This window comes from Lolium rigidum, chromosome 5 (genome assembly GCF_022539505.1).
Source record: "Lolium rigidum isolate FL_2022 chromosome 5, APGP_CSIRO_Lrig_0.1, whole genome shotgun sequence".
NCBI lineage: Eukaryota > Viridiplantae > Streptophyta > Magnoliopsida > Poales > Poaceae > Lolium > Lolium rigidum.
Window position 1 is genome coordinate 83073505 of NC_061512.1, and position 144179 is coordinate 83217683.

Consider the following 144179-nt stretch of genomic DNA (forward strand, 5'->3'; position numbering starts at 1 on the left):
TAGCCCGGCCCCAGGTCCGGTTGACCGGCTCCCTCGACTGATGCTGAGCTGGTCACTTCCCCAACGGTTATATTTCGGCTTGGGCTATAAATAGCCCTTCTTCCACCTTGGGCTGAAAAGTTCTTCCACTCTCTCTCCTCCATTGTTGACTTTGAAGAACTTGCCCTATCTCTTGATCCCCCCCATGATTCTTGCTCATTTTTGAGGGATCTAAGAGGGGAGATCTAGATCTACAATCCCCACCAATCCATTTTCAACTCTAAGTGAGGGGAACCCTTTGGATCTAGATCTTGGAGTCATTTGTTGATTTCCTTTTTGTTCTTCCTCTCTAATCTTATCCTAGGATTTGTTGCTTTGGTGGGATTTGAGTGTGAAGGATTTGAACACCTCTAGTGTTCTTGCTTTGCATCATTGCATAGTGTTGAGCTCTTCACCATGATTAGTTTGAGTGAGAGACCATGCGCTTGTTACTCTTGGAGGGAGACCTCCTAGTTGGCTTGGCGGTTGGTGCTCCGGTGATCTCTTCAAGGAAGATAAAGAAGCCCGGGTTTCTCCTTCGTGGAGCTTGTGAAGTGGTTTTGGAGCTTGCCATCTCCGGAGTGGAGGAAAAGCTAACCATAAGGGAAGGGTCATTATCCTTCGTGGGTTTGGCTCGGAGAATAGCGTGAGCCTTCGTGACGTTGGGGAATCCTTCGTGGGACCTCCACCCGTCCAAACGTGACGTACCTTCTTGCAAAGGAAGGGAACACGGGAATACATCCTCGTCTCCGCGTGCCTCGGTTATTTCTATACCCGAGCTTACTTTCCTTGTGATAACCATCGTGCTTGAAGTACATATATCTTGCTATCACTTGTGCTACATATATCTTGTGCCTATCTTGCTTAGCTCTAGTTGTTGTTGTTGCACTTAGTCAATCCTAGCATATTTAGGTTTGTGCTTGTAAAATAAACGTTAGTTTAATTCCGCATTCTTACAAGCCAAATCCGTAAGAGTTTTTAAAACACCTATTCACCCCCTCTAGGCGACATCTCGTCCTTTCAACAAGTTCCTCCCAAATGAAAATCATCTATGCCATTTCCCTTCAAACACCGCGAGCTTGGGTGATATTTTGCTTCTTCTCGATCGAAGCCCTTTGTTTGAGGTTGAATATGTTGTCCAAGTTGGTCAGCATGATCCGGTTCTCCTTGGCCATGAACTTGGCTTCGGCCTACAAGATCCTAGACTTGGCATCAACATCCATGAGCTTAGGCTTCGCTTTGGCCTCGAGGAGTCTAGACTTGGCATTGGCCTCTCAAGAGCTCTCATATGGAGATTGGTACGTCTCAAACGTATCTATAATTTCTTATGTTCCATGCTACTTTTATGATGATACTCATATGTTTTATATACACTTTATGTCATTATTACGCATTTTCCGGCACTAACCTATTGACGAGATGCCGAAGAGCCAGTTGTTGTTTTCTGCTGTTTTTGGTTTCAGAAATCCTACAAAGGAAATATTCTCGGAATTGGACGAAATCAACGCCCAGGGTCTTATTTTTCCACGGAGCTTCCAGAAGACCGAAGGGGTTACGAAGTGGGGCGACGAGGCGCCGACACCACAGGGCCGCGCGGCCTGGGTGGGGCCCGCGCCGCCCTATGGTGTGGGGCCCTCGTGCCTCCACCGACGCTGCCCTTCCGCCTACTTATTCCCTCCGTCGCGAAAACCCTATTACCGAGAGCCACGATACGGAAATACTTCCAGAGACGCAGCCGCCGCCAATCCCATCTCGGGGGATTCAGGAGATCGCCTCCGGCACCCTGCCGGAGAGGGGAATCATCTCCCGGAGGACTCTTCATCACCATGATCGCCTCCGGACTGATGTGTGAGTAGTTCACCCTTGGACTATGGGTCCATAGCAGTAGCTAGATGGTTGTCTTCTCCTCTTGTGCTATCATATTAGATCTTGTGAGCTGCCTATCATGATCAAGATCATCTATTTGTAATGCTACATGTTGTGTTTGTTGGGATCCGATGAATATGGAATACTATGTCAAGTTGATTATCAATCTATCATATATGTGTTGTCTATGTTCTTGCATGCTCTCCGTTGCTAGTAGAGGCTCTGGCCAAGTTGATACTTGTAACTCCAAGAGGGAGTATTTATGCTCGATAGTGGGTTCATGCCTCCATTGAATCTGGGAGACTGGGACAGTGACCGAAAGTTCTAAGGTTGTGGATGTGTTGTTGCCACTAGGGATAAAACATCAATGCTTTGTCTAAGGATATATGTGTTGATTACATTACGCACCATACTTAATGCAATTGTCTGTTGTTTGCAACTTAATACCGGAAGGGGTGCAGATGCTAACCCGAAGGTGGACTTTTTAGGCATAGATGCATGCTAGATAGCGGTCTATGTACTTTGTCGTAATGCCCTGATTAAATCTCATAGTAGTCATCATGATATGTGTGTGCATTGTTATGCCCTCTCTATTTTTCAATTGCCCAACTGTAATTTGTTCACCCAACATGCTATTTCTTATTGGAGAGACACCACTAGTGAACTGTGGACCCCGGTCCATTCTTTTACATCTGAAATACAATCTACTGCAATACTTGTTCTTTACTTGTTCTTCGCAAACAAACATCATCTTCCACACTATACATTTAATCCTTTGTTTACAGCAAGCCGGTGAGATTGACAACCTCACTCGTTACGTTGGGGCAAAGTACTTTGATTGTGTTGTGCGGGTTCCACGTTGGCGCCGGAATCCCTGGTGTTGCGCCGCACTACACTCCGTCACCAACGACCTTCACGTGTTCCTTGACTCCCTACCGGTTCGATAACCTTGGTTTCTTACCGAGGGAAAACTTGCTGCTTGTACGCATCACACCTTTCTCTTGGGGTTCCCAACGGACGTGTGCTTCACGCGTATCAAGCTCTTTTTACGGCGCCGTTGTCGGGAGATCAAGACACGCTGCAAGGGGAGTCTCCCACATCCAATCTCTTTACTTTGTTTTTGTCTTGCTTTACTTTACTTTATTTACTGCTTTGTTTGTTCTTTATATCAAAAACACAAAAAATTAGTTACTAGCTTACTTTATTTACTATCTTGTTTGCGTTCCTTATATTAAAAACACAAAAAATTTAGTTACTTGCATTTACTTTATTTAGTTTGCTTTATTTACTATTGCTAAAATGGGTACTCCTGAGAATACTAAGTTGTGTGACTTCACTAGCACAAATAATAATGATTTCCTATGCACACCTATTGCTCCACCTGCTACTACAGCAGAGTTTTTTGAAATTAAACCTGCTTTACTAAATCTTGTTATGAGAGAGCAATTTTCTGGTGTTAGTTCTGATGATGCTGCTGCCCATCTTAATAATTTTGTTGAACTTTGTGAAATGCAAAAGTATAAGGATGTAGATGGTGACATTATAAAATTAAAATTGTTTCCTTTCTCTTTAAGAGGAAGAGCTAAAGATTGGTTGTTATCTTTGCCTAAAAATAGTATTGATTCATGGACTAAATGTAAGGATGCTTTCATTGGTAGATATTATCCTCCTGCTAAAATTATATCTTTGAGAAGTAGCATAATGAATTTTAAGCAATTGGATAATGAGCATGTTGCCCAAGCATGGGAAAGAATGAAATCTTTGGTAAAGAATTGCCCTACCCATGGACTAACTACTTGGATGATCATCCAAACCTTTTATGCAGGACTGAATTTTTCTTCGCGGAACCAATTGGATTCAGCTGCTGGAGGTACTTTTATGTCCATCACCTTTTTTGGCCTAATTCTTCTTCTGATGATCGATTCAACCTCTGATCAAAAAGATAGACCTTGGTTCTATTTCATCTCTTCAACAAATTTAGTAATAAGCATAACGGCCCTATTGTTCCGATGGAGAGAAGAACCTATAATTAGCTTTTCGGGAAATTTCCAAACGAACAATTTCAACGAAATCTTTCAATTTCTCATTTTATTATGTTCCACTTTATGTATTCCTCTATCCGTAGAGTACATTGAATGTAGGGCTCCACAAGGTAAGAAGGTAAATTTTGTTGAAGAAACCTCCTCCTTGAGTGATAAGATTGATGCTATTATGTCTATGCTTGTGAATGGTAGATCTAATGTTGATCCTAATAATGTTCCTTTAGCTTCATTGGTTGCTCAAGAAGAGCATGTTGTTGTGAACTTCATTAAAAATAATAATTTCAACAACAATGCTTATCGGAATAATTTTGGTAACAACTATAGGCCATATACTTCTAATAATAGTAATGGTTATGGTAATTCTTATGGTAATTCTTACAACAATAATAGGAGTGTACCCCTGGTCTTGAAGCCATGCTTAAAGAATTTATTAGTACACAAACTGCTTTTAACAAATCTGTTGAAGAAAAGCTTGATAAAATTGATGTTCTTGCTTCTAAGGTTGATAGCCTTGCCTCTGATGTTGATCTTTTAAAATTGAAAGTTATGCCTAGAGAAGATAAAGATATTAAGTCATTTGCTACAGAAAACGCCATCCAAGTTCGAATTAATGAAAATATTAGATTGATGGCTGAATTGCATGCTAGGTGGGAAAGAGAAGAAAAACTAGCTAAAGAGAACAATGTAGCTAAAGTTTGGACTATTACCACCACTAGTAATGTTGATGCTTCACATGTTGCTAAACCTCCTACTATCAATGGTAAAATAATTGGTTTTAGCAATGTTTCTACTCCTAATGCAAAGCGTGCAAAACTGCCTGAAACTGCTAAAACTGCTGAAACCGCTTGTGATAAAACTGCTGAAATTTTTCAAAATATTGGGGACAATGATCCCATTGCTGTAGATACTAATGGTTTAGATTTTGATGATTGTCACATCTCTGAAGTTATAAAGTTCTTACAAAAACTTGCTAGAAGTCCCAATGCTAGTGCTATAAATTTGGCCTTTACAAAACATATTACAAATGCTCTCATAAAAGCTAGAGAAGAGAAATTAAGACTTGAAACTTCTATTCCTAGGAAGTTAGAAGATGGTTGGGATCCCATCATTAAGATGAAGGTCAATGATTTTAATTGTAATGTGATCTTGGTGCAAGTATTTCTGTTATGCCTAAGAAAATTTATGATATGCTTGACTTGCCACCATTGAAAAAATGTTATTTGGATGTTAATCTTGCTGATAATGCTACAAAGAAACCTTTGGGGAGAATTGATAATGTTCGCATTATGGTTAACAATAACCTTGTCCCCGTTGATTTTGTTGTCTTGGATATTGAATGCAATGCATCTTGTCCCATTATATTGGGAAGACCTTTTCTTCGAACTGTTGGTGCTATTATTGATATGAAGGAAGGTAATATTAAGTATCAATTTCCTCTCAAGAAAGGTATGGAACACTCCCCTAGAAAGAGAATGAAGTTACCTTATGATTCTATTATTAGAACAAATTATGATGTTGATGCTTCATATCTTGATGTTACTTTATTCACACTTTCTGCGCCTAGCTGAAAGGCGTTAAAGAAAAGCGCTTATGGGAGACAACCCATTATTTTACTTCTGCACTTTATATTATATTTGAGTCTTGGAAGTTGTTAGTATTGTAGAAACCTCTTCTTATCTTTATTTTATCGCATTGTTGTGCCAAGTAAAGTCTTTGATAGTAGGGTTGATACTAGATTTGGATTACTGCGCAGAAACAGATTTCTTACTGTCACGAAATTGAGCAGCCCCGTCTGTAGGTAACTGAGAAAAATCTGCCAATTTACGTGCGTGATCCTCGGATATGTAAGCAACTTTCATTCAATTTGAGATTTTTCATCCGAGCAAGTTAAGTGCCCCAGAAAAATTCGTCTTTACGGACTGTTCTGTTTTGACAGATTCTGCCTTTTATTTCGCATTGCCTCGTTTTGCTATGATTGATGGATTTCTTTGTTCCATTAACTTTCAGTAGCTTTGTGCAATGTCCGAAGTGTTAAGAATGATTATGTCACCTCTGAATATGTGAATTTTTGATTATGCACTAACCCTCTAATGAGTTTGTTTTGAGTTTGGTGTGGAGGAAGTTTTCAAGGGTCAAGAGAGGAGGATGATACAATATGATCAAGAAGAGTGAAAAGTCTAAGCTTGGGGATGCCCCCGTGGTTCATCCCTGCATATTTTAAGAAGACTCAAGCATCTAAGCTTGTGGATGCCCAAGGCATCCCTTCTTCATCGACAACTTATCAGGTCACCTCTAGTGAAACTATATTTTTATTCCGTCACATCTTATGTACTTTACTTGGAGCGTCTGTATGTTTTTGTTTTTGTTTTTGTTCGAATAAAATCGGATCCTAGCATTCTTTGTTTGGGAGAGAGACACGCTCCGCTGTTGCATATGAACACATGTGTTCTTAGCTTTACTTTTAATGTTCATGACGAAGGATAAAACTGCTTCGTTCATTGTTATATGGTTGGAAACAGAAAATGCTTCATGTGGTAATTGGTATAATGTCTTGAATAATTTGATACTTGGCAATTGTTGTGCTCATATAGATCATGTTTAAGCTCTTGCATCATGTACTTTGCACCTATTAATGAAGAACTACATAGAGCTTGTTAAAATTTGGTTTGCATGATTGGTCTCTCTAGAGTCTAGATATTTTCTGGTGAGGTGTTTGAACAACAAGGAGGATAGTGTAGAGTCTTATAATGCTTGCAATATGTTCTTATGTAAGTTTTGTTGTACCACTTCATACTTGTGTTTGCTTCAAACAACCTTGCTAGCCAAAGCCTTGTACGGAGAGGGAATGCTTCTCGTGCATCCAAAACCTTGAGCCAAAACCTATGCCATTTGTGTCCACCATACCTACCTACTATGTGGTATTTCTCTGCCATTCCAAAGTAAATTACTTGAGTGCTACCTTTAAAATTCTATTCCTTGTCTTTGCAATATATAGCTCATGGGAAAATAGCCTTAAAAACTGTTGTGGTAAAGAATATGTAGCTTATGTATCTTATTTCTTATAAGTTGCTTGTTGAGCGGTAACCATGTTTCCGGGGACGCCACCAACTATTACACCTTTGTTGAATATCATGTGAGTTGCTATGCATGTTCGTCTTGTCTGAAGTAAGGGTGATTTATCATGATCAAATGGTTTGAGTATGCATATTGTTAGAGAAGAACATTGGGCCGCTAACTAAAGCCATGAATCATGGTGGAAGTTTCAGTTTGGATAATTAATCCTCAATCTCTTATGAGAATATTATCTGTTGTTGAATGCTTATGCATTAAAGAGGAATCCATTATCTGTTTTCTATGTTGTCCCGGTATGGATGTCTAAGTTGAGAATAATCAAAAGCGAGAAATCCAATGCGAACTTTCTCCTTAGACCTTTGTACAGGCGGCATAGAGGTACCCCTTTGTGACACTTGGTTGAAACATATGTTATGCAATGATAATCCATGTAAATCCAAGCTAATTAGGACAAGGTGCGAGCACTATTGGTAATCTATGCATGAGGCTTGCAACTTATAAGATGTCTTATGCATAACACATATGATTTATTACTACCGTTGACAAAATTGTTTCTATATTTTCAAAATGAAAAGCTCTAGCACAAAAATAGTAATCCATGCTTCCTCTCGCGAAGGGCCTTTCTTCTACTTTATTGTTGAGTCAGTTTACCTACTTCTTTCTATCTTAGAAGCAAACACTTGTATCAACTGTGTGCATTGATTCCTACATACTTACTTATTTGCATTCATCATATTACTTTGTGTTGACAATTATCCATGAGATATACATGTTGAAGTTGAAAGCAACTGCTGAAACTTATATCTTCCTTTGTGTTGCTTCAAAGCTTTCTACTAAGAATCTATTGCTTTATGAGTTAACTCTTATGCAAGTCTTATAGATGCTTGTCTTGAAAGTACTATTCATGAAAAGTATTTGCTATATGATTCAGTTGTTTAATCATTGTCTTTACCATTGCTTCGAATCACTGCATTCATCCCATATGCTTTACAATAGTATTGATCAAGATTATGATAGCATGTCACTTCAAAAATTATCTTTGTTATCGTTTACCTACTCGAGGGCGAGTAGGAACTAAGCTTGGGGATGTTTGATACGTCTCAAACGTATCTATAATTTCTTATGTTCCATGCTACTTTTATGATGATACTCACATGTTTTATATACACTTTATGTCATTATTACGCATTTTCCGGCACTAACCTATTGACGAGATGCCGAAGAGCCAGCTTCTGTTTTCTCGCTGTTTTTGGTTTCGAAATCCTACAAAGGAAATATTCTCGGAATTGGACGAAATCAACACCCAAGGTCTTATTTTTCCACGGAGCTTCCAGAAGACCGAAGGGGTTACGAAGTGGGGCGACGAGGCGCCGACACCACAGGGCCGCACGGCCTGGGTGTGGCCCGCGCCGCCCTATGGTGTGGGGCCCTCGTTCCTCCACCGACGCTGCCCTTCCGCCTACTTATTCCCTCCGTCGCGAAAACCCTATTACCGAGAGCCACGATACGGAAATACTTCCGCAGACGCAGCCGCCGCCAATCCCATCTCGGGGGATTCAGGAGATCGCCTCCGCACCCCGCTCGGAGAGGGGAATCATCTCCCGGAGGACTCTTCATCACCATGATCGCCTCCGGACCGATGTGTGAGTAGTTCACCCTTGGACTATGGGTCCATAGCAGTAGCTAGATGGTTGTCTTCTCCTCTTGTGCTATCATGTTAGATCTTGTGAGCTGCCTATCATGATCAAGATCATCTATTTGTAATGCTACATGTTGTGTTTGTTGGGATCCGATGAATATGGAATACTATGTCAAGTTGATTATCAATCTATCATATATGTGTTGTTTATGTTCTTGCATGCTCTCCGTTGCTAGTAGAGGCTCTGGCCAAGTTGATACTTGTAACTCCAAGAGGGAGTATTTATGCTCGATAGTGGGTTCATGCCTCCATTGAATCTGGGAGACTGGGACAGTGACCGAAAGTTCTAAGGTTCTGGATGTGCTGTTGCCACTAGGGATAAAACATCAATGCTTTGTCTAAGGATATTTGTGTTGATTACATTACGCACCATACTTAATGCAATTGTCTGTTGTTTGCAACTTAATACTGGAAAGGGTGCGGATGCTAACCCGAAGGTGGACTTTTTAGGCATAGATGCATGCCGGATAGCGGTCTATGTACTTTGTCGTAATGCCCCGATTAAATCTCATAGTAGTCATCATGATATGTATGTGCATTGTTATGCCCTCTCTATTTGTCAATTGCCCAACTGTAATTTGTTCACCCAACATGCTATTTCTTATTGGAGAGACACCACTAGTGAACTGTGGACCCGGTCCATTCTTTTACATCTAAAATACAATCTACTGCAATACTTGTTCTTTACTGTTCTTCGCAAACAAATATCATCTTCCACACTATACATTTAATCCTTTGTTTACAGCAAGCCGGTGAGATTGACAACCTCACTGTTACGTTGGGGCAAAGTACTTTGATTGTGTTGTGCAGGTTCCACGTTGACGCCGGAATCCCTGGTGTTGCGCCGCACTACACTCCGTCACCAACGACCTTCACGTGTTCCTTGACTCCTACTGGTTCGATAACCTTGGTTTCTTACTGAGGGAAAACTTGCTGCTGTACGCATCACACCTTTCTCTTGGGGTTTCCAACGGACGTGTGCTTCACGCGTATCAGAGATCAATAAAGCTCTTTGTGGTGGCCTCTTTCTGTTTGCGCCACCTCTGTTGTCAAGGTCGATGGCACCGTCTGTTGACGTGTTGCCATTGCCCTTCTTCTTCACCTCCTCGAGTTTTTTTTTCCAAAAGGCATAGCTAGTTTCTCACTTTTTGGTATCCTTGATCCATCCAACAATGGCTTAATATGAACGCCTTGTTATCATTGGCCGACTTGAAGTGCTCTAAGGCGTGAACAACCTACACATATGCACGACAATCCATGACACATGCCCACATATATGCAATGCACATTGACAAGAGAGGTAGAGTGTTACCAAGTCAATGGTCGTGAGCCCGCTTATTTTTCTTCTCTTCACCATATCGCACAAACCTTAGAACTTGTTTCACTCGGCATGGTTGAAGCCCCATCTCTTCGAAAGGGAGAGATCTTTTCGATCACTAAAGAAGGGGTTTGGCGGGAACTTCGTACGCTCATAGAAGTACTTTCCCACCCGTCGCCAATATGCAACTCCCTTTTGCTCGGCACCGCATAGTGGATCTTGTGAAATCAGCATCCAAGCACGACATAGCAACTTGTCCTCTTTGATGGTGTAGCTCGCGGTCCTTTGGCTCACCTTATTGTCCTTGAAAACGGTTGTGGCAAGTATTGCGGCTAGTGTCGCGGATGTGGCTTGGGTGATGCCCTCTCCCATGGAGAAGCCATCGTTCCCAAACAATGATGATTGTCGATGCACTAGACTTCTTGTTGAGTCTCATCTTGAGTGTCCACACCATCGTCCTCATGGACATCCTCATTAATCATGTCAACCATGAAGCCCTCACCAACTAATTAATCATGGTTATCCATGAATTTCTACACGCAAATTAGCCATGACAAGCCGCAGACACAACCAACTAGCAATGCGAAAGAAATTACGTGACTTTACCGTCTTGCTGGTCGATTGCGGATGGCCGGTGCACTAGCGACAAACGCTGCTAAAAAGCTTAGATTTGTAAATTTATTTTGCCAAAAGTTTATTTTTCGAATTCCTTTTGCTTTTTCTGCCGCATACCTATCGACTTGCTTGCCCAAGCACTCGGACAGACGTCGTTGTCGCCACGTGGTCCCCGATGCACAATAATTTAGCTAGGTCCACCCCATGGCGCACCACCAGCTCCAGCTGTGCCCTACCTCCTTTGGCACACGGACGCGACGTGGACCGTACAGCGACTCTCTCTGTCTCCCCTCATCGCATTCCCAAACTCCTTTTCGCTTTCTTTTCCGCCGCCGCTTCTCCACCCCGTCGCCGGAATACGAACCTCCCCCAAACGGCCAAACCCTCGCTCTATACGCGCGTGCTGCCGCCGGTCTTGTCTGTATGGACTCGGCGGCTGAGGAGAAGCAGGAGGCCGAGGCGGGGATGACGATTGGGGACGTGAGGAAGGACGGGGTGGCTAGGGAGGTGGTGCGGATGGAGAGGGAGGCGGTGATCCCCATCATCAAGCCCAAGCTCGTCATGAAGCTCGCCGAACTCATTGGTAAGTAACCCATCTTAACGCACGCTAGAAGCGACCGGATTAGTTTGGGTCACCGCCTCCCTCGCTTTCCATCTTGTGATATGGTAGCAGCAAGAAGCTATTGGGTCTGGAACTGGATGCTGCTATGCATAAGGACTCAAAAGTTGTTGCTAAGCCTAATAAAGCCATGAAGAAACAACTCGCAAGTTGGAGGTCAAAAATCCCAAAAAGTAGCGCTGAATGTTATGGGGATATATGCAAATCGTTACTTGCTAGTTGGACTTGTTGTGTGTTAAACATGTGGTTACACCTGTCGTTTTGTGGCCTCTTACGTTGACCCTTTTCTGAGTTAAACTTGATCTGTTGCTATACATAGCTATGCTGAATCTGTTCGGTCAACAACTGTTGCCTGTGTTAAATCTGGTTCAAGTTCAGCCTATTTTTTATTTTTTTGGCATATCAATGTCCGACATTGACACATACAGATTGTATTGGCAAAAAAAAATTGAATTAGAGGAAAAGTCTGGTTACGTACAACCTCTAATGTTGCGGAAATGTTAATTAGAGAAAAAACTGTTCAAGACCTGAAAATAACGGTGTCCTCTATTCAATTTTCCCCTTATAAATCCAGGAAGCTTATAAGTTCTTCATTTATGATCCCCAACTAGACATACACAACTACAAATGATAGGCTCTTAGAGGATATTAGTAGCACGCGTGTTGTACGGAGTATTGATCATTATCAATGCCTCTGTGTTCATTCATGCTTTAGATGAAGAAATACCGTAAGCTGGACTCTTCCCCATAATTCATTCCATTTCTTTTAATTTCTGCTTAGAGCATGATTTGGATCGTAATGAGTTCTTGAAGCTGTGCAAGAAGGTGGAGTACACCATCCGGGCTTGGTATCTCTTGCAGTTTGAGGATCTAATGGTAGGTGATCGTTCCATTTGATTCTATCAATCGAGATTTCCTTATGTTGCTAGGCCAAGGTTCTTATATCTTAATGTGCTCTGTTCGTTACAGCAACTGTACTCTCTGTTTGATCCTGTTTCTGGTGAGAAGAGGCTGGAGCAGCAGAATCTGCCATCTCATGAGATTGATACTCTTGAATTCAACTTCATGACATATCTTTTCCAGGTTGGCACACTAAAATGTTGTTCATACCATAGGTCCCCTTGTGGAACACAGTATTCTTCATATACTTAGTCTCGTACCATTGAGCTATAACTTCACTGTCCTATTTCATCCTCTTAGAGTAGATGGTATGTCTTCATGGATTTATATTCACATGTAAATTTGGTTGCTTAATGTAGTAGGTTTGATATATTTCTCCTGTCCTGATTCATGTAGACCTCCCTTGGTTTTGTATCTGTTGTTTCATTCAATCTTCACAAAAAGAAAAGTTGAGTGCAATATTATTTTTGAAAGTCCTATATAACATGTACATGCCAGAAAACTCAGAGATAACCTTGACACTCTGGGGAGAAAAACATTCATGAGATGTGAAGTTTGAATATCAGGCATTTGAGGCCTCCATACTTCCCGTACTGCTTTTCCATAAAAACTACAAAGGTATAATTTGGGGTGTTTTGTCACTATATCCTCAGTACTTTTGGCTGGTACTTCTTCCCTGGTTTGTTGGCTGAATTTTGCTTCAAAATGCATGATTGTTTTTGGAAAGATAGTTTTCATTTCCTTTCTGTGTTCATTGGGCAATTGGGTTCAGTTGAAGTTGGTTTGCTTTCTGAGTTTCCTCGGAAAGGTGGGGTTGGAAATTGCATTGATAGGAAACTGACGTAATTACCTTTTGGCATTTGAACTAAGAAACTAATGGATTGATGATAACAGATGCCTAATTGACATCATAGTAATGAAGTTTTTGCCATATTTACTACTCCCTCCATTCCTAAAAAAGCTTCGCAACTTTTTCTATATACGGATGAATCTATAGCTAAAACATATCTATATACCTCCGTATTTAGACAAAGTTGAGAAGATTTTTTTGGAAGGGAAGGAGTATTTAGTTTGCTGGATAATTAAGCTGCGACCATTTGGATTCACTGTATCAAGCAGATAATGGAAAAGAGCAACTTCAAGTTGTTATCTGATGAAGAGTATGATGTTGCGCAGTCTGGGCGATATCTTTTGAACCTTCCCATCACAGTTGATGAATCTAAGGTTCAGAATTATAGCCTTTCCATGTAAGCATAAGAAAGAACATGTTCAGTGCACTGAATTTCTTCCCTTCAAATATAGCTAGACAAGAAGTTGTTGACAACATACTTTAAAGAGCACCCACATGCCAATCTGCCTTCATTTGCTGATAAGGTAATCTTCGTGCCTTGCTAACTAACTTGCCAATTTCTCTTGATCGCATGGATTATATTTCTAATTCGAGGGAGTTATAATTAGTAGCGCATGATAAGTTGCGTTGGCTAGTGCATGAAGCTTGACAATGTAAACCGCAACTATTTTTATTCATAGAGCACTGGCTGGGTCTTGAGTTCACGACCTCTTGGCTCTGATACCACATTGAATTGTATGCACAAACCAGCACACCCAAAGTAGTTTAGGAAAGATGCACTATATGTTTCAACAATTATATTCCATATTGTTTACCTTGTAGTATATTGTCTTCCGTCGTGGCGTTGGGATCGACCGTACAACTGATTACTTTGTCATGGAGAAAATCGATGTAATCATATCCCGAGTTTGGAGGTCATTGCTAAGCTTTACGAGGTACTAAACTTGTTTGAACATCTTTTACCTCTTCAAACAAGTCTAATCCAGATTACAGAACTGTTGTGAACTTGTAATTCATGGTAGTGATGATTTTTTTATGTATAGAATTGATAGATTATTCTCGAAGAAACCGCAGTCAAAGCCAAGACGTGATATTAAGAAGACAGACGAAATTATTGAAGACTCAGAAGAACAAGAGCTATTTGTTGAGCGCATCCGGCTCGAAAAAATTGAGCTAAGGTGAAATATTTTTATCGGTAAAATTTGGTAGAGTACAGTTGGACTTAATTTTATGAAGTCCTATCTTTTTTGTAACAGCATAAAAAACCTGACGCATAAGATGACAATTCAAGAACCTACATTTGATAGGATGATTGTGGTTTACAGGTAGGTTTTTACCGAAGCTGTATACTCATGAAAATTTCTTGTATTAATCAGTAAGTGTTAATATAGCGATATTAATTTCTGGTTACTATTGTTATATAATTATTATATGTACAGGAGGGCTGGCACGAAAACTAAGCCTGACCGTGGAATATTTGTAAAGCATTTCAAAAACATTCCAATGGCTGACATGGAAATTGTTCTTGTAAGATAATTCATATGTATTCAGCGTCTTTTTAGTTTCTCCTTTTTCTCAGTGGTTTGTTGCTGTGGACCTGAAGCTGGAACTTATTTTGTAGCCAGAGAAGAAGAACCCCACTTTAACACCAATGGATTGGGTCAAGTTTCTTGTTTCTGCTGTTATTGGTTTGGTATGTTCCCACTATATTGGTTCTCCCTAGATGATTTTATAGCAATACTTTACTGTTTCAACTGCTTGTTACTTGCAGGTCACGCTTGTTGGTTCTCTTGAAATGCCGAAAGCTGATGTATGGGTTGTAATTGCAATCATGTCTGGTGTGATTGGATATTGTGCTAAGATCTACTTCACGTAAGTTCTGTATTGATTTCTTTCAGTCTCAGGCATCGATAAATATCATTCTCTGAAGAGGGTAACATCCTTAGAAGGCTCACACATTGCTCTGTGAACAATTGCTGCTAAAAGCTTGCTAATCTTTGTATGCGCAATTTTTTAATCTACTGTACTAAGTATGATCTTGTAAATATTTATCATTGGTAGTATGCCACGTGTTCATTTATTGTGATACAGGTTTCAGGCAAATATGACATTATATCAGAACATGATTACGAAGTCAATGTATGACAAGCAGCTTGATAGTGGGAAAGGAACACTTCTTCATTTATGTGATGATGTGATACAACAAGAAGTATGAAACAAATGAATGATTATCTTGCAGTACAAGTTTTACCTATATCTAAGATGTGATGTGTACTGATATTCCATTGTTTTTTCACACAGGTCAAAGAGGTCATAATTTGTTACTATATTTTAATGGAGCAAGGGAAGGCAACTATACAAGTAAGAATGTATACCTAGTGTTATGCGACATGACTTCCTTTTATCTCTTTTAGTATTTGTATCAGCTTTGTCGTTTTTGGTATCTCTTCTATCACGTCATTTTTTCATTACTTATCCAATTCTTGTTTTCCCTTCTGCATTTTAACTTCAGCTCGTGTAGCTGTTGTCTTCTGTTAGGAATAGACAGATTGTATTCCATGAGGGCCAAAGGCCACATATATATACACGTACAGATGTGCTAATATGCAGGAAACCCCCTAACAGGTGGGGAAAATACAATATACAATTATATATCTAAATTCTAACATCTTCTACTCCCTCCATTCAATGAATAAGGCGCACGAGCATTTGATATGTCGATTATATAGTACATAACTGATATTTCTAGATACGTATTGAGAAACACTTTCCAAGGATACCAAATTTATATCAAATATTCCTTTCATACATGGTTTAATTCATGGTCAAACACATCTGTGGAAAAAAGTACCATATTCATTGGAATGGAGGGAGTAGTGTACAAGGCCAATGCTTTCTTGCAATATATGACACCTTGACCTTATAGCATGTGTTATCCTGAGTTTGCGTTCTGTTTCCAATGCTTCTCCATGTCATCAGCGTGCAACATCATCAATGGTTAGGACAGAGATCCACCCCTGTGCATGGTATCTGTGTAGGTGTTATTTATAGGGTGTCAAGGTGGGATCCCACCGGGATTTCACTTATAGTGCATTTTGTTTTTCTAGTTTAAATTTTGGTGTTAAAATTTACACTAAAAAAAGCAAAATATACTACAAGTGGCACTTAGATGGGATCCCACTTAGTTATTTATTGATGGGTCATCCATGCTCATTTATGAAAACTGGAAACCAACATCCTTAGCAGATCAGATATTGAAATAAAACTATTGTCCTGATCAGATATTAGATGCCCAATCATGGTAACCACAGATCACTGTTTGTACAAGGTTATTGCAACATGAAATTTCTCGGTCATCATTGGCACAGATATGTGGGCTTATGTAACAAAATTCGTTCATATATTTCTTTTCTATCTTAGGACCCACCAATGTGAACTTAGGAACGTTACAATATTTTATTTATGTGTTGGTTTCCTCCAGGATCTTGATTTGCAATGTGAAGAGCTAATTAAAGAGGAGTTTGGCGCTGAGTGCAATTTTGATGTCCATGATGCTGTAAAGAAGTTAGAGAAGCTTGGTATCATTCATCGGGTAAATCTTTCTACCAATTCATTCTGATCCAACTATCTAGCAAGGACCTCTCTCTACCGAAGTCGACAGTTGAAATTTGGATCAGCTTGGATAGTTTTGGGGTGCTGGAACTTATTTCTATGTGTGGTTACGTGTGTGGCGGTTAAAACCTTTTCAAGTTATAAAAGTAGCTACCTAGGGTGCATGTCCCACAGTTGTCTTTGCTTCCTATTTTTTTCCTGTCATGTTAGTGCTTTTAGAACAAAATGGGAATAATTGGAGTTCCATATGGATATACATATACCTTACATGCTCATTACATAGCAGGGAATTTTCCACCATTTTTGTGAACAGTCGTTCTCTGAATAAATACCATTCAAACTACAGTCTATTCCTAGGTAGTATCCTCTTACATGCTAAAAAAGGAATTTGTGCTCCTCAGGACTCGATTGGAAGGATATTATGTGCTCCGTTGAAGCGTGCCAATGAGATCATAGGCACCACAACTGAAGAAATGGTGTTGCGAGCACAACAAAACTCTGTTTCTTAAGTTCTGCCTCAGAGCAAATGTATTTATCTGTATATTATTAGCACACGCAAGAACTGAGAAGCTCATGTTCATCCTGATGGAATGATATAAGCTCTGCTATTTTCTCTCAGTAGTGAGTCAAAATGAGTGTAACTAAGAGTGCCGTGTTTAGGTTTAAATCTGTACATGTTACTTGTACATATCAAAATATAAATGCGACAGACAACATGATGTCTTGTCCCTGAAATTGTCCAGTATTGCTTGTTCAGTTGTTGTATTAATGAAGATAAGTGTGAAGGTTTTAGTTAAAATTTGAACGAAAATGAACTAAAACCAGGAGGGAGTAGTTAAAATATATTGGATGTCTTCTCCCTGGAATTGTCATGAATCTGTGTACTTTTGGAAAATAGATTCCATTACCAAGGATCCAGGCCAAATCGTCGTTCAGCACGTGTGGTGCATAAACAGGATGCGCACAACTAGCCTTATCAGTTCAGAGAGTACCGCAGCAAAAGTTTCGACATGGTGACTTTAGGAAACAAGTTTCTAGGGCAGAATTCCCAGGCAAGCTTTGTGGCCCAGGTGTGTCCACGGAGGATACCGGAGAAACTCGAGGTGCATGTTGAAAGATGCACCTTGACGGGTGGCAACTGGCAAGCCTCTAGCCGTGGTTGGTGTACGTTCATTTGAGCAAGAGGATAACAACCAACAGAAAGAGGAAACGCAAACACACACACGAACACAGGGAGAGAACAGAGAAGGAGCAATAGCAATGGCCGTGATCTCCACAGTTTGCCCACCATCTCTCCTGTCAGTTCAAACCCTTCGCAGCCACAGATTCCAGAAGAATGGTGCTACCTGCTCACCAAGAACTACAAGTTTCAGAGTCAGGGCTGTGAAGATTCCTGCAGGAGTAAGTTGCATGGCTGCCTTCTTTCTTACTTTCTCAATTCTTGTTTTGTTTTCCTAGATGAAGGATGTAGGTGCTCCCGGGATCTCGGCCTCTGCATTCAGCGATGCCACATCCGTCCTCGTTTATTTGAGTGCTTGTTTCATGTGTAGGGCTCAGAAATATAGGTAATTAAGTTACTTAATCTTCGGTCCTTTTGTCAGGTTCAAGTGCCAAGGGCGCAGCCTAAGCTCAGTGAGCCGTTCCTAGGATTCACCAAGACCGCGGAGGTCTGGAACTCCAGGGCCTGCATGATGGGCCTCATCGGGACCTTCATCGTTGAGCTGGTAAGGAATTATGAATTATCACAAGCTCTCTCCCAAAAGTGGTGCTATAATTCGAGTGCTTCATTGCATGTGTAATGATTGATGCATTTTTTTGGGGGGCTTTGATTTCAGATTTTGAACAAAGGTGTTCTTGAGATAATTGGTTTCGAAGTGGGGAAAGGCCTCGACATTCCTTTGTAGTTCGTTCTCACTCCCTGCCTCTCTGCTGCTGATGTTCATATATGAGTCGCAGAAAACGGTTGTAGCCATCAGTGGCCATGCTATATATATTGTACTAAATACATAGTCAAACTATTAACATTCCATTACTTGTTACTCATTTTACACTCACTTGTATAGTGATTAGCAGAGGGATTTCTGTTGCTCCTCAATTATTCTGATGAACTGTGCGATAGTTCAAACAGTTAATACCTGAAGCTGTCCATAGTTCTGACGAAAAAGACAAAGCTTTCCATGGTCATGCTAAATTAATGTTCATATACGTGGTAATGTGGGATTGAATTGTTTGGCGAGTACGGACAAACGGAAGCTGATCTATAGAGAGCCCTTTATTTTTGAAAAATTGAAAATCATATTTATAATCTTCAAAAAAATATGAAAAAAACATGGGATGTGCTATATACATCATTGAATACATCTAGGATTGTTTCCCGATTTTTTTTAAACTCTAAAATATGGTTTTTCATATTTTTGAAAATAAAGGGATCCATGTAGCTCAGCCTCTATTTGGTGGCAATCTTCTTCAACTTAACATTTTGGGTGAATTAGTTAGTTAGGTCTTAGGTTCATAGAATTCAATATGTTATCACCAGAGGCAAGAAGTCTTAGGTGCATACATGCGATTGATATATTTTTCAAGATTGGATATGGTGCTTCAGATACTTGTATGTCTTTCTCTTAACTTCACCTTATGGAGCTCCGCTAAGTGTATACGTAGTAAAAGACAATTCCGCCCTTGGTTAATGCAATTCTTTTCATACCACCCTAGGTATATACAAATTTATGTTGGTGCCATTTTGCCTTCCTATAATGTATACACAAGTTTTCTCTATACAACCAAGATAGTCCAGGGTTATTTCAGAATAAACGAGAAATAAGTCCTTGAGAAAACTAGGAAACCTTATCCAGCAGGCAGCAGCATGTCATGGTGGAATAACGCCTATGGCAAGTTAACGCGAACTCATATGTAAAACTGAAACACCTTTATCTAGTATCATGTGAAGAATAAGCCCTTCATTAGGGGAATATAGGGAACCAAACATGTTTCAGCGAAGGGGGGAAATGGATATTGTTCAGGGCATATTGAATGAACAATCAGGAATAAGGGGAGCGCCTCAAGCCCTCAACAGTCGAGCGCTTTACTATTTGTCTCACTGTGTACTGACGAAATTGTCACGATGAAGTAAATCGCACGCCTCTGCACTGAGACATAAAGAATTCTCAGTCACATGAGACCTAGCAAATCCATTTAAAATCAAGGTTTAAAATAGCGCGCTATTTCTTCGCTAATACCACGCAATAGCATATTTGGAGGGTCTACGCTAAATTTTAGTAATTTTGCTCGCTATGGCGCTATTTGTGAAATAGCATGATATATCGTGCTAAAACTTCATAGCGTTAGCGCGCTATTTTTTCAATCTAAGTTGCTTTCACTTTTTCGTGGTGATGAACTACAATATGTTGGTTCCTTTTCTAGATTAGAACTTAATATCGCTAGCGCTGATGATTCTTAATAAAGAATTTGTATTATGTTGTTGCCTTGTGGAATACTGATGTTAGCTTTCTGAAAAATTAGAGATATATTTGTTGTATGTGGTTATGTATGTATGATTCAGTCATTTTTTGGACTAAATATCCAACCTTTTTAGCGAAATTCTTTATTTTTAGACTATATTTAATATTTTTTCAAAACGCTATTTGAAATATAGCACGAAATTAGCACGATATAGCGTCCATAGCGTTTGAAGGAGGCCGACGCTATTTCATTTAGCACGCTATTTTAAACCTTGTTTAAAATTAGCAAGCTTTACTGGTATTTAGCTCAAAGTTGAACAAAATACGGGCGGACACACTGATTTTCTTTTTCGAACCATGCAAGAGAACTGCATGTGAAAAAATAAATAGAAGAAAAACAGCCCAAAGGCAAGAGTACACGACCAACACGGATACAACAGAGAAGGCAGGTTCAGAAAATGCAACTAGCTAACAAAACTGCTAGAAATAAGACTGACCTTCTCAAAGTAGAAAACAACCTGAAAACAGGAATTTAACTAGCCTGTACCTACAACCTGCAACTAGCTTGTATCCACAGCCATGGAGATACTGAAACGACCTCGGCTAGCCAACGCCCACTGGATCGCCTCCGTTTTAATCTGCGAGATGATTTGTTGCATGCTTTTGTGCTCGTTTCTGAAACCCGTCTATTTCGTTCGTGCAGATACTCCAGGACGTGAGCATCGCTAAGGACGCGTTTGGTAGCCTGGGTGCCCCTTGGCTCATCGGCCCAGCAAATTTCGGGTCGTTTGGTTTCCTGGACGCACTTGCGTTCTTGCATAGCACGGGTTTTAAAGCACCATTGGGATAGGCTCCGAAGGAACGCCCGGTTTGACAGTTTCTCCAGGGCCAGACCTGACGAGACGAAAATCGACAACGCCGTTCGCGCGGGAGCTTCGCCTCGGCATGGTGGGAGAAGCTGAAATCCCAGCAGCGTTGCGCGGCAAAGGTAGGGGTAACCTCCCTCTTCGGTTACCCTCTCCATTAGCCCCCTCCCAAATTTTTCATTCCCCCAATTTCCGCACCAGCGGCGGCGGCGACCCAGATCTGGCAGCGCGCATCTACCTTCGGTCTCCGGCGACGAACCAGGGTCCTCTTCTCCAACCGCGGCGGAGCCTGCGCACATCTGCGGCGGCTTTCGGCCGTGTCCATCGTCCGCCATGACAGAGGTAAGGGGAAACTCATCTGCTCTACTGTAGTGTTCGATTCATGTTCGTAGAACTGGTTGGGTTCGATAAGACCGTTCGTAATGCATAGATCTTGTTTGAGTAGACCGACCAGCTCCAGCTTATGTATCACGCCGCAGCACTCATCATTTGCGTACAAGCCTGGATCCTGATGGTGCACAAGAGAGCAGTTAGGCATGTTGCTTATCCTCGTGTGACTTACGGACCTATGATACACCGAAATCAGGAGAGGATTGCCAACCTAAACAACATCTACAACTGCAACAACGTAGAGGCCATCCAGATGCTACGGATGAGAAGAGCCCCTTTCTATGCACTTGTGAAAACGTTCAGGGAAAGAGGACTGCTGACGGATGCATCCCTCTGTCGAAGAACAAGTCGCAATATTTCTTCATGTCGTCGGTCATAACCAGAGGTTCAGAGTCATCCATAACACATTCAGGCGATCCACGGAGACTATCTCTCGGTACTTCCAGCAGGTGTTGTACGCAATTGGGAAGCTCAGAGGTGAAATGATCAAGCCAACATCAATGAACACACCAACCAAGACAAGAACAACTACAGGTGGTTCCCCTATTTCAGGGTGAGTACAAAATCATGTTCCTTCTACCTATCAGATGTGTGCTACTGTCAGAAACATGATTGTGTGCTAATCTTTTTACAAGATTGCATTGGGGCTATTGATGGTACTCATGTTACTGCAAAGGTACCGAGATCAATGTCTGCAGCATTCCGCGGGAGAAAGCACTACATCAGCCAGAGCGTGCTAGCAGCTGTGGATTTGGATATGAGATTCACCTACGTGCTTGTTGGGTGGGAGGGTTCAGCTCATGATGCCAGCATCCTGGCCGACAGTTTGTCAAGGCCTGATGGGTTGCAAATCCCTGACGGTAAGTTCTACCTTGGAGATGCTGGATATACATGCCGACATGGAATTCTACCTCCCTTCAGGAAAACAAGGTACCACCTCAACGGGTTCTCTGCGAATCACCGACCTCTGAATGCGAGAGAGTTGTTCAATCTCAGACACTCAAGCCTTAGAGTCACCATTGAGAGGGCCTTTGTTGCATTGAAGAACAGGTTCAAGGTCCTTGACCAGAAACCGTTCCACACGTTTGACACTCAGGTAAAGTTGGTCCTTGCTTGCTGCATTCTTCACAACTGGATCCTAGTTGGGGCGAGGATGAGTTCTTCGAAGAGGTTGTCACTTTTGATGAAGTAGCGACCGGGCATGGCGTGGAAGCAGGCGACAATGATACCTGGAAGGTGAAGAGGCAAGACTGAGCAGACGCAATGTGGGAAGCCAGAGGCAACACCACCATCTGAGAAGAAGTGAAGAAGAAGAAATGAAGAAGACGAAGAAGAACCCCTATGATCCCCTGTTTCTCGAACCCTTTTTGATCCCCGTTTGTTGAACGGCCCCGTTATGATAAACTGCAATTCGTAGTAGCTAGCGAATCGTGTTATGAACTACCATTCGTAGCTAGGGATGATTTTGTCAACTGATTGCAAATATCATGAACTATGATTGCTGTGTGATGGGAGGTGATAGCATGGTAAGGCTACCCGTCGTAGAGAAGAGGTAACCGTAGACATGGCTGGATGGTACCAAACAGGCCTAATATTATCTCCATCGAGATTTGGGGTTGGCTGCAGGCAAATAAAGAGAAAGTCCTTTTTGGCCCAGCCGATACAGGCCGACCTACCAAACAACAGGCTAATTACAGCCCATGGCTCGTTTTGAACGCCCAAGTGTGCTTGCACGGCTGCGCCAATGAGCCACGAATTAGACCCAGTCTACCAAATGCACCCTAAGGTATTGAACTTACTCTTGTCCGGGTTCTGAAGATTGCTGCTCGCGTGAAGCCACCGCAACCTGGGATTCAGATTCGTCGAAGGAGCAACTCTGCTAAGCCCCGCCCAGTTTAGAAATGAACCCCAAATAATGCTGACGACCGCACAACCTAGGAACAGATGTTGGACGTTCTCCTCTTCAGTTTTACAAAACACACATTTATCGTTATGTGGTAGCCCTCTTTTTTCGAGTGTGTCAGCTGTCCAAATTCCCCCCTGATGAACGACCATACCGCAACTTTGCATCGAAGAGGCGCCCACGATTTCCAAATCTGTTAGCCAAGTCAAAAGAAACTGAACAGGCAAATGCGCAATGTAGACTGATTTTGTTGTGTACTCCCATTTGCTTCCCAAAGCCAAGTCCAATTATCTTCAACATCTTGATGTAGATGAAAGTTTCTAATCTCTTCATAAATAGCTAGGATTTGTGAGAAAGCTTGGATTGTAAGTGGTCTGTTGATGTCATCCATCCATCTACCATTGCGAATAGCATCCGCAACCGTGCTCCTGGCTTTAATGTTTGGATGGATCGTCTTGTAAATGGCAGGTGCTATTTGTTCGATTGTCATCCCATTTAGCCATTTGTCCAATTAGAAGAAGCACTTCTCTCCATTACCAACTTCAATCCTTGCCGCCGCATTGAACATTCCTCTAACCTTCTCATCCATGGGTGAAGCAAGTTCCCGCCATGGCTTTCCTGCCTATGTTGTGAGACTCCAAGCCCACCTAACTCGCAAGGCAACGCTCATTATTTCAAAGTTCAGTACTCCTAAACTTTCCATAGTTTTCGGACGGCAAACTGTAGGATAATTGACGAGGCACTGCCCTCCGCTCATAGCATCCGTTCCCTTCCACAGAAAACCTCTTCTGATCTTGTCAATTGCTTAAAAAATCCATGGTGGAGGATCTAGTGGCATAAGGTGAAAATAGCCATTGCGCTTAGAACTAATTGGACAAGAATCAATCTCCCACCTTGGGTGAGCATGAAAGTTCTCCACGAAGCCAATCTACGCCTGATCTTGTCAATTATAACTTGCAAGTCCTCTTTCCTCACCTTTCTGTGATGAAGTGGAAGACCAAGGTAAGGTATCGGTAGCTCAGCAATTTTGCAGTTAAGGATTGTACACGTTTCCTCTGCGAGCTCACGACCGCCAAAAATCTGAGAGATGGAGCTCTTGAACATGTTTGCTCCTGCTTCAGAGGCCGAGCTTGAAGAAAAATGATCACATCATCGGCATAAACCGAGAGGCGTCGGGGTATTTCACGACCGGCTGGAAAAGGAGATATGATGCCTAAAGCTTCAGCCTTTGCAAACAAAAGGCTGAGAGCATCCACTATGATAATGAAGAGCATCAGTGAGATGGCATTCCCTTGCATTAAACCTCTTACATGCCAAATTGTCGGCCATGGGGTCATATTTAAAAGAATTATTGTAGAGGTTGATGCTAGAAGAATGGATATCCAATTCCTACATCTAAACCCAAAACCATTCCTTTGAAGGACTTCTAGCAGGAACGGCCAAGCCACAGTGTCAAAAGCTTTCGTAATATCAATCTTGAGCAATATACTTTTGTACTTTTTATTCCTCAAAAACTTGGTCGGCTCCCTAACCAGCTTAAAATTATCGTGCAAAGAACGGCCCTTCAGAAAAGCTCCTTGATTTTCCCCAACAATATTTGGAAGAACCGGTGCTAGTCTTCTTGCAAGAACTTTGGAGAATTTTTTTGTGAGGCTATGAACTAGGGATTTTTTTCGACAAAAGAGCGCTTTATTATTTAAAAAGTTTTAAGCATTACACCCAGCCTCTGCATAATCAGGATGCACATGGCCGTTTGATAGTCTAGTATACAGGATCGTCGAGGAGGGCGTGCGAGCTGTGCGACGGCACAACGCCCCAAAAGGCCAAAATGTTGGGGCCCCCGGATCGCCAAACGCACCATAGGAGCGGCCATCCTAGGTCTCCGGTGGTGGAGAAGGTGCTCCGCCCCACCTACTCCCTACCTTGCCGCCAGCGGCCTAGTGGAGCAGCCAGCGCCGTGCCTGTTCTTTTTGGTGAACGGGGCGCCATGAATGGTCGAGTGAAGCTTTCCGTCCAGCGTAGAGAAGAAGATACTTTAAGTGGGCCTGGATGTGGGCTTAAGTGATCAGGCCCATCAAATGATGTCTACTTGTTCTGCAGCGTTCCACTTCTTTGCTTTGCTAGCTAGGCCTGCACCGCACGCGATGTTGTTAGCATGTACTGCTCCTTCCTAAAGAAAAACGTCCTGCTCCTTTTGTTCAGTTTGATCTCCATGACACCTTAAAATAAAAGTTTCTTGTTGTAGAAGGTAGAACTAACTTGGAATTTTATGTTGATAGTTTCTAAGTTTCTCTTTTTTTTTTCTGTAGTTATATTTCACGGATCTTAAAAACCAAATGTTTTGTTGTCTAGATCAGCAAATATTTTTTAATTATATACATGTCTTCTATAAAAAAAAAGGTCATATTTTACATCTGGCACTGGGACCCCAAATTCCTGAAGACGGCCCTGCTAGTATATAGCAAAGAATAAAGTGAAAGCGAAAAGAAAAAAGCCAACTAGTCTAAACCTCCATTGGCTTCGATCCTGTGGCTCCTATGTTAGGAAATAAACTCCTTGGCCGTATTCTCCAACCGCGAAGACACATCTATAAAGATGTCGTGATCCTCCAAAAGCTAAAGTGGCGACCAAAAATGGAGCAAAGTTGTACACCGGTAAATGACCTGCATAATAGAAGAATTTTTGTTATCAAAAACCTTGTCATTTTTACATAGCCAAAACGACCATGCAACTGCAAGCGCTCCCACTTTGATAATCGTTTTGTACCTAGAATCCACCCCATTTAGCCAATTGCAAAAATATTTGCAATACTACGAGGTGGGTACAAGGTAGAACCTCTATCTGAATGATTGACCATATAGACCTAGCAACCCGGCAATTGAAGAAAGGTGTTTTATTGTCTCTTCTTCGTGACAGAACACACATACAACCTTGCCAGTTATATTTTGCAAGGTTATCTTTAGTAAGAATCACCCCTCGACGAAGATATCATGCAAAGACCTTTGTTTTCAGCGGTATCTTCATCTTCCAGATGTTTTATTATTATTTACGACCGGCTAAGTCGAAATGCATAATACTTTGTACATGGAGCTTACGGAGAATACACCATTGCTCCAACGAAACACATCAGTCCCCTGAACCAACTGGATTGAATCTAACCACTGAAGCAGTTCATTCCAAGCAACTAGTCGAGGAATCCAACCGCTGAAGATCAAGGAATTACTCACCTCTGGTTCCTCCTTTGTCCTCCTCAAAGGTGTTCTTAGCAAGCAGTTCATGTGCAAGAGAGGGGTCGGGCAAGCAAACCCCTTGTCCGCACTTATGTTTGTTTTGTCTGCTGATCTTCTTCAGTCCGCAATCAAATATTCTGCCAGAGGAGACACCCAGGTGCCCATTCAAATACGGGACCCTGATTTCCTAATTTTATTGTATGCATGGGCTTCATGCAATGGAGTTAGGAGTAACCCCCTGTTATTAATCTAAAAAATCTATATTATAATATGCGGATGGAGTATTATAAATCTTACCTGTTGGGGTTAGTCAGTTGGATGCTCTAAAAATAATTACTCTGGAATTTCAGCAAATCTACTGGTTGGGCCGCGAACTACCACAAGTCCTGCATGCTGCCCATCAATGGATCCATGAACAGCGCTGTCTTCAGGAATTGAAGGCCCCCGTGCGAAATTAAATATGAGGCCCATAAAATGATTTTTTTGAATAACCAAGAATTAAATCTTTCTTTTAGTGTTCTTTTTAGTGATATATTCATAATCAATCTTCTCCATCTTGTCACTCTCAAGAGCTATCTAGTCAATGCAAAGTCTTTCTAACCCGATTTTGTAGAAGACATGGTTTGCAAGTACACAACATATGGTACATAAGCACAAAAAATATAAAAACAAATTTAATGGATGCACTTTTATATACAGTATACTCTTCGATGTAATTAACTAACTATTCAATGGAGACTAAAAGTACACTACTCCCTCTGTTCAAGTTTACTAGTTCCTACGCGTGTTCCTAGGTCGTCGATTTAATCAATCTAACATAAGATATATATTGCCAAAAATATACCATTAGAAACTTTAGTAGAAACATTAGTTTTTATACTTTCTAATGATATTTTTTTGTGTTATATAATTTATATTATATGGATCAAATTGATGACCTAGGTACGCGTGTTACGGCTTGAAGTACGAAACCGTTCGACCCCTCCTCTGGCGACACGGGGGAACCCTAGCCGCCGCTGCTCCTTGCAGCCTCCCACCACCCTCCCCCGCTTCGCCGCCGCCGGAGGGGCCATCGGCAAAGCCGTGCGTGCCCCAGGGAAGGTGGCGGCGGGGCTCCTTTCTTCTCCCGGCTCAAGGGAGATCTCGGGGCAGCACGTTTTCGGCTTCGCTCGGGGCGGGCGCGGTCGATGCGTGCCGCGAAGGCTGGTCTGGCTGGGCTCGGCGGCGAGGTTGGCGTCTGGAGGTCGAGGAGGCGTGCGGCTGGAGGTGCGTACCGGCGCGGCGGCGGATCTGCTTCGGGCCTTGGGGCCGGTGTGGTTGTTGGAGCAGTGGCTCCGGTCTTTCGCCTCCGCCTGTTGCGTTGAGGTGTGGTGTCGGTCTGACTGGTCGTCGACCCGTGTGGAGCGCAGCCTCGGGGCTGGTGTGTGGTGTCGTGTTGTAACGGTTTTTCGGCCAGTTTTCCTCATAAACGGCCAACTCTTTTCTCCTATATCAACCAATGAAAGGCAAAGCTTTTGCCTCGTTTCAAAAAATTTTTAGTAAATTAAGATAGAGAGAGTATATCAAATAAGGCTTGGCCGGTCCGCTTCATCATGGAGTATTATGGCTACAACTCGGAGGTATGATGCACCTGATAGATGTTGAATCGGTGATTGTCTGGTTCTGATCGCAGCAGAATCAATAGCTCAGCTCCTTGGCGCTGGCCCTGGGTGCGATCCTACAAGGGGGCGCCGTCGGGATTGACTTCGTGACCATGAGATCGCCCGGTATGGAACAAAAATGGCCAGAGAAGAAACTGAGAGCCTAATTGGTTGCTCACAATGCATTTTCTCGCTTCCAACGAGCTTTAAAAAAATGGTTGATTGATAAGCCGGTTTGGCACGCTTCTCAAACACAATTTTTCCTGCACGCAGATGAACGCTTGATTTCACCGTTTCCTGAAAGCCAAACTCGACGAGCTGTGTTATGGTGATTGGGAGGTACTACCCAGTACTACCCAGTACTAGCGCCAGAATTTATTATAGCCGTCCGATATAGCCATTTCATTTTTGTATTTTAATTTAATGTTCTAAGGGTATTGTGGTAACTTTGTATGGCAACTGCCCCACATCGCACGACCTGTAGCTCCATCTGCCATTCCCCTGATCCTCTCGACCTCTCCTCTGCTTCCTGGGCGATCCCTGCCGCCGCCGATCACTGCGGCCGCGGAGCACCTGCAGCCGTTCCCCTGCCGCCGCCGATCACTGCGGCCGCGGAGCACCTGCAGCCGTTCCCCTTCCGCTGCGGCAACCCATCTGCGGAGCCCCTGCAGCGGCAGCGCCCACGGCCGGACACCTCTGGCGCGCGCGGACCAGTGGCCTGCGACGGAGGTGTATTCGGAGCACCATTAGCCGTTCCCCTGCCGCCCCTGCCGCCGCCGAACAACTTCCGCTGCGGCACTCCTTCCGCGGAACCCCTGCAGCGCCGGCGCCAACGGCCGGATACATCTGTCGCGCGTGCTAACCACCGGCCTGCGACGGAGGCGGATTCGTAGGCCTCGTGGACGCACACTTCGGCAGGTGAAACCCCGCGCCGGCGTCGCCCCTGCACCCACTGCCACCTCCGCGCCGGTGGTCTCTACCTGACAGTGAAGAGCACCTCAATCACATCTAAGGTACACATTCCACCCATATCTGCTCGATTCTTGAGTAACAGTAACCCAATTGTTTTCCAGTTGAAAGTGATTGGTATGTACTGAATGATACTGAGTGCCTCCGTTATCCTCAAAGTAAATGGAATAGCTAGTTTCGAAAATGATTCTATCCCTGCAAGTGCAAAAATAGAAATTTCACAAGAACTTTGTAAGTCAGAGTTACAACTTTGACAAGAATAGGAGGCACAAAAGGGAAGCGACACAGTTGCTTGATTTAAACATGAAGGCAGCAGTGCAACATAGTTGACAGTACTCGGGTAGTTTTTCGTGTTTCTGTCCCGTAACAACACCAGAAGTAATCATACTTGTTCCCCAACCATGATAGCTCATCGCTTTAGACCATCCAGGGGCCTGTGGTAGCATGTAAATCATCACACCAGGATTCGTTCCTCTGTGGATCCTTACCACACCATTTATCAGCGCCCTTTCATAGACAATGTAGTTCTGCACATACGTCCTAGGGACTGAAACGATGGATGCCCAAGTCTGTAGTGCAGTAACAGAAACTCATCGGTTGTAGAAATACTCATTGCGCTAAGAGCCAATGGAGTAAGTTCATTGTCAAGGTAGTAGAGACCATCACGTTCAGTTCCAGTCCCAAGAACTCTCCCTGACTTCAGGTCCTGGAATACACAGAAGGCAGGCTCAAACACAGCTCTGCAATTCAGAGATTTTGTGATGGAACTGACAGATAACAAACTCACGGGGAAATTTGGGACATGCAAAACTGGACTTAAAGATAGGGATGAAGTACACCTAACAGTCCCACAGCCCATGATAGGAGCTGAAGATCCATCAGCTATCCTGACCCTATCCTTCCCCGACCGAGGTGCATATGATAAGAATCTCCTTGGTGAACATGTCATGTGATTTGTAGCACCTGAGTCGATAATCCAGGGGTAATTCTCACTTCCTGCACATAGTGAAAGAGAACCTTCTCCAAACCGTTCAGAAGTTGCAGACATTAATTTAGATTTCAACTCTTCTGAATATTGTACCATTTTCTTCATTTAATAGCTGCATGTTTCACTTGCTTCCATAATTTAAATTCATCATGACTCATCAGAACTGGAATCAATCCTTTCTCAAGTGCCATATTAAATAAACCTTGAATATTAATTTGTTCATTGTTCTTGCCATTATCTAAGTCATGACAATTTTCTGAGCCGTGCCCTTTTGGCTTCCTATGGAGATCCCAACAGAAGGCTTTTACATGCCCTGTCAGTCCACAATGCTCACATTCCATCACACTCTTGTATGCCTTCAACAGAGGTGACATGGTGCTGCTAGACAATTCGTCAAACACTTGTAGAGCAAGCAAGAAACAAATACACTTGTGGGCAGGGACAACGGCCAGATAAAACTAAGACAACTAGCAAGTATTCTGAACTTCAAAGATAGGAACAAAAATATTTAGCTTGATTCGTGTTTACTTCTTATTTCTATTTTCAGTTAACACATAGTTTTCTCATTGTTTATTTGACATGATAAAACTAGTAATTTCTAATTTGTATGTGATACGCAGGAAGACATGGGCGATCAGTCTGCGCGTGAGTACTATGACATCGTCAGCAAGACTTTTGCTAGTGAGGATGATGCCTTTGAGTTCTATAACAGCTATGGTCTTGAGAAAGGTTTTAGTGTGCGGAAAAGCTATGTTGAGTGGGATGAAGCCAACCAGGAGATAATTCTGAGGAAACTTGTCTGTAGTCGTCAAGGTTCGCGAGAAGAGAAGCACATGAAGAGAGAAGATAGGAAGAGGAGGCCACGGCATCTCACTCGTGTTGGGTGTCGATCCAAATTGGTCATTGCAAAACTAAAGGAAACAGGTCGGTGGTTTGTGAAGGATTTCATCGATGAACACACCCATCCTCTGGCCCCACCGGATCTTGCTTGTCTGCTGCGTTCTCACAGAAGAATCAGCGACGAGCAGAAAGCGGACATTGTAGAGATGGAAATATCTGGGATCCGCAAACACAAAATCATGGATATCTTGATGATGCAGTACGGTGGATATGATGAAGTTGGATGCACCACAAGGGACATATATAATTTCTGCAATCAATATAAGCAGGAAACAGTTGCTGCCGGTGATGCCAAAACTGTGATTAGTCACATGATGGCGCGACAGGAGAGAGATCCAGATTTTTTCTTCAAGTACTTGGTTGACCGAGAGGGTCATTTGAAGGGATTGTTCTGGGCTGATAGTCAATCCCGGCGTGACTACGAGGCTTTTGGCGATGTTGTTGTTTTTGATAGCACGTACCGGACTAATAAGTACAATCTGCCATTTGTGCCTTTTGTTGGGCTGAATCACCACCGCAGCACTGTTATTTTTGGATGTGGTATTATTTCTCACGAAACAGGCGAGGCATACGAGTGGATGCTGCGGACCTTTTCTAAAGCAATGGCCAATAAGCACCCGATATCCGTGATCACTGACGGGGACCTGGCAATGCAGAGGGCAATCAGAGTGGTCTGGTCTGACACGGTTCATAAGCTGTGTGTATGGCACATTCAAGAGAACATTGTACGTCATCTGAGTGATGACGCGGTGAAGGAAGAATTCAGATCTTTCATATATGATCGTTCTTCCATACAAGAGCATGAGAGCAAATGGGTAGATTTCTTAGAAAGGAATAAAGTAACAAGTGAGGAGTCGTGGTTGCATCAGATGTATAAGATGAGGAAGTTGTGGTGTGCTCCATATCCGGTGGGACGCTGTTTCCTAGGATTGAGCAGTAATCAAAGGAGTGAGAGCCTAAACTCTGTTCTGCATACGCATCTTGATGGTAGCATGACATTGTTTAAAATGGTAGAGCACTATGAGCGTTGCCTTTCGACACGACGCCTAAATGAGGCGGTGCTAGACATTGTTGCCTTGCAGTCTGTTCCATTTACAGAGGTGGATGCTTCTAGTCTTGAGAAACACGCTGCACAAGTTTTCACACCTGCAATGTTTGTGTTGGTCAGATATAGCACAGATGCTGTCAGGAATTGTACTCTCAGCGGCGAGATACTAGATACAGACGATTTGACCACATTTGTTGTGGCTAAGAAGCATAGAGGAGAGAAGTTCCAAGTGGAGTATGAGAAAAAGGAAGGTTGTTCGGAGAGGATTTCTTGTTCTTGCCGCAAGCTGGAATGCTTAGGCACACCATGTTCCCACATATTTTACATATTGGGATTATTAGAAGTAAAACGACTACCCGGTTGTTGTGTTCCTATCGGGTGGACGATGAGTGCAAAGGCCACATGTCCTGGGACAAGAAAGAGCTGCATGTACGATTATTCGGCAAGCTCGAGGAGGTATCGTGAGCTACGGAACTTGAGTCACGCGAAATGTTTCTCAGCAGCTCAATCTGTTGAAGCGTATGAGCATCTGAAGATGGTTCTAAATGTACAAGATGATTGGAAGGAATCATCCAGTGGTCACAAGGAATGCATGAGGTATGGGCCGGTGCTGCCTCAAATGGCACGACTTGATTCTGGAGAATTGGAGAAGGTTCTAGATCCTGTGCATGTGCAAGGCCGAGGTGCACCGAAGAAAAGGCTGAAGAAGAAGCGGAAAAGATCAAACTCAAAATGCGGCTATTGCAGGTTGGAGGGTCACAATCGGCGTAAATGTGCCAAGTGGATAGAGGTAGTAAATCAAACAAAAGTTGATTTTTGCATGTGGTTGACTTGCGAATATAGTGAGCGGAATAAAAAATTTGTTTCTTGTGCAGGACAACAATCTGACAGAGCCTTGTTAGCTCTCTTCACTTTTTGCTTTCTCCTAGGTATTTTTTTAATAATCTTGGCTGATTACATCACATATTTTGTTAAGTTATGAAAAGAAAAGTGCAGACACAAAATTGCATGAACCAGCTTCTTGCTTCACCTTTGGTACTTTGAAATGTGAGTCAAGCCATGACCATTGTTGTTCATGTGCAGGAAAATGGTGATCTTTCCAATAAAGGAGGCTATTATCGGAGTCTACATATGCTTCTTCGATAAGGGCATGCTTACTATTGCCTCACTTTGTCTAGGACCTCATTTTCCACAGATTATTTGCATAGTTTTTCTAGTAATTTTTGTACTACATTGTGTTGAGGTGAACAAAAAGATAATTCTTGTGCAGTATATGTATACCTTCTTGTTCTACTGTTAACCTTTGGCTTACTTACAAATGTATTGCCGGTATGTACTAGAAAAGTTTGCATGAACAAACTGGTAACTTTGCCTACTCCAAAAAAAAGTAGGCGACATTGTATTCATTTTCCACGATAAAGTGAAATGCATTGGTGTTGCCTCAACTAAATTTACTCTAAAGTTTACAGCAGTGCGTCTGGTCTAAAGTTTAAAGTAGTGAAAGTTTAAAGTAGTGTGTCTGCTCTTGGTTGACAGTAGGATGGTACAAACTATGCTGATACCAATTCCCTTTTCATACATGACCATTTGATCTGCACGGCTTGCTATGTGTTTGACGGAGAAACGGACGACAACCGAGGATAAGTATGTATTTCATGGTTGAAAGGAAAAACCTGCTAGGTGGCGCTATTTTGTGTACAAAAGATTGTTGAAATTTCTGGCCTGTTAATAATTTGAAATATGGACTGATGTTAATATTGATTGTACCTGTGGTAGCAATGTTGTCAGCTTCTGCAAAAACATAGGCAAGAATTGCATTCTCACTTTTCCACTTACTTTATATGAAGTATTTGTGCTTGTTCTAATTTACTAGTACATTTGTTTCCGGTCGGAAGAAAAATGATCTTTCCAGCTTCTAAGAGCAACACTGATATGTATATTTCCTTGCTTTGTGCTGCAGACAATAATGGCAAATCTGTAGCCAAGACCAGATTTCCAACTAGCAAGCAGCATGCTATTGCTAGCCCTCATCATCTTCTTAACATGAAGCAAACATCTGGCTTGGAAGGTAAGAATACTTGATAATCTTTGGTTGAATTACAGTTATGATGAAATATGCTAATAAATTGGACACCTTGCAATTAAGAGAATGGAAAATACATGGCAGACATAGATATTAACCAGTAGCTTCATAAAATTTAGTAAAATTTAACCAGTAGCGCACACATTTGTTCAAAATAAGAATACAAATAACACCCAAATAGCATCTGTAATCACATAAATAAGAGTAGAGATAATTGCGTAAGGTAAAGTGATCAAACAGGAAACCAGAGAGCGGCCGAACTACGGTTTTTGTAAACGAGAGTAGAGACTATGTGCTCGTGTCCTCGTCGTCGCTGCTAAAGTTCAACGCCCTCTTATTAGTGTTCAGTTCAGGTTGCTCCGTCTGTGGTGATGACCCAGCTTCCTCCGTGTCCCACTCGCCCCTATCACTGGCCTCCCCCCATGAATCATGTCCAAAAGCATGAAAGATCATTACGATCAACATAGAAGGAATGTAGAGAAAAACTTTGTAAAATATGTAAGAAGTTGTCAACGTAAGCTACCTCAGCCATGTCATAATAGCCATCATTACCATAACAATCAATTGAGGGTGGACCATTCCTGACAATGTACAGATCACATTTTTTCCTTCCTTTGAGAGCTTGCATCATTTGCTCTACATGCTCTGGACCTTCGATCAAGACCATTCCGTTTGGTGGTACGCATCCAGGCTCTATGTAGTACAAATCTGCTAGTCCTCTATAATCGTGAGGAGCTAAATGTTCCACCATCGAGATACCACTCCACTTTGCCGAGGTTCATTAATTATCATAGAACCAGGTTTTCCTTCAAGGTATCCTTTCGGGATATCGAAAGTTCCCTGTCCTTGTAAATACTAAAATCCATTACAAGTCCCTACAAATAACGAGTTATCCCATTATGTTTATGTTCATACAGAATTTTAGATGTGCATAGCATCGGTGCGACATACTTACGGGCGGGATTTTGAGTCCGATTGTTCGGTTGGAGGGATCTGAAATTGTATATTGTTAGTCGTAGCTTGCAATTGTTATAGAATAGTCATGGTATGTTGGTTGGCGAAATGATGAACAAGATATGAAATGAAGAAATGTACCTTTTGATCTATCCTTGCATGCTCCTGCATGATCTTCGCTTCCTGGTTGACTTGCTCCAGCACGGCCTTGGATTCTATCTCCTCTCGCTTCTGCCGCAACTTCTGGTCCATGTCCGCACGTGCCTGCATATTCTTGCAGTCCATCTTGGCTCGCTCGAGCTCTATAGTGCGGTCCATGTCATCGCGGTCCTGCTGCAACTTCTGGTTCATGTCCTTACGGATCTTCTTGAACTGTTTCTCCAATTTCTCATGCTCCCGCTTGAACGCCTGATCCGTGGCTGCACGTTCTTCCATCACCTTCCGGTCCATCTCCTCACGCTCGACTTCAACTTCATTTTCATCTGCTCATGGATACTTTTGAACTTCTGGACCATCTTCTCGTGCTCCTGCTTCATCACCTTGTCCACGGCTGCACGTTCCTGCCTCACCTTGTTGTCCATGTCATCACGCTCGCACTGCACCCTCTTGTCCATCTCGTCACGTTCGTGATACACTTGCTTATCCACCTCAACATTGTTGTGACACACCTTTGAATCCATGGTCCCTACAATACATATCCTTCAGTTAATCGTAATTATTCATTTGGTGAATAACAAGACGTCAAATTATGTGCATAGTAAAACTAGGTATATTTTACGCTTGGTACAATTGATATCTACAGGATACAGAAATTCAATATTGTTCATTCATAACACTGTTCATCACCAGCTGGATTACAATGATTATTAGCACTGTTGTTTTACGAATTCAGTCCACATTTCATTAGTTCACTGAACCATGTTGACTAAACAATATTCATCTCCTTTCATTACTAAAACTTTTTTCGTTCTTGATTTTGTTTTCTGGTTTTTCTTGATTGCAGAAGTTTACTTCTAAAGCTTCTTTGTGGTACGAGGAGCTTGCATAGGTTAGTTGTGCTTCTAAGCCTAACCCAGCATGTAAATATACTTGAATTTTCTTTCCTGGACATCCCTAAACGTAGGGTTTGATTAGTTGTATTCTTTTGGTTAGTTGCAGTCTAATTGGTAACTAAGGTACTTGTTTTCTTGTTTTTTTGAATAGGAAAAAATAGAGGCGTCTTCCACATTTCTGATTACCAACCGTGCATAAAGTATGCAGACAATGCATACAATTTTCATTCTAAATGTTGGAGCTGGTTTCAGACTGATCTGGACCGCTCTAAAGCGACTACTTGGCCTTCAAACGTGATCTAAAATTCATGTATGAACTCTGCAAGCTTTCGAAGTTTATCCCATTGCGATGTTTCTATTACTTCATATTAAATCTACAGTAAAAGGTCTTAGGAACAAAATACTCCAACTGAAGTAGTCTCCTTAAAACTATTGGTGCAAGGTTGGTGACCATAATCATAATCATATATCATGTTTTGATCCTTTACTGTAAGATCAATTTTTTGGTGGTTTTTGCACATGCTCTAACTAGGGAAGATGATTGAGGTTCAACAAATGTCCTTCGAATAATCCTTTAGTTATGAAGGTTCTATTTTCTGAATCTGCTGATGCTCTCTTGTTGTATCATGTTTCTGATGGTGCAAGAGGACAAATAGCTTATTTGTTGCAGTTGCTCATGAACTAATTTCGTCGCACGGATTGTAACATAGCATGGAACCATCTACGAGCTCTCAATTGCTTAGTCAGTTAGTCCGCCATTGCTCAGGTGCGCACGCATCGCTCGCCTAATCTGCACTGTGGTTGCCCCTGTGCTGCAATGGACTGATTCCATGTGGTTTGCCGGTCTAATTGCTCATGGTTGCCTGTACTCAGATCATCTGGGATGGAAGATCACGGTGCCACGAGGGACATGATGTTGCTAAGGCTCCACCAGAAGGGCATCGAGGCATACAGGAAGAAGGTGGACTGCCTAACCCAGCTACGGAAGGTCATAGCGAACGCCAAAGTCAATATGATTTTATCCTTTTTGGGTTACTGAATATTCATTATATTCACTCCTACAATTAATCATACTATGTTCCTTTTCGTGTGGTTTTGGAATACGCAAATAAAGAAAAAGAATCCTAAAGTGACTTCGTGAGTGGCCATGTTCTTTTGCTCATAACCATTGGCCTGGTTCAGTTTGTGTACATGTAAAGTGCAATGGATTTTGCAATGAACCAATTTCAGACATGTTTACCTGCTTCATTCGTTGTTTTGCTATTCTTTCTCTTGATGTAGCAGAAACTAGATCAGCAGGAACTTCACTAATGTTGTGTTTGCAGAGATTTTTTGTGGAATGGATTTCCATCCATCCCTTATTATTAAGTTGATTCATTGCTTAGACGACAGTGGAAATTATATTTTGGTGCTTTTTGGTGTGGGGTGGTTTTCAATGCAGTTTCATCATGTTATTATTATGATTAAATCCCATCTGTTTTATTTCAGTGACAAATCCCATCTGTTTTATTACAGTGTCAGCTAAACTTATTCACAGATCATCTGAAGTATGGGGTTACAATCTTCAGTAGTGGTTCTTTGAAGTTGTACACTACCTAGACTTCTGATTGACAAAAAAGCATTTGATCTAAAAAGCATCGGATCTGCCAGATTATCATCGACGAACTACACTCATGGATGGCTTCAGGATTTGTGCTGGCCTTCTATACTAGTTTTTCAATTTGTATACTTCTATTTGAAAGAGAGAGAGAGAGAGAGAGAGAGAGAGAGAGAGAGAGAGATAGAGAGAGAGAGAGAGAGAGAAGTTCAAGAACATACTGTTGATGGCAGCTTGAGCAGCAACCTTGATCTCTGATGAGATACAGCAACTGCAGACGCCGACCTCTCCAGTCGACCAACCTTGTTCTCTGATGAGAAGTTCCCGGCTGCTCCTCGCGTGTCGCCGATGGTGCTCTTAGCTTGGGTGAGATTAGAATCACCGGCTGAAGCCTTGACGGCAAACTCGGCACCCACTGGGCGGTGGTTTCTCTGCGAGGCAGTTGTGGCGAATGGCCGAGTTGGGTGTTCTCTTTCGTCAGGTGAAGCGATAAATTGCTAAGTGGTCATCGTGCGCCGGATAATTCGCTGCGTTTGCAGAACTAACCGATCAGTTGCTGAGAGATAGGAGGTAGCGGGATTAGTGTTGACTAGATCGTGGCGTCTGTTTTCTTTTTATTTTCCTATGGTTAAAAATGGGATAGTCGGGATATGTTCTAAGAGCATCTCCAACATGCGCGTTATAATGTACATGCGCTAAATAAACCGCCAATATACAGCGCGCGGAGACCGAATCGGCCCTCCAGCAGGCGCGCTATCCGTGGTGGCGATGCAAAAAATTTGGGGCGCACGGCTTTTTGCATTATCCTGAGCGCCAAATGTGACGCGTTGGCTGCAGCGCACGGTATCTCTGCGGGCGCGCGAGAGAACCACAACGGCTGAAAATCCCCCCCCCCCCCCCCCCAGCGGCCTCCATTTTCCCACCGCGCTGCCGCCGCTGCCGGCCCCGCTGTAGCTCGCCGTCGCGCTGTAGATCCGCCTTGCCTGCGCCTCCTGCCGGCAGTACCGGCCGCTCCGTCGCGTTGTACCGACCGGGCGCTGTTGCCACCGACGGGCACAAGGCCGGCGCACCAGTGTCAGGCGTCAAATCGCTCGACTCCCGCGCGCGCAATTAATGTGTCGCACCGGATCCTTGTGGCCTCTGTGTGGCACCCTCCGCAGCGTGTGTACCTCTGCGCCACGTGGCGGCCCACGAGCAAAGTGGAGCGGGCCTGGTTGTTTCTCGGCCCACGTACCTTCTCTATAAAGGGTGCGACGGTTTCCTTCCGTCCCCCACGCTCCCACTTCGTCTTCAACTTCCCACTCTCTGCGCCCTTTGCGGCTTGAGTTCTCCGCGCCACCGTCCGCCGTCAGGCTCAAGCTCTCCGGCGAACCTTCAAAGTTGGTTGTGTGTTTCATGGTGACCCCACGGTCGGGAGGTGCCGAAACAAGGGTTTTTGGGGGCCAAAGCGATCTGACTTGGCCTAAAAATGGCAAACCACCTTGGAGTGGGCCAATTTTTGGCACACTAGTGAATGGTGTCATGCCACACCCTTTTTGGCTTGGGTTTTCCAAGTTGGTTGTGTGTTTCATGGTGACCCCATGGTCGGGAGGTGCTAGAAACAAGGGTTTTTGGGGCCAAAGCGGTCTGACTTGGCCTAAAAATGGCAAACCACCTTGGAGTGAGCCAATATTTGCCACACTAGTGCATGGGGGGCATGCCACACCCTTTTTGGCTTGGGTTTTCCAAGTTGGTTGTGTGTTTCATGGTGACCCCATGGTCGGGAGGTGCCGAAACAAGGGTTTTTGGGGCCAAAGCGGTCTGACTTGGCCTAAAAATGGCAAACCACCTTGGATTGGGCCAATATTTGGTACACTAGTGCATGGTGGCATGCCACACCCTTTTTGGCTTGGGTTTTCCAAGTTGGTTGTGTGTTTCATGGTGACCCCATGGTCGGGAGGTGCCGAAACAAGGGTTTTTGGGGCCAAAGCGGTCTGACTTGGCCTAAAAATGGCAAACCACCTTGGATTGGGCCAATATTTGGTACACTAGTGCATGGTGGCATTCCACACCCTTTTTGGCTTGGGTTTTCCAATTTGGTTGTGTGTTTCATGGTGACCCCATGGTCGGGAGGTGCCGAAACAAGGGTTTTTGGGGCCAAAGCGGTCTGAATTGGCCTAAAAATGGCAAACCACCTTGGAGTGGGCCAATATTTGGCACACTAGTGCATGGTGGCATGCCACACCCTTTTTGGATTGGGTTTTCCAATTTGGTTGTGTGTTTCATGGTGACCCCACGGTCGGGAGGTGCCGAAACAAGGGTTTTTGGGGCCAAAGCGGTCTGACTTGGCCTAAAAATGGCAAACCACCTTGGAGTGGGCCAATTTTTGGCACACTAGTGAATGGTGTCATGCCACACCCTTTTTGGCTTGGGTTTTCCAAGTTGGTTGTGTGTTTCATGGTGACCCCATGGTCGAGAGGTGCCGAAACAAGGGTTTTTGGGGCCAAAGCGGTCTGACTTGGCCTAAAAATGGCAAACCACCTTGGAGTGAGCCAATATTTGCCACACTAGTGCATGGGGGCATGCCACACCCTTTTTGGCTTGGGTTTTCCAAGTTGGTTGTGTGTTTCATGGTGACCCCATGGTCGGGAGGTGCCGAAACAAGGGTTTTTGGGGCCAAAGCGGTCTGACTTGGCCTAAAAATGGCAAACCACCTTGGAGTGGGCCAATATTTGGCACACTAGTGCATGGTGGCATGCCACACCCTTTTTGGATTGGGTTTTCCAATTTGTTTGTGTGTTTCATGGTGACCCCATGGTCGGGAGGTGGCGAAACAAGGGTTTTTGGGGCCAAAGCGGTCTGACTTGGCCTAAAAATGGCAAACCACCTTGGAGTGGGACAATATTTGGCACACTAGTGCATGGTGGCATGCCACACTCTTTTTGTCTTGGGTTTTCCAATTTGGTTGTGTGTTTCATGGTGACCCCATGGTCGGGAGGTGGCGAAACAAGGGTTTTTGGGGCCAAAGCGGTCTGACATGGCCTAAAAATGGCAAACCACCTTGGAGTGGGCCAATATTTGGCACACTAGTGCATGGTGGCATGCCACACCCTTTTTTGCTTGGGTTTTCCAATTTTGTTGTGTGTTTCATGGTGACCCCATGGTCGGGAGGTGCCGAAACAAGGGTTTTTGGGGCCAAAGCGGTCTGACTTGGCCTAAAAAGGGCAAACCACCTTGGATTGGGCCAATATTTGGTACACTAGTGCATGGTGGCATGCCACACCCTTTTTGGCTTGGGTTTTCCAAGTTGGTTGTGTGTTTCATGGTGACCCCATGGTCGGGAGGTGCCGAAACAAGGGTTTTGGGGCCAAAGCGGTCTGACTTGGCCTAAAAATGGCAAACCACCTTGGATTGGGCCAATATTTGGTACACTAGTGCATGGTGGCATTCCACACCCTTTTTGGCTTGGGTTTTCCAATTTGGTTGTGTGTTTCATGGTGACCCCATGGTCGGGAGGTGCCGAAACAAGGGTTTTTGGGGCCAAAGCGGTCTGACTTGGCCTAAAAATGGCAAACCACCTTGGAGTGAGCCAATATTTGACACACTAGTGCATGGGGGCATGCCACACCCTTTTTGGCTTGGGTTTTCCAATTTGGTTGTGTGTTTCATGGTGACCCCATGGTCGGGAGGTGCCGAAACAAGGGTTTTAGGGGCCAAAGCGGTCTGACTTGGCCTAAAAATGGCAAACCACCTTGGATTGGGCCAATATTTGGTACACTAGTGCATGGTGGCATTCCACACCCTTTTTGGCTTGGGTTTTCCAATTTGGTTGTGTGTTTCATGGTGACCCCATGGTCGGGAGGTGGCGAAACAAGGGTTTTTAGGGCCAAAGCGGTCTGACTTGGCCTAAAAATGGCAAACCACCTTGGATTGGGCCAATATTTGGTACACTAGTGCATGGTGGCATGCCACACCCTTTTTGGCTTGGGTTTTCCAAGTTGGTTGTGTGTTTCATGGTGACCCCATGGTCGGGAGGTGCCGAAACAAGGGTTTTAGGGGCCAAAGCGGTCTGACTTGGCCTAAAAATGGCAAACCACCTTGGATTGGGCCAATATTTGGTACACTAGTGCATGGTGGCATTCCACACCCTTTTTGGCTTGGGTTCTCCAATTTGGTTGTGTGTTTCATGGTGACCCCATGGTCGGGAGGTGCCGAAACAAGGGTTTTTGGGGCCAAAGCGGTCTGACTTGGCCTAAAAATGGCAAACCACCTTGGAGTGAGCCAATATTTGACACACTAGTGCATGGGGGCATGCCACACCCTTTTTGGCTTGGGTTTTCCAATTTGGTTGTGTGTTTCATGGTGACCCCATGGTCGGGAGGTGCTCGAAACAAGGGTTTTTGGGGCCAAAGCGGTCTGACTTGGCCTAAAAATGGCAAACCACCTTGGATTGGGCCAATATTTGGTACACTAGTGCATGGTGGCATTCCACACCCTTTTTGGCTTGGGTTTTCCAATTTGGTTGTGTGTTTCATGGTGACCCCATGGTCGGGAGGTGCTCGAAACAAGGGTTTTTGGGGCCAAAGCGGTCTGACTTGGCCTAAAAATGGCAAACCACCTTGGATTGGGCCAATATTTGGTACACTAGTGCATGGTGGCATTCCACACCCTTTTTGGCTTGGGTTTTCCAATTTGGTTGTGTGTTTCATGGTGACCCCATGGTCGGGAGGTGCCGAAACAAGGGTTTTTGGGGCCAAAGCGGTCTGACTTGGCCTAAAAATGGCAAACCACCTTGGAGTGAGCCAATATTTGACACACTAGTGCATGGGGGCATGCCACACACTTTTTGGCTTGGGTTTTCCAATTTGGTTGTGTGTTTCATGGTGACCCCATGGTCGGGAGGTGCCGAAACAAGGGTTTTTGGGGCCAAAGCGGTCTGACTTGGCCTAAAAATGGCAAACCACCTTGGATTGGGCCAATATTTGGTACACTAGTGCATGGTGGCATTCCACACCCTTTTTGGCTTGGGTTTTCCAATTTGGTTGTGTGTTTCATGGTGACCCCATGGTCGGGAGGTGCCGAAACAAGGGTTTTTGGGGCCAAAGCGGTCTGACTTGGCCTAAAAATGGCAAACCACCTTGGAGTGGGCCAATATTTGGCACACTAGTGCATGGTGGCATACCACACCCTTTTTGTCTTGGGTTTTCCAATTTGGTTGTGTGTTTCATGGTGACCCCATGGTCGGGAGGTGGCGAAACAAGGGTTTTTGGGGCCAAAGCGGTCTGACTTGGCCTAAAAATGGCAAACCACCTTGGAGTGGGCCAATATTTGGCACACTAGTGCATGGTGGCATGCCACACCCTTTTTGGCTTGGGTTTTCCAATTTGGTTGTGTGTTTCATGGTGACCCCATGGTCGGGAGGTGCCGAAACAAGGGTTTTTGGGGCCAAAGCGGTCTGACTTGGCCTAAAAATGGCAAACCACCTTGGATTGGGCCAATATTTGGTACACTAGTGCATGGTGGCATTCCACACCCTTTTTGGCTTGGGTTTTCCAATTTGGTTGTGTGTTTCATGGTGACCCCATGGTCGGGAGGTGCCGAAACAAGGGTTTTTATATTTGACACACTAGTGCATGGTGGCATGCCACACCCTTTTTGGCTTGGGTTTTCCAAGTTGGTTCTGTGTTCATGGTGCCCCCGACGCAAACGGACTATTCGCGCCTCGCGATCATTTTCCCGTCCACCAGGCGACGCAAACGGACGCCCGCGGACAATTTGGACGTCCGAAATGCGTCGTCCCGTTGGAGATGCCAAAACAAGGGTTTTGGGGGCCAAATTCTAAATATTATTTTTTTGTAATATTATATCGTTACATAATATTATCTATTTTGACTTCAAAATAAAATTATAGATACTATATTTTGGCTCCGATGGAGTATATATATCGTTACATGAAAAAACCGACCTTGTCTTCTGGGCAACGATCGTCAGAGACGTGGCGGGCGACTTGGAAGGACATTTGGGATACACGCGGGCAAAGTGGAGACGACGGTTTACATCAACGAAAATAGAGGAACTACTTCCATTAAGCGCGATCGTACACAAATCAAAACAAATAGTAGTACGTGAGGAGTGGACATATGACAACTGCCTCCCGCAAGCATCACGATTCATACCCATTTCTCTCTTCTCACTTTTAACAGGACTGGAAGTTCGCATCTGAATGAACAAGAGGACAACCCGGCGTCCTCTGATTGCTCCCCTCCACGCGGCACAGGACCTCACTCGGCCGCACCGCCTCACTGATTAGCTCCGGCAACTTACCACAGCGGTGTGGTCTTCACCCTGTAAGCTCTTCTCAACTGTCTCTTCTTCCTCATCTACCTGAGACACCCATCAGTCTTCACCTGCAAACCCATCTCTCTTGTACGCCCAGTTTCAGTTTAAGGATTCAGATGCTAATCCATCAGTCGACAGCAACCTAAACTGTAGTAACCAAGTAAACCGATGAGTTCATCTAAGAAATTTGGATAAGAATAATTACAACAAATAATGTAAAGACGCATCCATATGCAGAGTAGAGAGAAATAGGTAACTTAAAAGGAAGCTCTAAGCCTCTAACTAAGATAATCATGTAACTTTTGCAAAAAAACTGTACTAACTTTTGCAAGAAATTAAGAGAAGGCAAACTGAATGTTCTTTTAATTGTACTTGTTCAGTCCAGATCAATGAGTACAGAACAATTTAATAAAGGCTAGTTTCTTTCATGTTCTCTGTACTTTGCAAATGATACTGCAAATGAAACGTGTCAAACAGTAAACTTGAATCATGCTCACTAAAGTTTCGAAGTTCTTTCTCTAGGGAACAGCAAGAAATTTGAAATAAATAAATATTACAAACTGTAAACATGGGATGGGTGTGACCAAATTAATACTATACTGATGCAAGCAGTACACGGCAACATTCATACCATTCTGAATTAATGTTCAGTTATCTTTTTGCAGAGTAATTGCGAGAAATGGATACTTCCACTGATAGTTTTGATCGCACAGGGTTACCATTCAAAGAAGAAACAGATGACGTATATTCATGCCACTTTGCTTGAAATCTCTTGGTAAATATGACCAGATAGTTCTTTTAGTCTTACATATATTTCATGTGTGTTGCAGGAACTAGGTGTAAGACATGCAAGAATGAAGTTGGCATGCTCACCAACTAGATTTGCAAACACCATAAAAGGTTTCTCACCTGCCCACATAACGGCCATTGAAGGAAAAACCGGACTTGCGGGACTCCTAAAACTGCAGAACACGTCTCTACGACGTATTATGCTAGTGAGGATTGCCAAGCGATACAACAGAGATAAGAAAACTATTTGGATCCGTGGTAAGGATATTCCTATAACCGAAACGGACGTGGCCCAAATAATGGATCTTCCGACACAAGGGGAGGATATCAACCTCCGCACAAAAGGATCAGAAAACATAGAATTGTTTAATGCTTACCAATCAAACGGCAAACTTATGGTGTCTGCCCTTGAGAAGCAGATTAGAAGCTCCACATATCCTGATGATCACTTCATTAGACAATTTGTTTTGTATGCCATTGGCACTATTTTAGCACCCTCAGCAAATGACTATGTGGATCGTAAATATTTGACCCTTGTTGAGAATGTGGCAGATATTCCCAGTTTTAACTGGGGGTGTTTCACACTCACTCACTTGTTGGATTCCATCCTAAAATTTCAATACCTAGATCAAACTTCTCTTCAGGGAAATTTACCCTTGCTGCAAGTAAGTGACATAACAGTAGCTCACGTTCAATGCATCAACCATACAAATATCCTTATGCTGCATCACTCCTCACACATTAACTAATGTTTCATGCAGGTTTGGTACTGGGAGCACCTCCGTGCTGGGGCGGCTTCTTATGCTCCTAGACCACCTCCGCTGATGGCGCGATGGGATGAAGCCAACGCAACCTTAAGAACGACGGCTTATGCTCTTGGAGGACCAGATCGAGGAGATGTGCTTTTCTATACATAAGTATTTCATTTTAGCTTATTAATTTCTTATGACTGATGTGTTGTACCTTTTGCAAGGTTGTCATGAACATTTGCCATGAGAATGGACGGCGCAACGTTACCAATGCTCATCCTACCATGGCAACAAAAGGAGAGAGGCATGCGGATGCACATTTCAGCTATGAAGCACAGCCACCATATCAGGGCATAAGCAACCAACAAGTAAGTCCATCAAAGGCACGTCTTGTTCAATACCTCAATACCACAGATAAGCTAACACTCAACTAACTCATTAACCTTCATTCACAATGTGTTGTTATTTATGTCATAGATGGACTTCATAATGCAAACTATCTCAAAGCATCGCCAAGAACTCGAGAAAAAAATAGGCAGACAACTATTTGACATGGAGCACAAAATTGACTCCAGAATTCTCGAATTGACTGATGAGGTAGGCGAAATTAGGACTGAAAACGCTGCTCAAACTAGGTTGTCTAGGGTGGAGGACGAACTTCTTCAGGTCAAAAGGGAATTCCAGGTATCTATACTGGAACATCAATTTTACAAGCATCTTCCTATATATAGATATATTATGTATTTTGTGGTACAGAGATTCAGATGCATGGTTGATGCCAGCACGCAATCAACGTTTACGGCTGCATATGCCCAGGTGATAATTGTAGTCCTAGACCTTGCTAATATGAATGGATTTCTGATCAATGAACAATTTTTTTTGGTAGAAAGAAGGCAATGTTAGAGACGATAGGTTATCACCAAATCCTCCGTTCGATGCATCTACAAGATCAACAGGTCAGGCTGCTGCAACAACACCCGCTGGTGATCACATGGTGCAAAACAAGCCATTGGAGAAAGATGTCACCGACCAAACCACACCATCTCCAAAGCCTGTATTCGACAATGATTACAAGTTGACGGACGAAGACATAGAGGTGGCAGCTTTCCTCCGCCAAAGTTACGAAGATGCTGATGTAGTTGACGTCGGAGAGACGGTGCTTAAAGTTCATCACCTAAAGCAAAATGTCATAAAAAAATTCATTTTCGATGAGGTATGCCTCTTGCATTGCTTCTCGTTGAACTATTCCAACCGGTGGCATGTTGCCTGATCGCGGATTTTGCAGGTTATTCATGCATATGCCCACATTAGTAATATAGAGACTGATACTACATCAGTTCTATACCCCAAAGATACCAGGAAGCTGTTACAATCATACGGGGGTACCGCTCGGACACATGGTCCCAGCGAAAGCAATTGGCTTGCTCGTATAGCAAAAAAATGTGTGGGACGCCGAACGGTATGTGTGTTTCCTGATTTTCCTACTTCACAGACTTTCTTATTTCATAATCACAAACTACATGCAACATTTCATCTAGTCGGTCCCATCAAACTTTATTTTATTTGCATATCGAAATGCTTCCCTATACTGAGACTGCGCTAATTTTGCGGCAGGTTCGAATCCCGTTCAATGTAAACAATATGCACTGGCATCTACTTGTGTTGAATTTCGACAAAGAAGAGATTCAAGTCCTCAACTCTCTGCCGCTTATTCGTGACGAGGCCAAAGAAACTACACTGGTGGAGTGCATTCAGACATGCATCATAGAAGCAGTCCAGGGCGGCTTGGTACAAACACCAGGTCCCATCAACATTACAGAGTGGAAAAAAGTATGCTATACAAACATCCCACAACAGGAGGATGGGTAAGTATTGAATTCTACATTATTTTCCACCTACAGAATAGTACTGAACTTTAACTATACATTTCAGCTATTCTTGTGGGTCATACACTCTGAAATACATGTTGTATTGGGACGGGGAAAAGATGACCGATGATTTCACACAGGTGAGTGGAACACTAATTTTATTTTCTACCCTTTACTTACTATGCCTACGTCGCCGTGCTAACATATGCATTGCTAGCACATTCAGGCACAAATTCATATTTTCAACTGGAAAATATGTACAAGCCTTCTACGTTCAGATTGTAACATGCTTCGACTAGAATCCTATGAGAAACCTATACTGGTTAGTCCGACACAACTGTCTTTTCAATTCAGCAAAATCTTCCATGTTTGCACAGTACAACTAACATACCGGTTTCTGCTCTACAGAAGAAGGCCTACAAAGCTAGAATGGCAAAGCTTGACAAAGACAATGCTGCAGATGACGACATCCAGGTAATCAGCAATCCAAATGATGCCAGCAAAAAGGAAGAAAGCCCTCCAAATGATGCCAGCATAAAGGAAATCAGCCCTCCAAGGCCAATTGGTAGCCAAAAGCGGAAACGCGGGCGTCCAAGGAAGATTGAAACTCTTAAACCTACTAATCCTGTAAAGGATCAATATAAATTAGCCACAGATGCTGTCACTGGGCTTGTGGAGGGAAGAGCACGCAGGAAATCAAATCCTGGGCCCCAACAGGTCAGCCCATACAAGGAACTATGAAACTCACAGGGAGTGGCTGTCAAGGGTAGTTTCAGATGAGCTGCTCTTATAGCATGTGACAATTTAGACACAGCCATGTTCTTCAATCTATGCCTATACTTAAGTTCTGCCATTTTGTCAATATTGCTGGTAAACTTTGTAATTTTAAATTCGAACCGATCTGGAGAGTTGTTACATTTTAATGTAAGCCATTTGTTTGGCTTGACTATTCTACATGACTACTCAATGCTGCAGTGTTGTTGGTGTGTTATTCAAAATTATCCTCGAATCTCGAGTTAAGCGAAACTTGCCTTAGTCTCCTTCTGTTATCCCTTGTCATCAACCATTATGAGATTTGGTGAAGACCCATAAGCATATCGCAATGGGCAATATACAAGTACAGTGCTATATTGTATGTTTACTGCTCAACTGCTCATTATCAGCCTTAAAACCATCGTTTAACATCCTAAAGAACAAGTTCTATAATCTTGTGGAATGTCAAAAATTAAAGATAAACATATGCCATGCATGTCCAATAAATCAATAGATACCATGATACACTTAGCCTAATTATTTACTGCTAAAACTTATTCTTAAAGTAGTCGATGGCAATCAACAGGTAGTAGGATCAATTCATGCTTAACCAAGGCTTGACAGTGGTTCTATTCTTAAAGCAAATGGCATTCAGAGTAGTAGTGAATGTCAGCAAATGAGTTTGAAACTATACGCTCTATAATTCTAGGTACAGGAGGATAAATCAAGGAACACGAGCTCCATCCAGGACGTTGATCCATTGGCCAAGCAACCATTCTTACTGCACATGGCCATCGGTACATTTGCAACTCGGAGACATAACCAAAAAAAAGTGCTGCACTGGACCGGACGCACCTGATTATCATGTTCAACGCCTCCAGTACCTCTGACGCATCGCGCCGGCATCACGCGGCGTCCCGGCCACCTGCAGCTTCGACACCGCCGGGTCCACCTCCTCGGCCCCCGGCGCCGCACCGGGATGCCGTCAGAGAGGCACTCTGCCTCCGACATGTAGTGCCGACGTGTCCTCTCTGCCTCCGACATATAGTGCCGACGTCTAGTCGTCCGGCGGCCCCGAATGTGGCATTTCGTCATGTTCAACACCACCAATGCCCCATGTGGCATTTCGTCAAACAGCTTCCACGCAACGTTGGCGAGGTCCACCGTCGTGTACATGCCCATCAGCAAGCTCGCGGTCTACTCGTCCCACCACCCCTGGGCAGCCGTGCCGGGGACGCCGTCTCGGAGGCGCGCTAGTCGTGCGGCAGGACTGGCCACCCGTACGCTGCGCTCGGCAGCTACAGCCAGCACCACCTCCTCTGCCTCATCTCAGTGGTCCAACGGGGGTGAACTGGAGGTTGTTCGAGAGCTCCTGTCTCGCGTACGGTGAGGTGTGAGTGGTGTAGGTCGTCCTGGGCGACGAATCCCGTACGGCGCTGCACGGCGCGGCCACCGGCCAGGGCGATGCCGGAGTGGCGACCGGGCAGGGCTACCAGAAAGGGTAATTTGTGCAGGAGATAGGGGATGGAGGTGGTGAGCGAGCGTGGATGGGTGAGCCGGCGGGGACGGGGCGGCGGTGCGAATGGAGAACAGGGGCGGCGACGGGGGGATGCGACAGGCGCGGCGGCCGCCTCCGTGGCTGAGAGTTTCTTTTTTTTTTTGAATCACCGTGGCTGAGAGTTAAGGCACAGAGATGAGGGATGCCATCTAAACGCAAAATGACATAACTACCCTTCTAGTAAATTAAAATAAATGAATAATTCCAGTACTTTTCAGTACTTTCCAGTACTTATTTTCCAGTGCTTCCGGGTGCTACTACTTTATCCACCGTCGAATTAAACTGATTGAAGGGCTCCTAAATTCCCCAACCATAGTAAAAGTTGTAAAACTCGACACGGCTGAAAAGGGGAAAATGTTCGCTCCACCCGTGCAAGCTTGGAGATGGCGCGAGCACGCGCGCAACCACGAAAACTGGCGGGACAAATTTCGTCACATCCCGCTGATTTGAACCCCTTATATCACCACACGGATCACCGCCCAAAATCTCGTCTCCACCCCCCCCCCCCCCCTCCCCGCCTCCCCATTTGAGCTCTCTGTGCCGGCAGAGGTTCACTGATGGCCAGGTAAGAGGCGGAGACGCGGGCTTCCACGTCTTCTCCGAGCTCGGCAAGCGGTTCCTCTCCGATGCCGGTGAGTCTCCTAACCCTAGCTATGTATAATCTGTGAGCATGTCGTAGATCGGATTAGTTGATTTGGTATATCTGAGCCAGATTGTAGGTTGTAGATAGTAATCTTTACTCAATCTTGCTTAGTACATGTACATTTTTCTCTAGCAATTGTTGTGCTTGAAGGTAGCTATTCCATATTGTTTCAGTACTTAATATGTAGATCTGGACGAAATCAACCTTACGTGTGTCATATTAGTAAGTATTCGTGGTAGATCTTGTCGTAATTTTGGTAATGTACATGCTTGTGTGCTACATTTACATATAATCTTGCAACTGTGTATTGTATTAACGTTCTACCTCGACTGATTTATGCCGGCTTTGTAACTGACCCCTATCTAGGTGTACACCCTCGATGACTTCGACCAGACCTGATTGATACCATTACAATATCTTCTCTTTCTTAATAGATGGCCCCATTTTGCTGGTCTCACAGCGAGCCACGTCACCTCATTAAAAATCTTCACCTTTCCCTCATTATTTTCAGCCGTATGCAACGTTTTTTTTTCCAGCCGACACGGCACGAGCGGAACGAGAACAGTTTGGTCGCCATACCCACGGGAGGACCGAATGACAGTAGCCAGACCCACGCGCATCGAGAAGATGGGCCGACCGAACGCACTGGCCCATCACCCGTTCGACCACCACGAGTCCACGACTACGTTCGTCTTTCTCGCCAGGTCGCCCGTAGATCTCTCCCCCACCACAACTCCGCTCGGTTCCTCTTTGCCAATTCCCGCATTCAACGCAATAAATCCGTCCTTAAATTACATCGATGAAACGCCCCAGTGTTGATGGATTATTTGCCTCTTCATATCCTATTCCCAAGAGTAACCGACGAAGGTTTTCATCCCTTTTAAGCAATGGAGCAGATCCACTCCCGTAGCCCCCACACCGGGGTGATAGCAGATCTGCTCTGATGGAAATCGCCGATGGGAAGAATTTGCAGCTTCGGTTCTACACGCTCACCGCTGTTGGTCTTAGTACCCCCCTTGCTTGGTAGGTTTGTCACTCAGTCCGCCAGCGTGACCCTTTTTCTTTTAATACCCACAGATTGGCAATACTTCACCTGCAGCGGCGATGTATCACAGGTGCATGATGAGATAAATTGGGTCTTCTTTAAGCACATTACTGCTGCTATGACCATGTAAGTTTTTTCCTCTTATTCCTCTAGCTGTTTGGTTTGGATTGTACATCTTTTCCCATATTGAATTGTATGTGAGCAGATTGATATTTGGGGATTGCTGCTGGCACAATGTAAGTGATGCTCCGGTGATTATGTAATCCAAGAAGTAACATGTCTAAAAATCATAGATTTTTATTTGTTAATTTTCTTTTAGGAAGTGTACCCCAGCCTACTGCGAAGGTGAGCTTTGTCTATATTTTGATTTGCTTCTATGGCGTTTCATGCAAGACTAACACATTTTATTTGACTTTTCTTCTACTTTCTCAAATATAGAATCATCATACATATCTCTGTAAAATTATAAGAACTGCTGTGGAAATTTTCACCACAAGTTTGCCTGAAACTGTAGAAAATCACACTCATGTGTTTTTCACTGTACATGTTTTGCTATTTACTTTCTTGACTACAGAATAAGAGGCGCTGCTTCTGAGTGATTAACCATCTGGACAATTGGTAAATGGTTTTGTCGTTGCCTTCATTTCAACTATTTTCGTACTAATGTGTCCATCAGACAGTTTTTTATTTTCGATTTGTTCTATTTACATGTTTATAAGGTTTGATAAGATCCCTTTGATGCAGCTCCCTTTCAACAGCTTCTGCTACCGATCTTCACTGTTCAAATATAGAGGCTACTACGTATGATTTATTTATCAGGAGTTCAGGACAACAATCATTACTATTGTTTGGGGTTCAAGCCCTGTGATGGTTTGTTCGATTTTAGATTTGATGTCACTAACATGAGAAAAAAATAGGAGGCTGGTACATATACTTAGGGCTCAGATTTCTACTACTTATTGAAGCCGTTTTGAACTTTGCAACCTCTTAGCGTTGCCATGTTAATGCTCCTGTGGGTACCGGTACCTACATTGCTACTATATTACATGAACGACTCTTCTTTGTGTTTGTGTGTACGAAAGAAAGAAAAGTACTGAGAGTTTTCTTAATATGTTTTACTGGAGGGCCAACAGGATTCGTGCTCATACTATCACTCCACACAGTCCCCATATGATGCCAACTACTACATCCTTTCTCACCACGTCACATAAAACAAATTCTCTAAAATTCAGCATCGAATGTATCGGAAAAATATTATAGCGTTTAGCATTAAATTTCAAATTCATGTATTTTGGTCATCGGTATACAAAATATATAAATGACTGGATCACAACAACTTAAGATTGAATATATTGGTGAATCACATTTTTCTATGAACATTTACCGATCTCAAATAATTTTCATGTGCCCATTGTACTCCTTACTTTTCCCATGATTTTACTATTATTCCGCTCTTTCAATGTTTTTGTTTAACCAAAGCTTAACTCAAGTTATACTCATATTTTCATATCCTAAATTTCCGCGGCAACGCGCGGGGTTTCATCTAGTTTCCTTAATTCCTGAGACCTAGCTAGCACCCACTTACACACAGGACGCGGATATGAAGCCGACGGCCTCCCCTGCAGTCGCTGCTTGTTGATGAACATGACCTGGCAGCTGAAACCTTGAACACCAAGAAGAGGGTTAGCAAGGTTTGTAAAGCCCACACCACTGTTGGGGACTTAAGTTGGGCAAGTCCACTATGAAGTGGTCACATGGTCTTCAAGCAATACCTATGGAATATTTTTTCATATAAAACTCACTGAAGACATTACCCCATAGGAATTGTCAATAATTACCACAAACACACTTAGGGGCAGTTACCCTTGTGGGTGCCTGTAAGGCATTTTTGGAGTGACATCTATGTTTAATTCTCTACCTTGCAATTCATGAAATGTTGTAGTTCCAATTGTTTCTTTCTGCTTTTCTGGAAGAACAACACTACCTTGTCCTGGTGTAAGTGTAAGTTGACAATTTGGATCTTTGTTTTCCTCATGTGTAACCAAAATTAACTTCATGTGCCACATTGGAGACAAATTTAGTGAAGTTTGTCGGATACAAGAAATTCTCTTGTATATTTTCAAAATTTTCTTGGAAAAATTGTGTAAACTCAAAATACTCCTTGTCTTCCTCTTTGTGCCTTTGTAGAGTGCAAACATCTAGTTGCAGGGAAGCTATCGCAAGGGCAGATGAATTCTAAGACTCTTTTAGTGGTTCCATGATGCAAGGGAAGCTATCGCAAGGGCGGATGAATTCTAAGACTCTTTCGGTGGTTCCACGATGCAAGTGAGGGATTTTTCAAGCTCGCAAGGAACGGACAAACCTCACTACAAGATGATCTGGCAAAACAAGTGGCATTTTTTTACCAAATTCTACCAGATCCTACCATCAACAACACCGCCGCTAGCACCTCCCACCTCCGTGTGATGCACTAATAGGGGTCAGGTGAGGAATTTTACTATCGCAGTTTTTGCAGCAACCAACCCAACTTACATATTTGCACTCTAACGTTGCCGCCGCCGCTAAGCCGCATCCGATAACACTACGCCGCTTCCGAAACCATGAACATATGAGAATGATTTTACGAGAGAACCCAACTTCTCAGCGCTCAAGATCCATACCTCCTCCGAGAACCACAATCGGATACCAATTGATAAGCCTAAGCGTGCAAAATTCAGAACAATCACAAGAACAACATGAATATACTCACGCTACGATTTATATTACCTAATCTAGGGTTTACAAGATTGATAGGCCAACCGAAACAACGAAAAGATCAAGATTACACATACCTTCTACTAAATCAATCAGTTGAGACCATATATGTACTATAAAACAGTTGAATCAATGAGAAAACTATTTCGGTGAAGAATACCGAGAAGACTAAATAATTGGGTGAACCCTGTTCAACCATTGTTGCCGGTGGCTTTGTTATTGCAACCGGCCCGGCCATCACAAGGCAAACTTGCGACCTCCACTACAATCCACCATCCATGAATCCACCTCCGCGAAGATCCAATGGCCCACTTTTTTTTTCAAGAGTTTATTAAGGTGCACCATAACTTCTATTGAAGACATGATTGCAAGTACAAAGCAACTACAAGACGCTGTGAACAATGAGTGAAGTACGAACTTCACACAGTGACAGTCTTAAAACAGATGGCCCACTCTTCTGAACCCCATCTTCTAGATGAAAGCTCCCCTTTTGCTTGAATACATTCTGGTGTGGAGCGTACCAACAGTTCTTGTAGGGGTGGATGGGACTAATCATTGCAAGAACATGGGTGCTGAATCCCCTACAAGACTTGTACTTCAACACACTCTTAAAGAATCCTCAAAGCGGAGTGGATATATGATATTTCCCTAACTGCCTAGTGATTCCATTGGACGCTACAAAGTGATCTGCCTGGACAGTTTGATAGGAACATAACTGAACCTTCTCAAGGCTTTCATGGCGTCCACTTTCTTTGTACACGTTTCCGTGCCTAAAGCAAAAAGGGTAAGTGAGGCCTTTCAACTTTCAGATCTGCCTTCGAGCTGAGTTGATCACTTAGTAAGGGTGTACAGTGGTAGTAAATTTCGCTTTTCTCTCACTATGAGACATATATACAATAAAAGAAGCTGAAGCTACCATCATTTGCAAATAATAGAGGAGGATGATTTACTTGGTTAAACATGCATCGGATCGATTGAGACGAAACACCTAATCAGATATACTAAGAAGTAGGGAACCTTGCCGCCAACCCTATGTGCCCCCTAGATCTGACATATCTTGTCAAAGAATGCAGTTGCCGTTTCGATTACTGTATGGTTAGTTGTTACGCTAATCATGGCAGTGTCGGTCATGCCTACAGAAAATTATAGCTTCCAAAGCCACAAGACAGCGTCCTTGTCATGCCATTGGGGCTCTTCCGACCGTTCATGGCGGTTAGTTGCAATGTAAACCTCACCAAGGATGTGGAACGAGTTGAAATTTCAGAATCACATCGTATTCCCAGTTCTGCTGGAAATGCGAACTTCAGGAATTAACTAACTGAAGTTCATGTGTCCAGCCCCCCTTGTTTACATCTGAAAGTTTCTGGATCCAACACCACATGTGGTTGGCGCACAAGCATCTGATGATGGGGTCCATGCGGAGATGATGCCTTGGAAGATGAGATGATGCCTTGGAAGATGGGATCCTAGGGAGGAACAGACAAACATACACACTGCAGGGAATGCAGATAATTTTATTGTTTTCTGGTCGTCGTTAAGGTTTTTCTCTTCACTCGAAAATCAGTTTCTGCACGAAAGAACCTGAGATCTTTGCAAGAACTTTCACAAAGTAAGCTGTTTTTGTTAAATTGGTTTACTACAGTTCTCAGCCTGGTTTCCTAAGCTTTTTTATCTTGAAGATGAAACTGCGGTGCTTTCATACTTTCTTCCACTTTTGAGAAGTAATATTTTTTCTCTTTTGCCGTTAGCACAAAACAGCAAAGCAGCAGACTAACATGCTCCGTCAGTGTTTGACTGCACAACAGAAGCAGATCAACCCTTACCTTATGCAGCAACAATGATGTGATGGGCTCTGATCGTTCCTTTTGATTGTGTGATCTATTAACAGGAACATAGTAGTAACTGAACAATGAACATACAAGAATGTACATGTACACCCCCAGCCTTTGGCTACTCAATAGAAAATTTGTAGACTAACGGCGGAAATTCTACTAAACTGTACCAAGACCTCACTAGAAAACTTCAAATTCCACCTCCTCGGCATTACTGAAGTCTAGGCATTTGCCTTCTTTCTTCTTCCGTACTGTCGCAAGAGTCACAACGTCGCAAGGTCGTGTCTCTGGCGGGGCAGCAGATCGTATCAAGGCCCAATTCAAGCCTTCAAAGAAAGGGTGTTGCTTGATTTCGGCTGCTCCTCTCAACGTTCCCAGTCTGTTCTCTGGCTCCTTGACTAGCAACCCTCTGATGAGATCTCTGGCATTGCTGCTGACAACTGGGTTATCGGGGAACCGGAGATTCTGGGAAACAACATTTGCCAATGTTTCGTCATTTCCAGGACCTCTGAAGGGTGTCTTACCGTATAGAAGTTCATAAAGGAAGACACCGAAAGTCCACCAGTCAACAGCACTCCCGTGGCCATCCCCTTTGATGATTTCTGGTGCGAGATACTCATGTGTGCCAACAAAGGAATTGGAGCGTGCTTCTGTAGGCTCTACAACAAGTTGAGGCAGTCTCTTCAAGGAAGATTTAGGCTTCCGTGGCTTAGGTATCGAGGGACGTGGCCTGAAGCAAGACGTTTGGGCACAAGAGGTGGGCTGGAGGCATGACGAATTCATGCAGTTGCTCTCAGCACAAGGTCCTGCATGTTTCTTTGGTTGGTGATTTGCTGCTACAGACGATGATCGGAGGAGCACGGCACTAACAGAGCACCTCAGAGAGAGATCGAAGTCTGATAGCATGATGTGACCATCATCACGGACTAGGATATTCTCTGGCTTAAGATCACGGTATATGACTCCCAGCATGTGAAGATATTCCAGCGCAAGGAGAACTTCTGCAACATAAAACCTGAAAGCCAATGATTTTATTAGTACAGAACAGATGCATTACTAATTATTACTTATCTTGAGAGTGGCACACAAGTATGTACAATCATAGATGAAGTGATAATAGAAGGTAAGAATAAGAGATGTAGCACGTGAGTAGGTAACATTTCATGGGAATCTAACACATGATATGATCCTTGGCACCGAAAAAAGCAAAGCTGGTCACATAAGATTGACGAAAACAACAAACTAGTAAAGGATGTTATGGTGGAGTAATGGTACATTTAAGACCATTCAGGTTATCAGGTATATTGAGACTAAAACAGCTTTTATTCAGAAGAACATCAACATGCGTTTACGCTGTAACTACAAAGAGATCTTTGTTTTCAAACTTTTAGCATGCATAGTAACAAAGTAAAATTTTGGAACATCAAGAACTGCTTTTGTAAACTTAAGACAACATAAGGTGGTGCATTGGCAGAACATTTGAACTTGTAAGCACTAGTCAAAGTTTAGATTTGCTAACTCATTGATTGAAGTAATGAAAGGAAATACACTAATCATGTACATTTCCAGAGTATTAAATATCGATATGTTAGTAAGCTCTAAGTACTCAATGACATGTACCTCGCAGATGGCTCTGGAAAGTTTCTACCAGGCTGTCTTTGACGAAGAACATGCAAATCACCACCTGGACAGTACTCCATGACCAAGCATGAGAGATTGTCTGTGGTAAAATGGGCATAAAGAGTGGGAAGGAAAGGATGATCAAGCATTTCAAGTATCTCTCTCTCAGCCTGTGCTCGCAGCATCTTCTTTCTACTAATCAGGTACTCAATATCCATAACCTTCAAGGCAAACAAGCAATCCGAATCAACCAACTCCGCAAGATACACAGTCCCAATGTCCCCACATCCAAGCCTCTTCAGAAGCTTGAAATTATCAAGTCCTAAGGATCCCTGTTGCAATGCCAACTGGCGAATGGTTATCCAACGGAGATCCTTCGCCATATGGGGCCTGTTGTTATAGTTGCACAAGCCAAATTGACTCTCATCACTGATACTAGTGCTACATCCATACTCACTAACACTGCTCTTCGAATGTTGGGAGCACTCGCCTTTTTCCTCTGTTCTCAACCATTCAGACGATCTCTCATCAGATTCTTCTGGGCCTGGATTTGTCTCCTGTTCCACACAGCTGGTAGGATTTGTAACACTGGATGCCGACGAGCAGCTGGTTGATGCAAGGGAAATGGACTCCTTTGAAGAGCAGAATTTAGTACTATTGGAGGAATTACCAAGTGAAGATTGTTCTTCTTTCATTTTACTCTTGCTGCTGGCTTTGCATCGAAAAGCTGGCTTCACAAGCCGGGATGTTGTGATGGGTTTGCTCAATATAGGGAGTCTGGGAGAAGTATCATCAGTATCTGCAGAAACTTTTCCACCCAATTTTCCATTTTGCACAACAGAGCTCTCGCTTTCTCTAGTGTCACCACTGATAACATCTTGAATTCTGACCTTCCGTATATCAGCTGAGGTAGAAGACGCAGAATGCATGGAGGTGACTGCACTTCCATCAGCTGTCTCGAAATCACAGTCTTCACTATAGTCACTTGTTCCTCTGGATGAATTCTTACTGATATTTTCTGGGGTGAGTGATATTTCAATCAAGTTCATCTTGTCATCATCATGCACAAGGCTTCCATCGCTGCTCTGGACCATCAATGAGGCATAAAGCCTTTGGATAGTTCCAGCTTCTGATGAACTGGATGACCCAGGCGACATGGACAACCTCTTCATCGCAGCCATTTCTGATGCCTGGGAAATGCAAAGCCTTCTCAGCGCCTGCTTCATATTAACAGGCTTAGAGCATATCCCGATGCCAGCAGTTTGAGATGAAGCTGACCTAGATGTTTTCCTTTGAGCATTCTTCAGGAAACGAATCCGCACCGGCCTGACCAGGACTAAGGGCTCGACGGTATGTCCTGCTATCAATTGCCTTAAGAAGCTGGTCGAGCTCATCTTCCACAGCGTAACCACGGCACCTTCCATCTTTGTCCTCAGGTTTCACTCTAACATGCAGCAAGCTGGAGCCACAAACAGGCGCTTTGTCCAATTCTTCGTTGGACTCGACTATCTCAGAGCTGCAACCAGACGACCCCATCACCCTCCAAGTAGACAGATTCAACAGACAGACAGACAGACAGTATGCCGGCTTATCTAGCTCACATCAGGCAAAGCCATGGAAGGCAGGCAGGTGATACAACTACACTTGTGCCTTTTACCAAGCGGTCGTCTAGGATGGAAAGCCTCCGCAGCTCGGAGACTCAACCAAAAAAAAAAATGATTATTATATTTTGGGCAGTGACCACCCTGCAAAGATGATGAGATCCAGAGTTAGTGATCGAGACATGGCAATAGTTACATCTCCGAAACTGCTGATAAATAAATTCGTAAAGGAAAGGAAAAATCCAAAGGCAGCTGATAAGCAAGAGTCCAAGAAGAAAGGTACAGATGCAATCAGAAGCGTTCCTATCACAACCGGGGAACATAGGCAGCTCAAATCAAGAACGCTGGAAGCAAACGTCTTGGGGGAAGAGGGCCAGATTTCCAGCAAGAAGCCATTTTTACTCCTCATTTCAGCTGAATTCTCCCGGAACATAAGACGCAACCAACACAACCCAGAACGGAAAGAAATATATATTTGCGCGAATGGATGCAGCTAAATCTGCCAAATTTCGAGAGGGGGAGGGAAACAAAAATAAAAAATTGCGTTCCATGAGCAGAGGAAACTGGCTTCCAGATCCGGCAACCGTGGTCCTCCTGGGAGGCCACATTCCGCAGGAGCCTCCACGAGCTCCACTGCAGCAGCAAATTTGGCGACTAATTCGAGCGCAGCCGTGAAGAACGAAAGAGGAGCCGGATTTGAGAGCATACAAGTTACTCCAGAGCAACGACGCTTACCTGGAAAAATGCCAGTCCGGATCTCGAAGCTGTGACTAGGAGCGGAGCAGAGTGGAGCTCGCGTTCGGTGGGTTCTCGGGGGTCGAGCTCCGGCGCTGAAATGCTAATCTTGGGAATGGCGGCTTCGGGGAAGGTGAAGAGAGAGACTCGGAGGAGAGAGGGAGAGAGGTTAGACAAAGAAGGGGGTGGATGCGCCCCACGAAGACGGAATCGGCCTGGATCCTCTCTGCAGAGACCACGGATGGAGCACGTCCGTGTGCCTCCATCGGCGCTTCCGCAGCCGTCAGATTGAGCAACGGACGGTTGAGATTATCTACCGCGGAAAGGTTTCCACCTTGTGGTGTCCAATCTGACCATGTGAATGGAAGCGCCGTATTTCGTTGGATCAGCTGCCACCGAGCTCGTACAAATTGAGATCTCTGGCGTCGGATGCAGTACGAGCTGTAGGAGGAACACGACTTGTTATCTCTCGCTCAAAATCTTTTTCTTTTTTGCGAATTCTCGCGCTCAAAATCTTGTAAACTTTACTCAAAGCATCTTGAGTAGTACTACCAGGGTTCCCGCAAAAGAAGCTATGTGAATCAACATTACGCATGAGCACCGCTAAAGTGGTCACAGATCGCTTTCCTCGCAAATGAAACAACACTGAAAATCAAATATCTTTAGAGCAAATGTCCAATCTTGCACCTCATGTTTTATGGTGATCAGATCACTGTAGAGAATGTGAAGTTACTTGCAAGTGTCTCTTTCGACGAAAACAAGTTACTTACCATTATGGCAAAAGATCTGCACGGATTACTAGATTTTGGTAGACTTTGTAAGCAAGATGCTTGAATGGGGCAAAGAAGAAGTTGAGGTGAAGAATCAAATAATTTGCCCTTGTCTGGTGTGGAATGAGGGCATGTCATATTCATACACGCATGAGATCTAGTAGAAGGAGGTGATATGTACTATAAGAAAGTGACATTGCGGAGTTAGAGGTGTATTAGTGATAGTTTTTAACATGTAAAAATGGCTAGAGTGTTATTTATTAATCAATAATAGTGGGGTATTACTTCTTTCTTACTCATTCATTCATGCTCTAGCAATAAGCAAATATGTCCACCATTAGACCGAAAATGCAATTCAACATCAATATTTTACAAAATGTATCGTCCTTGTTGAAATAAATGTATTGCCGTCCCTTTTTTAACAGTTTGGACTTTTAAATGAACTAGCCGACTCATTAATTCAGTATGTGATATCAGAGTCAATAGCTCTTAAGTCCAAGACCTAGCCAACGCATTATTAATCTAAAATAGTTGCGGCCTTTCGATCACACATCTATTGTCTTTCCGTATGTTGCTCTCATGCCGACTCCCATGTCCAAGATCTTTACGGAGCTACGGTCTTTCCCTATATCCATCCTTAACGTGGGGTGCCCTTGTCCAAGAGCTCGGGCATTTGAGTGAACTATTTATCTCACCGATTCAAAGGCCCTCGTGTTTTACACAATAAACCTCACCTTTTTCTATTAATAATCAAATGACGCTAACTAGTACTCGATCTATCTAGAACTAACTTAATCTCGGTCACCCAATTTCATGCTCAGTTCATGTGTAATTGAAAAGATGATGTGCAATTGCATACCCACATGTAATTGCATATCTATGTGTAATTTCAATGTGAACGGATATCGACAAAAATCTAATTGTTACGGAGTTGACCTAAAACGAACTTAATTCTCGATTAACATGAAACTATAAACGGAATAATCAAAATTTGAATCACACTTTCATGTGGTTTACCACGAACACAAGACAAATCAAGATCTGGACATGGAAAATGTTTGGCCATTCAGAGTGCGGCACAAAATTATCACTACTAGAAAAAGGCCTATAGCCACAAACATTATTGCCGGCGCACCAAAAAAGGTGCCCGCCGGTGCTAAATACTACCGGCGCACCATGTTTCGGGTGCGCCGGTGATGACCAAATACCGCCCGCGCATAAAAAATTTAGTGTGCTGGGGATAAGGGTGAAGCAGGTCCAAGCCAGCGCACCAACATGGTGGTGTGCCGGCGGTAAGGGGAGCTGCGATTTTTCCTCCCCACACCCCCCCTCGTGGATCGCCTGTTCAGTTTTCGAAAAAATCAAAGGAAATGATAGAAAATTCAAAAAATAAAATCCTTTGAAATGCCCATGTATTATGTCATCTAGTTTTAGCGAAAATTTGAAAACATGAATTTTGATATATTATGTAAAATAGCATCATGTTTCGATAAATCGGGATTTCTGGTTGCATACGACCTCCAATGAAAAACTATTTTATATCAAAATATATCTACGCGAAATTTTCTATCTGACTTCAACGACACAAAAATTGGATTCAAGTAAATTCAAAACAGAAACAGGACTTTTTTTAGGTCAAAAATTATTGCCGGTGCACCACCATATTTGGTGCGCCGGCTTTAACCTATGCTATATATACTGTAGACCAGTCCGCGGTCCTCACTTTCCCCTCTTCCTTCTCTTTTCCTCCTCCTCCTCCTACTCCTCTTCTATACCGATGGGCTCCTCCGGCTGCTGCTCCGTCAACCTCCTCCTCCTCCTATTCTACACCGACGGACTCCTCGAGCTGCTCCGACGACCTATTCATCCGCATGGCATCCTCCTGCACCAACGGCCACGACGTCATCCGGCCTCCTCCACCACCTCCGGCCTCCTCTACCACCTCCGGCTTCCTCCACCACCTCCGGCCTCCTCCACCTCCTCCGGCCTCCTACTCCTCCTCCAACTCCTCCTCCTACACCGGCGCGGCGATGAGACCAAGACCTCGGGATCTTCCGACCTCCTCCTGCACCTCCTACACCGGCACAGAGACACAACCATGATTCACGAGGTAGAGCTAGATCTAGATTTGATTTTTTTTTGTTTTCTTGTATAATTTACCGCCGGCGCACTAGAGAGGTGCGCCGGGGATAACGCGTGCTACCACCGGCATGTAACCACCGGCGGGCTCTAGTGCGCCGGCAATAGACTTTTAAGCCTTTACCATGTAGTGTATAAGTTTTAACATCCAAGGCAATATCACAACCGAAAATTCACCTATTTATAAAAGGGGGCTTTACTACTCATAAGTCAGTGTCGTGAAGATACAATTCAAAGCTTACACCAGTTCTCTGCATAACTAAGATACACATAGCCGCACAAGTTCAACAAAATAAAAAATAAAAAATAAAAAATAGGCGAACAAAATCATGAATATCATAGATCACCCAATTTCATGTGCGATTCAAGTGTAATTGGAAAAAAATGTGCAAATGCATACCACGTGTAATTGTACTTGTACACCTATGTATAATTTTAATGTGCACAAACCTCAACGCAAATCTTATGATTTTGAAGTTGATCTAGAACTAACTTAATTCTCGATCGACCTCAAGCTATAAAAGGAATCATCAAAAGTTGAATCATATTTTCATGTCGTTTGCCACGAACATATGACAAATCAAGATCAGGACATGCAAAATGTTTGGATATTCACAGGTTCAAACATCCAAAGCAAAGATTAGAGCATCTCCACTCAGCCCCCCAACATCTCCCAGCTGCGGCCCCAGGAACCCAAAATTCGCTAGATTGAGCCATTTTTTCATCCGGCGATCTTAGGCTGATCCCAGTTACCCGGGGCGAGCGTCGGATGGAGAGAAAAGGACGTGAAATGTCGAGAAGATGCGCGAAGAAACCCGCCCTGCCAGTGGCCCCGTTCGGTCAGCCGCACATGGTGCGGTCCATCGTCACCTCCTTGGCTTCTACGCGCCATTACTCGCCGGAGCGGTAGTCCAGTAGACACGCGGCGGAGTAATGGCACGCAGCCGGCGAGTTGACACACGGCGGTCCACCGCCGTCTCCTCGGCTTCTATGCGCCATTAATCGCCAGAGTCGCATTCCTATATATCCCCCTCTCTTTCCCCTTCTTCTTCCTCCACGCACCACCGCCGAAAACGCAAGCACCTCTCCCATCTTCTTCCTCCACGCACCCCGCACCATATGGCCGAAAGATACCCAGGCGACGGTGCAGCGGCGAACGGGTTCAGTTGTTCCCTCCACGGCTGGTATAGCAGTCGCGCACGTAGGTGTGGTGCGCCACTGGTATGTGTGTGGGAGTGGGTCAACTAGGCCTAAAATGGCGCATACCTTTTCCTAGTGCACCACTGGTAAATCTCACAGCAGTGGCGCACATGCGCAACACTAGCATTGTGCACTACTGCAAGCAATGTTGGGGCTAGCTGTTTTTCTAGTAGTGTTATATGCCTTTTCATAATGTATTATCGAAAAAAGGAAGAGATAGATAGTAAGTCCTACTTAAAATATTGGTGGAGGAGAGCAGTACGACTACAAGCCTTGATGAGGACTCCCTACCGAACTACTACCTCCGTCATTGCAAGATGATGATGATGTTGTTGTGAAGGTCAAGTCCAATGAAGTTAGGATTGGACCTATGACAAGAGCTCGTGCGAAGCTACTTAAACAACATGTGAATTCGCTCTTAAATGATACTTTGATCGATGAGGACTTTATACTGCCTAAGTCCTTTTATTTATGTATGATCAGGTATGAAGAAGGAGCAAGCATCGCACGAGGAGGAGAGGAGCAGATGGACATGGTGTTGGACGTGAGGACATCCCATGGACGCGCGAGGGAGGAGCGGGAGACATGCGCGAAGGAGGGAGAACAAGACGTCAAGGCCAGCGCCACGTCTGGGCAGCCCGGCGCTACGCCCGGCGCCACCAGCCCCTGCGTCGGATGGCCCGGCACAGACCGGACCACACACCGGTGCACACCGGGTGGGTTCATGGGGTTCTAGCCCTTGGCCCGGTGGCAGCCCAACGCCACGCCCGATTTCTGCCGGCCCGCTCGGCCCCTGGCCCAGTCCCACCGGCCCCTACGCCAGCCGAGTCCGAGTCAGTCTCGACCAGATCCCGATCCGGGTCGGTTTGTAATCGTTATTTTCGACTCCTTGTCGTCTTGAACCCCTATATAAGTGCCCAGGACGCCCCCAAAACAACTTTCGACCACGTTTAAGATAAACCCTACTTCATAGTTGATTGGTTTGCAACTCTATTGAATATATACACCAATTCACATCGATCTGGTATTTTGCTACTGAAAGTTTGTGTGATATGTTGTTCCATTGGCGATTAGAAGATTGCAATTTACCGCTTCCTGGTCGGCGGCTACGTGCGCAAGTGTGTGGAGTTGTGAATATCTAGCAGGGTTGAGAGCTGTTGCATTGGCGACAGGGACCAATCGAGAGACTCGTCAGCGTCATACAAGTTATCATCCACTTCATTATCGTGTATCTCCGCTATGTTCATCGTGTGTTCATCACCATCGACCTCGCTTACTGAGAAGATCAGGCAACCCCTTATCATCTTGGTATCAGATTTTAGTGTTTCCTCGGTAAGCCATCTACAATCCACCCCATAGTTGAGTTGTGAGTGTTTTCCTATCCAGAAAAATCCAAAAATATTAGGGTTAGGGTTTTGCCATAGCCTTAGATTGCATCAATTTCGAGTTTTAGTTGTTGTTCGTAGTTTATTTTTGCGTATCTTTTTCTTTCATCTAGTAGATTGGCTAGGGTTTGTGTTTTCGCTATCACCTAGTTTTCAGTTTTTGTTGCTCCGAGTCCACATAGCGTACAGTTTGCTTGTTCCCAACCATAGACACAGCCTTTCGATATTAGTGACTAGGAATTTTTCCAAAAGAGACTATTTTTACCGCTCGACAGGCTGCTCATTAGGTTTTCGGTGCTTTGCAACTTCTGTTGGCCGTGTTACAAGGAGAAGAGCCATCAAATCAAAAAATAAATAGAAAAGAAGCAAAAAAGAGCTACATTGCTGCGTGTATTCTACAAATAAAAATAAAACAAAAAGAGTGAAAAGAAAACGTGAAGTGCTAGTAAAATCAAGTGAAGGCCTAGTTTACTTTTCTGCACCCGTAGTTGAGCAATCTTGTGCCTATTCCGTTGAGCTTTGCTAGTGTCTATCGAGTGCATTGCAACCTGTTCATCCATATAGTTGCATTGCCACATTTATCGTCTTGCGTGAGTATCATTGGTTATTATACGGTCAGCGCTAGAGCTTATTATTGTTGCAAATAGGTAGCCTACCTACAGCTCCACATATATCCTGGTTTGTCGTGTGATTGTTCTTTTACCCTTGATATTCGCTTCGCTACATCCGTGCACTAGTTGTCAATCCAAGTTGGTAAGCAACACTAATTCACTTTGGTGAGGTAAGATTTACCTTTGTAATCAGTTTTGAGTGAGTTGTGAAGAGTACCACCACAGATTTTTGCTTTAGTGCACTAACCTACTAATCATATCTTTTAGTGATGCAAATGTTGTTGACCAAAAAAAGAAGAATGATGATCTTGTTTCTTGGAGGGAGTATGAAGCTTTTCGTGACGATCAGCGACATGAATTCCGCACCCAGGGCGAAGGACTTAATGATGACATTCAAAAGATCACCAAGACGCTTGACACTACCAATGAGACCGTCAATACAATCCAAGTACAAGTGACGGATATTCAATGTTCTCTTCAAGTGTTGAATCTTGCCATTGACAATCTGACTCAACAACGACAACAGTCACACCATGAAGATGAGAACAGTAATCATGGTGACTTAGAAGAAGAACCCGCTGCTAATGAGCATGGTGTTGGTCGTGGTGGACATGGCGTCCGTGGTCGTGGCTTTGCCCCCATTGGAGCCCATCGTGTTCCTCCACAACCGCAAGACAATGGTTTGGGTAAGCCAAAATTCTCAATCCCAAGATTTGAAGGAGGTCCTGATGTTGAAGAATACCTTACATGGGAGCTGAAAGTTGAGAAACTCTTGCGCTTACATGACTATACTGAAGATAGGAAGATCAAGCTTGCTTCCTCGAAATTTGATGGCTATGCATTACGTTGGTGGGATGGAATTACACGTGCTCGTGAAGAAGATGGAGAATTTCATATTCTTACTTGGCGCCAGATGAAGGCGATTATGCAAGCTCGTTTTGTTCCAACTAATTATTTGCGCTTAATTTATGATAACTTGACCCTATTGTGACAATGTACATTGACGCAGTACAAGAAAAGTTGCCATGGCCGACGAAGTTGAAGTCGCGCCGTGGTTGCTGGTGTACCATGGCCGACGATTTTGGTCCCTCCGTGGTGCATGTCAAAACTTTTTTTTCTCGTTTTTGAGGCCACCTAGCCCGACGAAAGCGGCCAAAACGTCGCGTATGGTGGCCCGGGACGTGGTGCATCGCGAATTCTCGGGTTCGCCGGCCGAGTCAACGCAAATCCGCACCGCCGAGGGATGTAGGGCCCGGATGGCAGCCTCTCCGGCATTGTTTTTTTTCTCGATCGCGCCATCTCGTTCAACGTTCTCCGATCGAGCCGTTTACGATGCGGGATCATGGGTCCCGCATGTCATCCTCTATGAACCAAAATTCTTTCTATTCTTGGATTTTTTTTGACCCCCGATTTCCGGCTACTTCCTTTTTCTTTTGATCCCTTGCCGCCTTGGAAACGTTGAGACCGCCGTCGCTAAATGGGACCCGCATGTCATCCTCTATGTGCAATCAACTTTCTTTTCTTGGAGTTTTTTTTGGCACCTCAAATTTGGTCACTTGCCTTTTTCTTTCGATCCCCCGCCGCCTCTCAAACGGTGATACCGCCGTCGCTAACTCGGGACCCGCATGTCATCCTCTATGTACTATAAAACTTTCTTTTCTTGAATTATTTTTGGCACCTCATATTTGGTCACTTACCTTTTTCTTTCGATCTCATGCCACGTTTGAAACGTTGAGGAACCTCGCGAGCTCATGGGACCCGCATGTCATCCTCTATGTACTATAAAAGTTCATTTTCTTGGTTTTTTTTCGCCCTCTGATTTTTGGCAATTTCTTTTTTCTTTTGATCCCCTGTCGCCTCTCAAACGGTGATACCGCTGCTGCTAAATCGGACCCGCATGTCATCCTCTATGTACTATAAAACTTTCTTTTCCTGAATTATTTTTGGCTGCTCATATTTTTTCACTTGCCTTTTTCTTTCGATCCCCTGCCGCCTCTCAAACGGTGATACCGCTGTTGCGAAATGGGACCCTCATGTCATCCTCTATGTACTATAAAACTTTCTTTTCTTGAATTATTTTTGGCTCCTCATATTTGGTCACTTGCCTTTTTCTTTCGATCTCATGCCACGTTTGAAACGTTGAGGAACCTGCTGGCTCATGGGACCCGCATGTCATCCTCTATGTACTATAAATGTTTATTTTCTTTATTTTTTTTCACCCTCTGATTTTTGGCTATTTCCTTTTTCTTTTGATCCCCTGCCGCCTTGGAAACGTTTGGTAAGCTGCTGACTCATGGGACCCGCATGTCATCCTCTATGTACAATCAACTTTCTTTTTCTTTTGATCTCAAGCCGGATTTGAAATGTTGAGACCGCTGCTGCTAAATGGGACCCGCATGTCATCCTCTACGTACAATAAAGTTTCTTTTCTTGGATTATCTTTGGCTCCCGATATTTTGTCACTTGCCTTTTTCTTTCGATCTCATGCCGCCTTTGAAACGTTGAGTAAGCTGCTGGCTCATGGGTCCCGCATGTCATCCTCTACGAACAATAAAAGTTTCCTTTCTTGGAGTTATTTTTTACCCCTAATTTCTCGGCTATTTGCCTTTTTCTTTTGATCTCCTCGCCCCCTCCGAAACGATGAGGACGTCGTTGGCAGGTCGGTCCCACATGTCATCCTCTATGAACAATAAAAGTTTCCTTTGATGGATTTATTTTGAACCCCTAATTAATTTCCGGATATTTCCCCGCCGCCTTGGAATCGTTGAGGATGCTGCCGCCTCATGGGTCCCGCATGTCATCCTCTCGTAACGGTAAATGTTTATTTTCTTGGATTTTGTTGACCAAACGATTTTTGGCTTATTTTTTCTTTCGATCACCTGCAGCCTTTAAAACGTTGAGGACGCTCGCCGGCTCACGGGTCCCACATGTCAACCTCTATGAACAATAAACGCTGAGGATGCTGCTGCCTCATGGGTCCCGCATGTCATCCTCTCAGAACGAAAATGTTTCTTTTCTTGGATTTTTTACCAACGTATTTTTGGTTTATTTTTTCTTTCCATCCCCTGCCGCCTTTAAAACGTTGACGACGCTGTTGGCTCATGGGTCCCCGATGTCAGCCTCCCCGTACAAGAAACATATGATATCTTGATTATTTTGCAGACAATAAACAATGTATTGCGCTCTGAGCTATTTCAAACGGATAACTAAATCTTTATTTTTACATAAACAAACTTATATGTTGAATCTCCTTGTTTTTTTGTCTTTGCGAAGCATAGGACTTTCCTGTTTTTTTAGAAAATTCGGAACTTTCCTGTTTTGGAGTGGGCTGAAATTGTACGAGTCAAAAGGCCTAGCAGGATAGTTCGAAGGCCCGGATGTCCAGATGCAGCCCAATTGAAATCTTTCTTCTTGGATTTTTTTCACCCCCTGATTTCTGGCTACTTCATTTTTCTTTTGGTTATGTGCCGCCTCTCAAACGGTGAGACCGCTGCTGCAAAATGGGACCCGCATGTCATCCTCTATGTATAGTAAAATTTCTTTTCTTAGATTATATTTGGCTCCTGATATTTGGTCACTTGCCTTTTTCTTTCGATCTCATGCCACGTTTGAAACGTTGAAAAACCAGCTCGGCTCATGGGACCCGCATGTCATCCTCTATGTACAATAAAACTTTCTTTTCTTCGATTTTTTTGGCACCTCATATTTGGTCACTTGCCTTTTCCTTTCGATCCCCGCCGCCTCTCAAACGGTGATACCGCTCGTCGCTAAATGGGACCCGCATGTCATACTCTATGTACAATCAAGTTTCTTTTCTTGAATTATTTTTGGATCCCGATATTTGGTCACTTGCCTTTTTCTTTCGATCTCATGCCACGTTTGAAACGTTGAAAAACCTCGCTGGCTCATGGGACCCACATGTCATCCTCTATGTACTATAAAAGTTCATTTTCTTGGTTTTTTTTTTCACCCTCTGATTTTCGGCTATTTCCTTTTTCTTTTGATCCCCTGCCGCCTTTGAAACGTTGAGGACTCTGCTGGCTCATCGATAAAACTTTCCTTTCTTGGAGTTTTTTTTACCCCCTAATTTCTGGCTACTTTCTTTTTCTTTTGATCTCAAGCCGCATTTGAAACGTTGAGACCGCCGTCGCTAAATGGGACCCGCATGTCATCCTCTATGTACAATAAAGTTTTCTTTTCTTGGATTATCTTTGTCTCCCGATATTTTGTCACTTGCCTTTTTCTTTCGATCTCATGCCGCCTTTGAAACGTTGAGTAAGCTGGCTGGCTCATGGGTCCCGCATGTCATCCTCTACGAACAATAAAAGTTTCCTTTCTTGGAGTTATTTTTGAACCCTAATTTCCGGCTACTTCCTTTTTCTTTTGATCCCGTGCCGCCTTGGAAACGTTGAGACCGCTGTCGCTAAATGGGTCCCGCATGTCATCCTCTATGTACAATAAAATTTCTTTCTTCGATTATTTTCGGGTCCCGATATTTGGTCACTTGCCTTTTTCTTTCGATCTCATGCCGCCTTTGAAACGTTGAGGAAGTCGCTGGAGCATGGGTCCCGCATGTCATCCTCTATGAACAATAAAAGTTTCCTTTCTTGGAGTTATTTTTTACCCCTAATTTCTCGGCTACTTCCTTTTTCTTTTGATCCTCGCCGCCTTTGAAACGTTGAAGACTTTGTCGGCTCATGGGTCCCACATGTCGAGCCTCTATGAACAAGAAACACTTCCTTTCTTGGAGTTATTTTGTACCCCTAATTTCTCGGCTATTTGCCTTTTTTTCTTTCGATCCCCGGTCGCCTTCTAAACGTAGAGGACGCTCGCGGCTCGTGGGTCCCGGATGTCGGCCTCCATGGACAATAAACCTCTCCTTTGTTGGATTTATTTTTCACCCTCCGATTTTGGCTATTTCCTTTTTCTTTTGATCCATCTGCCGCCTTGGAAACATTGAGTAAGCTCGCTGGCACATGGGGCCCGCATGTCATCCTCTATGTACAATAACCTTGCAAGATCTTCGAGCGAAAGAGCTTGTATTAGTGGGACCCATATGTCAACCTCTATGTACAATAAAAGTTTCCTTTCTTGGATTATTTTTAGCTCCCGATATTCGGTCACTTTCCTTTTTCTTTCGATCTCAAGCCACCTCTCGAAACGTTGAGTAAGGTGCTCGGCTCATGGGACCCACATGTCATCCTCTATGTACAATAAAGTTTATTTTCTTGGATTTTTTTACCCCCGATTTTTGGTCACTTGCCTTGACGCCGCCGGCTCATGGGTCCCACATGTCGACATCTATGAACAATAAACCTTTCCTTTGTTGGATTTATTGTTTACCCCTAATTTCTGGCTATTTGCCTTTTTCTTTTGATCCCCACCGGCCTTTGAAAACGTTGAGGAACCTGCTGGCTCATGGGACCCGCATGTCACCCTCTATGTACTATAAAATTTCTTTTCTTGGTTTTTTTTTCACCTCTGATTTTTGGCTATTTCCTTTTTCTTTTGATCCCTCGCCGCCTTGGAAACGTTGAGTAAGCTGCTGACTCATGGGACCCGCATGTCATCCTCTATGTACAATCAACTTTCTTTTTTTGGAGTTTTTTACCCCCTAATTTCTGGCTACTTTCTTTTTCTTTTGATCTCAAACCGCATTTGAAACGCTCGAAACCGCTCGCCGCAAAGTGGGACCCGCATGTCATCCTCTATGTACAATAAGTTTCATTTCTTGGATTATTTTTGGCTCTCGATATTTGGTCACTTGCCTTTTTCTTCCGATCTCATGCCGCCTTTGAAACGTTGAGTAAGCTGCTGGCTCATGGGTCCCGCATGTCATCCTCTACTAACAATAAAAGTTTCATTTCTTGGAGTTATTTTTGACCCCTAATTTCTGGCTACTTCCTTTTTTCTTTTGATCCACTGCCGCCTTTGAAACGGTGAGGATTCTCCAGACTAATACAAGCTTTTTCTCTCCAAGATCTTGCAAGTTGATAGATTAAATCATGGAATTATTAGGATATGTTTTAAATTTCAAATCCACTTTATGAATTATTAAAAATACCGTTATCCATGTGGGTATGGAGCGAACAAGGATTTTCATATTGGGCATGAGCAGTTTCAAAAATGGGAACCCAATAATTCAAAATAAATAAAAACAACTTTTATGTAGAATCTCCGCGTTTTTTTCTTTTGCCATTCATAGGATCTGTGTTTCATTAGAAAAGGGCCGAAATTGCATGAGCAGAAAGGCCCATTTGTAGTTATTGGGCTTCGACAGCTGGAGCAAGTAGGCCGATAGCAATTACCATGTAGATGGCCGTTGGCAACCCAAAGTGAAATATTGGGCCCAACGAGGGAAGGCCGAACAGTCCTATTTTCTAATTGGAAGGTGCTACATGGCGTAATCCTGCCAAAAAAAAAGATGGACACGGGTTGCTGAAATTTGCCCATCTGCGCCTAATATCGCCGCCGCGGCTCCGCTTCCGCCGCCGCCGCCATGCCTCGTCTCGCGTCGAGCTCGCGGTACTGCCGCGTCTCGGGCACGAGGTACCGCGGCGTCCGCGCGCGCCCCAAAGGTACGTATTACACGGAGATACGTGACGGCGGCGAGCGCATCGGCCTCGGCACCTACGAGACCGCGCACGAGGCCGCGCGCGCGTACGACGCCGTGGCGTGGCGGCTCGGGCGCCCGCGATCGTCGATGAATTTCCATGACGTGTGGACGCGCCGGCAGGCCGAGGATCTCGCGCCGCCGCCGTACATCGTTAGACAGGAGGAACAGCACCGCCGCCGCGAGACGGAGCGCCGTTTGCGCATCGCCGAGCGGGACGAGCGCGCGGCGCGCGAGTGGGCGGCCCGCTTCCCCGAGGACGTTGCCGCCGAGAACGAGCACTTCCGGAGACGGAGGGCGGAGAAGGCGACGAGGCGGGCAGCGAAGAAGGAGGACCGCGCACGACGGAGGGCGGAGAAGGCGACGAAGCGGGCCTTCATCGAAGCGCAGCTCGCCGGGCCGACCACCATTGGCGAGGACGACCCCGTTGGATTGACCTCTTCTCGTCGGATCCGGTGTCGGGCACGACACCGGACTCGTCGATGTCGAGTTTTAGTTTAGTTTTATCGCACTACTTTGTAAAAATATGAACTACGGAGTATCTATCAAGCTAATTTTATCCTATTTTATGTCTATTTCTAGTCTTTGTTTGATCTTCTCGTTTTACTCGCACTCTATTTTTCATTATATTCTGTTTTTGGCGCTGCATTTATAGCGCCTCCGAAAATACGCTGTTTCAGCCCTGCATTTGGCCGCCACAGTTTGCAGCTTCCGGTGAAGCTATTGCCGGCTCCATGCGCAGCATCAGCCATTCAGCCCACAGCGCCAAAATATAGAGCCACTGCTGGAGTTGTTGTAATATGTTTGTCAGCAGGAGCTTACCTAATTAGTTAAAAAAAAGATGTTCGGCGTGGGATTCGAAAAAAAGATCTTCATGTTTTTTTCCTAGCTATCCTAGTTCGGACTTTTTATTGTGTTGGCTAGTGCATGAAGCTTGACACCCGTATTATGTGATCCCGATATGATGATAAGAACACCTTCAGCTTGCATTGCTAATGGTGTCTCGCTGCGACGAGTGGCGTACATTCAATGGAGACTGATGCAAGAGAGTTGGTACTGGTGAGCCTACACTTGACATCATCGTGCCACCTGAAGTAGGTGGTGTATTGGGATTAGACTGATAAGCATAGCACCTTGCAAAGAACAAGATGATGCTAGTGTTGGTTAACGTGATTTTACGCCAAAAGTCATGTATGCTCAACAAGTGCCGTACCTAGTTTGGATATTGTGTTGTTACCCTTTTGTGGTTTGGTGTTTGTCCAACAGAGAAAGCTACTCTTTTCCCGTGTAAGTGTTATTATGTGAACAAAAGTTGTGTGTACATATATATCGGTCAGAGAACCAAGATTGCATATTCTTGCCTGGTTATAACACATAAGTCATAATAACAATTAAAGAGAAAAGGAACATTTGCCTTTGCAATGTGATTGTGCCAAGTAGATTAGACAACCAACCACAAACATTACAGGTCAACAACCAAACGCATGCGAAAGTCCTAAGGTAAGCTCCATAATACATGTTGAAACCAAAAGCCTAGAAACCATAAGAAAGGTAGCTCCACATCACGGTTCCACGACAAGACAGCATACTCGATCATAAAACATATATCAAGTCGGGACAGCTGCACCACTCGGGTAAGCATCCATGGGGTCCGGCTCAAGAGCGAAGACTGTGTGAATGCTCGCAAAATGTGGCTCTTGCCTCACCCCACCCATACATCTTATCATGGAACCTTACCAAATCAGCATGAATCATCTTGACATAAACATAGCTCCTCTCTCCATGCTGATGGGATTGAACAATGCGCCGATTGCAGGTGCTTCGACTTGTCAAACGGATATGCAGGAGATGACGAAGCATGCTGGCTGGTCTTTTGTAGTGACAATGGCTTGGAGTAGCTGGTCCTGTGAACCACCCAATTGGATCTTTAGAGCTTGAAGGACAGTCCGTGCTATATAAGCTACCGTTGCTGACTTCAGCTCAGGTTCAGGTGAATGACAGCTGACATCTTGTCCTAGAGATGCAGATCCTTCTTAATCAGATTCAGCGGAATCATCACCACTACTTACAGGTGCGTCAGGTACATGCTCCAGCTTTATAGGAGTCGGGTGGGACAGCACCGTTTGCTGAAATCTCTACAATACCAGCTCCGGGTAGACCACCAGTCTCTACGAGAGGGTAAACCACCAATATCCACTTCGGAGGATTCTCGTGGCACGACACCTTTCGCTAGAGGCTCTACCCTACCAGCTCCAGTGTCCACCACCAGTCGAGCACCGTGGGCATAGTCATGATGGGTTCTACCAATACAAAACCTCCTTCGGGTGCAGGATCATCGTAGCAACTCCAGCATCGCACTCGGCTAAATCGGTCTTGACAATAGGTAAACCGTTTTGCTCCGGTTCGGAGAATTCCCGTGGCACGACACCGTTCACTAGAGGCTCTACACTAGCAGCTCCAGCCGCACCACCGGCTTCTACAGCAGGGGGTAAACCCAATCCACAACCTTCTTCATGTGGCACGATGATGCCGGTATAGGCTCATCGGTACCGTGTCCAGCTGCATCGGTCTCCATAGACAAGTAAACAAGGTGGCGTCGGAGGTTTAAAAGACCGGCATGCCATTTCACCTTTGTCATCAGACAATATAGAGTTTTCTTCAACTCTATGTTTCTGCAATAATAAGCACATGAACAGAAATTAGACCAGAGCATCTAGCCATCTAACGAGGGCAGCGGCAAAACAAGCGTCGGTCCATATGTTTACCTTGTCAACTGGGATATCAGAACACACAGATTTAGAAGTCATTTCACATAGCATCCGCTTTTTCGTTCCTTCCCCTACGTCCATCCGGAATAAGTAATACTATTGATCACATAAAACTAATTAATCAAATATATGCATATGTTGAGAAGTTTGCACGGCAAATTGTGGATTCTCGCTTTTATCACCTACGAATCGTCGTTCTATATATTTACCTTGTTATCTGGGATATCAGAAGTCACAGAATGAGAAGTCATCTCACTAAGTATCGGTTTTTTCGCTCTTTCCCCTCCATCCATCTGCAATAAGTACTATTGATCACATAAAGCCAATTCATTGAATATATGCATATGTTGAGAAGTTTGCACAACAAATTGTGGATTCTACTTCCAATCACCAAGTAATCTCGTGAGAAATGCATGATCAAGATATGTTTCTTCCTCTTGATCGACATCTCGCATCTCCATTAAGACTAATCATCGTGCGATGGTGCTAGCGCATACACTTCCAATCACCGGACAAGCAAAAAATTGTTGATTCTAGTAATGCTTAATCAGCAGTGGCCATGGAACGACCACAGATCGACCAAGCAAAAAAATAAATCATCAGCCTCCTGACCACCAGGCAAAACAAACTAGGCCCATACATGGCCTCACAAATCATCATCAAACGTCGATCAAACTAGCAAGTTTGAACATGGATTACTAATTTATTTTCTGATAAAGTGAGTACATTAATATCGAAAGATATTGATTACACTGAGCCTCTGCAACAACGCAATACCTTACTGGTAGTACGGATGCACATGGATTCCTAACTCTGTTCGGTTTTAATTAGTCGACGCGAGGGAGAGAAGAAAATGAACTGTCGATGCTTTCAACTAGAGTCAATTAAATACGAACGGAAGAAGTACGTAGTAGTATTGACAAATATCCGGATCTAGTCTAAAAACAAATTGGCATGTAAATCCTAGTAGTCTACTAAACTAGGATCAATACCCTAGATTAGGGTTGCAAGCGGCGTCCGCGAATCGTCCCGCAAAGCAGAAAATTAGAGCAAATAGTGGTTGAGATTAGAGCAGATTTAAAGCACTCGCACTGAAACTAGCTAGCCCGCTACCCACCCCGCTTGACACCCTGCCCTAGATGTGAATCTACACCAAATATTCAAACAAGGATGAGCAACCGCCAATAAAAATTTATCCGCACATCATCATCTCTACCATACACAAGGGTATGGTGATTTCACATACAGCCATTGTTGCCGCGGAACGAGGATGAGTGATGCGCCGCGGAGAAGGTGCCTCATGCCTCTGTCACCGCCGCCGTCGAAGAGGAAGTCGAAGCCGCGCGATTGTGGTCCGTCGCCGATATGGAGGTGGAGCTACTAGGGAAGAGATGGAGGTGGAGGTGGAGAGGGAGTGATGGTTTGTACTAGTGGCGGCCGGTGAGGTAGTTATAAATACAGCCTCTCTCTCTTAGTTTTTTGGCAAGGAATGCAGCTTCTCTTGGAAGGCAACGAGGCAACGCACTCCAGATTTCGTATATTACTATAATAATATGGGCGGAGAAATTTGGACGCATCTGTGTTGTCTTGTCAAATGAATCACCAGGATTTGCTTTTAGTACTCCGGATTTGGGCGACCCAAGGAAGTAGAGATAGTAATGTACGCCATCTAGCTGCACGCTATCAAATCAAATAAATGGTCATGCCATTTAATTTTAAGATGGTGCAGCAGTTTATTCGACCAAAGAAACATGCACGTCTCGCTGATTATTTCGATGGGTATACATTTACCGTCCGCTAGCAAAGATTGTTTGGCACATTGTTCTTATGGCTTTCAACATCACACCCCTTAATAATATTATTAATCAATGTTTGGGCAATCAATTGAGTGTGTTAATAAAAAATTAAAACCCACAAATCCAACCGTACTATTTTTAGGGCCATATGAAGGACAAGGAATGATTTTAAATGCCATATGGAGTACCTCCAACCATGTGAAATATGGTTCTCTCATGCAGGTGATACCCATGGCTTCGCATTGGATCTGTATGTTGTCCTACATACAGTCAACTATGAAGTACCACGATTTGGTTTTTGGGTGCAACCGGCTAGAGAATGATGCACGGGTTTGTACAGCCAGTGACAATTCACATTAAGATTTTCTCGATAGGATGTTGATGTGTATATGTAAGAATCATACACTAGAATGTCTTCTATGTTTAGATGGTTGATCTACGTTTATACTTTCGTGAACCATGAGGTTAAGACCTTTGTACTGTAATAAAGATTGCTAAATAACAAGTATATATGTATGCCTCTAGGGACACTGAAACAACCAAACAACCATGCATGTGCATAGACCGTATTTGATCAAATTAAAAGAAGCACCTCGGTTCATGCAAATAGCATCGAGTTAATCACCTAAGTCCATTAGCAATAAATAGTTAAATAGGAGTCAAGACCAACTGAGCTAGCTAGTAGTATGATCCTACTATTACATAAATATCCCGAACTCGATTGTCTTTGTTCCAGTCCAGCGCGTTGGTGTAGCTTGGGATGAAGCAAAACCCCGTGCCAGGGTTGGCCACTGGACCGCTGCTTGAGAAAGAGATGCTTTGGTGGTCTTCGCCATTTAGACTGAAGCGGAAAATTTCTTGATGTGATGTGTCAAACTGAGAGCCAATGGCCTGAGGCGTGGTGTAGATGCAGTTTCTTCTTGTCAAATATCCTGGGGAAATGTTGCACCACCCACTGGCATGAAAATCGGATAGTTCAACCCAAGGAACATAGAATAGTCTCCAAGATTAGTAACCCTTTCCCACGGGTTGGCTGGAAGTAACCGACTAGTGTCATTCGAGAATACAATGCAGGTATACCCCGAATAGCTGTGAACAGAGCGACCGCAATGGACAGAACGGGTACTATCAAAATAAGTTGGAGCACCGTCAGCGTCAAAATCCATTACGCCACGTGCATAGACCAGGAGAAGTCTAGAACGATCTTGAGATCTTGCCAGCCACCACGTACGACTATTAGAGTCAAAATCATCATCGCCATCAAATCCAGCCGTCCACGGAAGGAATGGAGCACGGAGCACTATAGGACCTTGAAAAAGGAAAGAACACGTCACATGAAAATATATTTCATGATTTATCTACTAGTGATATTGATTTGATATTGTAGATGCCAATACTAGTACTTTATAAAATCATGGTCGAACAAATGAAAGTCTTTATCAATATTGCATGGCAGCTTTATTGATTCTATTTCTACTCTACCTTAAATTTTCTAGGGAGTAATAATAAAGAAACTTAATTACTAGGGGGCCTTTTTCCTAAGGAACAACATGCACATTAGACCATACTAAAATTCCTATAGATGTTAAATTCTAAATATGTCCATACCACAAGAGGGTTATGGTGTGCGCCTATGGAATTCCTTTAAGCCAAAAGATGCCAAAACAGTTCAACAAATAAGAGGTGAAATACTATATAAGTTACGTATATAAAAAAGATAGGGAGGAAATGTTACCAAATTCATTAGGATCCCATGCATAAACATTTCCAAGCTCAGTAACGGCGAACACAAGTTCGTTATGTATAATTGCATCGCAGTATATGGCGCTTTTCTCGTACTGAAACTGGTTTTCAAGAATTATCCATGTACCAGGATATTCGGCATTGAGGTAGGCAATTGCAAAGTCGAAGATTGCGACAAGGGAGAAATCTTCATACCGCCGAGCAGCTGTAGGAACTTGGCAAATAGCTATCTTCTGGAGTTGAATAGCAGAACCCTTATACCCGAATATAAGAGGATTGCGTGTGGTTTCAAACTTCTTCCTCAAAGATGGAAGTTTGATCTTGCGATGAGTGTAGACATTGAGGAGGTTCCACTTGCCTTCGGGGCCAACCATGGCGATCCAATCTCCATTGGCACCTGCCCGCTCCTCATCCTTACCGTGTGGCACTAGGCCATCATAGGAGAACCTGTCCAACGGCACTAGTTTGCACTTGCCGTGCACCGGCAAATCCTCCTTGAACACCCATGGTTTATCCGCCGGGTCACAACAGAGAACACACGGAAGGCCAAACGGCCGAGAAGCAGGCAGAGTGGCACTGTATTTGGCTGACTGAAGAATACTTTTGGAGGAACCAACTAGGGACGCGGCGGTGATGGCGTCGCACTGGCTGATGAGCACTTCAAGGGGGCCTTCCGTAAACACCTTGTGAAACAACCCAGATCCACAGACCCTGCTCGATTTCGCCATCGCAATGAGGCAGGTGGTACAATGGGGTTGGTATTTTCTTGGGAGATCTACCGATTCGAACTTTGGGAGAGAGATGGCGATCAATGGCGGCAGGTGGGGGTTTGAGTTGGAGAACAGAGGCTCTCAAACTGGGCACTGCTGGATAGGATGCGAAAGCACCATGGCGGAGACGCAGGCGCGTGCTATGGAAGCTGGGCGGAGTGGGGATAGACGACGGAGGTGAACCGAGACGCTCCTCCTCTGATGCATATACTGCCTACTGCAGTTTCGAGGAGAGTGTGAATGTGTTCAAAAAAAGAGGAGAGTGTGAATGTGTTCAAAAAAAGAGGAGAGTGTGACTGTGACCCGACACCCGAGTAGGAGCAGACGGACTATAGGAGTAGCCCCATCATTACAGAACATTAATCGTTCTTCCTACAATAAATAAGTGAAACATCCCAGGCTTGTGTTGTCTAATCAAATCGATGGCCATGTCAGTATTATGGTGAACAAATAAAACAAATACACACCAACCTTGTTCTTTTTGCAACGTACACCAACCTAGCAAGGCATCAACCTTCTCGCCATCAACTACGACTCCGTGGCTCCGTCCCACCAAAGTTGTCTCAACTTTGTAAAAAAAAACGGTTTTGCTATGTCTCAGTCAACCGAGATTTTCTTAAGTCTAAGTCACTTACAAAAAAGTGCTTTGAGTTGCACTTTTTCTCAAAAAAAGTGCAATTGCACTTTTCTACCAGAAATGTGCAACTGGACCGAGTTGCACTTTTCTTTGAACTGCAGTTGCACTTTTCTGAGGTGACTGAGACTTAAGAAAATCTCAGTCAACTGAGACATAGGCACACCCAAAAAAAATACATCTATCCATCTAAATTTTAACAAAGGTGAGACACTTTTGGTGGGACCGAGGGAGTACAAAAAAACTTTATTACTCCATGCTAGTATCGGCCACTAATTCAAATTTCAACTGAAGGCGTGCTATTTTATGGTCCTGAAAATTGCCAAAAAAAAATACAACCCAAAAATGCAACAGATCCATGTTAAGGGGGTACACCCTACGCAATATACATTAAGAAACTTCGAAACTTCAGCGACCTTGTAAGAATGCCATGACAAGTGCAGCTTTGCCAAATTAGGAAGAGACGAAATATGAATTCAACCAAAGAAATCTAAACGAATCCTTAGACAATAGCATAGTTAACACGTTCGAAAAAAATGATGACTCCAAAAGAACAACATTAGCAAGAAATACTCCATTTTAGTTTGAATTTGCAATCACATACATATACTAGTAGTACTGCCAAAATACTATAATACTCCGAGCCGCATTCTAGCACTCCAACTAGCTAGCTAATAGTTCTGGAGTAGTAGTACTACTATACAAGTCCAAAATACATCCGAACGAACCCTACTTCGAACTAAACTACTCCCTCCGATCTTCGAGTAACTACATTGCAATATGACTAAACGAAGATTATTGTATAACCTTCTTGTTGATGCAAACGCAGATAGGCAACACACGCTGCCCTCCATTCCGCTTCGCGTAACGGGCGGCACCGCCAGGAAAGAAGTGAGCTCGTCGCAACATGATCGAGCTAGGCGTCGGGAGCTCGTCGGCTCGATTACCGCCATCAAGGTGTCCGTCGAGAGGTCATCGGTCCCAGCCCGTCGCCGGCGCCGGCGGACCAATCACCAGCAGCTGCGCCTTGTACATCGGAAACAAGCACGCGGCCGACCCGATGCACACACATGACACAATGGTGGTCGGGCCGAGCGCGCCAACGGTGATGGCGAACACGCTACCGTCTTCTTCCCCACTCGCCGATGAACAGTGTCCCCGCGGTTGTACCGGAACACGAACTATGCACCAGGCGGGTATGCCATACTGGAACGTAAACACTGGGATGAAGTGGGATGCTTGGAGGTGTACCAGGAGCTCCCGCGGCGGGCCGGTGAAGCCGCAGCCGGTATTGATGGCCTCCGTGCAGCCGCACGGACCATGCGGGCACGCGATATAGTGCTTGTAGGACTCCGTGGAGGCGACCAAGCTCCGGCAGCCGCCGCACTTGACCATTGCCCCACATCGACTCGACGGCGGCAATCTTGCCCCAGATCGATTCGACGGCGGCAACCTCGCCGGCTGCTCGCACTTCTTGCACGGGTTCGGCGCAAGCTCGCCGACGCAGCGCCGAAACAGCCCATATGACCGCCCTTGCACTGCACGGAACAACGTACGTGGCATCAGTTGTCATTGACATTTCTCACAGGTGAACCTAAGAATGAAATCGGAAGGGAGCGACCTTGGATAAGGGGGGTTTGAAGGGCAGCAGGCAGAGGGGGCACAAGAAGAGGGACTCCTCCATCTTCAGAGAAGAGTGATCGGGAAAACGAGAACGGGATGGGTTCTTTTTTTATACATGCCTTGGAGTGGAGTATGGATACTACTACTTATAGGAAGAACTTCCTTGCTAAGAATCGGCGTCGGCCGTACGCAACCATAGATGCACCAGCGGCTCGCAGTTTGTCAAAATAAAAGGACAGAGCTGCAGTGACTTGAAGTCTCCAAATCTCATTGTGACTTGGTGCCACCATCTACCAACCATTTGAGATCCAACGTTCCAAACTATCTCTTATTTCGAACCTAAAAACACAAATTATGAAAAAAATCCAGTAAATGTAGATGCCTTGTTCTAAAATCTGTGAATATTTCATCCCACTCGGACGATTAGCTTGTGATTAAAGAGCTTTTACGTATACGAGCACTAGTTTAAACTAAATACTCCTTTGATTCATATTAATTGACTTCAATATGGATGTATCTAGAACTAAATGTGTCTAGTACATCCATATTAGAGTCAATTAATATGAACCGGAGGGAGTATATATTTGCTCACAAACCTTTGATTCAAATCGAATGAAACTTCACCAAAATATAAATCGAAATATGCACGATTAACTGGAAGTTCTTGAAATTTTTCTGAGCAATTATAATAATTATTTAGTTTAAATTCTAAGTCGATCGCATACATTGGATCCGAGATGGATGGTGGATGGTGGCACCAAGTCACTGTGAGACTTGGAAGTGTATCAAGTCAGTGAAGCTCTATCCCAAAATAAAAGCTTCGTGAAGGGGGCAGTTTGGTTCAAAAAAGAAGACAGTGCTAAGCAGTTGTCAAACAATACCCATATAGTCAAATGTACTCCTCTCGATTCAAATGAATTGACTCAACTTTGTCTAGATATATGGATATATCAAGTCACCGAAGCTAAAATAAAAGCTTCATGAAGGGGAAGTTTGGTTCGAAAAAATACAAAGTGCTAAGCAATCGTCAAATAGTACCATAACGTCAAATGTACCCCTCCGATTCAAACGAAATGACTCAACTTTGTATTTTGCATGTTAAAGGTTTTTCGTAAAACTTGGCCAATCTTAACATAGTTTGCCTTTCTAAAAAAAGATATAAGCCCTAAGGCTCCTTTGATTCATAGGATGGGAAAACCATAGAAATATGAAAAACATAGGATTGAGATTTAATGGCTAGTTGAATCATATAGGAAGATGAGTTGTGTTTGATTGTGCCAAAGGAAATTTTCCATGAGGTATGACCTAATGTTTTATTCGTATAGGATTTGCACTAGCAAGATTCCTATAGGATATGTTCCTATGAATCAAACAACTAGTGTGGGGAAAATTCACATGTGATCTAAATCCTACATAATTCCTATACAAATCCTATATATGAATTTTAGTTGTTAGGTCACTTAAAATGACTTCACTTGAAGGGTTACATTTTTGTTTTTTTCTGAATTAGTAGTGATGCCTAACCATATATATACCTAAACCAAGAGAATCATCATAAACTTATGTATATTAATAGTAAGCGCATATATGAATGTTTTTTATCTACAAACCCAGGGGTCATATATATGTACATAGAAACATGCATATATGCTAGTTTTTGTACCTTGGTGTGTTCCTCTTTGGGCTATCTCTTTTTTGTTCACCGGTTCGATCACAACCAACGCCCTAGATTGATAAACAAGGTCTAGACGTATTCAAACCAGACAAATCATGTATCTACCCCTAACCCTAAACTCTGTCTTATGAAGTCAAGCATGAAGAGAAGTTGTTTTGGGTTTCAAACATGGAAATTTCAAAAACCCTCTCAAAGAGCTTCATTTTGGAGTGACTAAGAAGGATCCATAGGAAACTATGTACTAATACAATATAATGATCACCCGAGTTATTAGAGCAACAAGTCTGTCACTTACGTGTGGTTCCCATGCGTGAGGTCCCACACTTCAGTGAGCACAAGTCACGTAGTCTTCTTATGTCATATAGTAAGCATTCAATTAAGTTGATAAACAAGGTCTAGAGACATATCAAACCAGAAAAATCATGTATCTACCCCCTATATATCCCTAAACCCTGACTTATGAAGTCAAGCATGAAGAGAAGAAGTGGTTTTTGGTTTCAAACATGGAAATTTCAAAACCCTCTCCCAAGAGCTTCATTTTGGAGTGACTATAGTTAAGACGCATACATGCTTACTTTTTCATATTCATGTTTTAAACTTGTTCAAATCTTGGTCAACAAACCTACGATTTGACGAAGATTCAAATGGGTATAAAAAAATTAAAACCAAGGTCTCGCTCATGTCATATAGTAAGCATTCAATTAAATTGATAAACAAGGTCTAGACATATTCAAACTAGTAGGAAAATCATGTATCTACCCCCTAACCCTAAACTATGTCTTATGAAGTCAAGCATGCATGAAGAAAAGTGGTTTTTGGTTTTCAAGCATGGAAATTTCAAAACCCTCCCAAGAGCTACATATTGGAGTGACTAAGAAGGATAGATGCTTAATTTTTCATATTCATGTTTTAAACTTGATTAAATCATGGTCAAACCTAGAATTTGACAAAGATTCAAATGGGCATAAAAATTCAAAAAAAAAAAACCAATGCACATAGTCATCTTATGTCATGTAGTAAGCATTCAATTAAGTTGATAAACAATGTCTAGACATATTTAAACCAGAAAATTCATGTATCAAGCTAACCCTAACCCCAAACTCTGTCTTATGAAGTCAAGCATGAAGAGAAGTACGTGGTTTTTTGGTTTCAAACATGGAAATTTCAAAAACCCTCTCAAGAGCTTCATTTTGGAGTGACTACGAATGATACATGCTTAATTTTTCATATTCATGTTTTAAACTTGTTTAAATCATGGTCAAACCTAGGATTTGGCCAAGATTCAAATGGGCAAAATTTTAAAAAAAATCAAGCTAGGCACATAGTCTTCTTATGTCATATAGTAAGCATTCAATTAAGTTGATAAACAAGGTCTAGACATATTCAAACGAGAGAAATCATGTATCTACCCCCTAACACTAAACTCTGTCTCATGAAGTCAAGCGCATGCATGAAGATATGTGGTTTTTGGTTTCAAACATTGAAATTTCAAAAACCATCCCAAGAGCTTCATTTCGAAGTGATTAATTAAGAAGCATACATGCATGCTTACTTTTTCATATTCATGTTTTAAACTTATTCAAATCTTGGTGAAACCTAGGATTTGACCAAGATTCAAATGGGTATAAAAATTAAAAAAACAAAAAAGGTCTTCTTATGTTATATAGTAGGCATTCAATTAAGTTGATAAACAAGGTCTAGACATATTCAAACAAGAAAAATCAAGCATGTATCTACCCCTAACAACCCTAAACTCTGTTTCAAGAAGTCAAGCATGAAGATATGTGGTTTTTGGTTTCGAACATGGAAATTCAAAAACCCTCCCAAGAGCTTCATTTTGAAGTGACTAAGAAGCATACATGCTTACTTTTTCATATTCATGTTTTTAACTTATTCAAATCTTGGTGGAACCAAGGATTTGACCAAGATTCAAATGGGTATAAAAGTTCAAAAAAAACAAGGTCTTCTTATATGTTATATAGTAAGCATTCAATTGATTTGATAAACAAGGTCTACACATATTCAAACCAGGAAAATCATGTATCTACCCCTAACCCTAAACTCGTCTTATGAAGTCAAGCATGCATGAAGAGAAGTAGTTTTTGGTTTCAAGCATGGAAATTTCGAAAACCCTCCCAAGAGCTACATATTGGAGTGACTAATAGAAGGATAGATGCTTAATTTTTCATATTCATGTTTTAAACTTGTTTAAATCATGGTCAAACCTAGGATTTGACCAAGATTCAAATGGGCATAAAAATTCAAAAGAAAAAACAATAAAATGAAAAACCAATGCACATAGTCATCTTATGTCATCTATAGTAAGCATTCAATTAAGTTGATAAACAAGGTCTAGACATATTCAAACCAGAAAATTCATATATCAAGCTACCCCTATCCCCAAACTCTCTCTTATGAAGTCAAGCATGAAGAGAAGTACGCGGTTTTTTGGTTTCAAACATGGAAATTTCAAAAACCCTCTCAAGAGCTTCATTTTGGAGTGACTATGAAGGATACATGCTTAATTTTTCATATTCATGTTTTAAACTTGTTTAAATCATGGTCAAACCTAGGATTTGACCAAGATTCAAATGGGCAAAATTTTAAAAAAATGAAAAATCAAGGCACATAGTCTTCTTATTTTTGGTTTCAAACATGGAAATTTCAAAAACCCTCCCAAAGAGCTTCATTTTGGAGTGACTAAGAAGGATCCATAGGAAACTATGTAGTACTAATACAGTATAATGATCACCCGAGTTATTAGAGCAACAAGTCCGTCACTTACGTGTGGTTCCCATGCGTGAGGTCCCACACTTCAGTGAGCACAAGTCACGTACGCTAGGTAGGCAAACTCCCAACCATCTTCTTTGTCAAGAGAGAGGCATCAACACACACACACACACACTCTCTCTCTCTCTCTCCAATTATCCACCTCCGTTGGCTGCCGGCTTTGGCGGTGTCGTTTCTAGCTCAGCTCGTAGGCCATGGTGTGCGTGGCTCGTAGCCATGGTGATTTGGTCGCGCCAAGTGGTTCGTCCCCGGCTGCGACGAGGATCAATCCGGACGGTGCCTATTAAGGACCCGATCGCATTTCTTGCTTTCAGCATGGGGTCTATGATGTCTACGGGAGCTTCTATTCTTGTAGACAGTGTTGGGCCTCCAAGAGCAGAGGTTTGTAGAACAGCAGCAAGTTTCCCTTAAGTGGATACCCAAGGTTTATCGAACTCAGGGAGGAAGAGGTCAAAGATATCCCTCTCATGCAACCCTGCAACCACAAAGCAAGAAGTCTCTTGTGTCCCCAACACACCTAATAGGTGCACTAGTTCGGCGAAGAGATAGTGAAATACAGGTGGTATGAATAAGTAGTAGCAACGGTGGCGGAAAAGTGCTTGGCGTGTAGTTGATGGTGGTGGTATTGCAGCAGTAGTAACGCAAAGAAACAAGAACAAGCAAGTAGTAACTCAGCGATAGTAACGCAGCAGTAGTAAACAAGCAAGTAGTAACTCAAGCAGCATTTAGGAACAAGGCCTAGGGATTACACTTTCACTAGTGGACACTCTCAACATTGATCACATAACAGCATCGATAAATGCATACTCTACACTTTTGTTGGATGATGAACACATTGCGTAGGATTACACGAACCCTCAATGCCGGAGTTAACAAGCTCCACAATAATGCTCATGTTTAAGTAACCTTTAGTGTAAGATAGATCAATAGACTAAACCAAGTACTAGCATAGCATGCACACCGTAACCTTCATGCATATGTAGGAGGAATAGATCACATCAATATTATCATAGCAATAGTTAACTCCATAATCTACAAGAGATCATGATCATAGCATAAACCAAGTACTAACCCGGTGCACGCACTGTCACCTTTGCACACATGCAGGAGGAATAAAACTACTTTAATAACACATCACTAGAGTAGCACATAGATGAATTGTGATACAAAACTCATATGAATCTCAATCATGTAAGGCAGCTCATGAGATCATTGTATTGAAGCACATAGGAGAGAGATGAACCACATAGCTACCGGTACAGCCCCGAGCCTCGATGGAGAACTACTCCCTCCTCATGGGAGCAAGCAGCGGTGATGAAGATGGCGGTGGAGATGGCAGCGGTGTCGATGGAGAAGCCTTCCGGGGCACTTCCCCGCTCCTACAGGTGCCGGAATAGAGATCCCGTCCCCGCATCTTGGCTTCGCGATGGCGGCGGCTCTGGCAGGTTTCTGTGGGTTTCGTCAATTGGTATCGGGTTTTCTGATCCAGGGGCTTTATATAGGCGAAGAGGCGGCGCCAGAGGGTCGAGGGGGTGCCCACACCATAGGGTGGCGCGGGCCCCCCCCTGGCCGCGCCGGCCTAGGGTTTGGTGGGCCTGTGCCCCTCTCCGGTGGTTCTCGTGTGTTCTGGAGGCTTCCGGTAAAATAGGAACTTTGGCGTTGATTTCGTCCGATTCCGAGAATATTTCGTTACTAGGATTTCTCGAAACCAAAAACAGCTAGAAAACAGGAACCGGCACTTCGGCATCTTGTTAATAGGTTAGTTCCGTAAAATGCACGAATATGACATAAAGTGTGCATAAAACATGTAGATAACATCAATAATGTGGCATGGAACACAAGAAATTATCGATACGTTGGAGACGTATCAGCATCCCTAAGCTTAGTTCTCGCTCGTCCCGAGCGTGTAAAACGATAACAAAGATAATTTCTGGAGTGACATGCCATCATAAACTTGATCATACTATTTGTAAAGCATATGTAGAGAATGCAGCGATCAAAACAATGTATATGACATGGGTAAACAACTGAATCATAAAGCAAAGACTTTTTATGAATAGCACTTCAAGACAAGCATCAATAAGTCTTGCATAAGAGTTAACTCATAAAGCAATAATTCAAAGTAGAGGCATTGAAGCAACACAAAGGAAGATGAAGTTTCAGCGGTTGCTTTCAACTTATAACATGTATATCTCATGGATAATTGTCAATGCAAAGCAATATAACAAATGCAATATGCAAATATGTAAGAATCAATGCACAGTTCACACAAGTGTTTGCTTCTTGAGATGGAGAGAGATAGGTGAACTGACTCAACATAAAAGTAAAAGAATGGTCCTTCAAAGAGGAAAGCATCGATTGCTATATTTGTGCTAGAGCTTTGATTTTGAAAACATAAAGAGAGCATAAAAATAAAGTTTTGAGAGGTGTATGTTGTTGTCAACGAATGGTAGCGGTACTCTAACCCCTTGCCAGTACAAACCTTCAAAGAGCGGCTCCCATTTTATTTTATTTTTGGATGGCACTCCTTCCAACCTTTCTTTCACAAACCATGGCTAACCGAATCCTCTGGTGCCTGCCAACAATCTCATACCATGAAGGAGTGCCTTTTTATTTTAGTTTTATTATGATGACACTCCTCCCAACCTTTGCTTACACAAGCCATGGCTAACCGAATCCTTCGAGTGCCGTCCAACAATCACATACCATGGAGGAGTGTCTATTTTTGGTTAATTAATTTGGGATCTGGGAATCCCATTGCCAGCTCTTTTTGCAAAATTATTGGATAAGCTGGATGAAGCCACTAGTCCATTGGTGAAAGTTGCCCAACAAGATTGAAAGATAAACACCACATACTTCCTCATGAGCTATAAAACATTGACACAAATAAGAGGTAATAAATTTTGAATTGTTTAAAGGTAGCACTCAAGCAATTTACTTTGGAATGGCGGAGAAATACCATGTAGTAGGTAGGTATGGTGGACACAAATGGCATAGTATTGGCTCAAGTATTTTGGATGCATGAGAAGTATTCCCTCTCGATACAAGGCTTAGGCTAGCAAGGTTGTTTGAGGCAAACACAAGGATGAACTAGTACAGCAAAACTCACATAAAAGACATATTACAAGTATTATAAGACTATACATCGTCTTCCTTGTTGTTCAAACACCTTACTAGAAATTATCTAGACCTTAGAGAGACCAATTATGCAAACCAAATTTTAGCATGCTCTATGTATTCTTCACTAATAGGTGCAAAGTATATGATGCAAGAGCTTAAACATGAGCACAACAATTGCCAAGTATCACATTACCCAAGACATTATAGCAATTACTACATGTATCATTTTCCAATTCCAACCATATAACAATTTAACGAAGAGGAAACTTCGCCATGAATATTATGAGCTAAGAACACATGTGTTCATTTGAACCAGCGGAGCGTGTCTCTCTCCAACACAAGCATGATGTAATCCAATTTATTCAAACACAAACAAAAACAAAAGCAAACAAACAGACGCTCCAAGAAAAAGCACATAAGATGTGATGGAATAAAAATATAGTTTCAGGGGAGGAACCTCGATAATGTTGTCGATGAAGAAGGGGATGCCTTGGGCATCCCCAAGCTTAGACGCTTGAGTCTTCTTGATATATGCAGGGGTGAACCACCGGGTGCATCCCCAAGCTTAGAGCTTTCACTCTCCTTGATCATAGTATATCATCCTCCTCTCTTGACCCTTGAAAACTTCCTTCACACCAAACTCGAAACAACTCATTAGAGGGTTAGTGGACAATAAAAATTCACATGTTCAGAGGTGACACAATCATCCTTAACACTTCTGGACATTGCATAATGCTACTGGACATTAGTGGATCAAAGAAATTCATCCAACATAGCGAAAGAGGCAATGCGAAATAAAAGGCAGAATCTGTCAAAACAGAACAGTCCGTATTGACGAATTTTAAAATGGCGCCAGACTTGCTCAAATGAAAATGCTCAAATTGAATGAAAGTTGCGTACATATCTGAGGATCATGCACGTAAATTGGCATAATTTTCTGAGCTTCCTGCAGGGCAGTGGGCTCAGATTCGTGACAGCAAAGAAATCTGGAACTGCGCAGTAATCCAAATCTAGTACTTACTTTTCTATCAACGGCTTAACTTGGCACAACAAAACTCAAAACTAAGATAAGGAGAGGTTGCTACAGTAGTAAACAACTTCCAAGACACAAATATAAAATAAAGTACTGTAGCAAAATAACACATGGGTTATCTCCCAAGAAGTTCTTTCTTTATAGCCATTATAAGATGGGCTCAGCAGTTTTAATGATGCACTCGCATGAAGAAATAGTATGTACGAAGCAAAAGAGAGCATCAAGAGGCAAATTCAAAACACATTTAAGTCTAACATGCTTCCTATGCATAGGAATCTTGTAAATAAACAAGTTCATGAAGAGCAAAGTAACAAGCATAGGAAGATAAAACAAGTGTAGCTTCAAAAATTTCAAGCACATAGAGAGGTGTTTTAGTAACATGAAAATTTCTACAACCATATTTTCCTCTCTCATAATAACTTTCAGTAGCATCATGAGCAAACTCAACAATATAACTATCACATAAAGCATTCTTATCATGAGTCTCATGCATAAAATTATTACTCTCCACATAAGCATAATCAATTTTATTAGTTGTAGTGGGAGCAAATTCAACAAAGTAGCTATCATTATTATTCTCATCAAGTGTAGGAGGCATAGTATAATCACAACAAAATTTACTCTCAGCAGTAAGTGGCATCAAAAGACCACTATCATTATAATCATCGAAATAGGAGGCAAAGTATCATCAAAGAAAATTTTCTCCTCAATGCTTGGGGGACTAAAAATATCATGAAAACCAGCTTCCCCAAGCTTAGAACTTTCTATATCATTGTCAACAATGGTGTTCAAAGCGTTCATACTAATATTACTACCAAGCATGCAAAGAAGATTTCATAGGTTTTTTAATTTTCGCATCAAACAATCCATGTTTTAAATCAGGAAATAGAATAAGAAGCTCACTCTTGTACATTATGCCAAACTAGTGTAAACAAGAAACAACAAGATGCAATTGCAGGATCTATCCGTCATCGGGATGGACAAATCCCACTTGTTGATCCATATGCCTCAACTCATACTTTCCGGATACTTAATCCCACCTTTATAACCACCCATTTACGCAATGGCGTTTGGTGTAATCAAAGTACCTTTCCGGTATAAGTGATTTACATGATCTCATGGTCATAAGGACTAGGTAACTATGTATCAAAAGCTTTATAGCAAATAACTTAATGACGAGATCTTATGCTACGCTTAATTGGGTGTGTCCATTACATCATTCATATAATGATATAACCTTGTTATTAATAACATCCAATGTTTATGATTATGAAACTAATCATCCATTAATCAACAAGCTAGTTTAAGAGGCATACTAGGGACTTCTTTGTTGTCTACATATCACACATGTACTAATGTTTCGGTTAATACAATTATAGCATGATATATATAAACATTTATCATAAACATAAATATATAAATAATAACCACTTTATTATTGCCTCTAGGGCATATCTCCTTCAATAGCAGTATTTAGGAACAAGGCCCAGGGATTACACTTTCACTAGTGGGCACTCTCAACATTGATCGCATAATAAATAACTCTTTCTCATATGTGCTACATACACTCTTTTGTTGGATGACAAACACCAGTCGTTGTGTAGGGCTACAAGAGCACCTCAATGCCGGAGTTAACAAGCTCCACAACATTCGATGTTCATATTTAAATAACCTTAGAGCATAATAGATCATTGCAAAATAAACCAGGAACTAACATAGCGCACACACTCGTCCACATTACACTATGAAGGAGGAATAGATCACATCAATACTATCATAATGATAATTAACTCCACAATCTACAAGAGATCATGATCATAGCCTACGACAAGAACCACACGGTGCACACACTAGTCACTTTTACACCATGCAGGAGGAATAGACTACTTTAATAACATCACATGAGTAGCACACAACTAGTAGCGATACAAAGCTCATCATATGGATCTCAATCGTGTAAAGCAGCTCATGAGATCATTGTATTGAAGTACATAGGAGAGAGATTAACCACATAGCTACCGGTACAGCCCCGAGCCTCGATGGAGAACTACTCCCTCCTCATGGGAGACAGCAGCGTTGATGGAGATGGCGGTGGTGTCGATGGAGGAGCCTTCCGGGGGCACTTCCCCGTCCCGGCGGCGTGCCGGAACAGAGACTCCTGTCCCCCAGATCTTGGCTTCGCGATGGCGGCGGCTCTGGAAGGTTTCTCGTACCGTGGCTCTTTTCCGTATCGATGTTTTAGGTCGAGGGGCTTTATATAGGCGAAGAGGCGGTGTCAGAAGGTCAACGGGGCGACGACACCATAGGGGGGCGCGGGCCACCCCCAGGCCGCGCCGGCCTATGGTCTGGTGGGCCTGTGCCCCCTCTCTGACGGCTCTCGGGTGTTCCGGATGCTTCCGGGCAAAATAGGAACTCGGGCGTTGATTTCGTCCAATTCCGAGAATATTTCTTTACTAGGATTTCGAAACCAAAAACAGCGTAAAACAGAACCGGCACTTCGGCATCTTGTTAATAGGTTAGTTCCAGAAAATGCACGAATATGACATAAAGTGTGCATAAAACATGTAGATATCATCAATAATGTGGCATGGAACATAAGAAATTATCGATACGTCGGAGACGTATCGGCATCCCCAAGCTTAGTTTCGCTCGTCCCGAGCAGGTAAACGATAACAAAGATAATTTCTGGAGTGACATGCCATCATAACCTTGATCATACTATTGTAAGCATATGTAATGAATGCAGCGATCAAAACAATGGTAATGACATGAGTAAACAACTGAATCATAAAGCAAAGACTTTTCATGAATAGTAGTTTCAAGACAAGCATCAATAAGTCTTGCATAAGAGTTAACTCATAAAGCAATAAATTCATAGTAAAGGCATTGAAGCAACACAATGGAAGATTAAGTTTCAGCGGTTGCTTTCAACTTGAACATGTATATCTCAATGATAGTTTGTCAATGCAAAGCAATATAACAAGTGCAATATGCAAGTATGTAGGAATCAATGCACAGTTCACACAAGTGTTTGCTTCTTGAGGTGGAGAGAGATAGGTGAACTGACTCAACATAAAAGTAAAAGAAAGGCCCTTCGCAGAGGGAAGCAGGGATTACTATATTTGTGCTAGAGCTTTTATTTTGAAAATATGAAACAATTTTGTCAACGGTAGTAATAAAGCATATGAGTTATGTAAATTATATCTTACAAGTTGCAAGCCTCATGCATAGTATACTAATAGTGCCCGCACCTTGTCCTAATTAGCTTGGACTACCGGATCATCGCAATACACATGTTTTAACCAAGTGTCACAATGGGGTAGCTCCATGCCGCCAGTACAAAGGTCTAAGGAGAAAGCTCGCATTTTGGATTTCTCGCTTTTGATTATTCTCAACTTAGACATCCATACCGGGACAACATGGACAACAGATAATGGACTCCTCTTTAATGCATAAGCATGTGACAACAATTAGTATTCTCATATGAGATTGAGGATATATGTCCAAAACTGAAACTTCCACCATGATTCATGGCTTTAGTTAGCTGCCCAATGTTCTTCTCTAACAATATGCATGCTCTAACCATTAAAGTGGTAGATCTCCCTTACTTCAGACAAGACGGACATGCATAGCAACTCACATGATATTCAACAAAGAGTAGTTGATGGCGTCCCCGAGAAAACATGGTTATCGCACAACAAGCAACTTAATAAGAGATAAAGTGCATAAGTACATATTCAATACCACAATAGTTTTTAAGCTATTTGTCCCATGAGCTATATATTACAAAGGTAAAGAATGGAAATTTTAAAGGTAGCACTCAAGCAATTTACTTTGGAATGGCGGTGAAATACCATGTAGTAGGTAGGTATGGTGGACACAAATGGCATAGTGGTTGGCTCAAGGATTTTGGATGCATGAGAAGTATTCCCTCTCGATACAAGGTTTAGGCTAGCAAGGTTATTTGAAACAAACACAAGGATGAACCGGTGCAGCAAAACTCACATAAAAGACATATTGTAAACATTATAAGACTCTACACCGTCTTCCTTGTTGTTCAAACTCTTTACTAGAAATTATCCAGACCTTAGAGAGACCAAATATGCAAACCAAATTTTAGCAAGCTCTATGTATTTCTTCATTAATGGGTGAAAAGTATATGATGCAAGAGCTTAAACATGAGCACAACAATTGCCAAGTATCAAGTTATTCAAGACATTCTACCAATTACTACATGTAGCATTTTCCGTTTCCAACCATATAACAATTAACGAAGCAGTTTCAACCTTCGCCATGAAAAATAAAAGCTAAGAACACATGTGTTCATATGAACCAGCGGAGCGTGTCTCTCTCCCACACAAGCATTTATTCAAACAAAAACAAAAACAAAAGCACACAGACGCTCCAAGTAAAGTACATAAGATGTGGCCGAATAAAAATATAGTTTCAAGAGAAGTGACCTGATAAGTTGTCGATGAAGAAGGGGATGCCTTGGGCATCCCCAAGCTTAGATGCTTGAGTCTTCTTGAAATATGCAGGGATGAACCACGGGGGCATCCGCAAGCTTAGAGCTTTCACTCTTCTTGATCATAGTATATCATCCTCCTCTCTTGACCCTTGAAAACTTCCTCCACACCAAACTCGAAACAACTCATTAGAGGGTTAGTGGACAATAAAAATTAACATGTTCAGAGGTGACACAATCATTCTTAACACTTCTGGACATTGCATAAAGCTACTGGACATTAATGGATCAAAGAAATTCATCCAACATAGCAAAAGAGGCAATGCGAAATAAAAGGCAGAATCTGTCAAAACAGAACAGTCCGTAAAGATGGATTTTATTGAGGAACCAGACTTGCTCAAATGAAAATTCCCAAATTGAATGAAAGTTGCGTACATATCTGAGGATCACGCACGTAAATTGGCTTAATTTTCTGAGCTACCTACAGAGGGACAGGTCGAAATTCGTGACAGCAAAGAAATCTGAAACTGCGCAGTAATCCAAATCTAGTATTCACTTTACTATCAAAGACTTTACTTGGCACAACAAAACACAAAACTAAGATAAGGAGAGGTTGCTACAGTAGTAAACAACTTCCAAGACTCAAATATAAAATAGAGATACTGTAGCAAAATAAACACATGGGTTATCTCCCAAGAAGTTCTTTCTTTATAGCCATTAAGATGGGCTCAGCAGTTTTAACGATGCACTCGCAAGAGATAGTATTTGAAGAAAAAGAGAGCATCAAGAGACAAATTCAAAACAAATTTAAGTCTAACATGCTTCCTATGCATAGGAATCTTGTAAATAAACAAATTCATGAAGCATGATGCAACAAGCATAGAAAGATAAAACAAGTGTAACTTCAAAAATTTCAGCATATAGAGAGGTGTTTTAGTAACATGAAAACTTCTACAACCATATTTTCCTCTCTCATGATAACTTTCAGTAGCATCATGAACAAACTCAACAATATAACTATCAAATGAAACATTCTTATCATGAGTCTCATGCATAAAATTATTACTCTCCACATAGGCATAATCAATTTTATTAGTTGTAGTGGGAGCAAATTCAACAAAGTAGCTATCATTATTATTCTCATCAAGTGTAGGAGGCATAGTATAATCACAACAAAATTTACTCTCCATAGTAGGTGGCACCAAAAGACCACTATCATTATAATCATCATAAATAGGAGGCAAAGTATCATCAAAGAAAATTTTCTCCTCAATGCTCGGGGGACTAAAAATATCATGCTCATCAAAGCCAGCTTCCCCAAGCTTAGAATTTTCCATATCATTAGCAACAATGGTGTTCAAAGTGTTCATACTAATATGTTCCATGGTTTTTTAATTTTCGCATCAAACCATCCATGTCTTAAATCAGGAAATAGAATAAGAAGCTCATTGTTGTCCATTATGCCAAACTAGTGTAAACAAGAAACAAAAAGATGCAATTGCAGGATCTAAAGGAAATAGCTTCGAACACTCACACGACGGCAACAGAAAAGTACTTTAGCTGGGACCGGAGTATGAGAGCCTTTTACCTTTCCTCCCCGGCAACGGCGCCGTAAAAATAGCTTGATGTCTACGGGAGCTTCTATTCTTGTAGACAATGTTGGGCCTCCAAGAGCAGGAGGTTTGTAGAACAGCAGCAAGTTTCCCTTAAGTGGATCACCCAAGGTTTATCGAACTCGGGGAGGAAGAGGTCAAAGATATCCCTCTCATGCAACCCTGCAACCACAAAGCAAGAAGTCTCTTGTGTCCCCAACACACCTAATAGGTGCACTAGTTCGGCGAAGAGATAGTGAAATACAGGTGGTATAAATAAGTATGAGCAGTGGCAACGGCACCAGAAAAGTGCTTTGCCCAGGACAGTAAACAAGCAGCGATAGCAGTATTTAGGAACAAGGCCTAGGATTACACTTTCACTAGTGGGCACTCTCAACATTGATCGCATAATAAATAACTCTTTCTCATATGTGCTACATACACTCTTTTGTTGGATGACAAACACCAGTCGTTGTGTAGGGCTACAAGAGCACCTCAATGCCGGAGTTAACAAGCTCCACAACATTCGATGTTCATATTTAAATAACCTTAGAGCATAATAGATCATTGCAAAATAAACCAAGAACTAACATAGCGCACACACTGTCCACATTACACTATGAAGGAGGAATAGATCACATCAATACTATCATAATGATAATTAACTCCACAATCTACAAGAGATCATGATCATAGCCTACAACAAGAACCACATGGTGCACACACTAGTCACCTTTACACCATGCAGGAGGAATAGACTACTTTAATAACATCACATGAGTAGCACACAACTAGTAGCGATACAAAGCTCATCATATGGATCTCAATCATGTAAAGCAGCTCATGAGATCATTTTATTGAAGTACATAGGAGAGAGATTAACCACATAGCTACCGGTACAGCCCCGAGCCTCGATGGAGAACTACTCCCTCCTCATGGGAGACAGCAGCGTTGATGGAGATGGCGGTGGTGTCGATGGAGGAGCCTTCCGGGGCACTTCCCCGTCCCGGCGGCGTGCCGGAATAGAGACTCCTGTCCCCCAGATCTTGGCTTCGCGATGGCGGCGGCTCTGGAAGGTTTCTCGTACCGTGGCTCTTTTCCGTATCGATGTTTTAGGTCGAGGGGCTTTATATAGGCGAAGAGGCGGCGTCAGAAGGTCAACGGGGCGACGACACCATAGGAGGGCGCGGGCCACCCCCAGGCCGCGCCGGCCTATGGTCTGGTGGGCCTGTGCCCCCTCTCTGGCGGCTCTCGGGTGTTCTGGATGCTTCCGGGCAAAATAGGAACCTGGGCGTTGATTTCGTCCAATTCCGAGAATATTTCTTTACTAGGATTTCTGAAACCAAAAACAGCGTGAAAACAGGAACCGGCACTTCGGCATCTTGTTAATAGGTTAGTTCCAGAAAATGCACGAATATGACATAAAGTGTGCATAAAACATGTAGATATCATCAATAATGTGGCATGGAACATAAGAAATTATCGATACGTCGGAGACGTATCACTGGACGATAGAGGCACCAACGGTAAGGCGGCAAGTTTTTTTTTTTTGACTCAACTTGGCGCTAGACCCTAGAGGTCTCTATGGTAGGGCGCCCAGATTTTTTTTTTTTTTAGGATCAGACTTGGCGCATGACCATAGAGGTCTCTATGGTAGGGCGCCCAAAAAATTTCGGATTTTTTTTTTTTTTGCTTTCAGGATTCTGACGGAAAACGCAAAATTGATCAACAAAACGGATCTAAAACCCGAAAAAATTCTGAAACGAAGATCAAGAAAGACCCTACTATAATGGGGACCAAAAAGGCACAACAAAGAGTTGATGGCAGATGTGGCGGAAGTGTATGGTGGCGGTGATATGGTGAGGACTGCAAGAGGAGATGGTGCGGCGGCGACGTGACTATTATGACCAGAACTCGAAACTCTAACGACTCTAGACGCTAAGACCAGCACGCGACACAACAATTGCAGACAAAGACTCAAAAATCAAAAACTAAAAAGATCATGCAATGGCTTGGCAGGGGCTATGGGACGGATGATCTAAACCTAATATATTTTTGTGGGGCTTTTTCTGGGTTATAGGTAAAAACAAATCTACACTAGGAAAACTGTAAATCTCACCGAGCAACCTGAAATCTGATACCACTTGATAGGGCAAAGGTGGCCGATCTTTCGATGAGAGTATGATAGCGTCGATTTTGTTGGTGGAGTTCGTGCTTGACGATCCGACTACACGTGCAAAGCTCGTGCGCCAATGCAATCGCTAGGACAATCTCCGGGAGTTACTGATCTTGCGGATGCACGATCAGCCCGACCAGCGAGGGTCTTAATTCCTACCTGAAATCGAGAACAAGTAAGAACTAAAGATGCAATCAGAATATTGCGAATATAGATGAAAGCTTTATTGAAAAGGTGGGATTCCGAATAGTCGGTCTTGTTCTGGGCGTTGGTCTCAAAAGAAGTACATGAGAGTTGCAGCGATGGTTAACTTTTAATCTAATCAAAATCCAAGTTCTAATGACGGCCACAGAGGGATATATATGGGGGAAGTCAAGGGATTTTCGTCCAACCAGTTAGGGTTGGCCAAAAACACCCCTAAATGGGCCTTCCTCCACTTATATGGCCTCTTAAAATCCCCTAAAATACCTAATCCGAAAATACATGGGCCTGGCCCATCAAATAAGGTGACGCAGCACCATAAATAACTCTTTGGACGAATTTTATGATGGAGTAACTTGTATAATTCATCCAACCATCGTTGCTTCACTATGGTGGCTTCAATGTTCTGAAATCCTCGCTTGCACCGCCATCCTGAATCCTTGCAGGTCTGTTGCCAGCTCCATGCACGTTCCTAATCCAATGCTTGGCGTCCATGCTAGATCCATTCCTAAATAATATAAATACATTTGATTTAGGCAACATCATATTCTCATATATATCAAGAAGGATTTCTAGTAACGAATGTACCTGAGATGTGGTTGTAGGAGTATTGGTTGTATCTATCATAGAAATATCCTCATCAATAAGGTGTGTTAGTTCTTGCATGCTCCCACATCTCTACAATGGACAGTTGTAAAAAGAATTTTTAGGTATTTGAAGTATACTATTTCTCTTGGATTGAAACTTGTTAAGTTAGAGTCCACTTTAGTGTGCATTTTCAGATGCAGACTGGACGTGTTGTACAAATGACAGGAGATCTACTGGAGCTTTTGGTTTCTTTTCTTTGGCGGTAATCTCATATCTTGGAGTGCTCGAAAGCAAGCCATAGTGTCTAGGTCAAGTACTGAAGCTGAGTATAAGTCTTTGACAAATGTGACAGCTGAAGTGATATGGGTTCAGACCTTATTAACTGAATTGGGAATAGATCATCCAAGGCAGCATTGCTATGGTGTGATAATCTTAGCGCTACATAATCCAGTGGTTCATGCTAGGATAAAGTATATAGAAGTGGACTACCACTTTGTTCGAGAGAGAGTTGCTAATAAGCAATTGAATATCAGGTTTGTTTCTACATGTGATTAGGTTGCTGATGGATTCACCAAGCCTTTATCAATTTGACAGCTAGAGACATTTCGTAACAATCTTAACTTAGATAAGTTTAGATTGAGGGAGGGTGTAAAATAGCGTGTTGTGTTTTATATGTGTTACGGTTGTGGACTCTCCCAGGAGGTGGCAATTTGGCTCATAGGAGCAAATGCTCTCATTATATAAAATAATTAAAAAACAATTTTAAAAATGTTAAAAAGTTCTGATATAAATTTTTTGGTGTACATCGTGACATTCTATGTTAGTGCACAAATTTTCGCGGAGAAACAACATTTTATATGGCGTGTACAAAAAAAACAAAAAAAAATTACTGTACGTAGTCGTGTTATAGCATCAAAACTTGTCTTTTTTACAGGAGCTACAATTATTTTTAGTTTTTTTTTGAAAACTTGTGTACCAACATAAAATGTCTAGATGTACATGTAAAAATTTAGTTTAGAATTTTTTGACACTTTGAAATGTGCATTCACATCATAGGAGCATATGCTCCTATGAGCCAAAGTGCATTTCCCACTCTCCCATATCTTCCTTGTATAGTTTGAAGAGGACACGGGAGATCTAAACCGAACCAAATATCTAGTAAGTGTCCCTATATTAACATGTAACACTGACCCAAAGAAGGGTATGCTTAACCCTATTCCTTTTCTAGAGCACCCGGGCTGCATGCCTGCTATACTAACAAGGCGCATCGTAAAAAAAACTCGACTGGCTCTATTAAACCGATGTACTTGCCAACCCAAATAAAAGTTTAAACTCACGAAAAAGATAAGAGCATCTCCACCGGTAGCTCCCAAATAGGCGCCGGCAGAGGCGCCGGCATCTCCGTTTGGGGTCGTCTGCACAACATCCTCTATTTGGGGGAGCAGTTCCCACACCGACGCTCCCAAAACGGTGGCCCCGATAGATGTTTTGAATTAAATTCGTAAATAAATGCATAGAAAATTGAATAAGAAATATTTTATTCCATAAACTAATACATAATTGGGAACGTGGTTTACATGAAGATATAATTTGGAACATGGTTTTCCACAAACTAATACATAGTTTGAACCATGGTTGACACAAATATAAAACGTTGCAAAAAAACTAACCCTGACTAGGCTGGTCATCGCAGGTTTCGTGTATTCGCTGCCAAGAAAGAACACTCGAGGGCACACCTAGTCACCCAAACTGGAAAATTCAACTGGCGAGGGTGCCCCTGTTGGTTCTTTCGATGAAGAACATCCGAAAACATGCGAGCCGATATTCGCCGCGAAGAAACAACACTCTCAGTCGTCCTCCTCGGCGCTGTCGACGTGGTAGTTCCGGCGGCAACGCGTGTCGTCGAACACCTTGACGCTCATGTCCCTGTCGCCGAAGTAGGAGAACACGAGCACGAAGCCGGCTTGGAGGCTGTGGTGGCGCGCGAACTTCTCCCAGCCGGTGTGGAGGTAAATCTTGCCGCGCGCGTCGTAGATCACGTCGACGATCCACCAGTTGTAGCCGCACGAATGCTCCTGGAGATGCAGCATGCCCGGGCGGTCGTCGCCGGCGACGAAGTCGGCGAAGGTGTCCGGCAGCCTCTGGATGCCGCGTGGGTCGCCCTTGAGCACGAGGACGAACTCAAACAGCATGGGCCCCTCCTTGTCCATCTCCGACGATGAAGACTCTGTCGTGGCAGGCGACGGCGTGCGTGCACCTCTACCGAGGCCATGGCCACGACCACGGCCGCGACCTCGGCCTCGACCAGACATGGCGTCGTCTTTTCAGATGGTGGCGGCTAGGGTTGGGGAGAGATGCGCTAGGGTTTGTGTGTGAGAGGGACGATGAGAGGCGGCCCTTTGTATAGGCCGGAGGGAGGCGGCGGAGCGGGGGAGCGGTGGCGGCGGCACGAAGAGCAAGGCGTGCGCGACGGGACGGTTCACTGCGCGTCTGCGGAAACTGCACCGCCGCTGCGCCCCAATAACTCTCGTCGCGAGGTAGGCGGCGGTTAGGTTAAAATTGAATGACCCGCTGACGCGTCGGCCCCGCCACTCCCCGCTGGCGTCGACTTTTGGGTTGTGTGGCTGACAGGCGGTTCCCACGCCCAAAACTTTCAGCCCCGCGAGGCGCCGGCGCGCCCGAATCGCGCCCTGGGCGAAGGGGCCGGCACGGGGTTGCCGGCGATTCTATTGGGCTCCAAAATTGGTCGGCACCGTATGGGGCGCTCCGGTGCGAGCCCATTTTCGCCCCCAGCCCCCCAATGCTATCGGGGCCGCTGGTGGAGATGCTGTAATGCTACATATTTCAACAAAGAGTTAGATTACATCTCTATGAAACAGTTAGAGCACCTCCACCGGTAGCCCCCAAATAGGCGCCAGCAGGGGCGCCGGCACCTCCGTTTTGGGGGCGCCGGCACAACATCCTCAATTTGGGGGAGCTGTTCCCACACAGGTGCCCCCAAAACGGCGGCCCCGATAGATGTTTTGAATTAAATTCGTAAATAAATGCATAGAAAATTGAATAAGAAATATTTTATTCCACAAACTAATACATAATTGGGAACGTGGTTTACATGAAGATATAATTTGGAACATGGTTTTCCACAAACTAATACATAGTTTGAACCATGGTTGACACAAATATAAAACGTTGCAAAAAAACTAAACCTAACTAGGCCGGTCATCGCAGGTTTCGTGTGTTCGCTGCCAAGAAAGAACACTCGAGGGCACACCCAGTCACCCAAACTGGAAAATTGAGCTGGCGAGGATGCCCCTGTTGGTTCTTTCGATGAAGAACATCCGAAAACTTGCGAGCCGATATTCGCTGCGAAGAAACAACACTCGTCAGTCGTCCTCCTCGGCGCTGTCGACGTGGTAGTTCCAGCGGCAACGCGTGTCGTCGAACACCTTGACGCTCATGTCCCTGTCGCCGAAGTAGGAGAACACGAGCACGAAGCCGGCTTGGAGGCTGTGGTGGCGCGCGAACTTCTCCCGGCCGATGTGGAGGTACATCTTGCCGTGCGGGTCGTAGATCACGTCGACGATCCACCGATAGTAGCCGCACGAATGCTCCCAGAGATGCAGCATGCCCGGGCGATCGTCGCCAGCGACGAAGTCGTCGAAATTGTCCGGCAGCCTCTGGATGCCGCGTGGGTCGCCCTTGAGGACGAGGACGAACTCGAACAGCACGGGGCCCTCCGCGTCCATCTCCGACGATGAAGACTCTGGCGTGGCAGGCGACGGCGTGCGTGCACCTCTGCCGCGGCCACGGCCACGACCACGGCCGCGACCTCGGCCTCGACCAGACATGGCGTCGTCTTTTCAGATGGTGGCGGCTAGGGTTGGGGAGAGAGGTGCTAGGGTTTGTGTGTGAGAGGGACGATGAGAGGCGGCCCTTTTTATAGGCCGGAGGGAGGCGGGGGAGTGGGGGAGCGGTGGCGGCGGCACGATCAATGTTGCCTTCGGGTAACCAATGTTGCCCTACCCTATATTTCCTAGTTGGAGGCCCATGAAGGCACTCGACGGCAGGATGGGCCGCCAGGACGGTGCGGCGGAAGATTCCTTGAAGTTCAAGACACGGAAGGAGCCGAACAAGGAAAGCTTTGAGATAGATCTAATGTAAACCCAGTCGTACTCTATTAGACCTCTTGAGACCTGGCCTCCTATATAAAGGCCAGGAGAGGGGCTGTCGAGGGACACAACCAATCTTAGCGATCTTACCCAGCAGAAGCTTAAAGCTAGGTTACCTTAGCGCTTAGCCAAACTCGACGAGATCTCAGCCGGACTATTCGGCACCCCATTGTAACCCATTGTCATCATAATCAAGAACAGACAGGCAGGACGTAAGGGTTTTACCTCATCGAGGGCCCCGAACTTGGGTAAATCGCTCTCCCCGCTTGTCTGTGAACCGATGTCTCGTGTCAGCTTGCTGGATTCCACCAACCCTAAGCCCCTATCGGAGGGCATTGCCGAGGAGCACCCTCGACAATTGGTGCCGTCTGTGGGAACCCTGTCGGCACAAGGCAGGTCATCGGCAGTACCAGTCACGTCCGCGGCGTTCTTGCTCGTATCACCGACACCAGCAGAGCCAAGAGACTCGATCCGCTGCGGGACCTTCGAGTTCGCGCCGCACCGCGAAACACTTCACCCGACCCATGCGAGATCATCCCGCAATATGGATGCTACTTTCGGCGGTGTCCACTTCATCATCGACTCTGGAGGTTTTCTTCGCCTCCCTACGGACAGCGCATCCGACTCGAAGGTCGCGGCTTCGGAAGACGTTCCTCAAACAGCAGCCCTAAAAGTTCTGCCCAGGAGCATACAAGAGAGCAATCGAGGAAGTTTCGACATCGTAACAGGACAAAGGAAAAAACGAAAGGGCTCACACCGCGAGGAGGAAGGCAGAACAGTAGTTCATCTTCGACAGTTCGAACAAGGATGCCACGACACATCATCAATCAGGGGCCGCACCCGTTCTCCGTACCTTTCGGCTACAGAGCAACTCGAGGCACCATGTTACCTCCACTCCTACATTGATCCAAAGGATGGTCGGGAGAAGTCCGAGTCATTTGTTGAGGAACTGTCGACACTTCTGGAGATTCGGCGGTTCCGTGATGATCTTAGAACCGAAGCTATATCAAGAGTTCACATGATGGAGAAGAGGGCAAGGTCCTACGGCCATCCGCCAGAACCGTATGTACCAGAACCGTACGAACCAATGGAAAAAGACGAGTATGTACCAGCCGAAGTATTCCCAGAGCCGCGCGGGCAGGTCAACATGATCCATAAAACCAGCTTTTCAAAGAGGGAAATCAAGAAATTCTCGCGAGAAGTGAGGTATGCAGAAGTGGCTATGGTTGACACACTCGAATTCATCGACTGGTCGGAGCAAAGCATCTCCTTCAGCAGGACAGACCACCCGAAAGCCGTCCCTAGACCAGGTCATGCAGCACTTGTCCTTGAGGCGCAGATTGGGGGGTACAATATGAGCAAAGTATTCATGGATGGAGGAAGTGGCTTGAACCTATTATTCGCCAACACCATGAGAGCAACGGGTCTAACAGTCGACATGCTAAGAGAGTCTGACACAGGGTTCCACGGCATCATAACGACTCGACCCGCTTATTCTCTTGGTAAAACATCATTGGATGTAGTCTTTGGTACGCCCAATAATTTCAGGAAGGAGAAGATCGAGTTCGAAGTAGTCGACTGGGAGTCTCAATATCACGCCATCCTCGGCAGGCCCGCGTTTGCCAAATTCATGGCCGTGCCTCACTATGCATACCTAAAGCTGAAGATACCAGGCAACAACGGGACCCCAATAACCGTTCATGGGAGCTTTGCTCGATCAGACACCTGCGATAGGGAGTTCCAGAAGATCGCTTCGAAGTTCGGTGCCAAGGAAGAACTCAACGCAATTGACGCTGCCACAGATCATACGCAACCACCAGCCGACAATCGAAACGTAAGATCCGATGAATTCAATGCTACAAAGGAAGCCAAGAAGCTGCAGGTGCATCCCACCGACCCGAAGAAAACGGTCAATACGTCGGGCCGACCTTACCGTCGCATAGGAAGGCGCGCTCATCGAGTTCCTCCGTGAGCGCTGGGAGATATTTGCATGGGAACCATCCGACATGCCAGGTATCCCCAGGGAACTCGCTGAGCACGCCCTTAATGTTGACCCGACGGCCAAACCAGTGCAGCAGTCAATGCGCCGATTTTCCGAACCCAAGAGAAGAGCAATTGGCGAGGAAGTCAATCGACTCCGTAAAGCAGGATTCATTCGAGAGCTCAAAGAATCTGAGTGGGTGGCCAACCCTGTCATGGTGCCCAAAAAGGACACCACCGCTCTGCGTATGTGTATCGATTACACAAGCCTCAACAAATACTGTCCAAAGGACCACTTCCCGCTGCCCCGCATCGATCAGATAGTCGACTCCACAGCCGGATGTGATCGCCTCTCCTTCCTCGATGCGTACTCCGGTTACAATCAGATCAAGCTGAAGAGAGAAGACCAGGAGCTAACCGCGTTCATCACCCCACACGGCGTTTTCTGTTACAACGTCATGACCTTCGGGTTGAAAAACGCAGGAGCAACTTATCAACGTTGCATGCAGGCTTGCCTTGGAGAGCAGATCAGAAGAAACATCGAAGTCTACATCGACGATATCGTGGTGAAGACAAAGCACGCTGCTACTCTCGTCGATGATTTGCGGGAAACTTTCGACAACTTAGACAAGTATAAAATCAAGCTGAATCCCAAGAAATGCTTCTTCGGAGTACCAGGAGGACAAGTACTCGGGTACTTCATCTCTGCCAGGGGAATCGAAGCCAACCCCTCGAAGATCAAAGCCATACTCGATATGGAGCCACCAAAGAATCTGCACCAAGTGCAGCAACTGGCAGGACGACTAGCAGCGCTCAGTAGGTTCATCGCTAAGCTAGGGGAAAAAGCTTTGCCCTTCTACAATTTGATGAAAAAATCAGAAAGGTTCGAGTGGACAAAGGAGGCACAGGAATCTTTCGACAAGCTGAAGAAGATCTTGTCGACATCTCCAGTTCTTGTAACCCCCCGCGAGAGGGAAACACTGCTCATGTACATAGCTGCAACGACCCAAGTCTTTAGTAGCGTCCTGGTTGTCGAAAGAGAAGAAACGGGGAGAGTTCATGGCGTGCAGAGACCCGTTTACTACCTCAGTGAAGTGCTCACACCCGCAAGACAGAGGTATCCCCATCATCAGAAGCTGGCATACACAGTATGGAGGTCAGCCCGCAAGTTACGGCACTACTTCACAGAGCACCCGATTATCGTCGTGAGCGAAGCACCACTAAAAAGCATAATGACTAATCCGGAGGCCACAGGTCGAGTGTCCCAATGGGCCATCGAGTTAGCACCACACGACATAACCTACGTCAATCGAACAGCAATAAAATCCCAAAACCTCCCAGATTTCATGGCAGATTGGATCCAATCACAGACGCCAGCAGCATCCGACATGTCGGGGTCATGGGTAATGTACTTCGATGGGTCAAAGCGGAGTACAGGTGCAGGAGCAGGAGTGGTGCTGATATCACCGCAGGGAGATAAGATGAAGTATATACTACGTATGAACTTCTCTCTGCCGACGAACAACGAGGCAGAATACGAAGCGCTACTGCACGGGATGAAGATGGCCAAGGCGTGCGGGGCAACTCGTCTAGAGATCTATGGAGACTCAAACTTAGTGGTGCAGCAGTCGATGAACTCGTGCGACGCAGCTCGGCGACAACATGATCGCCTATCGGCAGCTGTATCAGAATATGGAAGCTAAATTCGAAGGATGCGAACTCAAACACATCGGCAGAGCTAGCAATGAGGAAGCCGACACTTTGGCAAACATCGGGTCCATAAGCTCCCCTATCCCAGACGGAGTGTTTTACGAAGTGATCACTCAACGATCCATAAAAGAAAAGACGTCGGCACCTCCAAAACCGTCGGCTGATGAATTGGAGGCGAGTTCGTAGCAAGCTGCCGAAGAATCTCTAACTCCTCCTGCCGAACAAGTCCTCCTCCTCGAGCCACTATGGACCAAGCCGTTCTTAGCGTATCTAACAAAACAGGAGTTACCAGAGGATCCGGTAGAAGCGAGACGAATCGTTAGGCGGTCGAAAGCCTTCACCATAGTAAACGGTGAACTTTACAAGCGCAACATTTCTGGTATTTTCCAAAGATGTATCGCCATTGACGATGGAAAAGCACAGTTGCGAGAGATACATGAAGGAACCTGCGGACATCACGCAGGAAGTAGGGCCCTCGTGGCGAAGGCCTTCAGGGCGGGATTTTACTGGCCAACAGCGGCATCGGATGCTCGAGACCTGGTCATGAAGTGCGACCCCTGCCAACGGTTTTCGCCAAAACCACACGCTCCAGCGACAGATTTGATGATGATACCGCTAGCATGGCCCTTCGCTCAATGGGGACTCGACCAAGTTGGACCATTGCCAAGGTCGTCACCTGGAGGACACACGTACTTACTGGTCGCAGTCGACAAGTTCACCAAGTGGGTCGAGGCAGTACCTGTACGGAATCAAAAAGCTAAAACATCAGTCCAATTCTTCAAAGGAATAACCTGTCGATTTGGTATGCCTCACAGTATCGTCACAGATAACGGAACCAACTTTGACTCCAAAGAGTTTCGGAAATTTTGCGACGACGGAGGAATCAAACTAAAGTTTGCATCAGTGGCCCATCCACAGACCAATGGCCAGGTGGAAAGAATCAACGGTCTCATAGGGGATGACCTCAAAAAACGCCTTACAGGTGCAGCTGGAGCCTGGGTTGAAGAGTTACCATCCGAACTCTGGAGTTTGCGTACTACACCTAACAGGTCGACACAGTACACCCCGTTCTTCTTGGTGCATGGAGCCGAGGCGGTCCTGCCAGCCGACGTTCGGTTTGAAGCACCTCGAGTGGCAGCATACACGGCATCCTCTTCCAATATTGCACTATAGGACGCTGTAGACCTCCTCGACGAAGCACGAGACATTGCCTTGGCAAGAACGACGGTATACCAGCAGGCGTTGAGGAATTATCACAGCCGACGAATACGCAGTCGAAGCTTTAGAGTCGGGGATATGGTACTTCGGCTGAAGCAGGAGAGACCCTTGAAACTTGAATCTCCATGGGAAGGACCATACATCGTCACTGAAGTGATACCAGGAGGAGCCTATCGACTCAAGAACCCAGCTTCAGGAAAAGATGTTGAAAATCCATGGAACATCGCACACCTGCGACGGTTTTATACATAGGATACGATTGTCTCTAATTATTCGACAACCCTTAAGGTCGCTTTTGCATTATGAATAAAAGTTCTAATCAGGTTTTCTACCTTTTTTCTTGCTCCAGGCCTTATCATCCGAACATACCGTATGGGGCCCTACCATTGGCTCTTACTCCCATCGGGAGCGTTGGCCTAAAAACGCTTACACAGTGTCATTAATTAAATACTCTCAACGGGAGCTAAGATTAATGATGCGTAAAAGAAAACAACCAATCCAAGCCTCGGAAAAATACACGAGTGCTGCAGTCGATGGTTACATTATCGCAAAACAAGGCTCAAACCGGTGCACCGGGTGACGAAGCCAAGCGTCTAATTCCCTCGACTAAGTCGATGGGTCTCGCTCCTACAAAACTTACATATAGGCTTCGCAATAACATTGCATAATTCAACGAAGTCGTCGAGAGAGCAGGTTGAACTGATCACTCAGCCGCCCTTGACAATAAAATATCAATCAAACTAACATAGCGTGCAACGCACGCAATAAATTCATACAAAGCAATCTTATGCAAGTATAAGGTTATTACATTCATAATCGGGCTCCCCGGTCCCAGTGGGCCTTCAGTTCCTTCTCGAGGCATGACTCCATCCGAGAAACAATGGTGTAAGCAGGACCTCTAGCAGCATCATAGTACTGGCCTAAATTCCTCTCAGTGTTTGCCACGGCTTTCAAGTCTAAAGACGGATGGCACGCCAATATCGAAGCAAAGGCAAGCTCAGCACCAGCCAGAAGTTCTTTCCGCACCAACTGTCGAATCCTCTCGGGAGACTTGAATCGAGTGAACAGGCCAGATAAGGTTTCGGGTGCTTGGTCCAGAGGGAACAAGGTGTTCCAAACCATCGTGAGATGAGCATGGTACTTATTGAAATAGTAATGCGCCTTCCCCACCCGGTACTTAAACTTCGCCATGACAACGGCCTTCGGGCGATGCAGCCACAAACCGTGCGTCGGGTGCGCAACGTCGGTCATCGCCTCGACCTCTTCGTGGATCTTCCTGTTCTCCTCAGTTGCATCTGAAGCTACGACTGGAAAAGGAGCGAATGTCAATTAAAAGAACATTTAAGCTATGCCAGAAATCAGAAGATGAGCTAATACTTACAGCCCAAACTTTCGGTAGCAATATGAAGACCATCGAGAGCATACTGTTCGATAGCAGTCGCTATCTCTCCCTTTTTCTTCACCAAGGCTGCCATCGCGCGAAGAGAAGTAATGTCTTTATTTAGACAAGACACTTGGTCACGTAAGCGGCGAATAAGGCCTGATTCATCGTCACTCGAAGGGTTCGGAAAAAGCTCGGCACGGGAAGAAGATGAAGGAATCTGCAGTACAGTTCCCAGTTCAGACTAGCATTAGCATAAAAACTCCCATCGGGAGCGCTTAGCATACATTGAACAGACAAAAGGATGTTCGAATTGGCAACAGAGCCGAATTTTAATTGAACTACGTCAAGTTACGGATGATCTTATTTACAACAAGCATGGAAAAAAATAGCGCGCTATTTCGGCGCTAATAGCACGCTATAGCGTTCCTAGACAGCCCACACTACGTCATTTCGGCGCTATAGCGCGCTATTAGCGCGCTATAGCACGCTAATAGCATATTTTTCGGCCGACGCTATTTTGCTATAGCGCGCTATTTTTTTCCTTGACAACAAGTCAAATAACAGTTCAAGGGTTCGCTGATGATGAACCAGGGGCAGACTCAGGAACAGGATTGGCTTGTGCTTCATCCACCAGCTTCAGAAGTTGGTTGGCACAAGTTATTGCCGATCTTTTGAAAGGCTCAAGGTCGACCAGATGGTTGTCATCATCAACAGGCAATGCCTTAGATAACTTCTCCAATTCTGACCCCATCCCATGGCCCATAAGCAACTGGAAAGTAAGAACCGCCCCAACTAAGCGACTATGGCGTTTCAATACCTCCACGGGCTCGGAGGGATCAACAAGGAAAGCATCCGCCATCTCGTCGAGAGTCTTGTCCAGCTTCATCTTCGGGAAGATCATCGAGTATAGCCTCGACAATGCTCCTTTGGTCTTTTGCAGAAGTCCAAGGACTTGGACATTAGACTCAGAGGCAAGCGACAAGGCATCGGCTGTAGAGTCCTCCCGAAGCTGATGACGTCGGGTGACAGTTATGTCGGCGGCCTCTGAAAGAAAGACATATCAATAATCAATGAAAAAACACCAAGAAAGAAGCGGTGTACCATGGGTTTTACCTAATAAATCCTTGATGGATTCGCGGAGGACGCCTTCCTTCTTGTCGACTGTAGCCGCCGCCGCACGCCTGGCATCTTGTTCATCCTTCATCTGCCGCTTCAGCCTCTTCACCTCCTCCTTCAGCAAGGCGTTCTCATTCTTGGCGTCGGTAGCAAGCCTGTTGGCCTCAAGCACCTGGTCAGCCGAAGATTTGACGGCCTTCCGAAGTTGGGAGTTTTCAGCCTCGAGACGGGTGAATTGCTCGGCGAAATCCGCCACAGCATCAACTGTAACGTAAATCGGCTGCAGCCAGAAAAATCAAGAGGAATCAGTTGACAGAAACTCGACAAAGCAGGATAGATTAAATACTTACATGATCGCGGCCAGCCGACGGAGTGGGAGCATCGCCAGGAGGAATGACTTTCGATACTGGAATCTTCTCTACACCCATTCGCGAGGGAGGTGTCGACTTGGCGGGAGAAGGATTCGACTCCTTAGCCGATGCTGCTCTCTCAGAGGCTAACTTGGCCCTCTTCGCGAGAGGAACATCATCATCATCAGAGCTACTTAAGTGCAGTGCACAGTTAGCATGCAAAATGATAGGAAATAAATCAAGAAAAGTGTATAGATGCTCACAGGTCCAGATCATCTTCGCCTGCAAAGAAACTTGTTGAACTCTTCTTAACAGGAGGAGGCGAATCAGTTTCATCAGCATCATTATCGCCTCCGCTAGGACTTGATTCAGCCGTTGTAATGAAATCGTCGTGTATCTGCTTACGACGTCTGCTCCTGAGGAAGGCATCATCTTCGGCAGCTTCCTCCTCTTGGACATCGCTATCCTCAAGGGCATGCTGAGCATCCTCGGTCCCCTCAGAATCATCATCATCATCCTCTAGTACCACACCGCTCTCGGGTGTGGGAGGATAGCATTGAGCAACGGTGGGAGCCTGTCGAAGAAAAGAAACTTGTGAGACACAACGGGAAAAGAAGTAATAACAGCAAGTGGAAAATGACAGGGGATTACCTCGGTCGGAAGATGGTCAAAGTCGTAAGGAGGACGAGCCGATGTCAGGATGATGTTGTCCTTCATGCTAAGGCACGTCAGCCGATGAACCTCGTCCCGAAGCTCATCTGCCGACAGGTCGGCAGAGCTGATCCTCGAATTGTCGGTCTTGCCGGTGTATAGCCATAACTGGTGGGGTCGAGACATCAGCGGTTGCAATCGACGTTGTAGGAACACTGAAACTACTTCAGTGCCACACATCGTCAAGCCTCCCGCGTTCTTCAGAACGATGACCCGCTCAAACAGTCTGTCGGCTGTCGCCCTCTCTTCGGGAGAAAGGGCGTTCCGCCGGGACTTTTTCTTCTGAGCCACCAGGACATCATCAAAATGAGGAAGATTTGAGCGCCGCCCGGGCACTATGGGGTCGCGCAGATAAAACCACTTGTTGCGCCAGCCCTGGACGGACTCCTTCATTGGATAGTCAAAATAGTTGACCTCCTTCCTAACAACAAAGCCAACGCCACCTACGACGGGGGGGCCATTGCTGCCGTTGTGGCGCTTCACGTAGAAGATCTTCCTCCAAAGACCCCAGTGAGGGTCAATGCCGAGGAAGGCCTCGCAAAGAGTGATGAAGATAGAGAGATGGAGGATGGAGTTTGGGGTCAGCTGCCAGAGCTGGATCCCGTAAAAGAAAAGAAGGGAGCGAAGGAACTCATGGGCCGGAAGAGAAAGGCCACGGAAGAGAAAGGCCACGGAAGAGAAAGGCAACGAACATAACAGTGAAACCCTTCGGGGGCTTTGGGCGAGAAACCGCACCTGGAAGACGAATATCATCTTCAGATGCGGAGATGAAGCCGAGGGCGCGCAGCCTGTTGATGTCGCGGTTGGAAATGGCGGAGGCGCTCCAATCGTGGCTGACCTTGGCCGCGTCCGAGGTACTGGCGCTCTTTCTCTTGCCCATGGTGTGTGAGACTTGAGACGAGGAAGCAGAGGAAGCAAGAAGGTTTGGGTGAAGAAGATGAGCAGTAAAAGGCGTGAGAGATAAAAAAAATGGAGGCCCTCTATTTATGCTGTAACAATTTGTGCGAGATCGTGGCCATAACTCCACAGGTGTCGTGGGAGGTGGAGCGGATCTGGTTGTACACGTGGCACTTGAATGGAGAACGGAACCGGCGGCCCATTATTCCCACGTTGTGCGAAAATCGAGGGGACGCCTCGGTCGCCGCGCGTGCACTGGTCAAATCCTACAAACTGCCCGCGCAGAACTAGGGTGGGCCCGTCAGGTCAAGTCTTGTCAATCAAACCACAGCAGCCGCACGTCAACAGTGACGTCACATAGATTGTCGCCAGCACTCGATGAAAAAATGAAAAGTTATCGGATGAAAGATTTGAGTCTAAGCACAGACTGTGAAGCATCCGCACTTAGACTCGGGGGCTACTCCCATCGGGAGCGCTGACGCGCACCCGATAAAATGAAGACTTGATGTTGGGGGGATGACCCCCGGTATGCCAAAGGCATGCCAAACAGGATGGTTTCGGCCATCAAGATACCGGTTTAATGTTTATACCGGAACGCGAAGTTAAGCGTTTGGCTGAGTAAAGCTAAGCCGGTATCCCCAAGAGGGGTATACCGGAGCCGGATAAAGAAGACACCGGGCTACCGGTAAAAAGTGCATTGTAGCACGTCGGCAGGGCTGGTCAAAGATTCCCTCCAGAGCTAGAGGACAAAGATGAGCTAAGCAAAGTAGCTTTAAACGAAGGCCTGACGATAAAGAAGAGGATGACGCTGAAAGAAGCCGGAGGACGTCAGCCTCCTCGATTAAAGAAGACCCCGGTGTCATCTATGATTAAAGTAACTTTGTAAAGTAGTTTGTCTAGTCAAAGATGCCATTAGGGTTTCTTCTTCTGTAAGCCACCATCTCCCCTATATAAGGAGAGGGGGCACACCCGTACTCGGGACGATCAACTTAGAGGGAAATCCTGTAAACAAAAACCTGTACGATGTTGAGATCAATGAAGAGAAAGATCTAGAGCGAGTTCTTCCTTGAGTCTTTCTTCTTCTACCTCTAGCCTTGGCTAAGTTGTTGAGGAAAGCATCCGGAAGTTCATCCCATCTAATCAAAAACCCTCCCCCGAATCCTCTTGCGCCCATTCGGCCCCAACTTAAGCCATCCTATGGCATCTGTCTGTTCGCCACGACGACAGTTGGCGCCCACCGTGGGGCATGAAGTGGCGCTTGCTGGAGTTCATATTCGGGCGGGCATCCTCGAGGTCGCCGGCGAGCGGACGGTGTCTACGCTCGTCCAGCGCCTCTACTCCATGGACTTCATCAACGACAACGCGGGCTGCTTCGCCAACGGCGGCATCTTCCCCAAGAACGGCCGCGTCATCGAGTTCGGCAGCCACCGCGTCTACTTCGGCACTCGTCCCCGTGCGCCAGCGCCTCTCCGGTGCTGGTGGCGCCGAATCCGCCAAGGTGGCTCGTGCAGCCGGCCGCGCCGGCCAGCGCGTCGAGGTGATGATGGCTGGCGCGGTCGGCGCAGGCAAGGACGCTGCGGATGAAGGTGCTGGCCGTGCGGCATCGACCCGTGCGGCCAAGCCGCCGCTGGAGCGCGACGCAGGCGCTGCGGGAGCATCTTCCGCACCACCGGAAACACCACTCCAAGCGGCGATGAACGTGTTGGCGACCCCCATCGCGCAGAACATCGACCCGGCAGCGGCTCAGGCGGAGCTGGAGGCACAACGCCAGAAGCTGCTCGCGAACGGCGCCGACATCGTCCGGCGCAGCGCGAGCTGAACCTAACCCTACGTGAGTACAACGCTGCCCATGGCTTTGCTTCTGTTAGCGCTCATGCTGCTAGGATACCGGAGAACCGGCTTAAGGATCGCAATTTAGATCAGGATTTGCGTAAGGAAATTCTTGCCGGCAAAAGTACCTCTGCATCTGTGAGCATCGTAGAGAAACCTAAGTACAGTAGCCCGGATAAAACCATAAAAGCTGCTAAGGCTGCGGTAGAGCTGTGTGATTCGCTTACCGGAGATGCTTTGGCAAAACAGCAAGAGCGTGTAAGAGAGTTGCTTGAAACCATCGAGCAGCAGAACGCTGAGCAGCTCGCTAGGCTGAACAAGGCTGTGGCCTCAAAATCCGCGCGTTCAACAAAGAATGCCGGAAGCAAATCCCATGGGCAGGCCTTGTCCCCTCATCCGGACAGAAGGAGAGAAAAAGAGATGAACGCACAGCAAATGACTATGTACGATCCGGTTCTTGCCGGAAAACAACAAGCCGGGCAACACGATGCCGGTAGAAAAAGCCAAGGGGCAGATCGAGGCTACGCCAAAGGAGGCTATGCCGGAAACAATCATGCCGGTAGATATGAAACCGGGCAAAACTATCGAGCTGCAAGGGCAGCGTATGATGAGGAGGAAATGCTTCCCCCGAGGTACCGGCAGGCAAGGGCCGCGGTACCGGAACGTTACGATGAAGCTGATTCGACAAGACTCACAGCTTACTAGAACCCATTGGGAGAACGCGTGGGAGAAAGACACCTGCCAGAACAGGATGCGAGGCACCGTCTGGATAGAGTGTATTTGTCTGAAATGATTGAGGCAGAGGGTCCTCCGGGTCCAAAGTGTTTTGGCCCAAGGATCATGAAAGAGGAACCACCAGTTCGCAACTTCCAGTTGCCCCGTGACACCAAAACATATGATGGCACCACTTAGCCGGAAGATTAGCTCGCGGATTACGTGACCGCGGTATACGTCGCTGGCGGCGGAGGAAGTGTAGCCGGAGGAGGAAACCGGCGTTGGGCCGTGAGGATTGTGCCAACGTTCCTGGTGGGACCGGCAAGAATCTGGCTGAACAACTTGCCGGCAGGAAGCATAAACGGTTGGTTGGACTTTGAGGAAGCTTTTGTGAGTAATTTTAGTAGCACATACCGGAGGCCCAACAGGCCTCAGCAGCTCGCTTTATGCATGCAGCGCCCGCAGGAAACAGACCGGGATTACCTGACCCGGTGGAACTCCATTAGAAACTCCTGTGAAGGGGTGATAGAAGCGCAAGCCATAGCTTGGTTTTGCAATGGATGCCGCAGAGGTTCGCCGTTGTGGCAAAAGCTACAGCGGAACATGCCGGTAACTTTGGCGGAGATGATACGTGTGGCGGATAACTACGCATTCGGAGACCCAATGCAACCGGCGGTACAAGCTGAGCCGGAACAATCAAACCCGCCTCAGCAGCGCCAAGAGCAATACCGGGACAACCGGAACAACAAGAGAAGGGAAGAATTCCCGGATCGAATGTACGGTCCGCAGCAAGTTGCTGCTGTACAAGAAAACTCTGATGCCAGCGGCAGCCAGAGGCAGAAAACTGGATCGCAGCCATGGGCGGGCCCTAAGAAACAATGGGTCGAAAGAAACCATGGGGCCAGAAAAAGAATTGGCAAGAACCTGTGAAATACACCATGGAAGCCGCCATGGATCAACCTTGTCGGTGGCACACGGCGAATCCGGCTCACCCGTCAAACCATCTGACGAAGGAATGTTCTTGGACCAAGTACTTGATGCTCAAGGGAGCAGTAAAAGATGCGCAGGCACAAGGATGCTCCACAATGTTACCACCATCTCAAGATATGCTGCACCAGCATCAACTGCCACCACCACCACCGCTTACCGGAGCCAACGCTCTACCGGTGCAGCCTCAGCCAAACCGGCAGCAGCATCAGCAAGTTCATCAGGTGGGAGAAAGCAATGGCCAACCGCCTCCACCGGCACCTTTGGGCCGGAACGTTTACGCTGATCCGGATGTGTGCTGTGTTGTGTTCGTTACTGAGCCAACAGACAGGCAGAGCCTACATCGCCGTTCCATGGAGGTGAACGCGGTGATGCCGGCGGTACCAAAGTACATGTTGTGGTCAGATCAAGAGATCTCCTGGTCGTTCAAGGATCACCCTAAGATAATGCCTAATCCGGGTGGTTATGCTCTTGTGGTAGACCCAATCATGCATGGGCCAACTACTCGAGTCAAATTCAGCAAGGTGCTGATAGACAATGGGAGCAGCATAAATATAATGTACCGGCACACAATGAACACGCTGGGCATAACAGAAAACATGCTACAGCCAACGCGTACAACTTTCCACGGAATCGTTCCGGGCTTGTCCTGCGCGCCAGTAGGAAATGTCCGGGTGGATGTGTCGTTTGGAGGACGTGACAACTGCCGGGTTGAAAACATTGAGTTCGAGGTGGTGGACCTAGATAGTCCTTACCATGCACTGCTGGGGAGACCGGCACTGGCAGCTTTCATGGCCTCGACCCATACGGCCTATCTCAAGATGAAGATGCCGGCACCTCGTGGACCCTTAACTGTGGTAGGAAACTACAAGGTCTCGCTGCAAACTGCTTCCGCCGGATCGAATCTGGCAGAGTCACTGGTGATTGCAGAGGAAAAGAGGAGGATGCAAACTGCAGTTGCGTTGGCTCAGTACTCACAGTTGAGCTTAGCGGCAATGAGTGCAAGCTTGAGCACACCGGCATTCAAGCCGACAAAAGAAACAAAGGACATCGTGCTGGATCCGGCTTACCCTGAGCGCACCGTTCGTATCGGTGCTGGCCTCAGTGAGGCATAGGAAAGCGCACTCGTCAGCTTCCTCCATGAGAATCAGAATATCTTTGCTTGGTCTACTGAGGACTTGGTAGGTGTTCCGAGGGAGCTGGCTGAGCACTCTTTGAATGTCCGGAAGGATGGGAAGCCGGTGCGATAACCTTTACGCCGGTTTGCTGAGGACAGGAGGAAATTCATTGGAGAAGAAGTGACAAAGTTGTTGGTTGCCCGTTTCATCGTGGAAGTAACGCATACTGAGTGGCTAGCCAATCCGGTGCTGGTCGAAAAGAAGAAAGAGGAGAACCTGGAGGCAAAAGCTCCAAAGGTGTGGCGCATGTGCATCGACTACACCAACCTGAACAAAGCTTGCCCAAAAGACCCCTTCCCCTTACCCCGGACCGATCAGGTGATTGATTCCACTGCTGGGTGTGAGTTGTTGTCCTTCCTAGATGCTTACTCCGGTTTCCATCAAATCCCCCTGAAAAAGGAAGATCAAATAAAAACTGCGTTCATTACCCCGCACGGGGCTTATTGCTATGTCACTATGCCTTTTGGTTTGCGCAACGCTGGTGCAACGTACCAGCGTTGTATGCAAAAATGTTTGTTTGATCAAATCGGAAAAAATGTGCAAGTCTATGTGGACGATGTCGTGATAAAAACCAAGGTAAAAGATACCTTAATCGACGATATCCGGCAAACATTTGATAACTTAAGAAGGTTCCGGATGAAACTCAATCCGGCAAAATGCACTTTCGGTGTCCCCGCCGGTAAGATGCTTGGTTTCCTTGTGTTAAGCCGGGGCATTGAGGTGAATCCGGTAAAGATCCGGGCAATAGAAAGAATGACCATACCGCACGATCTCAAGGACGTGCAGAAGTTTACCGGAAGCTTGGCATCGCTAAGCCGGTTCATAAGCAGATTGGGAGAAAAAGCTCTACCACTCTATGCTCTCATGAAAAAATCCGATACGTTCGTCTGGACCCCTCAGGCAGACGCGGCATTTAAAGAGCTAAAAAACAATGCTAGCCACGGCACCAATATTGGCTTCGCCTTTGGAAAGAGAGCCCATGTTGTTGTACATAGCAGCAACTAACCGGGTGGTAAGTGTTGTAGTGGTAGTAGAAAGAGAAGAGGAAGGAAAAACCGTCCAGAGGCCGGTATACTACCTGAGCGAGGTGCTCTCCCTCTCAAAGCAAAACTACCCGCACTTCCAGAAAATGACCTATGGCGTGTTCATGGCCGCCACAAAGCTTAAACACTACTTTGAGGAGCACCCCATGAAGGTGGTGAGTGAGGCACCCATCTCCGATATCATGTGCAACAAAGATGCTAGCGGTAGGATTGCAAAGTGGGCAATCCAGATATCACCATACGTACCGGTGTACGAACGGAGAGATGCCATAAAATCGCAAGCTTTAGCTGATTTCTTGGTTGATTGGGCGGAGATGCAATACAAGCCGCCGGACCAAAGAATAGAATACTGGAAGATGCACTTTGACGGATCCAAACTCAAAGAGGGTCTAGGTGCCGGTGTGGTGCTAACCTCACCTAAGGGAGATCATCTCCGGTATGTTTTGCAAGTACACTTCAGAGCATCAAACAACGTCGCTGAGTACGAGGCTCTGATTCATGGGCTTAAGGTCGCAAAAGAAATCGGTGCACACCGGATCATTTGCTACGGAGATTCAGATCTTGTGGTACAACAATGTTCCGGAGATTGGGACGCAAAAGACGCCAACATGGCCTCATACCGCTTTCACGTACAAAAGATTGCCGGCTTCTTTGAAGGATGTGAGTTTCACCATGTGCCACGAGCAGAAAATGAAGCCGCGGATGCTTTGTCCAAGCTGGGCTCATCTAGGCAAGAAATTCCTCCCGGAATAGCCTTGGCGCATTTAAGAGTACCATCAATCAAGCCAAGTCCGGAGTCGGAATCCCTCTTCGTACCAAAGTCACATGTTGTACCTATGGATATCGACGAAGGTAACCCGGGGACTGTTCCGGCAAGCTCAGGGTCTGTTCCGGTAAGCTCGGGGACTGCTGCGTCCGTGCCGGAGGAAACAATGTTGGTGGATAACATGGAGATAGACGTACCGGTGTTCCTGGTTCGGGAGGCACCATCATGGGTTAAACCTATTAAGGAATTCCTGATCAACGGCACCTTGCCGGTTGACGAAAGTGAGTCCAGAAGGATCCAAAGGAGGTCCAAAGCATACACCATCGTCAATGGCGAGGTGTACAAGATAAGTGTTACCGGTGTCCTCCAAAGGTGTGTGGAACCGGAAGAGGGAAAGGAAATGCTTGAGGAGACCCACCAAGGGGAATGTGGGCACCACGCTTCGTCAAGGGCGCTGGTGGCAAAGGTGTTCCGGCATGGGTTCTATTGGCCCACGGCTTTGGAAAATGCTGAGGATTTGGTAAGAAAATGCAATGGGTGCCAGAGGTACGCCAAGCAAAATCACACCCTAGCATCCGGTTTAAAAACCATACCGCTAACTTGGCCGTTTGCCGTTTGGTGCCTTGACATGGTCGGCCCATTCAAAACTGCAAGGGGAAAATATGACCCACATATTGGTTATGGTGGATAAATTCACCAAGTGGCTAGAGGTAAAACCCATTGCAAAATGTGATTGGCGCACATCGGTGAAGTTCTTAAAAGATGTTATCTTGCGGTATGGCTACCCACATAGCATTATCACTGACAATGGAACAAACTTTGCTCAAGGTGAGTTCAAAAGATTTTGTGAGGACAACAATATCCGGTTGGATTTGTGCTCAGTGGCACACCAAAAGGCAATGGCCAAGTTGAAAGAACAAATGCTTTGGTACTTTCTGGTATCAAACCAAGGCTCATCGAGGCGGTGGAAAAATCACCGGGGTGTTGGCTCGATGAGCTACCATCAGTGCTGTGGAGCATAAGAACGACTCCAAACCGGTCTACCGGATACACTCCATTCTTTATGGTTTATGGAGCAGAAGCGGTCATACCAACCGACATTCTCCATGACTCACCAAGGGTGCAGCTCTACACCGAACAAGAGGTGAAAGAGGCCAGAGAAAACGATGTGGACTTGCTAGAAGAAGCAAGAGAATTGGCATTGGCAAGAACAGCCATTTACCAGCAAAACCTCAGACGCTATCATAGCCGGAAGGTTAACCCGAGGGTGTTCCGGGAAGGAGACCTGGTGCTACGCCTAGTGCAGCGCACTGAAGGCCGGCACAAGTTTTCACCCCCATGGGAGGGACCCTTCATTGTGAGCAAAGCTCTCCACAATGATGCTTATTACCTGATCGATGCACAGGAATAGAAGAAAGGAAAGGCGGACAGGTCCGGAGAGGAGACCAAGCGTCCGTGGAACGTAGCTCTGTTGCGTCCTTTCTACTCTTGAGATTGTGGTGTAAGAAGTTCCTTTTTGTACCTTATTTGCTATGAATAAAAGATGTCGGAACCTCGAATGAGTCTCGGGGACTACCCCTACTGAAGTTGCATGTAACATGTTTATTTTTTCAGTTTACCGGTTGCTTATTGAACGTTTTTTCTTTCCGGTTTAGTAGTGTGCTAAACCTACCGGAGTCTTCGACTCTGCTGCTGTCCGCAACTCGGCTTCATGGCAAGCAAGATAAACCGGTAGGGACTAAGCACATGAACTTCGAAGAGAGAGAGCGGGAAAGAACAATCCGGAAAGAATTTAACTAACCCCGGTTGTACCAGTTTTTTGCAAAAATTTCGAGTTATTTCTAAGTTCAAGAAAGGGCTTGCTTGGTAAAAGAACTTTGTGCTCATACGCCAAAACGCCCAGAGAAGGTAGGCAGAGCCAAAGCAAAAGACCCAAGTGTGCATCGAATTGGATGCGGAAACAATTTCGGAATCGTTGCAGTGCAAGACAAAATCAGAACGATAAGCAAAATGCTAAGTCAGCAGAACAAACACAACTTAATAAGATACCGGTATGACATACCGGCATAAACTGTTGCACCATAGCCAAAAGAGCAGCTAAGTTTTATATTACATCATAGACCCCGGCATACCGGGGTAGAATTTAACAGGCATTATTTTGAGGCAAGCAGGAACAGGCAAACATGTTATAACAGGCAATTAGGCAGCAGGAGCTTCGGGAGGCACGGCACCAGCTTCTGGAGCTTCCGGAGGCGCGTCGCCGGCACCGGCATCTTCATCCTCCTCATCTTCTCCTTCTTCTTCTCCGTCACTGAGATAATCATTGACACCGGGAGGAGGAGGGATGAAGGTGCGGGCCTCGGCGTACTCAGCAATCCGGTAGGCTCGGTCCTGCCGCTTCGCGGTAAGGACCGGATCCGTATCGGTTGGAGCATTCTCGCGCACGCCAAGGAGCGCATCCAGGTCCAGGTCTTCGTACCAGTAGCAGGCGACGCGCAGCGCCGTATCTGCTCCGGCACGAGCCGCGGAGCATTGCCACTCCCGGATTCGCCGGCCGGCACCTTTCAAGCACTCAGAAGTTAGCGTGAGGTTCGCCGGCACCTCCTCCCCAGGCCAGAGCACCTTGAAGAGGTGGATCGCCACGTCGGGCAGATCCGCGAGGTTCCGGTCCACCACACGCATGTGGGAGACCCGCGCAGATAGGGCAACCAGGTGATCATAGGGATCCCATGGTGCGTCCAATTTCTTGTACTCCTGCTGGATCCGGGGCTCAGCCACCTTCTTCTGTGCAAAGAGCTGAGAATCCGGGAAGAGCCCTGCGAGGCAAAGAAAGAAAAGATAAGGAATTTGTTACCGGAAAGCATAAGCTTATAAGCAAAACCGGAAAAGAAAAAAGGCAACTTACTGAGGGCAAGTGCATCAGTCTGCATGACCAATTGGTCATACTCCTTCTGCTCGCCCTCTAAGCGCGCGTCTTGATCCTCGGCTGCTTTCCGCGCCTTGGCTGCCTCCTCAAGCTCCGCATTCAGCACCATGTTGGAATTGTTGGCATCCTCCAGGGCTTCATTGAGCTTGGCCTCAGCAGCGGCTTGGGCGGCCTTCATAGCCTCATTATGCTTGAGCCCAAGCTGGATCAGCTGCTCCTTCAACCCCTTGGAGTAAAGCTCCTGGGCGTCTAGCGCCTTGCGGTGCTCCTTGATGAGCTGCTCCTTTTCACCTAGAGCCCGGAAAGAAAGTGTCAACAAAGTTGCAGCTGGTAAAGTGAAGAAGAACCAAGTTAACTGGAAAAGAAAGAGTGGTACCTTGAAGTCCGGCGATCTGGGTCTTGAGGGCCTCAATGGTAGCTTCCGGGATAGCTGTTGAACAAAAAGATTCATAAGTACTAAGAAAGCAAACGTTCCGGTAAAAAGATGCCGGAGAGGAAAAAGGAGCCTACCTTGGCACTTGCTGTGTGCTTCAGCGAGGTCCCGGTGCTCCCAGAGAAGCTCCTCGAAGAGGTGCCTCCGGGCGTCGGTCGTGCTCTGTTCAAGACAAAATATTAGAAAAAGAAGCCGGTTTCTTCATGCTTCTACCTAAGTTTCGCGCTAAGAGCAAAGTTCTTAACCCGAAACTCGGGGACTGGCTATGCAAGTTTTTCGAAGTTTTTACTTAAGTTTCGTGCTAACAGCTATGCTCTCAACACGAAACTCGGGGACTGGGAAGATAGACAAGATCCGGAAAGAAAGAAACCGGCAGAAATTGACAAGTTGCAAAAAGTTTGGTGGAACTTACCAACACATTGTTGGTGGCATCGTGCCACGCGTTGTCCAACTCCTTCACTGCGCGCCGCAGCCGCATGAAGTGTTCCTCAGTGCACCGGGGTCCAGCGGGATCTGGCGCCGGAAGCCGGTCCTTCCCCAGGCCGCGGGTGGATGCAGATATATCCGCAGCGTTCCACTTCTGGGCATAGGGGAGAAGGTGCCCCAGGTCGCGGCCTTCACGCTTCAGCTCAACGATCCGGCCCAAGACACCGGAAGGTTTTTCTCCGACCGCAGCAGCGGCAGGGCTGACGTGCAGCACCAGAGACTGCGGGTCGGCGGCTGAGGTGCCGGCAGCCTTAGCCTTTCCCTTGGAAGCCCCCGGCTTGAGGAACTTCGTGATCTTGAGGGTCTCGGGCGGCGGCGTTGGAGTGGCCCCGCTGGGTTTGGCAGTAGGGGCTTCCGGTGGAGGCATGGGCGAAGTCTTGGCAGGCGACGGCGCGCCCTGCCCCAAGGTGGAGCTTGCCGACGCAGAAAAGTCCGGCGCGGTCTTGGAGGGGGAAGAGCTAGAGTGCTTCTTCTTCTTTTTCTTCGGGGCGAGAGGAACCAGAGGTTCCGCCCGCCCGGCAGCTTCATCGTCGGCGCCGATGTTGCTAGCGCCGATGTCTTGGTTCTCTGGAGGGGAGGTGAGATCCTCCTCCGCCCGGTGATCGGGAGGTGTAGGGGCCGCGCGCCCCGCACTTGGTGTGCCTCCCAGAGGGGAGGCAGAGAGGTTGCCGGTACCGGATGGTACCGGGCTTGACAGAGGAGGAGGAGTTGGGGTCCTTGCGGTTCCCTCGGAGGTCTCCGGCTTCGAGCCGCTGGCGCTTTTGGATAGCTTGAGCGCAGGGCTGAGCAAGAAAAAGAGAGAGAATCAAAAAGAGCAAGAGAAAAGAAAATTTTGTAAAACAAAGCAAACAGCGAGACAAAGATCTTACCCAGAAGCAACCGGCATCTGCTTGCTCTTGTAGCGCCTCTTGCCGGTCTCTTTCTCCCCAAGGACTTCCGTCCGGAAGCGTTTGGTGGGGGGAGCTTGACTGGAGCCGACATCAGATGCCGGGGCCTTGTTCTTCTTGCTCTGAGGGATGAGCTTCTCCAAAAACTCCTGGCCGACCTCGGCCTGCAGGGGAGCCACGTGCTCATGGACCTGTGGTTTGGGGCCAGCTGAGGGAGAATCTACAGAAGGAAAATAGCAACAATACATAAGAGACCGGAAGAGGAAACTACCTCAAGTATGGTGAGCTCATCACTGGAACCGGAAGCCTCAGAAGGAAAGTTACCAGGGCGCGGAGTAGGGATGCGGCCCATCTTGAGATCGTACCAAGGGACGTAGGGATCTGGGTCAACCTTGTCTAAAGGGCGCTTCCGGCAAGGGCCTCGCCGATCCGACTCGATGCGAGGGAAGCGGTCCTTGGCCTGAAAACAAAGAGAAATTCAGTTAGCCGCGGCATGAAAGTTACCGGTAGAACAGCCCGGGTGGCACAATCTCTTACTTCATCGGTTGGAGGATTGGTGAAGCTGAGAGGCAGGAAGCCCCACTCCCAGTCATCCGGCATGTCCGTTTGGCAGATTTGGTTAGCCTTGCGGACCACATCGGCTTTGCTTAAGGGAAGGCCGGTGATCTTGGTGGGATCGCCAGGGCCGTACATCTCGCTTATCTTATGAGCCCGGCGCTTAAGGGGAAGCACCCGGCGGCAGATGAAGGTGCGGATGATATCATCAGAGCAGATGTTGGTCTCCTTCATCAGCTTCTCCATGAAGCGTACGACCTGGTTCGTCTCAATGTGATTCGTACCAGGGAAGTAGCCCCAGTTGACCTTCGTGGGCGGCGCCGGGTTGAAAGCCGACAGGTTGATGAGATCCGCGGCGCCGTTGTTCTTCACGTAGAAGAACGTCGTCTGCCACAACCGGCAGGACTCGAGGCCGGTGAACTTAAAAAAGGGGCTCCCTTGGCGGGAGCCGATAATACAAGACCCGCATTGAACGGGGGGTTTGGGCTCGGGAATATCCTTGCCCTGGACCGAATTGATCCGGAGAGAGAAGAAGCGAGCAAAGGTCTCGCGAGCGGGACGGATGCCGATGTAGCCTTCTATGAAGGCAACATAGCAAGAAAGATAGAAAACGGCGTTGCCGGGAAGGTGGTGAGGCTGGAGTTGATAAAAATCCAGAATTTGGTGGAAGAAGTCAGAGGCAGGAAGGCCGAAGCCACGCTCAAAGTGAGCAAGAAAGACAACGAACTCACCGGGTTCGAGCACCGGTTCGATCTCGTTGCCAGGAAGCCGGCAGGAGATTCCCTCCGGTATCCTCCTAGACCGGTAAAGCCAGTCGATCTCATGTTGTGTCACGTCGGAACCCCTCCAGGCTCCGCGTGTGATACCGGAAAGATCTTTTCCGGGGGCCTGGCTGGAGCTGCCGGCCTCTTGGCCTTTGCCGGATTCTGCTTCCATCCGTGCAAGATCTGCGGTTAGCCCGTCGGAAGTTCTACTCTCTTGGCTACTAGAGAATGAGGCGGAGAGAGACTCTTCGCTAGACATATGGATCTGAGAGACGCCGGTATCTACCCGCAAAACAGATTTCCCAAGAACTACCCTCGCGCGAAGATCTACGAGTAAGAGGAAAAGCAAAATAAAAAGGAAGTAAATACTCTACCGGCCCAAGATCTGGAAAGCAAAGAGAAGAGAGGTAAATGCGTATTGAGCCTAACCTGAGGCGGCGGAGGCGCTTAGGGAGAGGGTCGCCGGAGCAGCGGGAGGCTCGTGAACGCCGACGGAGGCTGGCGACAGCGAAGGGTGAGAACCACCGAAGGAAGCTTGGAGCAGCGGCGGTGAAGAAGCACCAGAGAATCTCTCCGCGGCGAAGATCTTCGGCGCAGCAGGAGCGACGGCGCAGGTTCGTCGGAGCAGGGCTCTGGCGGCGACCGACGGCAAGGAGATTGCGAGAGGCGAGGAGCTCGAAGCACTGGTAAGGAAGCGAATGCGAGGAAAGAGATGAAGTGGAACCGCACTCCCTCTTTATAAGAAGAAGAGGTAATGGGCCAGAAACCGCTGGGCCGCGGCGGTTCGCATCGTGGGCCGCCACGTGGCGCGAGGATACACGCGCATAAAACATAGTGCCACAGGAAAGCCACACGGATCCGGTACGGCGGTGGGGATCCGCTGTGGCGCCATAAATGCGGGCGCAGAAGCCGAAGGGAAGTGACCCCTGACACTGGCGCGTCAGACACAGTGCGCATGTCACTGACAGGCACTATACCCGAGAAATTCTCGACTTCGCCGAGGAGGGAGTTAATATCTAAGATACCGGAGGATAAGATACCGGAGAACACCTTGCAAAGAGAGGAGGACGTAAGTCCGGCAAAGATGCCGGGAGATCAAAAACTAACCACCGGAAAGATTAAACCGGTACCTTGTAACATGGGAACCTGGCATGGTCTGTTGGACAAGGTCCATCAGACTATACCAGCTTCGGGGACTAATGTTGGGGGGATGACCCCCGGTATGCCAAAGGAATGCCAAACCGGATGGTTTTGGCCATCAAGATACCGGTTTAATGTTTATATCGGAACACGAAGTTAAGCGTTTGGCTGAGTAAAGCTAAGCCGGTATCCCCAAGAGGGGTATACCGGAGCCGGATAAAGAAGACACCGGGCTACCGGTAAGAAGTGCACTGTAGCACGTCGGCAGGGCTGGTCAAAGATTCCCTCCAGAGCTAGAGGACAAAGATGAGCTAAGCAAAGTAGCTTTAAACGAAGGCCTGACGATAAAGAAGAGGATGACGCTGAAAGAAGCCGGAGGACGTCGGCCTCCTGATTAAAGAAGACCCCGGTGTCATCTATGATTAAAGTAACTTTGTAAAGTAGTTTGTCTAGTCAAAGATGCCATTAGGGTTTCTTCTTCTGTAAGCCACCCTCTCCCCTATATAAGGAGAGGGGGCACACCCGTACTCGGGACGATCAACTTAGAGGGAAATCCTGTAAACAAAAACCTGTACCATGTTGAGATCAATGAAGAGAAAGATCTAGAGCGACTTCTTCCTTGAGTCTTTCTTCTTCTACCTCTAGCCTTGGCTAAGTTTTTGAGGAAAGCATCCGGAAGTTCATCCCATCTAATCAAAAACCCTCCCCCGAATCCTCTTGCGCCCATTCGGCCCCAACTTAAGCCATCATATGGCATCTGTCTGTTCGCCATGACGACACTTGAAGAAAGGGACAATTGTTCGACTCGAGTCTGCGCTCGGTTACAAGCACCCGTGCCCAGACTCGGGGGCTACTCCCATCGGGAGCGCTGGACGCGCACCCGACAGAACTTTTTTGCACTCCAGGATCATGCCCGGGGACTTGATTCTGTGTAGGGTAACGTTGTTTTGCCATCGGCAGTTAACCAACAAAAGTTGGGCACGTTACTTATCATCCCTTGCATGAGGAAAATATATCGGATGAATACGGAGACTTACAGAAAAATTTCGGCAGAGTAAAATGTTCGAGTAGTTCAACTTGAGTCTATGCACGGATTGCGAGCATCCGTACCTAGACTCGGGGGCTAATCCCATCGGGAGCGCTGACGCGCACCCGACAGAAGAAGATGATGCAGATTCAAGAAGAACAAGAACAATCAAGGAGAAGAACCTTGGGAGGAGGCATGCTTTAGTCTCTACCCGAACTACCTTCGGCTAGACACTCGGGGGCTACTGACATGGGCATTACCCTTCGGGTAACCAATGTTACCCTACCCTATATTTCCTAGTTGGAGGCCCATGAAGGCACTCGACGGCAGGATGGGCCGCCAGGACGGTGCGGCGGAAGATTCCTTGAAGTTCAAGACACGGAAGGAGCCGAACAAGGAAAGCTTAGAGATAGATCTACTGCAAACCCAGTCGTACTCGATTAGACCTCTTGAGACCTGGCATCCTATATAAAGGCCAGGAGAGGGGCTGTCGAGGGACACAACCAATCTTAGCGATCTTAGCCAGCAGAAGCTTAAAGCTAGGTTACCTTAGCGCTTAGCCAAACTCGACGAGATCATTCGGCACCCCATTATAACCCATTGTCATCATAATCAAGAACAGACAGGCAGGACGTAAGGGTTTTACCTCATCGAGGGCCCCGAACCTGGGTAAATCGCTCTCCCCGCTTGTCTGTGAACCGATGTCTCGTGTCGGCTTGCAGGATTCCACCAACCCTAAGCCCCTATCGAAGGGCATTGCCGAGGAGCACCCTCGACAGGTGCTAGGGTTTGTGTGTGAGAGGGACGATGAGAGGCGGCCCTTTTTATAGGCCGGAGGGAGGCGGAGGAGTGGGGGAGCGGTGGCGGCGGCACGAAGAGCAAGGCGCGCGCGACTGGATGGTTCGCTGCGCGTCTGCGGAAACTGCACCGCCGCTGCGCCCAATAACTCCCGTCGCGAGGTAGTCTACGGTTAGGTTAAAATTGAATGAGCCGTTGATGCGTCGGCCCCGCCACTCCCTGCTGGCGTCGACTTTTGGGTTATGTGGCTGACAGGCGGCTCCCACGCCCAAAAAATTTCAACCTCGCGAGGCGCCGGCGCGCCCAATTCACACCCTTGGCGAAGGGGCCGGCACGGGGTTGCCGGCGATTCTATTGGGCTCCAAAATTGGCTGGCGCCGTATGGGGGACCGCTGGTGCGAGCCCATTTTCACCCCCAGCCCCCAAAATGTTATCGTAACCACTATCGGAAACGCCGGTGGAGATGCTCTTAATTTACATCTATGAATTTTGAAGTTCCCGTTATAGTGATATCAGTCAAGCTTCATAGGAAACAAACTTAATGTTTTGGATGATTTTTACGGGATCGTGATAAAATGCCGTACGCGTGGTATGATCGGCCTGTGTTCTCTGACGCTGGCTACAGAACAGACACATGCGGGCTACGTATGCTAGACTTTTATGCACGCCCGCTAAAAGAGAACGAGGAAGGACACCAAGAGCACTGTATCAAGAGGCGACGACACACGTGGACCGTACCGTCTATGATAGCTCTCGTGACACAACTTGTCGACAAAATAAATCGTCCAGAGAACAGTTGAAACACAGGACACGAGTTACCGACGACTAGGATCTTCGTTTGTGGGTAAGGGCATCTCCAACGGGCCATGCAAACGCATGCTCAGCTATCGGTTTTGCCTCGACGAAAAATGCGTCTGAGATTAGATCCAGCGGTCTGCATAATGTTCGGTTGTCCACGGAGAAACAAACCTAGCTCAAATATACGTCTTGGATGTATCTCTGCGGACGCTGCGCGGACGTGCCGAGTGTCCGCTCACGTCTGGCGGACGTTTCGTCGGGCCCGCATGTCAGCGATCCTGGCTCGACAGGCGCGCCAGTGACTAACGCCGCTGCGTCGCTTCGGCAGTCTGCGGTCACGTTAATGGTGATGCCTCGCCTGCCGAGCGGCCGCCGCCCACCTCTGCCAACGAAGTAATGGCGATGCCATGCGTGCCGCGTCCCTCGCATGCCTCCGGCCTATATAATGAGTGTGCGCGCTCGTCTTCCTCATCCACTCCTCCTCACAAACCTTAGCTGCCACAACCTCCACCGTAGCGCCATCTAGCTCTTCCTGCGATGCAACCAGCCCCGTGAGGAACTCTAATGGCGGGTCCAGGAGGCCGGCGAGGTGGTCGAGGCCGCGGAGGTGGAGCAGCTACGACCCGACGGTCATCGTCGCCTGCGCCGTTGATACGTCTCAAAAGTATCTATAATTTTTGATGCTCCATGCTTGTTTTACACCAATTCATATGTGTTTTATTTACACTTTATTGCACTTTTACATGATTTCCGGCACTAACTATTAACAAGATGTCACAGTGCCAGTTCCCTGTTTTCTGCTGTTTTTGTATTTCAGAAAAGTTGTATAGGAAATATTCTCGGAATTGGACGAAACAAAAGCCAAAGTCAATATTTTACCGAAACGAAGACGAAGTTCGGAGGGGGGACGAAGTGGTGCCACGGCGGCACACCTGCCCTTGGCGCGGCCTAGGGATGGCCCACGCCAAGGCATGGTGTGGCCCCCTGTGCACCCCATCGACCTGAATCCTCCGTCTATTTATACATCTTCTCGGGAAAACCCTGGATACCTGAGCCAAAATCCACGAAAAGTTCCATCGCGGTCGTCATCGCAGAACCCATCTCAGGGGGTTCTAAAGCACTTCCCGGCACCCTGCCGGAGGGGGAAATCATCGCCATGCCCGCCTCCGAAGTGATGCGTGTGCAGTTCATCCCTGGACTATGGGTCCATAGCTGTAGCTAGATGATTGTCTTCTCCACTTTGTGCTTCATGTATCGATCTTGTGAGCTGCCCTACATGATCAAGATCATCTTTATGTAATCCTCTATATTTGGTTTGCTGGGATCCGATGAATATTGTGTACTATGTTAAGATTGATTATATACTCATATCATATGTTATTTATGATCTTGCATGCTCTCCGTTGCTAGTAGAAACTCTGGCCAAGTGGATACTTGTGACTCTAACAGGGGTATTTATGCTCGATAGTAGGTTTATGCCTCTAGTTTCCTGGGAGAGTGACTTTATAACTTCTAAGGTTGTAGATGTGTTGTTGATACTAGGGATAACCCAACAATGTTTTATCCAAGGGTAATTCTATTGTTTACTTTGCACACATTGCTTAATACGATAGTATGTTGCTTGCAACTTTATACTGGAAGGGGTGCAGACGCAAACCTGAAGGTGGATTATTAGTCATAGACATAATTGAATTACGGTCTATGTATTATGTTGTAATGCCCAATACCAAATTATCATAGCAATCATCTTGTCATGTATCGATCGATATTCTGTCAATTGCCCAGCTGTAATTTGTTTACCCAACATGCTATTTTATTTACGGAGAGACGCCTCTAGTGAATTGTGGACCCCGGTCCTATTTCATTTACTGATAAATTCAACTGCAATCATGTTCTGTTTACTTTCTAAAAACATCTCCTTCCATTCGATACGTCTAATCCTTTGTGTTCAGCAAACCGGTGAGATTGACAACCTCACTGTAAGTTGGGCAAAGTACTTTGGTTGTGTTCTGCACAGGTTCCACGTTGTTGCTGACGCTGGTAGAGCGTCCTGCCACTAGTCAACCAGCAACACCTTCAGAAGTCACGTCTTTCTTCTACTGATCAATTAAACATTGGTTTCGTACCGAAGGAAACTTGCTGCTGTGCTCATCACACATTCCTCTTGGGGTTCCCCAACAGCGTGTCCGCATACGTCGAGTACACGCCGTCAAGCTTATTTTCTGGCGCTGTTGCCGGCGAGAAAGAGGATTTCTGCAAGGGGAGTCTCTCATCTCCAATCTCTTTACTTTGTTATAGTTTGCTTACTTTAATTTAATTTGTTTTGTTTGCTTTATTATATCAAAAACACAAAAAATTAGTTTACTTTTATAATTATCTTTATATCAAAAACAAAAACAATTAGTTTCTATTAAAGCTGTTATTTCTATTGTTTAATTTGTTCCATGCTTACTTTTTATGTTGATGTTTCTTGTTTTTATTTTTCACTAGTTAGGCTTAATGAAAAACAACAAAAAAATTAGAGAACTTTATAGTATTTATCTTGAGTTAGCACTTGAAGAGAAAATTAAAAAACCTATGAAATTTTATTTGCATGCTAATGGCAATATTATTAGTACGAATTCTTTGAACACCATTATTTCTAATGATATGGAAAAGTATAAGCTTGGGGAAGCTAGTTTTCATGAAAATGATCCTTTTACTTCCCCCGCTTTAGAGGAATTTTTTTGCTATGATGATTACAATGATGAATATGATAGTTTAAGTCCACCTACTATTGAGGAGAAAATTAATTATAATTACAATATGTCTCCTATATTTGAAAATTATGGTGATGAGAATAATAATGATAGCTATTTTGTTGAATTTTCTCCCACTACAATTAATAAGAATGACTATTCTTATGTGGGGAGTGATAATTATTTTATGCATGTGGCTCATGATAAGAATGTTTTATGTGATAGTTATATTGTTGAGTTTATTCATGGTGCTACTGAAAGTTATTATGAGAGAGGAAAATATGGTTGTAGAAGTTTTCATGGTACTAAAACACCTCTCTATATGCTAAAAGTTTTGAAGTTACTCTTGTTTTATCTTCCTATGCTTGTCACTTTGTTCTTTGTGGATTTATTTGTGTACTAGATTCCTATACATAGGAAGTGGGTTAGACTTAAATGTGTTTCATATTTGCTCCTTGATGCTCCCCTTCGCTTTAATTCATATTTCTTATGTGAGCATCTTCTCAAACTGTTGCGCCTAGCTGAAAGGCATTAAAGAAAAGCGCTTATGAGAGACAACCCATGTTTTATTTACAGTATTTTTTCCTTTTTGTTGAGTCTTGGAAGTTATTACTACTGTAATGATCTCTCCTAATCATTTTTATTTCGTTTTTGTTCCAAAAATAGCCTCTAATAGGAAGAAAATAAAGTTTGGGGAAGTTGTTGTTCACAAAATAGATTCTTTGTTGTTACCATAAAAATTTGTAAACATAGCCAGAGCGTAATTTTGATCTGACATGTTTTATGCATATGCCCCAGGTTAGTATCTAACTTTCGTTAGTTGAACACATTTCGAAATAAGCAACATAGAATTTTCGAAAATTTCGATCTTTACCCGCTGTTCAGTTTTGACAGATTTCTGCACTATTTGTATTTTCCTCTTAAATCTCTTTCTTTTTGAGTTCTTTTGATCAGAGAACTATTCGAAAGGTTGCTACAGTAGATTATTCACTAATAGATGATTGATATATGTTAATACTGAACAAAAGTGGATTTGTTAATTTTGATTGTACTAACACTGCTAATGAGAATTGTGCGAAGTTTTTGTATTAATGAAGTTTTCAAGTGTAGGGAGAGAAGAATGATGTGATGGGATGAAGAATGGACAAAAGCTCAAGCTTGAGGATGCCCCTTGATGTGAGATGGAACCCAGTGGGTCGTCCTTGGTTGATGCCTGATCTTTCACAGCGAGAACCTGGGGTAGTAAATCCTCCCAACAACGCGATGAACGCAGCCTGGAGAAGAGGGAACGAATCCAGCAAGCAACGGATCGATGAACGATTGTTATCACCAGAATTTGACCAAGTCAGAAGTGGGCCGCGATCGAAGATGGATATGAAGAAATATATATATAGAAGAAGTATGTGGATCGGCCTTTTACACCAAGGTGGGCTTAATTGCCCGTGTATCTGTAACATATTAGATCGTATCTTAGTTTAGAGGTAGAATCTTACTCGTGCACGGTTTGGTGCACGCCCGCATTAGAAAGTCCGCTGGACTATAAATATGTATCTAGGGTTTATGGAATAAACAACAACTCACGTTCAACCCCAAAACAAACCAATCTCGGCGCATCGCCAACTCCTTCGTCTCGAGGGTTTCTATCGTAAGTGACATGCTGCCTAGATCGCATCTTGCGATCTAGGCAAGCACAAGCCCCACGTTGTTCATGCGTTGCTCGTACTCGAAGCGCTTTTGATGGCGAGCAACGTAGTTATCATTAGATGTGTTAGGGTTAGCATTGTTCTTCGTTTAAGCATGCTTACGTAGTGCAACCCTTGCATATCTAGCCGCCCTCACGCCTATCTCAGGTGTGGGGCGGCACCCCGCTTGATCATTATTTAGTAGATCTCGATCCGTTACGATTGCTCCTTGTTCTACAAGGATTAGTTTAATATCCGCAATAGTTAGGCCTTACAAAGGGGGAGGATCCGATGGCACGTAGGGTGGCGTTCGCAAGTCCTAAACGGGATGTTCCGAGGATCAACTTCATGTTGGTTTTTAGGCCTTGTTTAGGATCGGCTTACGAGCACCGTGCGTGGCCGCGAGGCCCAACCTCGGAGTAGGATGATCCGATTATGCGGTGAAAACCCTAAATCGTCGTAGATCTCATTAGCTTCATCTTGATCAAGCAGGACCACCAAGTATTCGTGCACCCCGTACGAATCATGGGTGGATCGGCTCTTTGAGCCGATTCACGAGATAACCCGAGAGCCGATCGAGGCTCGTATTTAATGTTTACATGTATGCCCCGGCAGAAACTAAGCGAGGCATCCCCATCACCTTCCCGACCGTGTATAGGTCAGGTGGCACGCCCTTGCACTTCGCATCGCCGCGTGTGACCGGAAGAGCATTGCGGGCCGTCGCTCGGAGGGGTCTCGACCAGCCGCGCAGCTCTAGGCTCTTCCCGGCTCTACGGTGTTGACAAGGCCGCTGCCCGCCGGTGGGTTTTGGCAATCAACACATTTCGGCACGCCCGGTGGGACAATCGTCTACATCAACCACATCGCCATCTACATCCGAGATGGCGGACGCGCACGCCAGCCACCTACGAGGATCCGCCTCGACGACCTCAAGAAGCAATACAACGAGATGAAGGCTACCCTCGAAGCCGACCTCATCGGCTCATATCGCAGAACCCGTCCGCATGGCGTCGGGCGGAAGGAGTTCTCACCGAAGGCGCACTCGATGAAGTGGACCTATCTCGTCCCGTCGAAGAACGTACCAGTGGCCGTACGCCACGAGATTGGTGGCATGGTGGCTCGCTCGTTGCGCCTCCATTCCGAGAGCCTGGTGAATACTTTGGAGCATGTCGCCGTTCGGATGATCAGGGAGGTCATGAAGAATTAGCACTCTTTATTGGAGTCAGCTCTCAGAACCTACCAAGGAAAAGTGCCACTCCAGCCCCGCCTGCCGTTGTCGCGCACATCGGCGACACCAGGAGCGCATAATTCACCGGCGCGTGCCGTTGACAGGATTAACGGTACTCACCCCGGGAGGTGCCAGCCAGGACATCCGTTCAATATCAACATGATAGAACTGGGGCACCCCCTTGATGAAGATAAAGGCGAGGGCAACTGCTCTCGTGGCAAAGACAAGGAAGAGGCTGCTCCATGGGATCGGCCCCGACACCGCCAAAACATCCTGGTAATGATCAAGGTAGAAGCCGACGCTAGTAATCGGCCCGCTGTATCCGTATCGCCCGCTCTCCCGAGATGCGGAGTCGACCTCACAGGTGACGGGAAGCTAGGGTACGGGTTCACGCTCAGCCGATGAGCTAGAAGAAGTTGACATCGGTCCCGGGATAAGCCTCGACCTACTTTTATCAGCAAGAAGTTAGATCCGCAGCCTCGGGGACGGATGATAGCCCCGTTGAAGGAATACCCGGATTGCTTTGCATGGGATTACACAGAGATGCCTGGTTTGGACAGGAGCATCATTGAGCATCGCCTCCCCTCGAAGAAAGGATTTCGGCCGTTCCAACAACGAGCACGTCGATGAAGGCCGAGATTCCGGGAAGAAGTCAAGAAGGAAATTGAGAAAATGTTGGCCGCCGGATTCATCAGGCCGTGCAGGTATGCTGAGTGGATCTCCAGTATAGTTCCGGTGGAGAAGAAGGACGGCCGATGGCGCGTGGCCATCGATTTCCGAGATCTTAACAGAGCTACCCCAAAGGACGAATATCCGATGCCCGTGGCGGAAACGTTGATAAACGCCGCCGCCGGCCACAAGGTGTTGAGCTTCATGGATGGCAACGCCGGTTATAATCAGATTTTCATGGCTCCGAAGACATACACAAGACCGCATTCAGTGGTACCGGGGCGGTAGGCCTGTCTCGAGTACGTGGTCATGACCTTTGGGTTGAAAAATGCCGGTGCAACGTACCAGCCGAGCCATGAATTATATTTTTCATGACCTGATCGGCAAGTTGGTGGAGATCTATATCGACGACGTGGTGGTCAAGTCGGTATCCATGGAGGGGCACTTGGACGATCTACGACGCGTCCTAGACCGGACTCGGAAATTCGGCCGAGAATGAATCCGAAGAAGTGTGCCTTTGGCGTGACGGCTGGTCAATTCCTAGGTTTTCCGGTTCATGAACGGGAATTGAGATCGGCCCGAAGAGTCGGGAGGCGGTGCGTACCATGCAGCCACCGACCACGAAAAAGAGCTTCAACGCCTCATCGGCAAGATCAATTTCGTCCGGCGGTTCATCTCTAATCTGTCGTAGACGATCGAGCCGTTCATGGCGCTCGGTGAAGACCAAGTCCGACGACGAGTTTCACTGGGGCGTAACAACGAACAGGCGTTTGATGAAATTAAGCGATATCCGACAACGCCGCTCGTGCTAGTTCCGCCCCAAGAAGACAGTCATTCTACATCTACCCGTCGCAGAGCCGATACGTCCATCGCTTCGTGGTGGTGCAACTTTACGATGGCGTTGAAAGAGTCGTTTTCTACCTCGGCGAAGGATGCCGGACGCGAAGACAAGATACCCCGAGGTCGAGAAACTTTGCCTCTCGCTTATTCTTCACCCGCACCAAGCTTCATCACATCCTTCCGACGGCAGAGGTCATCGTCATCTCGTAAATCGACGTCGTCAAACATATGTTGTCGGCCCCCGTTTTGAAAGGCCGACTCGGTAAATGGATGCTTGCGCTTTCAGAATTTGATCTCCGGTACCAGCTCGCGAAGGCAGTCAAGGGCCAAGCGTTAGCCGATCTCATCGCCGAACGGATCAGCACCAATATAGCAGCACTATCCATACGTGCATGGGCTATGTTCTTCGATGGATCGGTTTGCGACGGTGGTTGCGGCATCGGCATTCTGCTCGTATCGCCTCGGGGGGCAGAGTACTCCTTCTCCATCAGATTATCTACCCCTTGCACCAACAACGTAGCAGAATATGAGGCAATACGTAAGGGAATGGAATTGTTATTAGAAGTCGGAGCTGAAGCCGTAGAGCTCTTTGGAGACTCAAAGTTGGTGATTAACCAGCTCACGGAGGAATATAATTGCGAAAGTGAATCGCTGTTCCCATATTGGGTGGAATGCCGTGAGTTGATGACACGAGCTCCGGTACATCAACTTCAATTGGATCCCAAGGTCCCGGAATACCGATGCCAACAATCTCGCACAAATGGCGTCAGGCTACATAGATATAGCCGACGGAGCGGAAGTTCAGATACAATTCCTGGAACGGAATGATTGGAGAGCCGAGATCTTCGATTATTTGAAAGATTCGGCTCGGGGGCACCTAAACGGGTGAGATACAGAGCCATGAAGTATGTCCTTATAGGAGACGACATGTTCTACAGGACATTGGAAGGGTTGCTACTCAAGTGCCTAGGGCCGACTGAGTCCAATCGGCTCTTACATGAGGTGCATGAAGGCGCCTGTGGAACACATCAGTCGGCTCATAAGATGATGTGGTTGATTAGGCGATCAGGGTTTTATTGGCCCACTATGCTTGAAGACTGCTTCAATTATTACAGCAGGGTGCCAAGCATGTCGGATGTTTGGAAAATTCAGATGGTGCCAAAGATCGAGCGATGAACCCCATCATCAAGCCTTGGCCGTTTCGGGGTGGGGCATGGATATGATCGGCAAAATCCATCCGAGCATCGGGTAAAAAACATGAATGGATTTTGGTTATCACAGATTACTTCACCAAATGGGTGGAAGCCGTCCCTATGAAAAAGGTGACATCGAGGACGTGATCAAGTTTGTGAAAGAACACGTCATTCATAGGTTTGGAATTCCCTGCACCATCACGACCGATGGAGGTTCGGTCTTTATTTCTAAAGAATTCAGGAAGTTCTCGTGATGACGTGGGGATTAAACCGATCCGATCATCCCCATACTATGCTCAAGCTAACGGACAGGCCGAGGCATCCAATCGAGCCCGATCAAGCTGATCAAGAGGAAAATTGACGAGAATCCTCTGGATTGGCACGAGAAGTTATCAGAAGCATTATGGGCCTACCGCATGTCGTGCCATGGGGCTATAAAGACCTCGCCGTACCAGCTTGTCTATGGACAGGAGGCCGTATTGCCTTGGGAAATTACGGCTGGATCAAGACGCGTCACGTTTCGAATGATCCGACAGCCGAAGAATACGCAGCTTTGATGAGCGACACTATTGAGGACGCAACGGAACTCAGGCTTTGGTCGTTGGAGAAGATTAAGGAGAACAAAGCCAGGGTGGCTCGTGCTTACAACAAAAAGGTTAAGCCAAAGGAGTTCCAAGTTGGTGATCTTGTGTGGGAAGCTGTGTTGCCATTGGGAACCAGGGATAAGGCATATGGCAAGTGGTCTCCTAATTGGCACGGTCCGTACAAAGTGGTCCAGGCCTTGAAGGGTAATGCATACATGCTGGAGGAATTAAGCGGCGAAAAGTTCCCCGTGGTCGTTAATGGTCAACACCTCAAGAAATATTTCCCAAGCATGTGGGATGATGGACAGAAGATGGGCCGATTTCAGAATCGGACAAGAAGATGTGGGGCCGATTTCAGAATCGGCCGATAAAAATAAAAATAAAAGCACATATGTATAAAAATCACAGCCGATGCACGGCATCGACTTCGAGAGAACGAGCCGATACGCCGATATCGACTTTAGTGAAGTAAGTTTATACAACAGCTTGGCCTCGTATAGCAAGATGAGCCAATATTCTCGCCATCGGCTCCTCGTACGACAACTCCATTCGACAATCGGCAAGGGAGTTAAGGGATTTTCTTCATTGATAAGGGGATTTCTTACAAAGAAAGAGCCGATTGCTCGAGAAGGAAGAACAAAAGAAGGGTCTATTGACCAACCTACTACCGCTAGGCCTATACTAGCAGATCTTAATCTACGGGCCGTTGCTTCCTTCGTCGTCGTCTTCGAACTCTCATCGGCACTACCGCCGATGGGTTCTTCGTCGCCGCTCCCATAGCCCTCTACGGGAGCTTCATCTTCGTCTTCATCGTCGCCGCCGTCGTCGTCCCACCACGTGCGGAGGCGCTTCGCCGGCGGGTAACCCTCGAGGGAGTCGTCGTCGCCGCCGTCGTCTTCCTTTTCCTCTTCTTCGAGGTGGGGCAGCCGTCCCGGGGAACCGGTCGTCCTCGCTCTCCGACTCCGGCCTCCCGACGGCGAGGAACCGAAGATCTTCGTCCCCGCCGGTCGTGGACCGGTCGTCTTCGACTCGCATGCAGGAGGCGTGGTCTTCCGAGTCCCATGCTTCTGGGGCGCGGATGTCCGGTGGCGTCTCACGGGAGGAAGAGGACCCGTAGGAAAGCTCGGAGGAGGAGTCGTGGAAGACCGACGAGGAAGAGGAAGAAGAGAAAGACATGGCTGTGGGAGTTTGGGGGTTTTTTGGTACCGATGGCCAGGACGGAGCAAGATGGTGAAATGGCGAACCACTCAGAGCGGTTAAATAAAAAGGGGCTACGGTGAAAAAAAATTCAATGCTACAGCAGTTTTCGAGGAGGCGGTACCCAAAGACAACGGTCAAGTTGTGCAGAGCGATGTTCTGCTCTGCCATGACATAACCCGACGAAAAAATGCTGCAATGGTTCTGCTCTGCCATGACATGACCCGGCGAAAGAAAAGCGTAATGATTTTGGAAATATCATTTCCAAAACCAGGGGGGCATGTGTTATCACCAGAATTTGACCAAGTCAGAAGTGGGCCGCGATCGAAGATGGATATGAAGAAATATATATATAGAAGAAGTATGTGGATCGGCCTTTTACACCAAGGTGGGCTTAATTGCCCGTGTATCTCGTAACATATTAGATCGTATCTTAGTTTAGAGGTAGAATCTTACTCGTGCACGGTTTGGTGCACGCCCGCATTAGAAAGTCCGCCGGACTATAAATATGTATCTAGGGTTTATGGAATAAACAACAACTCACGTTCAACCCCAAAACAAACCAATCTCGGTGCATCGCCAACTCCTTCGTCTCGAGGGTTTCTATCGTGAAGGACATGTCGCCTAGATCGCATCTTGCGATCTAGGCAGCACAAGCCCCACGTTGTTCATGCGTTGCTCGTACCGAAGCGCTTTTGATGGCGAGCAACGTAGTTATCATTAGATGTGTTAGGGTTAGCATTGTTCTTCGTTTAAGCATGCTTACGTAGTGCAACCCTTGCATATCTAGCCGCCCTCACGCCTATCTCAGTGTGGGGGCGGCACCCCGCTTGATCATTATTTAGTAGATCCGATCCGTTACGATTGCTCCTTGTTCTACAAGGATTAGTTTAATATCTCGCAATAGTTTGGCCTTACAAAGGGGGAGGATCCAATGGCACGTAGGGTGGCGTTCGCAAGTCCTAAACGGGATGTTCCGAGGATCAACTTCATGTTGGTTTTTAGGCCTTGTTTAGGATCGGCTTACGAGCACCGTGCGTGGCCGCGAGGCCCAACCTCGGAGTAGGATGATCCGATTATGCGGTGAAAACCCTAAATCGTCATAGATCTCATTAGCTTCATCTTGATCAAGCAGACCACCAAGTATTCGTGCACCCCGTACGAATCATGGGTGGATCGGCTCTTTGAGCCGATTCACGTGATAACCCGAGAGCCGATCGAGGCTCGTATTTAATGTTTACATGTATGCCCTGCAGAAACTAAGCGAGGCATCCCCATCACCTTCCCGACCAGGTATAGGTCAGGTGGCACGCCCTTGCACTTCGCATCGCCGCGTGTGACCAGAAGAGCATTGCGGGCCGTCGCTCGGAGGGGTCTCAGCCAGCCGCAGCTCTAGGCTCTTCCCGGCTCTACGGTGTTGACAAGGCCGCTGCCCGCCGGTGGGTTTTGGCAGTCAACAACGATATGCCTCAAACCTCGAGCTAGACAATCCTTGATGAACACAAGAACCTTCGCAGCGGATAATATAGATAAACGGCAGCACCGTACCCCCGGAGGGATGATACACGTGAACACACGCAATGGGGAAAATCCTAATCTTGAGACTAAACTTGTTCTACCCTCAACCCTAGCCGCACCTCCACTTATATGAGGGGTGGGGTGGCCGGCCAGCCCCTAGTGGGCCTCTCTACCTTGGTTTGGACAGGCCCAAACCAAACCGACTGAATTTATTAAAAACCCTAATTGGCCCACATATGACCATTACATAAACTAGGATAAATAAGCTGGTGGAGTCCTGAATCTGGGCTCCACATAGGCCTCCATGCCCGTATCATCCTCCCCCTTCAAGAAGCGTTGTCCCCAACGCGTGAGGGTCTTCTGGAAAAGGTGACGTGATATGAACATGACACGTCCTCGCCGTCTTCAAGTCTTGCTTGCCTTCCACACCACATCCTCCCTCGCGGCCTTCTCGACTTGATACAGCACTTGGCGCCTCCTTTCTTCTCCACATGAGCTTGGTCAGCGCCAATTCCTTCTTCTTGCGAGGTTTTGATGGACCCTTGTGTCGCAGCACATGACCCTGCACAAGATGTGTAATTCCTGGGCCACATAGATGTCTCACACGTCCATCCTTGCCTCGATGCATCCGTGGTGTCGCGGAAAACTGGACTGCAGTACTCCTAGCACGGTAGTGCCGCTGCCCATTGTCTCCACTGACGCGCTCGCCTCCCACTCCTCCCATGCGCATCAGCGCCACATGTATTGAAACATCATCAGCACAAACATCATCAGTCTGTATACTGGCATCAACACAAACTGGAACTGTAGCACATGCTGCAACATCCACATCAACAACAAGTGTAGCTTCATCCGGCTTGTCACCAACAAGAACTGGCTTGTCATCTACAGGCATGGCTGAAACATCACCAACATCAATGCTTGGAACATCATGCACCTCTAGCTGCACTTTAGGCTTGTGCAACTTCTATTTACGCACCACTAACTCCACATCGGACTTGATATGATCATCACCCAAAGGCTTCAAAGTCCGCTTTTTGCCACCATGCATAAAAGAATATGTATTTGCTCGCCCAGCATGTGTCACATTGCGATCATACTGCCAAGGACGCCCAAGTAGAAATCCACACACCTCCAATGGCAACACATCGCACTCTATTTCGTCAACATAATCATCAACTTTAAATGGCACACGCACCTTGTGAGTAATCTTCGACATACTACGCCTATTCAACCACTCAAGATGCTTAGGTTCAGGAAGACGCCATGTAGACAACCCCAATGCTGCCACCATCGTCTTGCTAATGCCATTAGTACAGCTACCACGGCATGGTGTAGTACACAAGTCGTTGACATAACACAAGTGAAACACTGTTCCACTCATATTACATCCCTCAGAGTGGTACAACAGAAACATATGCGAGTCCAAGGTATGTCTATAGAAGTACACACGAACTGTTTACATAAGATCAACACAGCCTCCTACTTTACAGTGAGGTAAAACTTCAAATAAAGCTCCAGAAGAACGACTCGTAGTCTAAATTATTGCTAACTCAAGCTTAAGAGCTACTTGGCTTGCTATAGAAATCTAGCTACTTAGGTGCTAGGATTAGGTAAAAGTTCCCTTCTATTACTAGTCTAAGTTTCCACTCTAGCTGATGCAGGAGTTGACTCCATTGACTTCTTTGATTAGATTCTTCATCTTGTTGCAGCTTGACTCCTTTGTCTTCGAGTTCCACGGTAGTTTCTCCTTCGGTGCCTTGATCTAAGAAGGGGGTTCAAATGGGAGGGAATGAGTACGAGCGTACTCAGCAAGTTCATATTAGGAAATAGGTGTATCATGCACTAGCTACGACCATAGACCGTAAAGTCATAGGCGAATGCAAGTTTTGTAAACATTTCTTCAAAAGGTTTATTTTATTCTGAAAACTATGCCCGCCAGTCTTCACAGGTTGAACAGAACTTCGTGGAGTTCCTTTCCTGCCGCGTTCGCAGTTCCCTTCCCGGAACAGGGAGTGACAGCCACAATTTTGATACCCTCTATAGAGGTGCATTACTTTACCCCATAAGAGAACTTATCCTTGTTGCCGGCCAGGAGTATATCCCCGTCCACACTTCCTTTGGTGTGAGGCCCAGTATAAGAACCAAGCCAATCACTGCCTTCTCCACGACCCTGCAAACCCACCCTTTTGTCCACCCGTACACCCCCGGTAGACGTCTCCCGATCATACGGCTTTACCCACGGTGTACTTTGGACAATCCATCATAGACGGTAGAGCCGAATCATCCACACGGATGGGGATTTAAAAGGCCATCCCAACCTACGGCAAGGTGCCTCCAAAGCACTCCCGCAGCTTCTAACCAAGTCCGTTGGCGTGCAGTGAGGGAAAAGATACAACTGACTTCCCGCAGCCATTATAGATCTTATGGTCAACGCGATATGTACGGCGCTAGAATCACTGGACGGCATTGGTACTTAGTCCAAGATGAATAGTACCCTTGCAATGGAACCTCCACCAATCAATACATACCATGGTTCCATTGCCCACCACATAGTCATATTCATTATTGTAAAATAATACTTTGCTTTTCAATGCAAGAGTGATAAGTATAGTACTTTGCATATAGTTCGATAAAGATAATCAAATGACATGAGCAAGCGATGAACTTGCCTTTCTTGACTGCAAGATTATGCAGGCAAAACCTTCGATACATGAGAACTCCAAATTCTGAAATACCATCATTGTCCGGTAAGGACAATGTTTAAAGAACTGGCAAAGAATGCTATAATGCATAGTATGAGATGCAATCGTCCCGAGCGTAACCTAATCCCGATGATTTAAGATTGATGAGTTGTAAAGATTTCTTTAGGGTGTGTTGCACGTTTAGAATGGTTCTCAAACAAGGTTATTATTAGGGTTGGTGATATTAATAGCATAAACAAGTAATATAAGGTATTATAACAAGCATACACATAAAGGAATAGTGATTGCATAAGAAATCAAGAATAGTTGTCC

At 45.4% G+C, this 144179-nt stretch overlaps 5 protein-coding genes and 1 pseudogene across 5 annotated transcripts; 4 read left to right on the top strand and 2 right to left on the bottom strand.

The window, feature by feature from the left end:
- Positions 1–10941: 10941 nt before the first annotated feature.
- Positions 10942–17346, top strand: LOC124653709. Its single transcript, XM_047192774.1, has 15 exons — positions 10942–11213; positions 12031–12125; positions 12219–12332; positions 13269–13373; positions 13452–13523; positions 13822–13934; positions 14043–14177; positions 14256–14324; positions 14439–14526; positions 14621–14692; positions 14771–14871; positions 15091–15208; positions 15301–15360; positions 16481–16591; positions 17013–17346. The coding sequence occupies exons 1-15, from the start codon at positions 11054–11056 to the stop codon at positions 17118–17120; spliced, it is 1521 nt and encodes a 506-aa protein (XP_047048730.1). The 5' UTR covers positions 10942–11053; the 3' UTR covers positions 17121–17346.
- A 428-nt stretch (positions 17347–17774) lies between these two features.
- Positions 17775–18659, top strand: LOC124653710 (light-harvesting complex-like protein OHP1, chloroplastic). The gene is made up of 3 exons (XM_047192775.1): positions 17775–18012; positions 18213–18335; positions 18447–18659. Exons 1-3 carry the CDS (start codon positions 17872–17874, stop codon positions 18513–18515), a joined length of 333 nt encoding a protein of 110 aa, XP_047048731.1. The 5' UTR covers positions 17775–17871; the 3' UTR covers positions 18516–18659.
- A 9867-nt stretch (positions 18660–28526) lies between these two features.
- Positions 28527–30203, bottom strand: LOC124656163. The gene is made up of 4 exons (XM_047194956.1): positions 29855–30203; positions 29605–29773; positions 29007–29078; positions 28527–28816 (listed from the first exon to the last, which is right to left on the bottom strand). The coding sequence occupies exons 1-4, from the start codon at positions 30158–30160 to the stop codon at positions 28527–28529; spliced, it is 837 nt and encodes a 278-aa protein (XP_047050912.1). The 5' UTR covers positions 30161–30203.
- A 13380-nt stretch (positions 30204–43583) lies between these two features.
- LOC124656164 (protein MAIN-LIKE 2-like) lies at positions 43584–45713 on the top strand. Its single transcript, XM_047194957.1, has 4 exons — positions 43584–44015; positions 44673–44749; positions 44838–45461; positions 45558–45713. The coding sequence occupies exons 2-4, from the start codon at positions 44687–44689 to the stop codon at positions 45711–45713; spliced, it is 843 nt and encodes a 280-aa protein (XP_047050913.1). The 5' UTR covers positions 43584–44015; positions 44673–44686.
- Positions 45714–46945: 1232 nt separating this feature from the next.
- LOC124655501 lies at positions 46946–48411 on the top strand. The gene is made up of 5 exons (XM_047194382.1): positions 46946–47004; positions 47160–47410; positions 47478–47553; positions 47640–47735; positions 47822–48411. Exons 2-5 carry the CDS (start codon positions 47187–47189, stop codon positions 48152–48154), a joined length of 729 nt encoding a protein of 242 aa, XP_047050338.1. The 5' UTR covers positions 46946–47004; positions 47160–47186; the 3' UTR covers positions 48155–48411.
- A 7564-nt stretch (positions 48412–55975) lies between these two features.
- Positions 55976–60139, bottom strand: LOC124653453 (annotated as a pseudogene).
- Positions 60140–144179: the final 84040 nt, after the last annotated feature.

Bases quoted from the DNA above. Each gene is read 5' to 3' on its own strand.
- LOC124655501 (XM_047194382.1), top strand. From the start codon at position 47,187: ATGCACTGGCATCTACTTGTGTTGAATTTCGACAAAGAAGAGATTCAA. The intron at 47,554-47,639 runs GTGAGTGGAACA...TAGCACATTCAG, and splicing joins TGACCGATGATTTCACACAG to GCACAAATTCATATTTTCAA. The intron at 47,736-47,821 runs GTTAGTCCGACA...TCTGCTCTACAG, and splicing joins CCTATGAGAAACCTATACTG to AAGAAGGCCTACAAAGCTAG.
- LOC124653709 (XM_047192774.1), top strand. From the start codon at position 11,054: ATGGACTCGGCGGCTGAGGAGAAGCAGGAGGCCGAGGCGGGGATGACG. The intron at 14,178-14,255 runs GTGAAATATTTT...TTTTTGTAACAG, and splicing joins CTCGAAAAAATTGAGCTAAG to CATAAAAAACCTGACGCATA. The intron at 16,592-17,012 runs GTAAATCTTTCT...TGTGCTCCTCAG, and splicing joins AGCTTGGTATCATTCATCGG to GACTCGATTGGAAGGATATT.
- LOC124656163 (XM_047194956.1), bottom strand. From the start codon at position 30,160: ATGAAGAAAATGGTACAATATTCAGAAGAGTTGAAATCTAAATTAATG. The intron at 29,774-29,854 runs GTGAGTTTGTTA...TGTGTATTCCAG, and splicing joins TGCATGTCCCAAATTTCCCC to GACCTGAAGTCAGGGAGAGT. The intron at 28,817-29,006 runs GTGCGTCCACGA...CCTCCGTCGCAG, and splicing joins GGGGTTTCACCTGCCGAAGT to GCCACTGGTCCGCGCGCGCC.
- LOC124653710 (XM_047192775.1), top strand. From the start codon at position 17,872: ATGGCCGTGATCTCCACAGTTTGCCCACCATCTCTCCTGTCAGTTCAA. The intron at 18,013-18,212 runs GTAAGTTGCATG...TCCTTTTGTCAG, and splicing joins CTGTGAAGATTCCTGCAGGA to GTTCAAGTGCCAAGGGCGCA. The intron at 18,336-18,446 runs GTAAGGAATTAT...CTTTGATTTCAG, and splicing joins GGACCTTCATCGTTGAGCTG to ATTTTGAACAAAGGTGTTCT.
- LOC124656164 (XM_047194957.1), top strand. From the start codon at position 44,687: ATGGATACTTCCACTGATAGTTTTGATCGCACAGGGTTACCATTCAAA. The intron at 44,750-44,837 runs GTATATTCATGC...TGTGTGTTGCAG, and splicing joins TCAAAGAAGAAACAGATGAC to GAACTAGGTGTAAGACATGC. The intron at 45,462-45,557 runs GTAAGTGACATA...TGTTTCATGCAG, and splicing joins GAAATTTACCCTTGCTGCAA to GTTTGGTACTGGGAGCACCT.